We start from the raw sequence: 142,488 nt of genomic DNA on the forward strand, positions 1-142,488 counted from the left end.
AAACATATTTTAAAGCATTTAGAAGTGTTTGCGTAAATACGTCCTCATATTTTGCCATTTAAGAAAAAAAAAGACTTTTCTGTAATTTCAGATTGAAATATTCAGGTCAGGCACGAAGAAGACAGAAAAGGGTGAGGTGTGTGTGAGTGTGTAACCGCAGCTTCGGTATGCATTAAGCCTGTCTGCCACAAACCTTCTGGGTTTTGTCTCATTAGTCTAAACATGCCGTGGCCTTCTTTGACATGCCAGTGTATGGCGGGTTATTCGTACCACACAAAGCCGTTGAAGCAATGAGGAATAGCAGCAGAAAAGGGCTGCAGATTCATAATTTTCCAATATAACCTGCTGGCTTTAGTGACATTTTATTAATGTATGAAAATAATATACTGCATTTATAGCCACAAAATCAAACGCAAGATATTACACTAGCTAATTAGATGTTTTTATGAGGCAATCTTAATGTTTTGGTTTTGACCTACTACAAGTTGTTCTTGCTCAAGAATAAACAGGGCCATATTTATTCAAAATGTTCTTTAATTTCTAGATAAATAGATGTATGACTTAAAAATAAATGCCTATTGCACTGCAAAAATACAAACTCTTACCAAGTATTTTTGTCTAGTTTCTAGGGCAAATATCTTGAACACTTGAAATAAGACAAAACTAACTTATAAGTAACTTTTCAGCAAGATATAGGAGCTTGTTTGAAGTAAATAATTCTTTAGTACTGATAAATAAAGTACTAGTTCCACTGGCAGATTATTTCACCTGTAATGTGGGAAAAAAGTCTTGTTATAAGTTAAATAATGGAACAGTGGAAACATTTTTTAAGTATTCTTTGAATCACACTTTAAAAAACTCTTAAACTTATAGTTTTGCCTCAAATGATCCAAAGCAAATGGTGCAAAACAAATCCATACATGTCAGAAAAATATAACTTGTGAATATGTTTTTTATCATTTAGAGACACGCAGCTGCTGTTACACCTTCACTGATTCTTCAGTACGGGAAATTATATTCTACTCTACAAGTCACAAAATATTAAATTTCTGCTCTAATATTTTTCCTACACTCAGTCCAGTACATTTGGAGTAAAACAAATTCTAACACAAACACCATTTTTTAGGAAATGTTTCCCTAACACAGACACAAGTCAGTGAATGCAACTGAACAAAACTGTTGATGCCTCCATACAGGGGCGGTCCAAGCCTTTTAATGGTCCCAAGCAGATTTACATTTGGGATCCACCACACCAACATGTCAACAACAGATGTTTTATCGCTCCAAAGCTATGCTATTTGTCTAACATGGCTACTATCATTAGCATTGTTTGGACTTACACCGTACCAGTGTTGCTACGGCTATTGATTTCACTCTTACAGGAGCAGCAAACAAAAATCCCCAAAATATCTGGATTTTGAAATTCAGGATGGTATTAAGTGTGTCATATTATTTTAACTAATTGAAAGTAACATCATCTGAAGAACACTACGTTTACAGTTAACAAGTTAACAAGTTTGATATTTTGTATTTCCCCAAGAGTGACAGCAGACGGCAGCAAGAAGAAATTAGCATATTCATTATGTAACAACTACAACAATAACAGAAATAGTTTTTCCTTATGTAAAAGCACTTAGTTTGTATTTGTCAATGTATTTTATTACCGTGCTAACTTGGTGTTTTTGGGGACATTGGTGGAGTAGGTAGCCGCTTAACTTGCATGTGCCTTGGGCCGGCCCTCCCTTCATAAGAAATAGATGAACTTTGTAAGGGAGAAAATACTTTGAAGACACTGTATATTATGTAATTTGAAGGGTGGGACAGAAGCAGAAGCAACAGTGCCCTCTAAAGGTACAATATGGGATTTTTGCTGAATTTGCTGTAACAGATTGGGAGGGACTCTTCAGACGGCATGGATTACCCCTCATACCCGGACATCACTTTAAATAGCCTGCCTCTCTTCCATCGTCTTGTACAACGAACCATAAAACTCCACTATATCACTTGAACTCTACGTCTGATCCGTGACAGCAATCCACAGTCATCAAGAACCACGTTGGGGACAAACAAAACAAAAGAAAAGCGACTCTAAATTCATTTCCCCCACATTTATATCGACACGGGAGAAAATATTTGAGAAAGAAAGTGCGACATTTTTTTTTTTTTTTTTTTTTTTTTTGACACAAGGAGGAAACTAAAGATTCATTTGCTGGACTATGTGTAACTTGGAGCTACTTTAATGGCGAAATATTCATGAAATCCTCCCGGCTACGACACACAGGACGAGGAGGAGCAGAAGAAGAAGCAGAAGCCGTGAATCCACCCCCGCCCGATGAGCACATTTTCAGCCCGCATTACCTGTCAGCACACGGCGAAGAGACGAGAGGTAAGCGCCGGGGTAGGCAGCAAGCACCGTTACATGCAGGAGCATCTGTTCGACCAAACGTGCTCTCCTCGGCAGTTTTACAGCTTTAAATCACAGCACACTTGAGTTAGAGCGCTAATTTTAGAGTGAAACGCGAGAGTGTGGGTCCTGCAGGGTTTATAGGAAGTTTTAAACGTCGCTGACACCCTCCACCATCTTCTGGAAGTTAACCGCTGGAAAAAAACGTTTGCACGTCAAAGTTTAGCTAGCAGGCCTCGGTTTTAGCGGGGTTTTTTTGTCGACGAGCACGGAGAGGAAAGACTGCGAGAACATTAAAGACGGATGATTAAAGTTCATCTAGATTGGTTAAAATCACTCTGTAATGAAGTTGGAGTCGGGCGCTAACTTTCAGCCCGGTTCCTGCTGCACGTCACAACTTCTAAAACATTAGCTAGAAGTGTTGCAACGCCTAGTTCTGTGTTTTTGTACACTCATTGATCAGGAGGATGTGCACAGAGCCTCTTTTGTGTCGAGTTTGCGGCTTTTTAAGTGTTGGGTAACTTTTTGAAAGCTCCATCCGGGAGTCAGGTAGTCTGTTCCGCTATATATCCCGGATGCGCCCCGCCTGTTGCCGCTCCCTTCCCTGGTTCACGTTAGCAACACAAGCAAAAAAAAAAATCGACACAGATACTTTTGTTGGAAACTTTTTTTTTTAAAAGCGTTTTGGTAAAAGTTGTTTTTAAACTTGCAATGAGCAGGATCAAGTTAGATTTAAAAAAAAAAATTAAATTAAACTTTGACTGTGCCCACGTAAACAACCTCTGTTCAGTTTATGTATTTTGGGTGAAACCTTAATTTGACATTTTTAAAGTTTTAAAAATGTTGTAAACATTGATCGATCAACTACTTCTGTTAGTGTTATCAGGGCCGGATTTACAAGGATGTCGGCCCCTGGGCTGCTCCGCTTTTGGTGCCCTATTCATTATACAAAAATAATTTTTACTAATGCAGATTACAGTACATTAATACATAGTCCTTTATATCTTGAAGTATGAACTGATGTATGGTAGGTTTAATATGTAGTTCCCAAGGAAATATACCATAACTTCATAATTTTCAAATACTTGAAAATACTTGCAGTTCTTTGTGGTTACAAAAATGTATGTAATTTATTTTTTAAAAATTGGAAATATAAGTTATTCATAGCAAATATTTAATTGTAACATGGAGACAGATGTGAACCTATTAACTTTTGGCATTGCTGCCAGTTTGTTATGTAAATTTTTATGTATTTTTCTCCATTAATAATTAACAGCTTAATTTCCATACTGCATTTTGTGTTTACTTGTGTTGTCTTTGGTTAATATTCAAACTGGTTTGATGCTCTGAAACACTGAACTGTGACAAACATGCAAAAAAAAAAAAAGAAGAAGAAATCAGAAAGGAGACAAACACTTTCACAACACTTGTAAGGTCTGGTGCACCCGTCTGCTCTGAGAACTCATCTAATTAAGAGTTGTGTAGTTCAGGCCCTGTAAATCCAGACTTGTCTCATTGTGGAGAGTTTTAAATACATTTCTGTGAGACATTTTGAAAAGCATGTGTTTTGCTTTCACCTAGAAAATGGTACTACTGTCACATAATATCCCATGAATATATATAAATATTTGGTGAAATCTGAGAAAATGTGGAGAGTTTCTAGAGATGGGAACGCTTTTTCATTGTGTAGGAGTTAACTCTTCTGTAAAAAGTAACAAATTCAGCCCAGTGTAGCTACACTATTCTTGCACAACAATGAGTAAGAACCAATGACAGTTGAATCTGGAAGTTTTCACACACTACGTAAAGAGAGACTTATGCATTAGTGTAACATTTCTTACACTATTTAACATGAAATCAGAATAAAATGTTCTCGTTTTTGTTTTTTTCTATTTACTAAATTCCAGAATAATTTTGAAATTTGGTTCAAAGAAGCAAAGTGCGAAGAGGTTCAGAGTACTAGTTTCATTATGTCTACACATTATTGTGCCTCAGTGTATCTTAATATGTCAGTGGAATTAAATATGTGGTCAATTTTGTAGATGAGCTGGATCTCCAAGGCAGAGAAACTGATTTGAAAGAAATTGGCTATATTTAGGACCTTACAAGCATTTTCAAAGTATTTAAGAGTAAAATGTAAAAAGTTATTAATATTTTCACCTACTTGTTGACAATGTTAACACTTTGTCTCACTTTAAGTTATTTAAAATAAGGATTTTATGAATCATAAACAGCACCACTTCAGCTTTCCGTCCATTAATTTGCTGTCACTAGGGGTGCACCGATTTATTGGCCAGCCCATTTATCGATGCCGATTATCCTTTATTTTGGGAAATCAGTGATTGACAGATTTTTACATGTGAAGCCGATCTTATTCTCTGATCTTATCTACCTCAACAAGGATCTAAAAATCAACCACTGGTCTCTTCTGCTCTCCTGTTAGAGAGGTTCGACTGACAGACAAATGTGCAGACAGGATATGTCTGCACATTTGCACTTTACCCCACTGTTGCCAACTTGGCAACTTCCTTGGTATATTTAGCAACATTTCAGACAAAAAACAACTTCAATTTATAGAAATGAAGATTCAACGGCTGGAGGTGAACTTTGAGGCAAATGCTACCTGTGGAAATGAAACAACTCTTCCTCAAATCAACAGAGAGGTCGTACGCCCGGCACCAAGCAGCTCACCCTGGAACGCTCAGGGTGCCAAGCCGAAGCAAAAGTCTCACACTGCGGATCCCACTAGACGACTAACGGGGAGAACCCCTCACCTGGGCTAATCAGCGTGGCCGTAGAAAAATAAACAAGCAGCTGGAACCAAAATGGCTCCACCGACCCCGCTCCTAAGGATAAAGCCTTTTGTATCTCGAAACATTCTCACTCTGTGGGAATCCCACTGAAAAACTGAATTTCTGCACTTCAGCTTGAGCCTCTGAGTGAAACTTTGCCTTCACATCAACAATGAGGCAAGACTAACACATCCACCCTGCAAAGCTCCAAAGGACAAAGCGACCACCAGAAAAACAAAAGGTATGCCAAAAGTGCTTATTGTTGGCGATGAGGCAGTAAATTGAATCAGCCACGTTTGCAATGCCAAGAAAACGAGAGTGATTTCTTTTCCTAGTGACACTGTATCTTATTTAACTAACAAAGTACTTTTGTTAGTTAACTACTGATCAGCCAAATATTGAGACTTTAGTTGTGCATGTTGGAGCCAACTATCTGGCAAAGCAAAAATCTGAGATTCTGAAAAAGGACTTTAATATTCTTCTGAACACTATGGGAAAATTAAAAATAAAGTTATTTCTCAGTGGTCCAATTCCATCACCTCAATGGGGAGATGAAAAACACTCCAGGCTGGGCATGATAAACAAATGGCTGATTAAAAGCTGCTCTGTCAGCTCGGTGACCTTCATCGATAACCTCTGGATCTATTGGCAGCTCTTTCCCCTCTTTGGAAGAGGCGGACGCAATCTTAATAAACATGGGATAAAACTGCAAACCTTTTTAATTTTATCAACAAGGACAACAATTTTATCATCGCTTCAGAAGAACAGGCTCAAGGATGTCTGACTAGGATGGAACCTAGTTGGAGCAAACTGTTCTAAAACAAGCTGATACAACATCCACTAGAGATAGAGCGACCGGTTCCCCTCCTGCTTCGCCCCCTTCCTCTCTGCTCCTTAACTCATTCACTGCATTCACAAATATCTATGAAGAAATGTCTTCTGTACCAGAGTTTCTCAAATTTACAGATGGAATGAATCAACAGGTTCGCCTTGGCACGTCTCTCCTTAGCGCTCACGTAGCAGACCTCACTTCATTACCTGCCCGGATCACTACAAGAAAATTTTCAAAAAACAGAAATACAAAATACAGCAATCTTAATTCAAACCTCACACTGATCCGCCGCCTAAAGGAACCTCAGACTGAAGAACTTTCGGCCTCCAACTAAGTCACTTAAACTAGCCCTTTTAAATACCAGATCTCTCTGTGCTAAAGCTCTATTAATTAATGATTTCATCACTGAGCACAATATTGATGTTATGTCTCTGGCAGAAGCATGGCTGAATGACAATACTGAACCAACTGTACTAATTGAATCAGCTCCTCCTAACTAAAATTTTTAAGTGAGAATAGAAGACATAAAACAGGAGGAGGCGTAGCTTCAATATTTAAGAATGTCATAAACTGTAGTAAAATCCCTTTGTGGCCTTTTACCTCAATTCTAAGATACTCAAAAGAGGTAAAATGACCCAAACAAACTTTGACACTAACTTTATACAAAACTCCACCATATGTGGAAAATTTCTTTACTGACTTGAATGAGTTTCTATCTCATTATGATTGTTTAATAATTGTCGGTGATTTCAGCATTCATGTTGACAACCCCCAAAACAGAGGGGCAAAAAAGCTCGCTAATATTTTAAAGACTTTTAGTCTAACACAACATGTCAAACAAGCAACACACACTCAAGGACACACACTAGATCTGGTTATTAGTAAGGGTATGAATATTTACAATGTCTCTGTAACTGATGTCTCTCTGTCGGATCACTTCGCTGTTATCTTTGAAAGTTCTTTATCTTTTAACCCACTTGGACAAACAGCTACTATCACAAAACATTCTTTCACAGAAAACGCAGCAGAAACATTTAATCAAATCCACTCTTCCTTGCCCTTAAGCTGTAATGATGTAGATAAGTTGGTAAATGACTCTCAGTCTAAAGTTTCAGATATCATTAAAGTGAAGCTTGTGTCTGGTAGGAAGAAATTATAAGTCAATTAAGTTCAAGTTCCTGCTGTCTGGATGTCCTACCCACACATTTCCTTAAGAAAATCCTGCCTGTCATTGCTAATGATCTGATCCAAATAGTAAACTCATCGCTCTCATCAGGTGTTTTCTCCCAGGTTTTGAAAACAGCAGTTACCAAACCACTGATAAAGAAGAACAATCTGGACAAATCACTAATGCAGAATTACAGGCCGATCTCCAACCTCCCATTCATTAGCAAAGTTATTGAAAAAGCTGTGTTTAAACAATTAAATGGCTTCCTAACAGTAACCAACAGCTTTGACTCTTTCCACCACAGCAAGGAGACTGCTCTTGTAAAAGTATTCAATGACATCCATATAAGTACGGACTGTGGGACAACCACAGTGCTGGTTCTTTTGGACCTCAGTGCAGTTTTTGACACCGTCGACCATGACATTACTGAATTGACTGGAGAGTTGGGTCAGACTCTCCGGTTCAGAAGGTTCCTTTAAATCTAAAAACCCACCTGTTTAGAGTTGTATTTGAAATGTAATCAATTACGAATTTAATGTTGGCATTTGACTTAAAGTAATGTTTTGATTGTTGATTCTATGTTGCATAACTTTGTGTTTTTGTGTTTATGATGTAAAGCACTTTGAAATGCCTTGCTGCTGAAATGTGCTATACGAATAAAATTCGATTGATTTGATTTAAAGATCGGTAATCGTCCAGAAAACTGCCATCGGTGCACTCCTATCTGTCGCCATTTCTGTGGTTAAGAACGGAGGATAATTCAACATGCATAATTTTTATAGCATGTTTGAATTATTTGCTTTCGTTTTTCTCATTTCACAATTGTCTTTTTCTGCATGTTGAAGTAAGGCGCTCGCTTCAGATCAGCCAAAGGCAGAGAGCTCATTTTGCACTTGAGAACCTAGAAACACGTCATGACAACTAATCGGCCTTGAGGAATGTTTGCAGTTCTCCCATTGGACAGAAAGTGTCTCTGCAGGTTCATTCAAATCCCAGAATAAACTCTGAGGACCGACTGCAAACCTGAAACCATTGACCTAATTTAACACAATCAGCCAAGAGGCCATTCATTGTTCTTTTTGAAGCAGGTGACAGACTCGTTCTGACCAGCAGGTTACAAATTGATGAGCTCTTTGAGAAAAGGGCAGCTCATTCCAGGCTCGTTTTATTATGCAGGAAGCGGGTGGAATAACCGCAGAGTTTAATTTTAAGAGACTCCAACATCGGGACAAAGGTTGTTACATAATCACCCTCACACTAAAAACCTGCTGATGTGGCGTTGGAAAGCTTTTCTCTGATGACCGAGCAAGTCGCTGAGGTGTTGCCAGTAACTCCGCTGATATCCTCCCGGTTTAACGAGCGACCCTTATGCTGTTTCTACTCTCCCATCAGAAGGCCGGTGACTCACCACCATACGAAAAGCGAATCGTATGGGACCGCTCAAATTCAAGCGACGGTTTCACACAATGCAGAAATGAAAGCCCACCCTCCAATCTGCTTATTGTTCATTTTTCACTCTGATCTAGCCTGAGAGCATGTGATCGGTTTTAATTCAAAGCAGGCGCGATTGTTGTGGGGATTTTTTGTGATTAATTCAAACCTCAGAAATGCTTTGAGTCTCTTGTTTGTTCGGTACAAAGTACAAAAAATGTTTTGTGCATTTTTTTGTACTTTGTTAATGACTAAGAAGATGTTTAAAATGACTTATTCTGAAATAAGTGCACTTTCTAAATGGATATGAATTACTTAACTGTTTGGAGTTTTTTGTGATAGACCAACAAAATATAGTGAAAAAATTGTAAATGTTTTACATGAAAAACATATATTTGAATAAATTTTCTTGTCTACAAATCTATAAAATGGTGTAAAAATATCACATAAAACCTATTAAAATTCGGTGTTGTGCTTGCAATGTTAGAAATTCAAAGGGAAATAAATACCTCTCCACCCACTGACGGTGGCAATTAAATAATCGATTACTTTTTGAAGATGAGGGACAAAAGGTACGCCGAGTCTTGAAACCGGTTTCAGTCGGATCATGAATGGAGCAAGAAAGAATTTTAAGTTTCAACTAGACCTGTGAGGATAACACATTTTTCTGGACAATAAATTCTCCCAGAAGTGATTGCAATAAACAATAATATTGTTGTTTTGAGACCATTTTCAGGTACCTAATATAATGGGATTAATTAATTTATTGCTTATTACGACAGGCCTATTTTCAAATCTTTCCAGACTTATAGGCCCTTCACACATGGAGACATTTTTTTTTTTGTGTAAGCGATTAAGGAAAAAAAAGAAAATTTGTCCACTCGCCAGAATGCAACACCGCAGAAAACCAATCGGTTGCGCTGTAACGCTGCCACAGAACGACACAAAAAACAGAACAGCGCCGTGTTTATTTGAGAGAGACGTTTTCAGGATACAGATAGAGAGAGATGGACGATATCATTGTTTAAAAAAATATGCAGCTCGTATGGAAACATGGAAACTGTGTTTTGAAATCTCTCCATTCTGGAACCTGGTTTCAAAAATATTAATTTCTGTTCTCTGAGACGCTTAATCGTGTGGATTGAAACGACCAAAAACTTTGACGGACACCTAAAATTGTCTCTGTGTGGACGGAGCTTTTTGCACAAAGTTAGCACTATTGATTAAACACGCAGGAAGTCCTTTTGGAAATATTTTATATTCAGTTATTTTGTCTTTATATAAAGCAGTTTCTATTTATCATGCAACTTTAGGCAATTTACTGTACTCCAATCATGTTAGCATTTGAAAAACTTTTTTTTTTTTACAAATGAAAAAGTAGAAATAAAACAGGAGACATTTCTTAGATATGTTGCTCAACAGACTATAACCACATCCTCTGCTAGTTGTGTAATTTCCTTCTCTAGATTCATATAACCACAACATTAAGAATCCAATGAGTACTATGAAACTTGAATGCAGATGTTGATAATATTTTCTGTAAAACTAAAACATTCTGTTGCTTCTTATTGAATCCCTGCATCTACGAAACGCCTACGAATCAAGCCTTTCATCCCTTTTTGTTTGATCGTGTTGCTTATTACATTAGAGAAATTATCTATCATTGGTTCCGATCAGCTTCAAAAGGAAGTGGTCAGATATCAAGAAGTCGACTCATACACAGTCGGTTCCTGGTTGGCTGTTGACCAATCAATGAAGTGACCAAATCCTCCATTTTAATATCTGCCTTAGTTTTGTTTTCTTAACTCTCCTTTGTGTTTTGTTTTTAGGATGTTATCTCGGTTAAATGAGCTGATATGGACCGACTGGATCTGGTTCCCAGAAGGCTACGGCTGGGATGATCTGAAGGATCACGATGGGAAAGTCTTCCCTAAAACTCGGGACCTCTGGGCGGTTCTCCCAGTCGCACTTTGCTTCCTCATCATCAGACAGATATTTGAGCAGTGAGTCATTTTAATCTCCGTTGCTTCCGAGTACTACTAAATGTGACGCTAAGTCTGCTTCTCTGCTCCACAGGACTATAGCACTTCCTTTAGCGACTCTGCTGGGAGTGAGAGACAAGCATCGTGTTTGTGCGTCGCCTAATCCCGTCCTGGAGTCTCATTTCTGTAGCAAATCAAAACATCCCACACAGGTACTCCCACTGCAAACATCAGCGCTCTCAGCTGCTGAAGTTATTCCCTGTTCTACTGTGTGAATGTTGATTTAGTTTATTTACCCATCCAAAGGTTTTCCACAATAATCATCCACCCATCTGTCCATTCGTCCTTTCACCCATCTGTCAGTTTGATTGTCTGTCCATCCAACATTTGTTCAGCCATCCACTCATCCTTACGTTTGACTGTCCATTTGTTTGTCCATCCGTCCTTCTGTCCAGTTGTCATCCATTTGTCCGTCCATCCATTCAGTCCTTCCACAGGGTAAAAATGCATCCAGACTTTCAAAACTAGAGCCTGGACAAAAATACAAATATGACATGAAAACCTGCCAAGAATGGATAAAAGTTTTGCTTGTAGATTCTGATGTGGGGAGTTGAGTGCATTACAACCCGAATGCAGCGCTGTCTTGTTTAATTTCAGGGCTCCATAGAGAGTTTAAGTAAACAGACGGGATGCTCGGTGCGACAGGTGCAAAGGTGGTTCAGGCGACGGAGAAATGAAGACCGACCCAGCAAGCTCAAAAAGTTTCAGGAAGCGAGGTTGGTTTACGTCCATGCTTCTAAATCCTTTCATTTCCCTCCGAACAAAGCCACATTTCCTTTGAGTCCTACTGTTCACATAGTTAAATTTTTCTGGAGGTCATGATGTTCTCTCGCAAATGAAACATTTCTTGCGAGTGTGTCAACATAAAAGCTTGCAAACCCTGCAGCAATACTTGGTGGGGAAGTTGTTTCTCACCAAAACCACAGAGCAGCGCGGCTCTAAGCTCCCACCAGCAGCCGCCGTAGTAAAACAGTAACAGTGATTTATTGAGGTTGTTGTTGTAAAGCCGCTGTGAGAGACATTCCTGTCGTACATTAACGCTTTAATTGCATCTTATTCAACTGTTTCCACGCGGCACAGATGATCATTTCATCACAAGTGGCTCCATTTCAAACTGCAAGCCACACCCACAAAGTGGGAGGAAGCGTTTCACTAAACCTGTTGCAGAAGAAGGAAAAAACTGACATCTGGTGAACGACAAAACCAATGCAAGCCAGCTGTTTCCCAGCTGCCGTTTGTCCGTCCCAGTAGCTCATCGTGGGATTTACTTGGTTTTTTTACCTGCTTGTTGGGCATAAAGAGTAAAAAACTATTACATCCTTTTTAACTGTTTGGTTAATTTAATGATCTCCAGCATAAGGGTGGGCAATATGGAAGGTGAATTTTATCACGATATTTTGGAGTGCTATTGGGATAATGATAAACGATTAAAAAAAAACTATTTATTACTTCACCACAAATATGCAGCTTTTGATTGAGGGTGGATGTGTTGGTCTTTTTGAAATGTGATTTCTATTACTAACGCTACAAATAAAGACTTCATTTAATCACATTTTCAAATTTATTCATATGTATTGATGCTTGCCGGGAACAAAAATAGTAGAGAAAACAGTAAAAATAAGAAAATTGAATTAACTGAAATTTATCATGAGAACGATTAATCAAAATTCTTATTGTGACAAGAAATTTTTCACAATAAATGATAGACAATACGATAAATGGCTAAGCTATTATTTTTCCTTGTAATTCTCGTAATAACAATGGCTTTCTACCCTTGTTTGAACACCGTTGAGTCAAGTTTTTTATGTTTTGCTACATAAAGCACCACACTATTAAACACTATTCCTATTTTCTGAGATAATTGTTTTATTCTTTTACAGCTGGAGGTTTACATTTTACCTTCTTGCTTTCTTTGCTGGCCTGGCAGTCCTTGTTGATGTAAGTAGTGCACCCAAAACTTGTCGTGCATATGATCAACATTTAAGTTACTAATCTTTCATTAAGGAGCAAGTGAAAGTTTATTGACATGAAATGAAAAAAAGTGAATGTGCAGCAAATAAGTCTGCACTTGTACAAATTGAACACACTCAACCTCCATTAAGTTTACAGTTTTTCAAACCGGCAAAGACGTATTCTACCAGAAGAGAGAATATGATCATAGGAGACATTGATTTGATGGAAACTTTGTGTGCCGTAAAAGTGATAACAAGAATAAGCCTGTTGCAATAAATCAATCAATCACATAGGTTAAAATGAGCTTGATCATTTCTACTTGCATGATTGTTTGTTTCAAGTAGCCCTTTTTTTTTCCTGTTTATTTGATTTTACAGAATCTTCAGTGTTCATCTTTTATTATTTTGGTTGATTTTGTTTAATTTGGATATTTAAAATGTTTTCTATTGCCAGTGATTAACATTTATTGCTCTTTGAGAGGGTAAACTTGCATTATTATGCCATTACCACTAAATCACTTGAAAACAGTCTGAACAACAATATTCTCGTATATAACAAATTTTGCTGGCCGATAAGTTGTCACTGAACTTATTGCGATAAATGATAATATTGTTGTTTTGAGACCATTTTCAAGTAAAATAATGGTAATAATGGCCTAACAATGCAAAAAGACATTCTCAAAGATGAATAAACGTTAAATTCTAATTAACATTTAAACACTGGAACTGGGAGACATTTTAAATATCCAAAATAAATAAAGAAAACAACAGGAATAAAATTAATTATGAAGTCTCACTAGTTGAGACAAAAAAGCACCAAACTGAAGACTTATTATTCGGTTTTTGGTAAAAAGAGAAAAGTGACAAATCAAGCAAATGAAAATTATTGAGTTTCTTTAAATTTTTTATGTGAATAATTGATTTATTGTTTGTTTGTGACAGGTCTAACAGTTGTAGATTTGTGAATCTTTATAAACGTCCTTGTTGTGTTTCTTAAATCATTCTTTCTCTGCTTCTTCGTAGAAACCATGGTTCCACGATGTAAAACTGGTGTGGGAAAACTTCCCCAAAATGGTAACTATCGTTTATTCAAATGTTTCTCCTGAAGTTGTGAATATTTTCCTGCGTTTTTACTGAGCAAGATTTGACTGTTTCTCCAGCCGCTGTTGACCTCCCAGTACTGGTACTACATGATCGAACTCGGCTTCTACGTCTCCCTGATTTTCAGCGTAGCATCAGATGTCAAGCGGAAGGCAAGTGAAGCCGCATCGTGTCTAAATAGTTTGATGTTATACACCTTCACCCTCAGAAACTGCCCATTGAGAGTGATAATTTCCTAAGTGCCTGAAAATGATCTCTTGTGTTTGTGCCGTGTTTTGAGGTTTGGGTATTGATTTGCTCGTGAAATCCTGACACGTTGTATCGACTGCAGCTGTCGGCTGTTCGAGCTCCTGGTAAAGATGATCTCCTGCTCTGCTCATGTGTGGCATGTCAGGTTAATGTGTGCAGGAGGTTTACATGTTGTTCAGAAAGCGCTAAAGCTGCAAACCTCAAGCCAGTGGAAGCTGCTAATCTGTCAAACCAAAACAGGGTTTAGCAGAAAGCAGGTCAAAGTTCATTAGAATGCCACCATGTTGAAATCTCCTTTCTAATCTGAGAATTTGTTTTGTCATTTCCAGTTAAACGTCTTATCTTAACGTAAATGATTTTAAATGTAGCAAAGCTTCTCTAGCTGTGTACTCTGCTTTATGCAGAGTGTAAATCATTAAAAAAAAAAAAAAAGGAGCATTGCTTTAGTGAGGAATGTTTACAGCTCGATCAATAAGTCACCAATCCTTGGGTGCATTTGGATTTTTAACATCACCTATTTCTTCCTTTCCAGGATTTCAAAGAGCAAATTGTTCACCATGTGGCTACCATCCTCCTCATCAGCTTCTCCTGGCTGGTCAACTACATCCGAGCCGGGACTTTGATCATGTTGGTGCACGACGCCTCTGACTATCTTATGGAGGTATGACACGTCCAAAGGCCAAAGGTTTTTGTTTTTTATGCTTTTTCACAAATTTATGTGTTATAAAATCCAAAGGGTTAAACCAAAATAATATGAAAAAGGGTTAGATGGTGGATTTTGTGTGTGGTGAACCATTTTTAAGTTGATTTTAATTATGTTTTGGGGTGTTAGTCTTACCGACGACCTATTTTTATTTTACCAACAGAAGTTTTTTGATTTCTTATTAAAATGTCCTAATTTTTCAAGGTGAATTAAGCCATGCCACACTGAGATGGATCTGTGTTTTGTTAAAACACGCCCACAGCATCACACCTCCTCCACTGTACCTGTGCTTTCCCACATATTCAGCCTTTGTTTTGCACCAGACACACCTAAATCATTTGTTGCAGAAAACCTCAAAGTTGATCTCACTTGTGGAGGATTTACCAATCAGCACTGCAAAAACACAAAATCTAACAAAGTATTTTTACTCTTATTTTCTAGTGCAAATACTTTAGTACACTAAAGTAAACGTACTAGTTTGACTGCCAGATTATTTCACTTATAACATTGGAAGAATATATTTGTATAAGTAGAACTATTACTCTTTTGAAAATCAATATTAAGGAATTATTAACTGAAAACAAGCTCTTATATCTAGCTGACAAGATACTTGTTTTATTTCATTTGTACTAAGATATTTGCACTAGAAACTAGACAAAACCTACTCAGTACTATTTTGTGTTTTTGTAGTGTATAAACTGGTTTTGTATGTACTTGGAATTTGATCTGGTTGTGTGATTCTTGGGAATGGAATAGACCATTTTGACTTTTTGTCCTGTTGTTGGGTAAATTTCAGCCACAAAGTATCAGGTAAGTGGAAACAAACAGGTGTGCACACTGAAGTAATAATGATAAAAATAGAAGCTGTACAGTTACGTGAAGTAAGAACGTTACAGTTATTAATAAATGTAAACACAATATTAATAAGCTTATATGTGTAGAGAGATATATTTGTGCAAAAAAAATGCTTTTTAAAAGAAACTATAAAAATGTGCAGGTAATTCTAACGTTTTCTTTATATATTTTTAGAGCTGCGTTACATAGACTAGCATCTACTGGTAGGAACAACCTGCAACAATGTTGCTTTGTGTGTTTGGGACGCTGCAGCCTGTCACTGATGGAGCAATCCATGCTGTACAATTTTATTACTGAGTGTAAATTACAAGTGTGAGAATGATTTATTAACTGTTTGACAGAAGAATAACAATTCGTTCTGCCATTTTTTTTCAAATATCTTTTCTTTGATAGAATAATTGAACAGTTTTACATCAGCAGAAATAATATTTCTTTGATACTTGAGCAGCCCAGGTGTATGTAGAGAGTTTCTGCCCTCTAGAGGTTAAAAAATAAAAATAAAAAATCTCCTTTCTTCTTCTGCTTTCTTTCTAGTCGGCCAAAATGTTTAACTATGCGGGCTGGAAAAAAACCTGCAACTTCATCTTCACTGTGTTCGCTGCAGTTTTCATCATCACCCGTCTCATCATCTTCCCCTTCTGGTAAAACAGAAAAACATCATGGATGATGCATCACACACATGTTTATTCAATGCAACGTTTAATAGGAATGTGTGAGTGGTGGTTGCCGAGCTGAATTTGTATATTTTTGTTGTTTTTCTTTGCATCTTTTATTTGCACATTTGGTACCATCATCATATTTATCCCAGGTTAATTAAACTCATTTGTTTTCTGCACCATCAGCCAAATACTTATCTGTGAGCCTTGAGTTATTTTGTTTTTCATGCTTAAATTTTAAAAATATATATTTTCCTGACATTATTTTATTTACAAACACATCAGGAAGTTTGGAAACATTTAGGAGAACGACAGTTTGGAGTTTTGATCATTTTAGTGTTTTGGATTTGGTGATAATGCTCCTTCTCTGTAATGTCTCTTCAGCATTCATTCTCCCTTAAACAAGTTGGTGTGAGTTTTCTCATTCTTTGGATGTTACTTCCTACTTTGTCACAAAAGCAGCTGTTCAAAGGAGTCGCACAGTGTGGGAGGAATCGCTGAGACGCCATTTTAAACTGATTATTAATGTTTAATCAGCTAGAGATTACGTTCTTCGCACTAAAGAAGCAGCAAATCCCTACTTGAAATATAAATTTGTTGACATTTTCACAACTTTTTTTTTTTTTTTTCCCCCTCTTCAAACAACAGTTCTTTGTTTGAGCTCCCGGCCCATTCTCAACAGGCTCCAGAGGATTACTGACGCCGGTTCTGAATGGACCCTTTGTTTGCTCTTTCTCTAGGATCATATATGCAACAGGCGTGTACCCGCTGTCTCTCTACCCCACCTTCTTCGGCTTCTACTTCTTCAACGGGCTGCTGGTGGTGCTGCTGATTTTGCACATCTTCTGGACGGGACTCATCCTGCGCATGGTCATCAAATTTCTGCCAGGAAATGTAAGAAAAGCAACAGAAAACAGTGTCTTATTGGGATCTTTTTTTTTTTTTGGCATAAAGTGTATGTGTGGTTTCAAACGCCTTTCTTTACACATAAAAATCAAAATGTAGCCCCTTTCACTCTGACACCCCAAAATAAAAATCCAGCTGTTCTGTGAAGCTGTCAGAGGTTTGTTGGAGACTCTGGGAAAGAAACAGCAACAGATAAAGCATCTTATGAGAAAGGGAAGAGCACAGCATTGGAGGAGGATCTGCAGAGATCCTCCGCTCAGGTGGAAGAATCTGTTGCTGCTGTTTGAAAATCCAGAACTTTGGAAGGTAACACTTTATTTGACGGGTTGTGACTAAGACAGTCATGACACCGTCATAAACATGGCATTACATCTGTCATGAACATGAGTAAATCTTCATGAATATTTATGACTGTTGTCATAAAGTGTCATTTGGTAATTCATGACACTTTTAATACAAAGTTGACATTATTCAAAATGTCTTTGTTATGACAAATTGACATTAACCAAGAAATCATAATCCAACATAAATTTGTTATAAAAGTATTACTGATTAAACTTTAAAATTATGTAGCTTTATGTTATTAAAGCTAATAACATAATGACTTGCATTATTATGTTAACATAGTAATGCAGGTTCACCCTCTAAAGGTTAATATCATAGTTTAACGCAAGAAAATTGGTTATTGTGACAGGCCTACCTTCATATCACTCTTAAAAGTCCATCCTCATGACAAAACTTGGTGGTGGCAGTATCATGCTGCGGGAAGCTGGCTGATCCTGCCAGAACTGATGGTGGAAATGGTTGCACAAGAATAACAATAGCAGGCTGCTAAAGATCTGGGGTTTAGGTTCACTTTGCAGCAGTCTGCATGTTGTTGTCAAATTGGGCAAAAACATGCCACACTTTTCAGATTTTTAGCTGCAAAATTGTGACCTTTACACACATATACAACTGTGTGTAGATCTGTTACATGAAAACTCGATAAATGAATCAAAGTCTTCAAATAAGGGTACAAAATGTGGACGAGTTGATGAAAGGATTGCAACAAAGTCTCATCAGCCGACCAAAATTCAACACGTTTTCTGTTCTGCTTTGTGTTTTTGCGACAGGGCATCGTGGAGGACGAGCGCAGTGATAAAGAGGAGACGGAGTCGGACGACGAAGATGACTGTAGCAAGCCGAAGAACGGCCATGTGCAGAACGGTCACTCTGTCCTCCACAACCACAAGAAAAGAGACTGACTGGTCAGAAAGAGAGAGACTGGCTGATTATAAACAAAAAAGAAAGAAAAGGTGACAATGGCGCCCTCATCTGGAAGCTGAAAGACATGCAGCAGGCATCACACTCAAATTTACTCTCATTTGTATTTTACGTTTTAGGAAACGCAGTCAGCTCCGAGGGGATCACTTGGCCTCTCTGTGGATTACACTAAGATAGAAAAGGAGCCGTTTTGATCCCGTTTGCCTCTAAGCAGCAGAACAAATTCCCACTTCTATATTTTTCCTCTTTGTCAACCCGCCTGCTTGCAGCTTTGTTTTCTTGATGGGAATATTTCCTGGAAACTCGGCGCTTCAGATGGTTTCTCCCGTCCCTACAGCTCATTAACACTCTTCTAATTCTAACTGTCGATCTAAAACGTAACTTATTTTTGCTCTAAATAAACGCACAGATGCCAGAGATGATGTGATGAGTACTATTGTAAATGTGGCTGTGATTTCTTTTTTTTTTTCTCCTATGGACCATAAATCCCCTTAAGTCCAACGTTTTATTCAATTACAAAAAAAACATTTCTGCTGCATTTCTGCCGCTCTAGCTCTTTTGGGTTAAACGTTGCGAGGTTAAAGACGAAACAATTGCTAAATAACAATAATAATTAAATAGTGTGAGTGAACGTGCCTAGCCTGCCATACAAACTGAAAAGTGCCTTTGGAGAAATGTGTCTTTAAATACTTGCTTTTCTGAGAGATGGCTTGTTTTAAATGTTTGTTTTGTTTAAAATCTTTTAAGTTTTATCACCTTTCTTTCATCGTTTATTTCTTTTAGTGCAGCCAAAAAGTTTAAATTTGGGAGCAAAGCGTTTGATTAAGTTGATCAGTAAATGTTGATTCTTTTCTGGCTGGAATAATCCAAAGCATATCCATTTAGTATATTTCTTTTTATTATTATTATTATTATTTATGTCTCAGTCATCTTGAGATGCACTTTATGGTTCTTTAGAGGATCAGGATTGACTGAAAAACTAGTGAATCATTTTAGTTACAGTGTTTGTTTCAGATTTCAAATCATTATTTGTTTGGAGGTTCAAAAAATAATTTCAACCCTTTTTTTTATATAATTATTCACGTGAATATTCATTTGTTTTGACAGGGTTTTTGGTTTAGCTAGGAACAAAGAAAGATGTTAGTGAGTAAAGATGTAAAAAAAAACAAAATGTAACGCCAAATTGTTGTTTACATTTTCTAAGACGTTATTTGCGAGTACCTTCATCATTTCAAAATCTTCTTCTTGAATGCCTTCTTGACCAATCACATGCAGCTCTCTGTTAACTTTGCTTTTGCTGAAGTCTTTTTATTCTTCCTGAGTTGTACATTTCTAACATGGATGATATAAATTTGTGAGAAAAACATCTTTTTTTGTTGTATTTATTTCTGAAGATGATGTTGAAATGTTTTAATAGATTTTATTTCTAAACTGAAACATTTCATTGAGGATTGTTTTGTGTTTTCTTTGTATTTTGTAGACAATATGACTGGTTGGGTAAATGCAAGATGTGATTTAAGTTTTGCATGAAATAACTAATATTTGTAATGTGATACCTGCTCTAATAATATGTTAGAAGTAGTTAAGGTACAAAAAAGAAAGGATCATATTGCCGTAACATTTTTGTGCTTCATTTTATACTTTCAAAATATGAAACTTTCAAAAAGCAGGTGGATTAGCTTTTTTAAATAAATCCTGACCTAAATACTAATGAGGTAAAAAAGGTCACTATCCATCAGAATTTGTTTAACACTGTAATTTTTGACTCTTTGTATAAATCTGAGGAATCTGGGGTAATAAAAAAACACATTATTTATTAGTCAAAAGACAACGGCTCAAAATATTGAAGATTTGGCCATGATTGCATTTTTTATGATTCTCAATGGATTACTGGTGGAAAGTTTTAGCTTTTTTTAAAGAAAACTACTCCTAGTTTTTTTCCCCACCCTCTACTGTATTTTGGCTGCAGGCTTGAAGTCCTCCTCATCTAATTGCATATGGAGCGGGATCACTTTACCATCCTGTGCTCCACTTTATCCTCCACACTGTTCCTGCCACCAGACAGCCTCAATGCAACAATCTCCATTTTAAAGCAGCGGGGTCAATTTCCACCCTGCTCCAGCATCTGGCTCTGCAATTTAATTGCTAATGCGGCTCCAGTTTCTCTGGATTTTCTGTGTCCAGTTTTCCTGCTTCCTCCTAACTTTGCCTCTTCTTTCTCCTAATTTCTTCTTCTTCTTACATTTGTGAAGCGTGAGCCAGGACGGTGTGAAGTCCAACCAAAGGTCTCCCGACAGGAGAACAAAAGCAGGGGGGTGTTTGATCCACTTGTGAACTGTGTAGACCGTTATTCAATTCCTGCTTAAGTATTAATAAAGGCTTTACACCCGGGGGGAGGTCGCGAGGTGTGAGTGCACGCTTGTGTATCTTGGATCCATGCATCTCCTGAGTGCAGGAGCTAATTTGTGGGCTGCTCATTTTCCCTGTAATGATATTGCAAGAGGAGGACAGTAAAGGCTTTGGTAGCAGATTACTGTCTAGTGTAGCCTCGTTAATAAGGAAACCTTGGAGCAACACAGAGTTCTGATGCGATAAGCGTTTAACTATGACAGCTATTGGAAGGTTTGGGCTTTTGGCTCCTCGGCAAACAAAACCCAGATGACAATGCTTCCAGGATGGTGAGTTACTGGCTTTGACATTTCCCAGAGTTGATGCTAGAACTAAAATAAATGGCGTTTTGTTATTTATAGGTTTTGTTTCTGTTTAGTCAAACTCAAATGACTTTTCAAAACTTTTAAAGCTCATTCATCTCACATAAAGCATAGCTGTATCAGGAAACCTATTACAGGGCCAAATTAATATTTTTTTAATAAACAATGCAAACTTTAATTTTATCAGGACAACATGTATGTATATATATATATAATTAGTTTTTTTTATTTTAAACCCAGAAACTCTCTGAGCTGTAAAAACCTGGGAGGTTCTTTGCTGCCGTGTTTGTTGTATAGAAAATTTTGTTTTTGCAAAACTTTAAACTTTTCACTTAAAGATTATCTACTTTCAACTCTGAAACACAAATATATTATTAGGTAATTATGCATAGATTGCCCTTGTTAAAAATCAAATCATGGTGGTACACAACGTTTTTCAAACGTGTTCACAACATTTCCAGACTTGGGTGCAAACCATAAACATGCATTAATTAATAGAATATTATCTTTTATAAAATAGACTAACGCATAGCAGCAAATAATGACATGTCGAGCCGTGTGTGAATGTTGCTCTCTTGTAAAGTAAAGCACTTTGACTATAATTGCATTGTATTAAAACTTCTTTCTTTCTTTTTTGCAAAAAAAAAATAAATAATTTGTGTTTGGTTTCTCAGCCAAATGGTCAGTGAATAAGTAAACAGTATCCACCTGTGTGACACTTCAAACCTGCCAAAACTTTTAATTCAGGCTGGACATGGAGAGCAGTAACCAGAAAAGCAGCCAAAAGGTGTTTTGTTTGTTTTATGTATTAGGTGTAAGGTTCTGCTTAAATAAAAACGAAAAATTTAAGATTTTAATTGATTGATTGAGATGTTGTGACTTAATTTAAGTAATACTGAAAAGAAAAGTGGGCCTAAAGTCCTCTGTGGTAATATCAGTAGGATAAAAAAAAAATTAAAAAGCTAAGACAGGAGAAATCTGTAAAGGGGTAAATAAAGCAGATCACTTTGGCAGAGCTGAGGAAAGAAACACTGAGTGAGGAATACTTTCTACTGAACAATAAGACGGAGTTAATTTAGTTTATAGCAGGAATAGCTCTATCAATATCTTTATTAATTATGTTTCTGTGATTGTCCAAAAACAATGAGACATTGCTTTTAAAATAACAAATTCCTCAGATTTAATGCCTGATGTTTTATTTTTGTACTTTTCCCTCAGTGAAACAGAGATAAGGTGTATTTTCTAACAAATGACGGCTCTGTTTTGCCCACATGACATAAAACTCGACTGTGAAGATGATCTTCTCTTGTCTCTCTGCTTGAATTTCATGGATTTATATCAGCAGATAGACGCAGTTGCAGTGATAAGATATTCACACAGTAATCTGATCAGTTTTAGACAAGCTCATTGATCACGTAGATTAGATCAGGAACTAAATTAGAAACTGAAAAAAAAATACTTCAACTGCTAAAATTTTCAGGGTAGCAATTTAGGATGACAGAAAAAGACATTCTGTGCTTTTATTAGGAAGAATTTTATTATTCTAACCACCTTCCTATGTTTTTTTCATCTCAGCTGAACATAACCCCGGACTTGAGGTGAGAGAGCTCATCTGAGAAGAATCAGCATCGTCCACATGGACCAGCCTCCGTACCAGGCACCGCCCTTCGAGGTGGATGTGGACCTCGGGTTTGCGCTCTTCTTCCTCTTCCTGCTGTGTTTCTTTCTCCTGGTGACGGTGGTGCGCTGCGCCCAGACGGTGGTGGATCCTTACGGCTCGATCTCCACCTCTACCTACCAGGAGGAGCAGATCAACTGAGGCAATGGAGAAGTCATATTTCAACTCTGACGGGAGATTTGTGGGAAAAACTCTGCAGCATGAACTGTACTTTCAAATTCCACCAGCTGGAATATTCTTTTTTTTAGTTTCGTGAGAATAATACACAGAGCACTAACTGAAGGACAGAGAGCCACATAAGAAGTTATAAAACTGATATCCTGTTGTATTTGTGAATTTATAGTCCAAGTTTTTATTAATGACTCATGAATGGGTTTGTAATATCAGTTGCATCAAAGTTTTTGAGGATTATGGGAGTTAATGACCTAAAGGTTAGTTTCTGAGAAGGTTAAAGAAAGCCTCTCATGTTTATACATTTTTAAAGCCAATAGTTTCCAAGAGAGTCGGAATTAAACTACACACTAGTAAGGCATAACATTATAATTACTTTTGCTATAACATATTTTGGACTTGATTGCTATACTACTTAAAGAAGCCACAAATCACACATGTTATCCAGCCCTCCATCAGGAAACCAGTGCAACTGATTGTGGTCATGCCATATATCTTGCTAAAGCAAGTTGACTATTGTTCTCTAGTTCCTTAGGATTTCAAATATCAAATTAAAATGGCAAATTCTCCAGTACAGTAAATTTTCTCAACTGTAGTTTTATCTCAAGTTGCTAATTGTAATTATAACTTTTTCCAGCTTCTAGATCATTTGGCCCTGATCAGCAATCAGAGCATTAAGAAAATTTTAAATTGTGTTTTAATGTACAAATATGTCCATTAAACTCAAATTTGGTCCAAAGAATTTAAAAAATTGGCTTTAATAATTAATCATCACTGTGTAAAATCCCTGAAATCTAACAGTGCACAGTTTCAGTATTTAAAAGAAGGAATTTTAAGTTTTTTTTAGTCACATAATTCATCTGGAATGGGTTAGCTGATAGATGATGTCTCTCCAACCTTGTTTCAAGATCTAATATATATAGTAGAGGTTGCTGCAATAAATTGATGTCTTGTGTATTGTTTTTAGTCAGATGTATATTTTTTATTTTCCCTAAAGTTTACATTTTGTTCTTATGTCTGCATGCTGTTAACTCTTGAAAACCAAAGTCTCAAGGGTCGTATAGCTTTTTTTCTTATAGCCTGAGTGTGACAATAGATGATAAACTTTCTTTCAATGAGATTGTGTGTAAGCTAAAAATCTAAACTGAGTTTATTTTCCAGAAACAAATCAGAGATTACTTTATCTCAATAAGATTCTTTATATGTGGCACTAATGGAGCTCCATACAGAAAGACAGTTAAGAAAAAAGTTCTGTTTTTGTCAGTCAGTCATATTGAAGTCGCTTGTTTTATTACTGTATGCTTTTGAAACTAAACAAATGCATGTTATTGATTGAAAGTAAACGCCAGTTCTGCTTTTCTACCAGCTGATGGCGGTGTCGCACCGTTTTGTTCCGTATCACACCCATAACCCACAGAAACAAGGAAGAAGACCAACAACAACGGAGGTATCCAAAGTGGGGCTTTGTTAAATTCTTGTGTAAAATCTGAACAGCTGATTGCTTTTCCTCAACCCTGTGATTTGTTTAGCTTTTAGATCGCGTTAGCTTCATTGCTAGCATCAACGGTTGAAAGTAACTGCAACGACAAAAAAAAAAAAAAAGAGAGAGAGAAAAAAACAACAACCGTATTTGCTCGTGTGTGTGTTTTTTAAAGACCTTTTGTCTTTCGAGGTGGATTGCTTGAACACATGAAAGGTAAGTGTGGCGTCATGTCTTACCTATTGCACGTTTAGTCACTTTGTAATAGTTTAAGTTGAAAGTAGAAACGCGTCGCTTTGCTTTACAAGTAAGCTAAAGCTAACAATGAAGCAACTCCTGAGCTTACGGTGAACATTTCACTAAATCCTCGTCAAGCTTCAATCAATGTGAAGCATTACCCAACTTATTGATTATTTTTGTTCAAATTAACCGACTCCAAACTTTATTATTTTTTGAATTTTTAATGGTATTGTCCGAGTGATGTGTACGGGTTTACTAAACAAGAACGTTGGTTGACAAAATATTGGACAGACGTAGCTATTGTGAAAACAAGGCACATCCTCTAGTCTGCAACTTACTTTTAAGGGACAGAACACAGTAAAGGCCTGTTTTTACCATTTAAATGTGCCATTTAGTGTAAAAATACACAGAACAGATTACGTTGTTAGGATTTATACACAGCCAAAACTGAGAATCCATGTGCTGTTTTTATAGGATTTTAGTGCAAAAGTAGCAACCAGATACAGCTAATCAGATGCATTTTATTAACAGTTTTACAGAGGCGTGGAAAATGATTAATTTTACACAAATCTGTAAAATGATCAGATCTGGAGCATCCAGATTTTTTAACACAGCAAAGGAGAGAAGACTTCAGCTGTGAGTTGCTTCCCATTATATTTATAAAGCTATCAAACCAGATGAAAGTTTATTATTCTATAATTAAAAAAAAGGATATTGACAAATGGAAAAACATTTGAGGCAGTCTTTAACGAACAACCCAAGAAAACTACACAATGGCACGACAGAATAATTTTAAACATTTTTTGTTTTATAAAGGTTTACAGGGGAGAGATTCTCTCAGAAGCCATAGAAGGACAATTTAGGTTTGCAAAGTTGCTTATTTACTTTGAACCATCTGAAGCGACGTCCATAGGAGAGATATTGTTTTGTAATGCACAGACAAGCACGGTAGTGGAGGAATGATGATGTTTTTAGTCACCGAATCAGGCGTAAACATTTAAAAACAAGTATCAACTATGGTAAAGCTCTTAGCATTTCTACTGGTTCATCATTTTTATGGGGTTTGGGCAAAACGTAGCTTAAACCCTAACTTTTGTATTGTTTTCCAGTATTTCCAATATATATTGTGAGGTAAAAAAAACATCTTAAGGTAATGTTCACCAGCTTTAGGACTGCTTAAGAAAATGCTCGTACTCATATTAATGAATCTAGAAAAGACCTTAAAGCTTATTATATCAAGATTTGTTGTTAACCCTGTTTTTAGATTGTACAAGATCCTCAAAACCCCTCCCTGATACTAGAATTTGCTGTAAAAGAGGACATTTATTTATATTCAATCTAAGCCTCTTACAGCAGCATTTAGGAATTTCTTCTGTCTAAAATATTATGAAAATGTTAATATACTTGGAAATAACAGAAAGAGAGGTATTAAGTTTTATTAGATCTTCTTCAGAGCAGTCACAGGAGTATCATCCTGTGACTGCTCTGGTGGTAGCAGACCAATTACTACAATTGCAATTACTACAACCAAAATCAAACCTAAACTTCCTGCATTTATTATGCGCATGTCCAGAATGTTATGCCTAAAATCTCAGTTTACTCATGATAACTCTACTTGGGTGCACCAAAACTGAATCATGGAACTGTTAGACATCTTTTGACGAACACTGTTTATGCCTCTAAAGGTTGATCTCAGAGATATCTTGTGTGAGTTCAGGAAAAGAAATGTGGCTAAAAGAAAGCTTGAGAATAAGTTAAAAACATGTATATTTTTTGCCTATTATTGTTATTACATCCCTTCCTTTGTTTTATATGCTGTGTTTGCAGTAGCAATGGAGGTGGATAAGCTCAAGACGAAAACAAAGAAGCTTTCAAGGTCGAGGAGGAGGAGGAAACAAAACAAGAGAAAAACGAATCCTGACAAAGAAAGAGGTAATCGCCGTTAATGCACATTAGTATGCAAGTATGACTTGGATTGAAAATGATTGAACTGAGAAAGTTTTTGTGATTTATACTGGTTGAAGCTTTTAACCTGAACTTTCCTTCTTGGTAGAAAATAAGCCTGATTCTCCATGGGACTCCGTTCCCTCCACACACGAGACACCCAGCAAGGCAACAAAGTTTGAAAATGGCTGCGACTCCCTCACTCTTATAAAAGACGCAGTTGTAGTTTTGACTAAACTGCCCGAATATAAAATTGGCGCGTTGAGACCCCCGACGCCTCCGCAGTTCTACAGCGAAGACGAATCCTTCAGCAGCTCGGATTCAGACACGCAGTGGGAATCAGAGGAGGATTCCAGCGATTCAGATTTCTGGGTCATAAACAGCAAACTCAAATATTCAAATTCCTCCAATTGTGACCTGATAAGGATGCCTACAACCAGTCACAACTGTAACGGTAAGATCAACAATAAAACTGCAAGGACGTTACGTCTCTCTTAAGTTATAGTAAATACTGCAAAATGCTGAAGGACTTCAACATTTGGTATCTTGTATTTTCCCGGCCGTAGTAAAAATAACCCTCCTGTGTCAGCAGGTATCTCCCTTTGCTCACGTGACAAGATCCGCCCCGACTTACCCGAAGAAGAAATTAATGTTGACATGATGGTTATTGCTCGTAGAAGACCTATGAGGTGGCAGCGTGGTAAAATAGTCGAAATAATTACAAAAGGTAAGATGCAAAAAAAATCCTGATTGACACTCTGAGGGTAAACGTGCAAAAAAGGGTTTGGATAGTTCAATATTTACTGGTAAATTTTAGACCTTCATAAAGATGGAAAAATAAAATAAAAATATATAAATTTTACATCACAGTAGCCTAATCTCATTGGAAAAAATTTATAATATGGTGCATCCACTTATTTTTGAGTGCTGTGGAGTTATTTCTAATTATCTCTAGTTTCACTAATTTGCCTACAAAATACACAAGTTTGTATCCATTGTATGTAGTATAACCAATCTCTACTTAATTTAACATATACTTGGCATCAAAAACACAAGTAATATGTTTCTTTAAAATATAATTATAACTTATTAAAGCAGTTAGGGGTTTAATTAAACATTTTTTCCTCATAGAGTACTGTCTGTTTTACATTTATCTGCAAACTTTTTTTTACTTGTGTTAAAACACAAGTAAAAAAGTTGCCAAAAGCTGTAATGTCCAGCCACGCATATCTGTAAAAAACAACAACAAAAAAAACAAACTTTTTCTTAATTGATTTCTTATGTTTTAAAACGGTCTTGATCAGTTAAGCACAATGACTTGTGTGTGTAAATATTTATAGCAGATAAACAATATGTGAACAGAAAAGAGTTTATTTTTAATTATAGAGCAGATAAAAAACTTGATTTTAAAAATATGAAACTGTTGTGGCTCCATGTTTTTTCAACTTAGTAATTTTGACCCTTGTGGCAAAAAGGTTTGGACACCACTGGGTCAGGAGATGTGAAAAGGAGTCGGAGGAAGATGGTTATTCATTATGAGTTTGAGAAACACATGAATATGGCGCAACTTATCCGGTCAACACTCAAATAAAATAATAACGTGGTCATTTTAGACATGGAAGACAGATGGTTTGAGCCATATGTGTGAAACATGAAAACTATGAGAACATCGTCTCGTCTTTCCAGGCAGATTCACATTGAGACACGTGACCAAAACAACGCGTGTTCAGCATTGTTGGGGGGTTTTTAAGGATCGTCGGTGCCAATGACCCTTACAGGGACTTGACTGTAGGTTATGGTCAGGTCTTCATATGACCCTGATGACCTCAGTAGTGATTTCTATTTCCCTATCAGGATGATTGTTCCTGATTAAAATTTATAAACCTGATGCTTCAAGCGCATGTGTTGCATAAGAGGTTGTTTGTAATTCTCTTTTGATCTAAAGTGCAACCAACTACAGTCGCTTTCAATAAATATATTATACGTCCTGATGAGTTTCAGCTGCCAGATTAAAAGCACTTATTGAAAGTAACAACCTTTGAGCAAGTATTAAACATACCTTTCATTTAAAATAGCTTTTTTAATTGTCTGATGTAATATCCTAATTTTAAATGTCATGTTTTTATTAGCCGTTGGAAAATCACCATAACTTACAGAAACAAAGGCTTTCAATCATCCATCTGTGTGTAATTAATCTAATTAATGTGTTTTTAAAACAAATGGACTTTTCAATAATATTCTAATTTATTGAACAGTCTGGGTTTTCTTGCATCACTGTTCATTTTTCTAACATGACACTTTTTTTTGAAATCCAAAAATTCTTTAGTCAAAAAAACTCCAAATCTATAACTTTACAACTCTGTCAGACAACAAAATGTAAAAAAAAAAAAAAGAAAGGAAAAACAAAAAGCAAACTTCAGGCATTTTTGAGATGCAGTCGAGCAGAAAGATGTTTAAAGTGTGTTGATGAACTGATCAGTTTATTACTTTTCTCTCCTAACAGATGATGGGCGGTTGAAGTACAAAGTCAGCTTTGAAGATAAAGGGACGTGCCTCGTATCCGGACACCACATTGCTTTTGACAGCAGGCCCAAGGTGGAGCAGCTGTACATCGGCGCCCGAGTGGTGGTCCGCTGTCAAAATAATAAGTACCGGTTCCGACCCGGAATACTGGCTGAGCTACCCAGCAGGAAGAATCAGTTCAGGTGTGTAATTTTAAATAAGAGAAAAATACAAACGATATGTGGCTTCACCTTTAAAAATGTGACGCTAGTTTTTGTTTGTTTGACTCGTTTGTTTTGATTTTTAGGTTTCTGATGTTCATGGATGACCATACACCAGTTTATGTCGGGCTTCCTTTGTTTCACATGGTGTGCAGACCTTGTAAGTTCACAGCAACAAATACTCAGGTTCTCTGGAGAAAACAAATGCTTTGTCACATTATCCAACACGTTCTCTGTTTTTACGTATTTTAGATTTTTGTGTAAGGTACTTGTATGACTTGTATCATCAGATTTCTGTTTGGTTTTTTTTAATTCATGAAGAATATATTGCATATTGCAGCATTGGTGTGCACAATATTAACATTGCATATGATGCAATAATCGCTTGCTAACACATCTCAAGCGTCATTAGTTTCCTCTTTGCATGCCAACAACAGATTGAACCTGTTCTTTGATTGTAGTATACACCGTGTTCCAAATTATTATGCAAGTGATATTTTCTCAGATTTTCTTAAATGGTCAATGCAAATGATGGTCAGTATAATTTTCAAGTCATGAACTATGACAGTATAAATCAAATTTTACTGAATAAAACTCCCCAGGAGAACAGTATTTTTTTCAAAAATAAAAAACCCAAAATGCACTGTTCCAAATTATTATGCACAGCAGATTTTCTAAACATTTTATGGATTATAAAGAACTGCAAACGACCTTCATTCTTTGAATGTGCAGCATTAAGTGGTCACATTTACTAACATCAAAAGCTATTTCAATCAAAAACATCTTAACAGACCGAGTTACATGTTAACATAGGACTTCTTCTTTGACATCACCTGCACAATTCTTGATCCATTGAACTTGTGAGTTTGTGGATAGTTTCTGCTTGAATTTTTTTGCAGGATGTCAGAATATCTTCCCAGAGCTGCTGTTTTGATATGAACTGCATTCCACCCTCAGATCTTCTGCTTGAGGAAACTCCAAAGGTTCTCAATAGGGTTGAGGTCAGAGGTCAGAGGAGGATGGTGACCACACCATGAGTTTCTCCCCTTTCATGCCCATAGCAGCCAATGACACAGTGGTATTCCTTGCAGCATGAGATGGTGCATTGTCATGCATGAAGATGATTTTGCTACGGAAGGTACGGCTCTTCTTTTTGAACCATAAAAGAAAGTGATCAGTCAGAAAGTCCATATACTTTGCTAAGGTCATTTTCACACCTTCATGGACTCTAAAGGGGCCGGCCAATGATTCTCTCCCCATGATTTCGGCCCAAAGCATGACTCCACCACCTCCTTGCTGACGTCACAGCCGTGTTGGGACGTGGTGGCCATCCACCACCAATCCACTACTGCGTCCATCTGGACCATCCAGGGTTGCACAGCAGTCATCAGTGAACAAGTCTGTTTGAAAATTAATCTTCATGTCCGGCTGGTCCCACTGCGACCGTTTCTGCTTGTGAGCTCTGGTTAGGGGCCCAATAGTAGGTTCATGCACCACAAGCCTCTGGAGGATCCTCCACCTTGAGGTTCCAGAGGCACCAGCAGCTTCAAATAACTGTTTGCTGCTTTGTAAGGGCATTTTAACAGCTGCTCTCTTAATCCGATGAATTTGTCTAACAGAAACCTTCCTCATTCTGACTTTATCTGTACAAACCCATCTTAGTTCTGAATCAGACACAAATCTCTTCACAGTACGATGATAACGCTTCAGTTTTCATTAAATATCTAATGTTTTCATACCTTGTCATACGGCACTACACTATCTGATGATTTTCATCAGCAGAGAGATCCTTTTTCTTTCCTATATTGCTTGAAACCTGTGGCCTGCTTAATAATGTGGAACATCCTTCTTAAGTAGATTTCCTTTAATTGAGCTCACCAGACAAACTAATCAACCCAGCTCTCTGAAATTAATTATAGTGATTCAAAGAGCCCGGACACACAATACCATCTATTAATTTAATAGCACAACAAAAAATGTCATCTTTATGACACTTGAATCCAATTTGCATAATAATTTGGAACACGGTGTAAGTTTATTTCCTTATCTACGTCAGACGAATCTGTTCATACCGTATCAGACTTTAATCTTTTGCTCTTTTCCCAACAGTGGAAGATGTTTTGGACGACGTTCCCGACGGAGCGCACAAATGTTTTATGAGACAGTACCTTAAGGACTGGCCGTACCCTCACTTAAACAAGTACAGAGCTGGACAGAGCTTTAATGTGGAGCTTAATGGAGTCATGCAGATGTGTGAGGTTGTTGTAATCGACTGCAGCTTAATGCAAGTTGTTTTTCAGGTTAGTGTTTCTTCTTTTGCTTATTGTTTTTTACATGTCTTTAAACAGTTTTGCATGCGAGACTTTATCTGTGAAGGATTTATTTTTCAGTCTTTTCTTGGAATTTGTAAAGAGAAGACTTTTAATTTGACCTACCTTACATTTAAACTTTTACATATGGAACAAGTGTTGAGAAGTATCTGTATTGTTTCTGGTTCCTAACCAATGAGGATCTGATGTGTTTTTTTTAATGGCATGTTCGCCTGTCTTTCCAATCTTGCAAAATGGCTTAGAAAAATGGACATCATGTCAGGAAGTGACGTATATATATTAAACCTGCTTAGAAACTCAAATCAACTCAAAGTAAAATACATTCAAAATGAAATGGAATAAAAATTTTATATTTACTTTTTATACATCCTTACCTCAGCACTAGGTTTTTTTTATTTATAACACGAGTAAGCACAAAACTATATTGGCATCTTACATCAGTTCCTTTAATTTTGTGTTCCTAACATTTCTTGTTATTTTTCAGGAAAATCAGCGAAGGGAGTGGATCTTCAGAGGCTCTGTGCGACTGGAACACATTGCCAGACTGTGGGAAGAGAGGAACAAGCTAGAGTCCAAGGATGACTCTGACTCTGATTAATTCATAGATGCAGGTATATGTAAAATAGATGTAGAAATGATAAATACAAATTCCTAAGAGGGATGCGTCCTTTTTGTTTGTTTTGTTTTTGTAACATTTCAGCCTAAATCAAATTTATTAAAAGACTGAAAAGAGACTACCCAAGCAAACCCTTCCCCTGTTCTTCATGACGATAAATGAATTTAATTTCCACTGCTCCCTAATTCTACAAATGTACTTATATTAATTAAACTGAAATGCAAAACACTCCCATAGATTCCAGAGTATGTTTTCGGAGCTGAAACCAGGTACCTGGAACTTTTAAAGGAATGTTTGATGATATGATCATCTAGAGATCTCATCTGGACACTATTCATGGCAGCATGAATTTAAAATGTAACGTAAATATTTCCAAAAACAGCTGAATTTGTTCCGTGAGCGAGTGACAAGCCCTTTGGCCCTTCAGAAAGCTGAATGGCAGTGTGCAGCAATGTGTGGAAGCTCTGCATTACTCTGCTTGATGAAGTTGAAAAATCTTTGCTAACATTTTTTTGTTTGTTTTTCATTTTTAAACATTATTGTACCTTCATACTGAAAACCAGGCATTGCCTACTGTTGTGATGCAAATCTGCCAGCTAGCTAACAAGTTTTATTTTTAATTTTTGATTTGATACTTAATGTAGAAACCAGTTTCACTCAATCTTCTCTTCAACAGCTCATGAAATCTTTTTTTTTTTCCTGTGGTGTAACAATATGCATAATTTCAGACTGCTTTGCTTCCCGTTTACTCTGTTGATGTCATTACACTCTGACCTTTTTCCTTGTGATGTTTGAGTCTTAGTTTCTCCAAAAGCTGGAGGATTTTTTTCATGTTAACCAATCATTTTATTATCCAACTATTAATCAAGAGGTCTCAATTCAATATATTAAGCTTTCCTTATTCTAGCATTTCAAATATGTTTTTGAAATATGAAAGATATATCCTTAAATCTATCACAAATCATTCTAGGTATATCTTGTGTGGTCACAAACAGAATTGCAGTGCTACACTATGTTGTCAAATGTTTTGCTCATTTGATTTTAAACCTTTATGATCTTGAGTGACATCTTATTCTTAATCCGTGCAGTTTAGGATGTTGGCACCTACAATAACTCTTCTGGGAAGTCTTTCCACAAAGATTAAGAGCATGTTTATGGGAATGTTTAACCATTTGTGAGGTCAAACACTGATGTTGGGCAAGAAGGTCCAACTTCTATGCTCTAATTCATCCCAAAGGTGTCAAATAAGATGAGGCCACCTCTAAACCGTTTCCAGAAAGTTGGGGTTATGAAATTGTCCAAAATGTGTTTATATCCCTCTGCTTTATTAAAAACCCACAAAATTTTGCACTAGATACATTGCAATCAATACATTGGATTGCCACATAAAGAGTCATGGTTCTTCACTCAGAACAGGTCTCTGTTGATTTAGAGTGCTGTCATGCTTTAGACCACCACACCCAACTTGGTAACGTAAGGCTTGCATCCAGTTGTTTGCAATTGAAACCCGTTTTATGAAGTTATCTACTGTTCTTGAGCTACTCTGAAGGCCAAATGAAGTTTGTAGTTCTGTAGAGTTTCACTAGTTGCTATTACTACATAAATGGTGAGAAAAAAACAAAAAAGATTTGAGACATGCTTCTAATATCCCCCATCAGAATAAAAAAAACAAACTCATGCATTAACTTTTAACACAGATTATTTTGTACATGTTCGATTTCCTTCAGGTTTTGTTGTAGATTTATTTATTTTCTTTACTATTTAAGATAAAGAACCTGGCCAAAAAAGGTAATCACCAATTAAAAGGTCACACACTTTAGTGTTTTGTTGGTCTGCCTTAACTTTGATTTTTGCTCTTGCATTGTTTCGATACGCTACTGCAGGGTCACAAGATTTATTTCCATCCAGTGTCGTATTCATTTTTCGCCAATATCTTGTACTGATGATGGAGAGAGTCCAACCATTGGAAAAAAAATACCTTCTCCAAAAAAACTCGCTATGAGAATAATGTCCAATGCTCCCTGAACTACTCTTTCACAATTTCAGCTTGATGAATCTTGGCCTTGTCATCTTATAATATCCCCGTGTCATCAGAGAAGAGACAATATGTTGGTGGAATAATCTGGTCAGTCAGTATATTCAGGTAATTTGCTGACCTCATAATTTTACTCAACTTTGACCTGACCCCTTGCAGCCACTCCAGATTATAGCATTGCCCCACATCTTGTACAGTATACACTAGGCACGATGGCTGCATTACTTCACCTGCCTCTCTTCTTGCCCTGATGTGCCCATAACTCTAGAAGAGGATAAATCTGAACTCATCAGATTATATGACTTTCTTCCAGAGTCTAGTCTTTTTGCTCTATTGCAAATTGAAGCCTTTCTCTTCAATTTTTCTGACTGATTATTGATTTTCTTATGGTTGTACAGCTGTTCAGTCCCAATCCCTTGACTTTTTGCATGGGAAAATATGCTTACTTTCACTATGAGCCATAGCCCTTAGTTACACTGTTTTTTTTCTTCTTTGGTTTGATTTCAGTGATGTTTAAGAGATAACCCCCATCATAATCATTCATGACATTTCTTCTTAAAGACGATGCTTCCTCACTCTCCCTCCAATAAGTTCTTGACCCAGTTTCAGTAGTTTCTGTAATGTTGAAACTTGATTCAAATGATTTGACCCTTCTTAAACAGACTGACTTATTGTCCACAGCCAGAGGATACATCTTTCACTATGATAGTTCAAGAAACAAGCTGCTCAATAAATCAGCACTCTTAAATGTTGTGTTGTCAGCAGAAAGATGCAGTAATTAGCCAACAAGGTATTTGCTTAGTTAAATCCAGTTGACAAACCTTTTTGGTCAGGCGGTGTTTGTATTAGACTATATATACCTCTTTGTGAAAGATTACAGAAGAGCAAGCAACTCAAATATTAATTATTTACTTAATCTTTCCTCTAATTGTCCCAAATGAACTACGAGTGTTAATTGTTTATGTTGTCGTATTTTTTTTGTGTGTGTGTTAATTTCTGACTCTTCTTTTTAAATATTTTGTAATTTTGGTTCTTGGTCATTTTTGTTTACTCATCCTAATTTTCAAAGGCTGGCAATAAAACTAGTTTCTTACACAACTTGTTTCATGTTTTACTTGATTTTTTATCTTCTGTTTGATGAAAACTATTCTGGTGAGATTCACTCAGCTGGGTGAAAATTAGGAATAAAGATGTTTTCAGATTTGAATTTGTTTATCTTCAAATCAAAGTATTCATGATCAAACCAATCTACTTCAATGCTCAAAAATAAATCTGGCAACACATTAAATTTCACTTTAAACCCCAGAGTTTTTGTAAACGTCAACAAGCTTCTGTCATAGTTCTGGCTTCATATTTAACCGCTCTCAGGTTCTTGTACTTTATTTAAATTGGACACCCAATCACATCCAAGTGTAGCATCCAACTCAAACAATGATCCACAGATGAAATAAAATTGGTTAATAAGTTAGGGAGCAATCCAGAACTTACATAGTATTATTGGGGATCTCAAACATGCATCATGGCATTCTGGGATGAATACAGCAGGATAAACTTTGACAATGATCCTGACCCCAACTCCTTTGAAAAATAATGCAATATGCTTAAAAGTCTTATCTAGAATAACAAGGCTGCAACAAATGCCACTATATCTAGAAATTAATTAATAAAAATAAAGGAGATGCAACTAAATACGACGAACACATAGAGGAATTGATGGTTTTGCTAAGTTTAGACTAAAATGAGAAAGGGAAAAAAAACTAGTGTAAGTGTTGTGGAGAAGATTGTAATGTTTTTACTGACCAAAATTACCAAAAGAAAATTAATATTGTACTCCTCGCAAAATAACTCAACTATAGCAGTTTTAAGGCTTTTATTATTGTTACCGTTAAAATTCCATACACACTCATGTACAGTAGGTGGCGGTATGCACCCTGAAGTTGCTTGCGATCCGCCATTATGGAAAAGGAGAAGAACATTCCATAGACACTGGTGGCAAGTGGCGCCGTATTCATGTCGATTGGTGGCGCCACCTTATCACTTGCCACCCAAAAGCGCTAGTTTTACCCCCCAAAGAAGAAGAAAAAGAAGAGGGAGAAGAAGAAGAAAGAGGAGAAGAGGAAGTTACAATTGACTTGTAGAAAAACTGTTTTACTGGTAAGATGTGTACATTTCTGAAACTTATTGTCATGACGTAATCGTAGACATATGTTTGTATGGGTAGCGATTTAAATAGTTTCAGGCCAGATGTAAAATTTGATTCACGAAATGTTAGAAGCTGTACGCTTCTAATATCTTTTACGGTTTGTTGTAAAGATGCACAAATAAGTAAAGGTCACGCAAAAAAAAAGATTTTTCTCAATCAAAGGTTTCGATGGAGGTAAACAGTTCGATGGTCAGACGGTTATTTACAATCTGACCATCTGATAAGCAACGTTTTCTTTGTTTCGTCGACAGCATCCCTCGTTTACGATACAACAGCAATCGACTCGCTTTGATTATTGGAGAGGTTTGGGAGATTGGCTTTGTGAAGTATTTTTTAAGTATTATCTTAAAAAATTATTTTATACTTAAAATTTTAGCCCAAATGACATTTTATTAAAAGTTAATTATAATATAATATACATATCACTCATCGTCATCCAGTTGGGAAATTCAGGGGTCACATCATAAAGTTAAGGCAAGTAGGACCATGCATATGCACACAAAGGTAAACAGTTTAAAAAGGTAACAGGAACGTGTCTTACTTTTGTCTAACTGGGGCACTCTTAAGTTGGAGCTGGCCTATGGAAACCCCGCAGGGTCATACATCTGAGCATTTCACGTCATGCGTAGACGACGCGCGAACAATGCGTAAAGTACGTTATTGGCCTTTCTATTGAGCTTATCTAACTGTTCCTTTCAGCTGCTGATGAGCTGCTGCTCTGATAAATTACACCATTAAAGATAAGGTGAATCCCACCTCAGAGTTGTAAAAAGATCTTATGTCAATTTTACCCATCTGGAAACTAAAGATATTCCACATTCATCTTTGCAAAACAGCTACATTTATGGCAAACTGGAACTCAACATTAATTTTATACCTTGTAACCCAATCTCAAATACTTTACAACCTCTTCCAGGTTTTCTCCCTAAATTAGCCTGTGTTTAGCTTCGTCTCCCTTCCTACCGATTATGACTTTTTCCTCTGTGACAATATCTGCACAGGATGATTCTGTGTTTCATTGTGAGGTTGGTGTTTTCAGGGAGAGTTGAAGTTTACAGCTGCATTTATTCTGAGACTAAATAACATGCCTGTGGATTCTATTTACTAATGAAGTGACTTCAGATGGTATTTGGTTGGACTTGGTTACACGTAAATCAGGATGAATGCAAGTAAATACCGTACTTTTACAATTTTAATTTGTTAAATGATGAGAATTACAAAGTACAATTCAGTTTAACAGTTATACACAACGTTGTGTAGAACCAAATAAGATAGACAGAGAGGGAAACAGGAAGCTGTGTGGAACACCTGTTTATCTCACTTGTGTTCTGCACTTGTGACCCTTGAGTTGTTGCAGTGCGGATGGAGAGAAAAGAAATAGAGATGAGCAAAGAGGAGCTCCAAAGCTGGATCAGAGATGAGGTTCACAAAGCCAGGCTGTCCACTGCTAGCACTCTCATGAAATACCAGCTGCTGCAGTCTCTACTAGAAAGAAGGCAAACACAGGCAACCAGATTTTTAAAGCTCTGTCAGTAAGTATTGTCAGTCTATGTCTTCCTCATATTGCTGCCATATTCTTGCACTCATAAAAGACAGGTTCTCACAGTGATGTTGACGACATTTTTCATTGTGAAGAAATTATAAAAACGCTTTTGGTTGTTGGCTTGTATCTTGGGAAACAAATAAAAATGTCTTTTTTGGGGACACAAACTTGGTGACAAAGCTGATTCTGAAGTTATGAGCGTTTCCCTCATCCTTTTCTCCCTTGTTTTGGAGCGTTAACAACTTGGTTTTTTACTTATCATAGTTGGACCTTTGTGGTGTGTCTCTGATGCATCCTAATTAAATTTTTTAACAATTTTACTTAACCTTTTTGGTTTCAGCCGCATAAATCCGCACAAATCTGCCCCTCAGAGTTGTTTTATACATGCCAAACCCGTAGGGAGCAGTGTAGCGCAATGCTAAGACCTGCCAGCCAATCAGATCGCTTCAAAATAACCCCAACCTCCTGTTAGGAATGAAACATGCCGCCAGGAAATCTGTCAAATCTTTTTACCCTTTTATCCTATAAATTTTTGTGTCTCTGGTTGCGAATCTGTAAGTAACTGAACCCATCAGGACACATGTTCTGTCCCGGACACTTACACTTCTCCAGCCTCAAAAAGCTCGCTTATTTTCTCATCAGGGATATTTTCTTCAGCCAAGTTAGAAATTTGTAGCTCCTCTCCGAAAGCACCTTTATAATCTTGGAGAGGAGGAGCTGGAGAAACCGTCACATTAGGTTGCTCTTCATTTCTTTGCTTCTCAGAGGCATAAATGAAGCCCCTTCTGTACATCTCTTCACTGCAGTGACTATCTGCCGTGAAGACATGTTCGTCAACAGCCTTCAGTGTCTGCTGTCTGTGCAGTAAGTAGGTGTAAAACTGGGCTGGGTCGGAACCACAGGCATAAATATGCTCCGCCAGTGAAACGCTCAGAGCAACAGAGAAGCTTGCAATCCGGCTTGATTAAAAGAAAAAGAAAATTAAGCAATTTTTGCTTAATGTTGGACTAGTAAAGCATGGTGGGCCGCCAGGAAACCCTGTTTTATCTTACCTTGTAAGTTGTTTTAGATCAAATTCTCGTTTTCAATGAGGACCTGTTAGGAAAACATCAAAACATCACAAAAACAATGTCATGAGAAAACAAACCAAAAAATACAACCATGTTCATACTGATTAAATGTACTATGTACACATGATAAGTCAACAGTTTTTAAAACCGGGTACATTAATCATGTACTATTGACTTTACTGAATTGATTGAAGTTAACATACTGATGTTTAGTGTTTTTCGCAATCTGAATTTTGATTGATAAAGGGGGGGCTGTTTGGAGATTAAAAAACAAATAATAAAAGTTTGGAATCTATAGTCGTGTAAATAAAACTGTAGCTGTTTTGCGCCTCAAGTTTGGTTTCATTTGAGTGGAGCATTATCTTGCACATGTTTACTGTGACGGGGATCTGGTTTGTGGCAATTTGGAGTTTGTCTTAAGGAAAAAATGTGAATATAGAAGATATAATCTAATTTAATATGATGGATATTTTATGCTACAAATGTGATCAACTTATAAGTGTGTTGAGACATTTTATGTATACTCTACATTTTGATATTCATTAGAAAGCATAATCTGAACCAACTAGAGACTCTTCACTTCCTAAAAACTATATTCAGGGTGTAATTTCCTGGACTCTTTGTTTTATTTACATTATTTTCTGTTATATTTTAGGTCTGTTGTGATATTTGAGAACACTGTGAAAGAACTGTACTCTCAGTTGGGATGGGAGTACACCGACTTGGATTCTGACGGTGAGAACGATGAAGAACCCATGAGCTGCAGTAAGAGAGAAATCAATCACCTCACAAATTGAAACAATTGAGATTGAAACTGGGATTTGAATCCCACTGATTTGCTTCTTGTTTTTTTTTTTTTTTTTTACTTTTTAGGGCGTACTTTACCATTTGTGTTTGTTTCTTCGGGGGATCGTATTCACAGACCTTCAGCTTCCAGGGACTCAACTTCACAGTCACCAGTGTCAGAACTTGAAGAATATCAGGAGGAAATTGTTAGTCAAAAAAACCCTGGTGTTGCTTTAGGCAAAGAAGCTATGGTGGTTTTGAGTAAACTTACAAATTCTGAGATTTCTGCCAGTATGCCCCCTCTTTCGTCTGACTCTGGCAGCGATAACAAGGAAAATTTAAGCTCTGCAGAGTCCAGTGTGCAGTGGGAACCAGACAAAGAGACGAGTGAATCAAACTGTTCACTCTCAGATTTTAGTACTGGATCCAAAAAGAAGAGAAAAATGAATAAAAACGAACAAAAACATGAAAAGCTCAATTCGGCTTCCAAAAGAAGCAGAATGTCTTCGCCAACAACCAGAAGGAGCATGAGATCAACAACTACCATCAAAAAACCCAATTACAAGGAGTGTGACGTCTCGGAATCGTCAAGCTTATCAACAACTTCAGATAGTGACGATGAAAGCAGCAAAGAAAATGCTGCAGCACTTCGGTCCCTCTCTACAAAACTAACGATGCGGCTCTCCGGCAAGACAATAAAGATATCCCAAACCAGTGCAACAGTAGCAACAAAAACGCCTGGCAAAACCACAGAGACTAGAGCCCAGCCCAGCACAACAAACACTACGTCTGAATCCTCCAAAACGCCATCAACAGAGCCGTCCAAAACGCCGGTGTCAACAACAGAGCCGTCCAAAACGCCGGTGTCAACAACAGAGCCGTCCAAAACGCCGGTGTCAACAACAGAGCCGTCCAAAACGCCGGTGTCAGCAACAGAGATGTCCAAAACAGTCAGTGCTAAGACTGTGATCAAAACAATCACACCACCTGCAAAGACAAAAAGTAAGCCAGGAGCTGATCAAACACTCAGATCATTTTGTTATATTCTATATTAAATTTATTACTGATATAAAATAGTTTATTTTGCATACTCAGCATTATTGCGTAACACTTAAGGAAGAAAATTGTACATGGTATGTTTATAATTTGTTTTCTAAATGTAGAAGTCCTTAACCTTCACGGGATCTTGTAGGATTGCTTCCAACATTGTTAGTGTAGAAGACCTATTAACCATTCTTATATTTTCTCATAATCTTCTCATATGTCAGATTTACTAGTAACATTTTGTGCTTTTTGCATTGACTGCAGACTCCTTTGCCAGCCAGCAGTCCTCTAAAACGACCGTTGCTCCTCCAAGCGTGCCCAAAAGAGAAATCAAAGTGAACATGAACGTCCTGGCGAGAAAGCAACATTTGTGCTGGCAACGAGGGAAAGTTGCAGAAATAATAACAAAAGGTAAGACTTTATGGTTTGTATGTATGTCCAGCCTCCCCATAAAAAAACGGCTAAAAACACTTGTTTACAACGGATCTGATGAGTTGGAGCCGAGTTCTCTCACTTGAAAATATAATTCTGTTGTAACTCTGTTGTGGGAAACTTTATATTTAAACTTAAGACTCCATAAATATGAGTCGGACTTCTTCTGACCTATTTTGGACAGAAGAAGAAATTGGCTCTTATTTCCCAAACAGGTTTGTCCAAAGCAGCTTTATTTGAGTCTCTTAAGGGATATTTTATTTTATGATTTTAACTTCCCTGACTGTGCACCCAAACAAAAACAAGTCTGAAAATCTTAGCTTTATTGTTTAATTATCAATTTAAGTCTGATTATTATGCCTAACTTTGGCATGATATTGCTGTTTCTTCTCGTTTCAGAAGGTGGAAAGGTGAAATACAAGGTCACTTTTGAGGAAAAGGGTAAAATCCTCGTGTCTGGTCACCACCTTGCCTTTGACAACATGCCAAAGTTGGAAGAGCTTTCTATAGGCTGTCGTGTGGTGGTCAAGATTTCAAATGAGAAAGTGGAGTACAAGCCCGGCATAATGGCCGAGCTCCCTAGCCGAAAAAATCGCATGAGGTTTGAATCTTTTACTGAACTTAAAAACCTTTATATAAAACTCATTTCTTCTACTTTAAAGTGAACATAATTTACTTCACCCATTTGATGAAAATGCGTGGTCTTTTCTAGGTTCCTGGTGTATATTGATGACCACACCCCCATGTATATTGGCTTACCTGCACTCCATCTGGTGTACAGAGCATGTAAGTTTGTGTCGTCAAATTAAACAACTTAATAACTTATTGACAAAAGACACTAAATAAAATTTTAGAAGGAGTAGGTGCAGAAAAAAATCAGTATTGTAATTCCCACTCCTGAGTATTTTGAATCAATTCAAAATGCTAACAAATCTATTTTAAAATGCCCTTTAGTTGTACATGTTTGCGGCTCCTATTTGTGAGTATCCTTCACATCGTCTCGCCCACCGTGTGTTATTTTGAATTATTCTTTGATATTTTTTTAATTAAGAAAAAGACAAGCAACTAAGCTAATACTGGTAATTTAAGTTAAAGAATTTTATGCACAAACCTATTTTTGTTTAAATGTGAACTGAGTATGGAACCTCATAGAATTGTTTTAAATAAATGTTCTATTTGTTTTACACTGTCTTTTTTTCCTGTTAATGAAATAAATGACCGTAAACAGAATCTCGAGACCGTTTGAATAGAAAATTTGGTTTCTGAATTAGAAATAGTTTCTGAATCAAATGGTTACCAATCGACTCACTAGACAGTGAAAGATTCACATTTCTACTTAGAATTGATTTAAAATTTTGATCTGATTATACCTGAACAATGTATAAAAGCTCTTTATATCAGTGAACTTTAAAATAAAGAAAGAAAGCTACTGCTATCATCCCAACTAAGAAAAAGATCCATATTATATGAGTCCAGAAAAAAATTAACATGTGGCTGCATTTTATTTTCTGAAATCAACATTTTATTATATTTGCTCTAGAAACTAGACCAAAGTACATTATAAAGTTTTTTTTTTTTGTACAATATGAAATATTGTTATACCATTTCCAAATCTAACTGAATATCAAAATCGTGTGCCGATCTTAAAGTATAACTCAGATGAGACCCTCAAATTATTCACTTTCTTGTACACAGCATCTGTCGTCTTACCATCACAAAAACAGTGAATCTTTTTTCCCTTTTTTGACAGTGGACAATCCTTTAGATGACATTCCTGATGAAATTCACAGGGACTTCATGAAGGAGTATCTGAAAGTCTGGCCTTACCCACCCCAGACCCAGTACAAAGTTGGACAGACTATAAAGGCTGATTATGAAGGTGTCATGCAGAAGTGTGAGGTCACCGCTGTTGACTGCAGCTTGGTTGAGGTCATTTTTGAGGTTAGTTGATGTTTATTAAGTACTTATGATATTTTTTTTCCTTTTGAGCGCAAGATGTTTCTGTTCATTTTCACCTTCAGAGTGATAAACATAAGGAGTGGCTCTACCGAGGCTCGCTACGCCTGGAACATATGGTCAGTATGAGGTACAGCATGTGGAAGAAGGAGGCTGCGGAATCGGCAAAGAAACCTCTTTAGTCAATGGTAAAATTATTTATTTTAGATCATTCAAACTTAGGAATTGATTGCAATAATATGTTATGATAATCCAAATTCTATTACTCATTTTGTTTTGCTCTGTAGGATCATTAAAATCAGCACATTAGGTTGAGAAGAACCATGTCTGGAAAGGTGAACAGCATGCTGGCGCTCCAAGCTCCTGGTGGAAATACTGCAGTGGTTTTTCAAAATTCCTCTGGCATTATGCGACTTTGGCTGTTCCACTTACAGCTTTTCTTGAGTCATCTGAGAGTTTGGACCATTGAGGAAGCTTAATTTACATTACATACATTTTTTAAATTACATTCTCTGTATTTGTAGATTGGAATAGTATTATTGATCTTCTGAAGATTCTACCTCATTAAAACAGCTGAGGACTCGTAATTTTTTTATGACAGTTGTTTCTGTTCAATTGCTTTTTTAGCATACTTGTGTAGTCTGTGTTGTTAAATAAAAACTGTGTTGTTTTTTGTGTAGTATAAAGACTTTCCTTCAAGGTCTGTAAAAAGTGTTCACCCCCTTGGTTGTTTTGTCTGTTGTGTTTGCTTTAACAAATCGATCCAAATCTGCCATCTTTGACAATAAATTATTGTCAAAGTGAACATTTCTACAAAATAATTATGATTACCGGTAAATAAAAATATTTTACTTGGAATGAGGGATTTTCATAAATATTCACCCCTTTTAAAGTGACTGACCTAAATCAATAGAGGTCCAGCCAGTTGATGCTAATAGTCTCACAGTAAGTGGAATGAGATCAGTATACTGCAGTGAATGAGTCCCAAGTGACTTGTATACAAACATCTAATGTGTGGAAGGTCCATTCAATGGTTAAAGAGTATTCCTGGCTACCATTGCAACATAAACACTAAAGAACACTCCAAATAAATCAGAGAAAAGGTTATTGATGAGTGTAAGTTAAGGAATGGATACAAAATGATCTCTAAAGCACTGAATATACCATGCAGTTCAATTAAATTCCTTACAGCGGTTATTTTTTATAATCGCTGTAAGGAACATAACTAAGTGACTGCAAGGATACCTATGATTATACTTGAAGGAGTTGCAATACTCTGTGTACAATATCTATTGCCTGAGTTCTTCACCATTTAAAGCTTTGTGGGAGAGTGGCAATGAGAAAGCTACTATTGAAGAAAACCCATATCAAGACTTGACTAGAATTTGCCAAATTATTTGAGGGAGACTCCATAGTCAAGTGGAAGATAGTTCTTTGATCCGATGAGACCAAAGGGGAACCACCTAGCCATAATTACAATTATATTTTGAGAAAAGCCATACAAACAGTGAAGTATGGGGATGGCAGCATCATGGTGTGTGGCTGTTATGAAGCAAGAGGAAGTGGTGCACTTCATAAAATGAATTTCCACGAGGAAAGAAAACAATGAGGCAATATCTCAAGACATAAGCCACAAAACTGAAACTTGGGTGCAAAAGGGTCTTCTAAGTTACCCCAGTTCTGTGAGGAAGAAAGGGGCAGAATTTCGGCAAACTATTGTTAGAAGCTTGTGAAAGGAAAAAGACAATGCAACCAAATATTGTGTATGCAAACTTATGATTTTGAATACATTAATAAAGAAATTTCTGGCATTTTGCAAATAAGTATTGTTTTTGTTCATTCTATCCGACCTAAAACTAGATATGTTTTTTTTTTTCAAACCTTATTTGTAGCTTATATTTGAAATCCGTATTTTAACAGTACTGTGTCTGAGCGCAGGGAGGCGTTACAGCCTTACCAGTTTGATCCAGAACTTGCTTTGCTGGACTGAACGTTGGCTACGCGATAGCAAAGTAGCGCTTTACATCGGGCCAGTGACGAGATAGTGGAGAAACCCAAACGCCACCACGGATTTTTTATGGGACAAACGCACGGGCCTCGCTGCGAAAACGGTCAATACCTATTTTTGATCTTCTTCTAACCTGTTTCACACCAGTTAAACCGCCGCTAGCACATCCGCTAGCATTAGTTGCTGTGGAGCTAAGATGGCGGTGAAATTATTTACATTAGCTAGTGGCTAGCGTAGCATCTAGGCTGCTGCTGCTTCGCTCTACAGCCAGCTTATATTTTGTGTTTATGTTTCATATTATGGTTCTTGCTAATATTATTAGCATCAAATTGATTTTTTTTTATAAAATTGAAGCGAAATGTAGTGGTTAGAGTGCGGTACGGCAAACACATAGGTTGTAAGCTCTTGTTATTTTATGAGCCAGGGATTCGAAAATGAATCCTATTTCATTAAAGATGTCCACATAAATATGTGTTAAAATATCCAATCGATACATTGGGGATATGTTTCCTCTTTACGCTTGTATAAAGCTATGAAGTTTTCAAAAATTGTTTTTTTTTAAAACATGCAGCGGGGTTATATATATATATACATGCATTTTTGCATGTGTCCACATATTTGCGAGTCTAGCTCCAACATGCCTCTCCAGCAGTTGCTATTTTTGCTCCCAGGCTCTCTGCTTCAACTTGATGAGAGGTTGCAGTGCAGACGGGTGCGTGGGTTTGCTGTGAGATGTGATTTTGTACAAGACAAAAATAATATTTAGGGTATTATTCTGCACACTAAATTTTCAACATGAGGAACGTTTTTGTATTTGTTTTTGAGTAATACTTGGGTTTCGATTAACGTCTTGTTGACAGCAGAGTCCAACGAACGAAGTGTGTAATGACAGTTTTCCATCCGGTTTCTTTAATTTTATAATATAATCTGCAACTTCTCAGGGCCGCATCTAGAAAGTTCTCCAATGGGGTGGCAATCCAAAACTTTACCAATAGTATTTAAGAATTTTTATCCGGTGATCAGTTAGTGGTGCACAATATTAGGAAAACATGACATTTTGATATTATTATTGTTAAATATTGGTGGTGACAGTGTTGAAGCAGATGACACATTTGCTTTGTGTTCAAGTTTGGGAATAAAGCACTTTGAAAGTCCATCCGAGCAGCCAAACGTCATTGGCAAGCAGAAATTTCCTTCATGGCATCTGAAATATTGTACCAAATATTGGATACAAGCAGTCATTTGCAACTGTGATATTGCAATGACGTTGTTGCCATACATGAGCGATAAGAGGCCAGGACTGAGTGGCCAACTTTCTATTTAGAAATGTAACATGTACATTTATTGTAAATAAATGAATAGTGATACCCAATGACTTATCTTCTTCTGTTTTGCATATTCGTGAAAACATTGTTATTTTGGCTGGATTGGTTTTGTCAATAGGGAGTGTGGGTCAGTTGATCCCCACCCATAGCTATCTTGTAACCAGTGTACTTAAACTATGGGATATTAGTTTATTTGTTTTGGTTTTACAGTAATTTAATAAATTATAGATGTAATTATAAATGTGTTTTCTGACGATTTTCTGTTTGAGTATAAAAATAGCCTATGTTGTCCCTAAATGGGGAAATTCAAGTTTTAATTATGACCCTCTTTCCAGATATCTACCTAGTTTGAACCAGTTGAATCTTATGAAATTTGACAAATTATGAACCTGAAATTAAAAGTAAAGAACCCCATGTACACATTTACTCTACATCAACAGCTCTCAAAGCAGCACCTATTGATACAAGTTCTTTTTAATTAAAATGTGAATATAAATACACCAAAACTGTAGATGTAGGAAGTAACAAAGGGGCGAAATGTCCAGCACCCCTCAATGACCTAATATTATATCTCAGATGCTGACATTAAATAATGTATTTCAGTGCAATTTTGGCTTCATATTGTTGTCAGTGATTTTTTTTTTAACCTTAAAATACTTTTTTTCTTTCAATCATCTCCCTAGATGCCTCACAATAGACGATACACATCTTCAGATAGAGGTAGTCGAACCAGCTATCCAGACAGATACAGAGACAGAGGACGAAGACATCGACACAGAAGGACACCTACTAACTCCACCAGTAGTGACAGAGATCGTGACAGAAGGGGACGAGGACACCGACAAGAAGGAAGCTATCTACGCTCAAGGAGGTATGAGCTGCATAGTGGAAACCGTGTTCAACATGTTCTGCTGTAAAAGAGGAGTTAGACGGTGACCAGAATTGCTCGGTTTCATCTTCAACCGGCCCTGAATGTGATCTGTCGGAAATTAGAAATGCAGTCTTAATTTTGATGAGCAGCGTGTCAGGGTGATAACAAGACTCCTTGTGGGAACAGAGCTAAACTACTTTCAGTTTCAGTGGATGATTAAAAATGTTAGGGGAACTTCAAAATGTGTAAGAAGCTGCTGGAAGGGAAGCCATTTTAATGCTGGCATATCAAATGTTCTTTCACTCTGACCTACTTTTAAACTAGGAAGAAACATGCTTTACAGCAAAGTTATTTTGTCTTGTCCTTTGAAGAGTCCGGATTTTTTTTAAATATTTTTGAAATCTTAGTTATTTTAAGGTTCTGTTTACAGGGAATATACAAAGAGAGGTATAGGTTTACTTCTTCTAACTGCACTAATGTTAATATAAATATTATATTAACATTAACATTGCTAACATAACTTGTTAGCAATAAAAGTCAGGACAAAATAACTAAAATAAAATTGTAAAATAAACAAATTTTAACAAACTTCACATCTACAGTAATGTTCCTGAAAACCTGTTTAAACTGCAAATCTTACTTGCAGTTTAAATTAATTTTGAAACTGAAGAAAAATGATGCACATCTTTTTAGAAATGCCAACTTTCAAGAATGTTGTTCTGAGATTTTTGTGAAATCCTACTTACCTGCAGAGCTGTATAACACAGACTGCTCTCTGTAGACGGGGTTACCTCCTCTGGTTCAAAACTAAATAATTAATTATGACAGGCTTTTTTTAAAGTAAAAAAAAAAACTTACATGAATCTTTTAACCATGTTAAAATGTAAAGACTTTATTTGTTTATGGAGAAAGTAAAATAATCTCATGTTGGTTCCTGAAGAGATTTTGAAGTCGAACAGAATTGTAATCTGGAAGGTGTTACTTAAATTGGTGATTGCAAATAAGCTGCAACATCTCTTGTTGGTGAATCTTGTATTTCATAGCAAAAGCTTCTGTTTTTTTTTCTTCTGTTTTTAGAACACAGCATTTTGTCTGTGTGTCTCTGTGCAGCCGCAGCTATGACAATCGCTCAACAGAGCACCGGCCTTTCGACAGAAGATACTATGAGGGATACAGACGATTGGACCAGAGCCGTGAGCGGGACAGGGACAGGGAGCCGCACGGAGCAGCCGAAAACTATTATCCTCGAGATTTCTCCCCGAACATGTATGACTACCGACACGGCCGCGAGAGAGAGCGTGAGCGGGACGACTCGTACCGGCGGAAGGGCAGCAGGCGTAAGCACAAACGAAGGCGGCGTAGAACCAGGTCCTATAGCCCCTCGTCCTCGGTGAGTACGACTCGCTTTAACTCCTCAACCTTTCCTTCCAGCTCTAGTTTCTTTCTGCTCTGTCTCTGTCTGTCTTTTTCTAACCATTTTTTCTTGACAGCACATGGACTTGGTAAGTGTTACATTCTTTATGATTTGTTTTGATCTGTCAGTATTTGTTTTATTTACATGGTTTTTGCTAATGCAGGTTACTCTGTTTATTTCTTTTCTCTTTTTTCTTCTTTTTTTGGAAGAGCATTTTCATTTTTGGTTAAATTTCTGTGAGGAATAGTTAAATTTTTCTTTCACATCCATATGCACTTTGAACTCAGATTTTATTCTCTGACAACTCCATCCTTATTCTTTTATTTATGCTAAATATTTAAAATGTATATAAAATGTTAAAACTATCTCTTTTTTATTGTAGTTGCTTTTGGGAATATTAGGATAACATTTTTTGTAATTATTAGAATTTAATTAAACAAATCCTGTAAAAAAAATGAAAATGTTCTGCCAAGGACAATGTGAAATTTAGATTTTAATAGTTGGATTTATTGATATTACTCTTTTTTTTTTTCTTTTGTGGATAAATCAGACCTGATGATAAGAATGTAGTTTGAGTTGGGGGATAGAATCTGCTCTAGTGAAATGTTGGGACTGTTTTAAAAATGTTTCCTGCATTTCCATGCTGTATAATCTGAAATCTGCCCCAGATGTTATGCATTGGGTTTTTATCACTGTCTTATCTGGTGTTTTGAGTTGATGAATGGATATGCAGGTTGCTTCCTTGTTTGTAAGCAACTCTGGTTTAAACTTAGAGGGGGGAAGAGGAGCAGAGGACAACATGTGATCTTTGACTTGTTCCCTTGCACTATATCCCTATCGTTTTTATATTACTCCTACACGTGGTGTCAAACGTGAATCGCCCCATGACCACGAAACCCACCTACAACCACAACAACTACATCAACTACCACCACCACCCTCTTCCTCCCTCCTCATCCACCTGTGCCGCCTGATGCCACGGCTGCCTCTGAAATGCCCCTGCGGCCGTGCTCTGACCTGCTGATGGCGGTTCGGGTGTGAAAACAGCGGAGCGCCAGTCGGACACGAGCACTGAGTGTGAGGGACGACGAGGAAGGGCACCTGATCTGTCGGAGTGGGGACGTCCTGCAAGAGAGATGTACTCACTGCCACTACTCTATCGTAACCCTTCTGCATATGAGTATTATCATAGAGCATTTACATGACATGGAAGTGCCTGATGATGATGCCTTGCTAGAATGCTCTCCGCTCTAGCTGAAGTAGCAGGGTGGACTGCAAATTGTTGATGAATTTTTAGGGGGATTTATAGAAGGATTTTAAACTGTGGAGCATCTTTTTGTGTTTCACAGGTTATTTGATTTCCCTAAACATTGAATCCAATTTGTAGCTGTTTTGTTTCTGTTTTGATTTAGCTTATAATAAGTTACGGAGTCTAGATCTGTATCCTAAGTCAGCTTTTCTTCCTCACTGCAACGGTTTATTTTTTTTTATAGTGGAGAACGTAAACGGACATCTGTTTTTAGAAATAACACATTCAAAAAGTTTTGTATAAGTAATTTTGTTTAGAAATACTTTCAGAAGAGTATTTTGATCTTATTTTAAATGTTAGCCTTTTTTTTAACAGAAGACAACATAATCTAAAAAAAAAAAGATGTCCTATAACCTTCAGTAGCTGCAAATTGGTCCCTAAAGCTCCTGTTATATAAAACAGATGTTGCGTATTTTAATCAGATTCAACAGGCAGCTCTTATAGGAAGGGGATGGGCGCTAGCACAGATTCGCCTGTCTGCACTTTAACATAACGTTTCCCTCCCTTTGTCCACATGTCTAATACTGTCGCTCTTTCTTTTTCCACTTCCCCGTGTCTTTTCCTTTTCTATCTTCATTGTGTTGCAGACGAGGTTGTCAGCACTTTGGGGGAAGGCACCTTTGGGAGGGTGATGCGCTGCATTGACCATCGCAGGTGGGTTTTTCCTGTAATTAGGAAATAAAACAGCTTTTAGCCTCAGTTACTGTGTTATTTATTCAGTTTTAGTTTTGTAAGGCAATTTAGGAAAGAGCGTAGACATAAAAATGTTTCTACATCATGTCTTTCACAGCGATGATTCTTAAAAGTCTTGAAAGGGCCCCCTAAAAGGTTTTCACAACCCTGGATTATTTTTTTGACATTTGTGGTTATGTGGTTATGTGTTAGAATAACCTAGTCAAAGTCTAATCAATAATCTGTAGAAATCAGTGTCCACAGATACTTTGCATTCTGTTTGAGTTTTTTTTTTAGATTATTGGTTTATAAACATATACACATCTTTTTCTTCCTACTTTACAATAATGCACCAAAGTACCAACAAAATGAACTGGAGATTTTGGCAAGAATTGCACAGAGAACATTTGGGAGCCAGTTAAATAAGGCACATTTTGATTGTTATTAATTGCTGTCTTTTTTTTCTTACAGGGGAGGAGCCCATATTGCTCTGAAAATCATCAAGAATGTTGAGAAGTACAAGGAAGCAGCTCGACTTGAAATTAACGTTTTAGAGAAGATAAATGAAAAGGATCCCGATAACAGATTGTAAGTGTTCTTCAATATGCTTTTTTACACAAATTTATCTAAATTCTAATGAAACAGCAAGCACAATGATAAAGCCACTATAATTTGATTACCGGTAGATTTAATAAGCTTGACAGAAGTCAGCCATCTTTAATGGAAACTATTTTGATGATGTGTAATTCTCTGTAAAACTGCTTCATTTTGTAGTTGTGTGCTGGGGTATAACTACTTCATCTTTCGTTTTGTTCTCTTTGCTTTGCAGCTTGTGTGTACAGATGTATGACTGGTTTGACTACCACGGTCATATGTGTATCTCCTTTGAGCTGCTAGCTCTGAGCACTTTCGACTTCCTAAAAGAAAACAACTATCTACCCTACTCAATTGGTCAAGTCAGACACATGGCCTACCAGCTCTGTCTTGCTGTGAAATGTAAGTCACTTTTTTTGTCATGAGAATCTTTGGCCAGGGTTCCCACACAGTTTTGTATAATAATAAATAATTTCTAGCATTTTTTACAGACTTGGACCTGTTTTTTTAGGTGCCATGTATCTCCCTAAATTATACTTTTCTATTTTTCCATGTTTTAGGATGTCAAAACATTTATTTTTAAAAGATCTGAGCTTTAGACTGGATGTGTGTATTTTTAAAACTGGATTTTGTTTGAAGTAAACAAAGCACTAAAACACCAGGAGCCTTCCTCTGTGACGTGGTTCATGATTTAGAGAACACAGCCGTAATAAAACCCAACTAAGTACATTATTTATTAGCTCAGAGATCTGGAAAATGTTTATCCAAAAATGGAAACGATTTAGCTTTTTAAATGAAAAATGTATAGGAACTTTGTTTAAAAAAGGATTATGAATGTAATCTGCTTCAAATATTAATTTTTTAATCCCATAAAAGTCAGCTAAACAATTATTATTTTTTCCTGTCTGTATGTAAGTGGATAAATAAAATACAGAGGTAATAATTGGTGAAACTATTTTTCTAAATGCATTATCTAAATGAACCATAATTATTAACGGGCAGCGGTTTATATTTTGGAGTTTTTGATTATTATTATTTTTTTCATGTAAACTTTTATGCTTTAATCTGTGTATTTTTATCAGTGAGTGTTTTTTTAACATTGGTGTTTAAAAAAATAGGTAACTGATTTAATATAAGCTATACGAATACATTTCTCTCATAAGAAGAGGAGGAGGATTTGTTATATAAAATTATAACTTTATAATGCTTTTCATATTTGAGATACTAAATAAGCCGTCCTTTTTTCCCCCTTTTTTCTGTAGTTCTTCATGATAATAAACTGACACACACAGATCTGAAGCCAGAAAACATCCTGTTTGTCAACGCTGACTTCACGATGACGTATAACGTTGAGAAGGTAAGAGAACACGGTGAACAAGTGAATAAAGCTGCCGCTCTATTCAGATGTTTCAGGCCTATATGGGTTCGTTTTGGTTCTGTTAGACATTTTCTCCCCACTGCTTCTTCCTAAGGCTGCATCCTTATAACATGGACCTTAATCTGTGACTTTATGTGATGCCTGGCATCACATAAATTTAAAGAAATTGTTATTTTAAATATAAGTAGATGTTTTTTTCGTGGGGCTCCTGTCTATCTTAAGCTTTGTGGGCATCTACTTATTTATTAATTGTCGTGTTTCGCAGAAACGAGAAGAGCGAACTGTCAAAAGCACAGCAGTACGAGTCGTGGACTTTGGCAGTGCCACTTTTGACCACGAGCACCACAGCACCATCGTGTCGACGAGGCATTACCGTGCCCCCGAGGTGATATTAGGTGAGTTGATGTAATAGATGACTGTGTTTATGTATTTATATGAGACACATACTCAATGGGAATGCTTTTGGAAATGCACAGATGTGGTGCAACTGAGTTGTTTCCATGTTTGAAGTAAAAACAAGGATTTTTCTTAATGTTACAAGAATATAAGAATCACTTAAAATCCCCTCTTCGCCCTGAATCATAGTCTCTCTGTTGAAAGTGAAGTGAAAACCTTAAATAATGAGGCAACATGGTGATTATATTTTGTGGTGGGTTTTTATAAGTTTTACGTTTTAAAGTTTAGAGGGTTTACTCCTTTCACAAGTTTTACTGCTTGCAGATAAAATGTCGAGTTATTTATGTATTTACTGTCTACCTGAATAATTACTCATTATATGACGCCTGTCTTTAGTTTAAATACCTTGTATTGATTTACTTTAGAACTAGGCTGGAGTCACCCCTGTGATGTCTGGAGTATCGGCTGCATCCTGTTTGAGTACTACTTGGGCTTCACCTTGTTTCAGGTAAACATTTGATCATTCCAGCAAACTGATTAATTTCAGTGTCCATGACTTTTATTTTCTTGGGTTGCACTGCAAAAAACTAAATCTTACCAAGCATTTTTTGTGTAATTTCAAGTGTCACATTTAAAAGAAGACAACAATTACATGCAACTTTTCAGCAAGAAAATTAGATTGTTTTAAGTCAGTAATTTGTAAGAAATAAGTACAAATAAGAAATAAGGATGAACAGGGAAAACTGCACTATATTACCTTTTCAGCCTTTGCAGCTGCAGCATCCTCAGCTAACTGGAGAGTTTAGTCATAATGTTTGAATGTGTTTGACTGAAATATGACTATTCTTGCGTGATCAGTCGGTGATATTGGACAAAAAGGCTGAATTCATCCTGAAGGTGTTGAAATAAGGTCTGTATTAGTTAATGGACGTTGTGAGTGAGGCGTTCTTTCAGTTTGTAGAAGCAAACAATCTTGTGGACTGTATGAACTAAATTCCAGTCACCCTTAAAGGAATGCACTCTTTGTTTTTTAAGCATAATTTCTGCAAGAGCATAACTATTAATATATTTTCCTTAAATTTCATAATTTGTTTGTCTTCTCTCCTCCAGACTCATGACAACAGAGAGCATTTGGCCATGATGGAAAGAATCCTGGGTCCAGTACCCTCAAGGATGATTCGTAAGACCAGGTGAGAAAATTGAGAAGTTTATTTGAGACATTAAAGGGGCGGTGTTATATGAAATCAACATTTTTGAGCTGTTCATCATGTCATAATGTTATTGCCTCATTAAAAACATACCTGGACTTTTGCCTTAATTTTGTCTTGCATATTTGAGAAATCCTTTAATCTCCATGGCAACCAATCAGCTGTGCGCAACGCTGCAGTGTCCAAGCTTCTGAGCTTCTGCCTCACAGAGCAGTACTCAGCTCCTTCAGACTAGCCAGCAGCAATTAGCAAACCTGGTGGTTTGCCAAATGCAAACACTATGTGTTTGCATTTTATGAGCTGGTAAAAATGTTGTTAAAGGATTAATAGAGGAGTGATATGCTAACTTTTTGAAAGCTTCAGAAAGAGCAGGGGCTTTTAAAGAGACAGAGGCCCAATTTCAAGGTGCTAAAGTACAATGTCAAATGTTATATTTGCTGCATACAGCATTTTTATAGCAACTGAAGTTAACATAGTTACTTGATGGTGCCATTTTATACCACAATGTGTCTGGAAAATACACAACGCTGCCCCTTTAATGTTCCTGTTACATGTAGCGTGTTGTCTACATTGCTAAAACTGCCCACACACATTCATCCCTCAGGAAACAGAAGTATTTCTATCGCGGACGACTAGATTGGGATGAGAGCTCGTCGGCGGGAAAATATGTCAGAGAAAACTGCAAACCATTGCGGGTAGGTGGAAGTATTTGCAAAAACTGGTGCGCAGGGTTGAATTAACGGGGACGTTTGGTGTTGTAGCTGTCTGCTTTCATTGCTCCCCCGTCTGTTTCTCTGCTTTCTCATCAGCGGTACCTGCTGTCCGAAGCAGAGGAGCACCACCAGTTGTTTGACCTGATTGAAAGCATGCTGGAGTACGAGCCGTCCAAGAGGCTGACGCTGTCAGACTCCCTCAAGCACCCTTTCTTCGAGAACAGTGGCACCGGCGAGGCGGCCGGCAGCAAGAACTGGGAGGGCAACCGCGACATCAGCCGGTGACCTTTGCTCTTCACAGACTGACTGACAGGGGAGATCAGTAGCTGAACTGTTCAGTAACCTTGGACTGGAGGTTCTGTGGGAGATAACAGCATGGACCCCTTGACTTCCTGCTCCTCCATCACGACCTTCCCCTGTTCTTCCCGTCAGCACAAGTGGCATGTTTTATTTTTTTGCGGCAGCAGAGAGACCAAAATAAGCAGTACAAGGCTGGAGAAGAGTTCTAGTGATCACAGCCCAAGAAACAAGGTTGAATAAAATTGAAGGTGAGAGATCTGTACCCAAACAGCCCTCTATGCAGCTTCTGTCTTCCTGTCGACTGGGGAACACCTCTCTCCCTGCTGTCCGAAGAAAATGACACCATCGACACTCTTCGTCTCTTAAACACGACTCAGTTCGGAAGCAGAAATCTCTCCCAGTGCCGAAGTCCGGGAAAAGGGTAAAAAGGAGATAGATAGCTGTATGATCAGTATCTCAGCCACAAACTTTCTAATTTTCTAAAAAGAGCAAATATTATACAGAGTATTCGCTTTCTTTGGAATCTGGAGCATAAACATGCATCACATGTTTTTGTTAACATTGTCAATGAGCCACTGCTTTGCATTCTTTAATATTTTGTCTAAAAAGAAAAAATGCGATTAACCCCTCTACGAAAGCTGACCCAGTTGGCGGGTCGTTGGACACTCCTCACATCGGCCTCTCTGTAGCCTGACTTATTTACCCGTTTGTTTTGTTAAGCATTGTTTTTCTAAGTGTGAGTGTTGTTTTGTTTTGTGTGTGAGCATATTGATGTGAATGGGGATGGGTGATGCGTTCATGTTCAGCTCTACAGTTAAGTTGAGCGTTATTCTTGGGGTCGTTCTCATATAAAACAAAACTGCCTTTTCCACAGTTCACATGAGAAGTCTCTACATTAGGGTTAAGCACACAGCTCTGGTCGGTGGTATTTATTTTCCAGTTCCTATTATAGGTCGTAGTCCACATTATCCTCCTGAATGTGACTTGTTTTTTTGTATTAAATGAAAGCGTATAATGCTGTATATATGTATTATTGTGTAGAATTAAAGTCTTCTTTGCCAAAGGTTACCGATGCTCTGAGCAGTTTGAGCCTCTGGCGGTTTGAATGTTCAGTCTTTAAATGCTGTGTCAGAGTCCATCTGCTTATTGACAGCTTTTTAAATGTGAAGGAGAAAAAAAAAAAGAAGTTAATAATCCGTAATGATGAAACGGTGCAAGTAATTAGTCATTTCAAATTCAAAATTGATCCAAAGCTCATATTGAGGATATTTTTAAAGTCTGAACCTGTAGATATTTCGGTAATTATTACAATCTTATTTCAATGGTGTCTTGTTGAGTCCTTCTGGAAATAACTTCTGTTTTATTCCTCTCCTAAAATAAACTCAGCAGCCGTGTCATGAGCCAGGGATTAAGAAATGTGGATGATCTGCAGCAGCAGAAGTCGAGGAAGCGGCGCACCCGGTCCATCTGTTGGTAATCCTCCTGTTGCTCTATTGACCTCTCACATTCTCTTTATTTATAACTCACTTAATATTTAGAGGTGGCACCTTCCGGCTTTGTTTACATTGGACATTGTTTTACTTTAAGCTTAGCTTTGCATTAAAAGTACATTGCTTTGTAAAAGTATCCACACCTTTTAGAGCCTTTTTATGTAAAGTTTAATGTATGCAAGACACCAAAATTAACTAGAGCATTGTTGTGAAGTAGAAGGAAAATGATCCATGGTTTTAATTTACAAATAAAACTGAAATGTGTGGCATGCCTTTTTATACAGTTCCCCAGGAGTCAATAAGTTGTAGTTCCAGTCTTTAGGATTACATCTCTACCAACTTTGGTAATCTGCCCATTATTCCTGGATTTTATTCTAACAGATGTATATCTTTTGATCGAAATCATTTCACCATAATTCCACAGCATAATTTAGTGCCGTCGTTTTGTTTTCTCTGGTTTTCTGTTTATTTTGCTCCATCCATCTTCCAAGATGTATCCCCACAGCCTGACACTGCTGCTACCATATTTAATTTTTTTAGCTTTTTCTGCTGCAGTATTGGGCATTTAGGTTGGTTGTATTTAGGTGAAAAAGTATTCCAGTTTCATCTGACCAGAGCAACTTCTTCCACTGTTATTCTTGTGCAAACTGTTTTTCATCTTCATTGATCTTGGCTTGAGAGGGTCTGAATAAAAATACATGCCAGACCTTTCAGGTTTTTATTGGAAAGAAATATCACAACTTTGCTCTCCTTTTTTTTGTCCCATAAACCCCCAGGAAACTGTAGCGCAACAAAATGTGAGCAGGTCCACTTTTCACTTTTGCAGCTTCAGTTTTTGAAGTTTTAATAACGCCAGACTTGTCTCTCCAGCAGAACTGTACGGCTTTTGCCGAGGATTTGTGGAGGTGAGGACAGCGTCATTTCTTTCCAGACTTGAGTGCAACAGATTTCCTTCAGTCAATGAACCTGTGAATGAAATGAGTCACTCAGCGTAACGATGTGGGCGCTTATTGCCTCAAGTCAATGAAAACACACGTCTTTGGAGTAAAAAGACAATCCCTCCTGCGTCATCAAAGCGTCACCTTCTGTCCTTGAGTGTCTTAAAGTTTTATCTGTCTGGCTTGTAATGACACAGTTTTGTCAGTTTTCTTTTATGTTATATTTGCTCAACTAAATTGATTAAATAAATTACAGTTCCTAAAGTAATGTTAGCATTTAGATACAAAATTGATTTACAGGTTAGTGGTTTTTCTTTTATTTTGTTATTTTTTTACTTGGCAGCTGTAAACACAGGTCTTTTTCCGGCACAGATTTGTTTGTGACTCTTCTTAATGAGATGAACGTCTTATGCGTCTTCAGATAATCCTATCAATCCTTCAAGACCAGCAAAGTCATCAGTTGAACCGTCACGAAGTCCAGACAGAGAGGAGGAACAAGCAGAACAACAGGGAACGGCTCATCAACTGGACATGCTGCTTTTACTGATATAACAGAGCTGAACGGTTCAGGATACATCACTGGTCAGTAGATTTTATTTTTATTAAAGTAATATTTAAATAAAACAGTTAAACTAGAATAGATTGTGTTAGGGTGTGTTTTATTGATTCATTTCTGGACATTTTCATCTCCCCACAGGTAGACTTTGCTTTGAAGTCTGACAGAGACCATCTGAAGCTAAATCTACACGCCGACAACTCTGGAAATGGATTCCCTCATGTCGCTGGGAGCTCCACTGAAGCAGTTCACCAGCTGTGTGTCTGGCACAAAAAACACCAAGAAGAGAGGAAGAAGCAAGGGGAGCCAGTCCGTCCGCAGGTTCAGCTTCACCCGCAGGAAGAGCGTCAGCCGGAGGAGAAGCCTTCCCTGCAGCAGCCAGAAGGTCCCAGATTCCTGGCTCAGGGTCTACCAGGAGGAACTGAAGAAGGAGAGGTACGGCAAAAAGTTTGGTCTATGTTGAAAGGACGGGAAATGTTTTATCTCTGAATATTTATTATTAGAATCTTCTATTTTTAGGCAGTATAAATAAGCCATACATTACTGTCTTGTTATCTGGCTAAGACTCTTTGCCAGGCAGACTGAGCTTAATAAGGATAGGGCTGTATGGTACCTGAATAAGCTGCTTGTCCATGTGCCGCACCTAATGTGGCTCTGTGCTGTTTGCCAAAGGAAACGTCAGCAGGCTATGCTGGCCAAGAAGAACGCTGAGAGAACTGTACGGAACACTCACTTCAGGAGCCACCACTGCCTTCCAAGGGTAAATAAAGAATTTTTATTCATTTTTTTGTTTAATAGGTTATAATCCTGATTGTGACTGTTTCCTACCAACAGCACACCCCTGCAGGCAGGAAACCGGCAGCCACAAAGGACGACTCGTTCTTCGGAGCCTTCCAGGGCCTCAGTCTGGACGGGCTGACGGGAGGCGCCGCCGGATCTCCTGCAGTCTCCGCTGCAAGCGGAGAGCAGTGCAAAGTTATGTGACGGGCATCAGCTAAGGACCGTCAGCAGCTCTGGGAAGCTCCCTTACGAAGGAGACCTGCTGCAGAAATCTGTTTAAAGTGACTGATTTTGTTTTGTAATGGAAAGAAGGAAAACAGCTTATGTCGTTTGACATGTTTGTACACTTGAAAAGTCTTTGGACTGCATTTATGCATTTGCCAATCATACAATAAGTTTATAAACGTAGCTTTTTTTTATATATATGAACAAAGATTTTCAGGTTTGTAGCTTAAAATCTGAACCAGATCAGAAATGTTTGTATTTCTAATTAAATATAAACTGTAAAGACTACACCATGAGTGTTTGGCATTTTTATTTAGACAAATACATTTACGCTCGACACTTTAAAATATTTTAGACTTTACTTTTTTTCCAATAGTACAGTTAGCACTTGAAATGCTGATATCCTAAATTAGTTGACACTTATCGTTTCAGATATGCATTGTCCAAACTTTGTGCTACCAAAACAAACATTTCCCAACTTTATAAAGTAGACTGAAGATCAAGCTTTATTAGGGTTTGAAAAACAAGACGTTTTGAGTTACATTAATGGAAGATGCATCGTCTCTAACTAATCACAAGTATGTACAATAGAAAATGAAGTACAAAACTACATTTGTCGGGATAAGGAACCTGTCATGTGACGCATCAGAATGTGACTGTACTGACTGCAGACAATAAGGTGGGGATTCACAGAAAATGACTTTATTTTGACAGTTTTTCAGCATCATTCCCTCTGCTCCATCTTAACTTTTGGGGGTTTGAGGAAGGACCTGTTCTTTTTTTCTTTGCTTTTTCCTTTGGTTTGGAAGGTCCTCCAGCTGTCCACACGTCCGTCTCGTGATTCCTGCAGAATTTTAAAATGAAATTATTGAAACTACAAAAATCAACTCAATGTTCCCAGTATGGATAAACACAGCAAAGCTCACCTCAAAGTTCTTCTGCCATTCTCTTTCCCGCTTTGCCTTCTCCGCTGCCTCGATTTCTTCTTCTCTTGCCCTTTTCCTGGGTAAACAGGATTTATTAAGAATATAAAAACTCACATGTGGATCATTTAAATAAACCTTTATGCAGTCCTACACACGACAACATCCAGGTTCTAAATACATGACGCTCTACCTTTCATGCATGTCCTTTGCTTCCCTTTCCTTCCTTTTTATTTCAAGCTCAGCAAACAGCTTCATGGTTTGTTTGTACACAGCTTGTCTGAACTTTAAGAAACAAACAAAAAAGCATAACAAAATATCTATATATTGTATTTATAATTGGTCAACCAGGTAATATTTCCTTAGAAGTTGACTGACTTACCATGTCAGGGTCGTCCTCCTCCACATCCTGCGGTTTCCCATCTTTCTTTAGTTGCTTTTTTTTCTGCTTTACCTGTTAATGACAGAATGTTATGGAACAGATGCAAAAAGGGAACTGATGGAATGTGTCTGCAGGTAAGCTGACAGATGCCACTCACCATATGCTCCACATATTCTTTTCCTGCTTGGATCACATCAACTGCTCGCTTCTTCTGCTCAGGATCCAGTAAGAGTTTGTATGATTTGTCCACAACTGGGAAACAATAAGATATAGCTGTGTGAGTCAGCTGCTTCACCGACAAAAATTGTTGTTTTTACAGACACATACTAAGGAGACAGCTGAGTTTGCTTTAACCTGTTTAAAGCAAACAGCAGGATAAAGCTGAATAATGCTACAATCTTTAGCAAGCAATATCTGGACAGGAGTATTTGTACCTTCAAAGGCTTTCTGTGATCTGTCTGGGTCATCCTGATTTTTGTCTGGATGGACCAAAATGGATAACTATGCAATAAAAAGAGGAAGCTAGAGGTTAAAACATCCGGTCTATACCTGATTATCCATCTGGTGTCAAGTACTTTGATTGGTCAGTATGACTGGAAAAGTGGTATACAAGTTCACTCCATTTAAAATTTACAAATAAAAAACTAATCTTTTCTTACCGCCCTAAATCTTTTCTTCAGCTCTTCGTCTGTTGCTTCTGGATCAATCTGCAATACCTGAAATAAAACCAATAGCTAATCACACTTACTGTGCATTTGGCAAAATAACAAAAAATGAAAAAAAAAACCTAATAAAGTTGAGGTTGGATTTAAGGCAGAATAAGAGCCCCAAAAATGATTAATTCAAAATTAGCTCTACAAATGTACAAAAAGTAATTTAAGATCATTTTTAAACTCCAAGTAAGGAACCACGTTTACTGAACCTTTCAATAAATTGCATTCAAAAGGTGAGCCAACACAGTCATATTGTTTCCAACAAATCAAAACTCTTTAGACTCAAAGGTAATATTTGACATGAATCAAACAATACAAATCATATGCTTGAAAAAATCGGTAAAAACATGAAATATCACACAAGAAAATATCTGTTACCTCAAAAGGGTTGAGGTTGAAGTACGATGATCCAGGTCTTAGCAACCTGTCAATCTGCTGCTTAGACGTTAACACAGAGTCCCTCTTCTCAATCTGCTTCACCTATCGAAAAACATATGCACAGCACAAACCATCATGATATATATATATATATATTTTTAAATCACCATGTTTGTGTTTATGTTTGCTATGGAGAAAAGTCTTTTAACACAGAACTAAGGTGAAACACTAAATGTTCACCTTAAATGACGGCTCTACTTTAAACAAGTACGAAATAATACAAATGTGTAGTAGTAGTTTGCAGATAATACAATCCATCAGTAAATGTTAGCTTTAGTCGTTAGCTGATGCTCACTCCTACTAGGCCTAGTATGACCTGAACAATCGAATTATCGACACAGACTTTTGTAGAAATCAAATAAAGCAGCAAGCTTTGAGAATGTTTTAATATTTCATACCTCGGTGTAAAAGTTTTGAAATAATTCATCCGACACACTCTGAGAGGAAGACTCTCCTCCAGCGGCCGCCATTTTCGCTCCGGTTTACATGTGACGTAGTGGGTCACGTGATTCGCAAAACCTTCCAGGGGCAAGGCGTCGAATGTCCGATGACGTCAGATGATACGGGGACAGCGCAGTTCGTAGTTCAGGTTTTTTTCTTGTGATTTACGACGAAATACGAGTCCTTTCTGAACTTCTGACAAACTGTTCTGTTGAATATATCCGTCTCCAAAACAAAGTTGCATATTGGTGTAAAAAAATATTTACGTCTAACGCCTGAAAATGCTGAAATACAGAAGTCGCAGTTGGTTTCATAAGATGTTTTAGTTGCCATAACACTTCCCCGTGTATACTGACCAGTTTATTTAGCCTTTTTTCTAATTTACTGAAACGTTCTGCAACATTTACAAATCTATAGCTACTCTGTGAGAATACTCATTATAATGCTTATAATGCTTACATAGTGCCAACTCAAACAACAAAAAACTATGAAACCCAAAAGGGCATTAAATGTTACTTAGGTTACCAAGGTTTGTTCAAAGAGATGTGGGAAGGAAGGCTCCCCTGTAGCAGTCAGTCTTCCAGGAAGTAGCCTCTGACTGAAGAGGATGCTCAGAGTTGTAATGTTTTCACAACAAAAGGTGAGTTTCACAACTTTTTAAGAGGCCTAGTTAATATATGGCTTTATGCAAGCCAAAACATCCACACTTGATCTTTCCAATACAACCCAAATACCTACTTATATTTACATCGAATTACAATAATCAAAGAAGACAAATATTATTGCTAACTGGTAAAAAAAAGAAGAAAAAAGATATCTAAATACCAGTATCAGGTCACAGTCATGTCTTAAAAAAGGTTTTTAATTTATAAACATAAAATATTACAACACGGTAATACAGAAGGAAACATGTATTTACAATTTGATGCACAATTCATTTTTATTTCACTTTCTACAAGGCAATATTTATCCCACAGACAACCCATGTTAAGTTGTTTTTTTAATAAAAAAAAGGTGCAACTGATTACTTAGGACTATTTCATGCCTTCATGTATTAAAATTTAGGTTGAAGTTGGGAATAGTTATTGTGAAGGGAGTTATTTCCCCTTTTGTTCTAACATAAAAAAAATAATTGTTACAAAAATAATGTAGGTTAAAGTAAAAACATAAAATTACACAATTTAGATAAATACAGTACAATTAAAACCATAGATTTTCCTTTTAAGAGTAATTTTTGAATCTGGATAAGGAGCATAGATTTCTTCATGTTGATGGGTCTGCTTGTCCTCCTTTCTCCCTTAAATATAGAGATGAAAACTCGTTATTATTATGACCCATTCTCTAAAACTAAAGCTTATATTTTATTTTCATTCTATATACACATAGATAAAAAGGTAAATCTTGCTCTGAATAAGTGCTTTTAGGTTGTTCGCCCTTGTCTCTTACCTTTAGGAAATCTGGTTACCCAATACTCTGGAGCTCTGTTAGATGCATCTTGAGGTGGATGAAAACCTGCAATGGATCTGGCTTTCACCAGGTGGAAATCGCTTCTCAGACCTGGAACTAAAACATGGCCACACAGACAGAAAGATGCTGATGAATCAGCATGAGCATCAATACCAGATCATGTGCAGAAAGAGGAGTTGTCCCTTTTGGATTCTATTTCTCTAAGGCAAACCCTTTATAACAAACATCTAAAATTAGTTTAAATGGCACATGTTTGATTTTTCTGAGAATTAGTTAATAATGAAGCCTTACCAATCACTTCTTTCCAATTCTGTGAACTCATTCACATGGGTGTGGGCAGCTCCTTTACTGCCTGGTGACAAGAGGCAACATAAACACACAGTTCTGATATGAAAATGTGCTTTAAGGACACCGCAGCATTAACAACTAGCCTTCTTTTGTTGCATTTCTCCACACATCCCGCACCCCACTTTTACCAGTGAATTAATGCAGCCCACATACTGCCATCTGGTGGTGTTGAAAGCTAATTACACCTATTTTTATGTGCAGTCATTGTTCTGCAATCAGTCAATCTCTGAAATATTTAAATCAGTTTCTCCAATGATGCTCAAAAAAACCCCAACTGATAATAAGGCTCTCTGCTTCGAACAGAGCTGATAATTAACTCAATCTCCTAAAAGCTGCCTCGGACAAAGAAAGGGATCACTAGTCACGTTGCATTCGAGCTGCGACCCCTAGTGGCCAAGAAGGGTAAATGTCCAGCTCCTCCTACTTGCAGAAAGCCTTTGCAGACAGCTGCAGTGATTTTGGTGCAGTGAGCCAAGATATGCAACACATGTATGCATGATTTCAGTGGCATTCTGGTTACCACACCCAAGACAGTATGCGATGTTGGTTTTTATTAGAGTCTGAACCAAGGGCAATTTAATTCCTAAAAATTGTTCTCAAACTTGTTTTTGTTTTAATGTGAAAACATTAGTAGATTCAAAGAAATACATACTGGTGGTATGTTCTATAAATAGCCTAAACAGAAAACTTGGACTCGTCCTCTTTGAACCCTGATAAAAAGGTACTCTACTGTGCAAAAAAGTTTAGTACATAATCTTTAAAAACAAAAACGTTTCAAAGAAGCCAGACTTTCTTATAGGCTTTTAAAGTGGTCTTAAGAGATAGTTCTTCAGACTTTCTGGTGGTCTTGTAAAGCTTTCCTGCTTTGTTTGTCCATGATTCTACCAATACTTTAGACAAAAGCAGACATCTATCAAGGTACCAATGTCTTGTTTTCTTCGTGTTCTTATAACTCATTTCTGGTTTTGGATATCAGACATGATCAAAGGAAAATTAGCTGATTTTTGATTAATGACCAAATGATTGATGAATTACTAACAAAAAGGCTCCTAAACTCAACAAATGAATGTTTTTTTCCCTACTCCAACTTGGAAAATAACCTAATTTAAAAAGGAACTTTATGTATTCTGTTGCAACTGTCCAGAAGAACCGTTTAGTATCTCTAACTGTACTTATCCTAAGGTTTTCAGACAGACAAAAATTTGACTTGGGTAATCGACCCAAACACAGTATCTGTCAGGTTTCAGATGTTTGCAGGATTTTTCCCCATTTTTTTAATGACTCTCAGATGCTGTTAATCTGTCTTTGAGTGCCTGACAATCGTTTTGTTCTCTACTAGTCTATGTTCATGTGATTCTAAAAGTGAATGAAAGAAAAAAAAACTAACCAAACAAAAAAACAGCAACTCTAAGGCATCCTTTGGTAGGACAGGAGAACTGTTGATCAAAACGACTTTTAAAAGATGGCAAGAAAGTCTGAGCTGCATTGGAACAAATTATGAATTAGTGTTTTCAATTTTTTGCACAGCAATATCAATAACAGAAAAAGTCTTCTTTAACTACAGATTATATAAACAAACAAAAGAAAAAAAACAAAGAACTAAATTTATGCTCAAGCTTCTGAAGCGATTATAGTCAACTACAGGAGAGGAGGCAGTACTCTGTGCAAGGCTGGCTCACCCTCAAGTACCGTTCAGGTGAGTTCCTCACTCTAGTGGTGCCGCTCACTTTGCTTCTCCACCTAGGCAGGTTGGAATAAGAGGACAGACACATGAAACAAAATACAAAACAATGACACCAACAGGTAAAGGCTAGAGAATTGTTATTTGTCGTGGTAAACACATTCTCTCAGGTGGAGCGTTCTGTGAGTGAGATTATGTTTAAACAATGATAAACCTCAAGATGGCCAGATCCCTGGCATCTTTAACAGGAGAGAATAGATTCTCAGAAAGCAACAAGATCAAGTCAAATCAATGTAGAAGATCTATTCCAAGTCAGTGTGCGTCACACTTTGAATTTAAGAGTTTTAAGTGCTCACCATTACTCAAACTTGTTCTCGGCTTTTAATTTATTTTACGGTGCACATAAAATAAATATGAGTTCAACTGCAACCAACTTCATATTTGAAACAAATGTGTACAACTAGGGAGTTTAAAGAAAATACAAACCTGCTGGAAAAGTCTTTTTTTTTCCATCAAGTCAGTTAGGACTTGCAGCTGGAAAATGTGATTAGGTCACCTGATAAGCAGCACATATTCTTCAGAGGGATAAATGCTGCTTCTTCCTGTGTCTCGAATCGCAGAAGAAAACATTTGAAGAAGGTAGATGGTTTAAGAGAACAGTTTGAGAAATGGGAACAATTTTGGGGAATGTTTGTGTGAATTGTCAATTTCACCATCAACAACGGTGTGTGCAGGAAATGCAGCAGTGTTACTGAACAAACATTTGAAGGATAGAAGTTAAAACCCTGTTTAATCCAGACAAGGTCTCCTGTTCTGTTGGACTCTTGCAATTCAAGTTTATTTGCGGTTCTCCCTAGAGGGGAAAAAAATTTTGACTTGGGAAAAAGAAAATTCTTCTTTTGAATCAAAGAATTGAAGTTATAGATCAAATCACAACACTGAGTTTGAGGTTCTGACAATGGACTGATGCTCATCTGAGTTTTATTGAAACGGAACAAACGTAAAAGTTATAAATACAAATAACATCAGAGAACAAACTGCTATGGCTCTTAAGGTAAGCCAAACCAATTCCTACGGGGCAAGTTGAAATAAAACATGGAAGTTATGTTATCAGTTTAAAAAAAGAAAGAAAACACAATTTATCTATCTCTAGAAGTGCTAGGCGTACACTTTGGACATTACAAAACTTTTATTCTTTTTTTTCCTTTGGTGGATTCCTTTCTCCACCACTGCAAAAGAAATGAATACGAAGCTCTAACCATATGCATTTATTTACAAGCATGATCCTAAACTACTATAATAAACCACAAATTAAAAGGAGTACAAGAAGGGGAAGAAAAATGGGAGCATGGACAAGAAACTTCCTGCAAGGCCATGTGTTGTATTTAATGTCCAACCAAATTTTTGAGAATGAACGTCCGCTTTTTTGTCAGTGTTCTTTGTTGGCTTTAAAAGGACCAGGCACAAAAATTTCCAATAAAATTGTACTTATTTTTAAAGATGTGTCCCAATGTAACCGCAGGAGTAAGAAATGACCACAACGGTTACGTTCATTTCTTCAGCCAAAAGGATTTCCAGCCAATCGTCTTGAGCCAATTCTGCAGTCTGTCCATTTTTCTGAGATATATGTATATACAGATTTTTTTTCATGAGGGATGAAGAATAAGAAGAATAAAAAGTCAATCAAAAAATTGTGGCCAATCTCCTTTTTTTTTCTTTTGTAGTTTTCCTCTTTTTTTTGTTGTTGCCAAATACCTTTAGGTGCATCTACTTCCACTGTTGCCCATAAGAATCCTGTGAAAACTCCATGGTGTCATTACTGTAACCATAGTTACCGGAATAGTCGGCCCCTTGCTGCAGGGGCTGCTGGGCGATGGGCTGGGACCCCCAGTTCTGTTGGTTGTTGGTCTGACGGCGCTTGGAGTCAGGTTGGTTAAATACGTCGGCCTTCCTCTTTCCGCCGACGTTGCCCCCGCGATTGCCTCTGGCACCGCGAGGACCACGGCCCCTCTGAGGCTGGAAGGGCGCTCCCCGTCCTCCTCGAGCGCCGCGCGGGCCACCAAGGGGTGGCCCTCTCTGGGCAAAGCCGCCCCGGCCTCGTGTTGGAGGAGCGCCACGGGCTCTTGGAGGAGGAGGCCCACCCCTGGTGGGGCGAGTACCACGGCTCCTCATGCTGTACATGTCTTCATAGCCGTAGTAAGGGTCTTCATAGCCACCACGGTAATCATGATAGTCATAGCCATAGTAGTCATCATAGTAGTCCTCATAGCCATAGTAATCAGGGGGATAAGCATAGCCCCCTCGGCCACCACGGCCCCTACCTCGGCTGGGTGGTGGCATGCGAGGAGGTGGGTAGTAGTAATAGTCATCATACCTGTGAGGGACATAAATATTAGATCTGTAAACAACTGACCAATCATTAGGGCTGAAACAGTTAATCGTCAACTAGTTTAGTAATTGATTAATTGCTAATTGGAGCAAACAGAATTAAAAAAAAAAAAAAAAGACCATTTGCTGCAAGAAAAATAGTCTCAGAGTAGAAATTAAGCAAAAATGATGCAAGGAAGTTTCAGGTTGGGCATTAAAGATAAAAACAAAACAAAAAAAACTGCTTTGTCTGTAAATATGGTTTACTCAGAACTCCTCTAGTGGCAGTTTTTGCTTCACCCGGTTAGCATACACAGAAGCAATGCTATGCTATTGCATTTTAGGCAATAAAATGTTTTTTTTAAAACTTGAATTATTTATTTTAATGTATTTCTAGTATTGTATAAAATAAGTGCTTCAATGTTACATGTGCAGAATTTGCCAGTTTTTTTAAAATTCCATTAATCATCAGAGTAATTGATTACTGAAGTAATCATTAGCTGAAGCCCCATCAATCATGTGATTGACTCACCCGCCACCCCTGGTGGTTTGACGGGCTGCTTGGCGCTCTTTCCTCTTCTTATCTGGGGGCTTCGCCAGGACGATCTCGATTTCTTCCCCTCCAAGCTCCTTACCATTCATTTCCTCCATAGCCTGAACAGAATTAACAATTAATTGCTAATTTAAACAGAATCAAATACACAAAAATCCTTCAAACAAAAAAAAAAATTCCTACCTTTACAGCAGCATCCCTATCTTCAAAATGGACAAAAGCGTAATCTTTCAGCTTTTTCACTCGTTCTAGTTTCCCGAACTGAGAGAAGGTTTTCTCCAGAAGCTCTTCTGTCACAGATGTAGCCAGTTTTCTCACAAAGAGCACTTTCACCTGTGATTACAGTAAGTATGGTAAGTTCCTGGAAAACATAAGACTGAGAATGGATTTTAAATGTGAACCGCTCACTTTTGCCATGACTTCTGGGTCAGGTTCAGCAACAGGGTCAGCCCACTCCACGGTGACTGGGTTCCCCCAAACTTTGACCTTTCCACTCATTAGGCGGCGGCGCGCCTGAGCTGCGGATTTGTGATCCTCGTACTCGAGGAAACAAAAGCCCCGGTTCTTCTTCTTGTCATCTGGCTGGTGATACAAGATCACATCTTGTAGCCCCTCTGTAACATAATTCAAAAACATATTTTGTTACAAACACAAATGCCTATCATTATTACCAACTGCAAACTTATGAGGTTATAAAAGACAATTGATTCTTTACAACTGAACAAACCTGTGACTTTGCCAAAGTCTTCTAATATACTGTCTCTTGTCTTGTTCTTTGGAATCGATCCAACAAACAGGCGATTGTTTGCAACAGATATACACACTCCCAAATACTTCCCAGGGCGAATTTCGTGGTTATCACACTGGAAACAAAAACACATTTGCAAAATCTTAACAGAAAATCTCCCGTAGAGGAGATTGAGTCAAAGCAGTTTTTCAAAATGTTTAAAGGCTTAAAAAAAAAAAAAAAAAAAAGAAATATAAATGGCCATTGCTCATCCTATTAGAAAAAAATAGCATCAGTTTAGTTATAGCTGAACGACAAAAATCACTCTGTTTGATTGCACAACAACTACTTACAAGCTTCACAGCCTTTTGCGCATCATCTTTGTTACAGTAAGTGATGAAAGCGTAACCCCTGTTCTGACCAGATAGGGGGTCCATCATTAACCTCAGGTCCCAGATGGGACCAGCAGATTCAAACAGTGGCACAAGCTCATCTTCATATAAATCCCTGGGGATCTTTCCAACAAACACCTGAATGAGAACAGAAATACAAGTTAAGCTTCAATATTGAAATCTATGATGAATCTATTATCAGGCATAGGTTAACAGTGTTGGTTTCAGATTTCTTAGTTTCTCCTTATCCGTCTGACAGAAGAGAAATATTTTTAGTTATAGATAATTCAAGTTTGAATTAATTAGAATTTTTCTTTCAATAATGGCTACAATACAGATGTTATTTCTTTAGACCAACTACTGACCTCAGTTCCGATCCCTGGCTGCGTGCCGGTGAACACGCTCTCAGGGGGAGGACCGCCATACTTCCTCTGCCCTGTCGTCACATCCAGAGTATAGGCTGTCCGTTCCAACAGAGCCTAAACGTATATACAAAAGAATAATCAAACTATGTTTGCAGGGGAATGTGACGTAAACATTTACTCTTGGGGTTCTACACTATAAATCCCATTTAGGTTACCTTTATTTTTGCTTCATCTGGACCTTTAGTTGACTCTTGGACCTTGCTTCCTTGTTTTTCTCGCTGCCTGTATGTCTTCATGACTCCACAAAGGAAAGCACTTTTATTCTACCAAGAAAAAATATCCACACAAATTAGTACAGATAGCAATAAAAAGTAAATAAAAAAACTGTTGCTGAAGCAAAACTCTGAAACTAAGCAGGTACCTGAACGTGGGATAAGTCACTTTCTTTAAATTGCTGCAGCACGGTAAGCGCTCCTTCTTCATTGAACTCTCGCAGAGCATCAATAGCCCTTTCATCCAGATCAGCATATGCCACCAACCCTGCAGAAAAAAATTATATTAGCCACAATCAAATGAAACACACTTGAATGTTTGTATTCTTCTTTTGTTCAGTTTTAAATATCCACCTGTCTGAAAGATGTTATCTAAACTTTCAGCCACTTTCTGAGGCAGCCCAGCATCAAGCAGAGTTTGATAATTTTCTGTATGTGTTGTTGTCACATCCATGGGTTCCTCTTCTTCCTTTGTTGGAGCAGAACTGCCATTCACCTCAGTGGCGGCCATTCTTCTGCAAGGAAAATAAAATAAAAACAAGTGATTAAATCTTATTCTGGTCTAAACAATGTAGAATCAGAAATTCCTAAAAATAAGAACAAGACTGTAGTAGAAAAAAAAAATCTTAAATTCTGGTTCAGCAAAGTCTTATGATTTTCTTTAAAATAAAGAGAATTTATTTTTATAATATAATTTCAGCTTATGGCTATAAGAACCCAATTATCAAAAATCCATATTTTAATCTGGAATTTCTTAATTATAATAGAAGTGTGGAATAAGAAAGTTTGAGCAACCTTTAAAGCAAACTCTTCAAATAGTTTTAATAACTGTAAGCAACGTGGTATGGTTTCCGTTTCGAGTTAAAATAGCCCGGGCTCTCAGAGAAACCATCGGCACCTACAGTCCCGCCCCCTTCACATGCAAGCCAGCTACTAAGCTAAACGAACATGTTTCTTATGCAAGATCTACCCAGCATACGATACTATATAACCTAGATTATAAATACAAACGATCGAATAATTTATTTATCATATTTCAGCACATTAGCAGCGTTCAAGTACGTTTCCATCTTCCCTCCGAGACCAGGACCAGTCGCTAGCCTCCTAGCTAGGTATGGAAGCTAACAGGCCTCACCGTGCCGAGAGACACCGTCCACAAGCCAAACAGACAAAGGGCGCAGAAACAGGTAGTTAGCATAACTTACGGGTCAAATTCAGGCAGTCAACTGCAACGCACTTCAGGACGTGAATTTTTTTTTAATCTCTTACGGAGTAAATCAGCAGAAGGACGAGTGTTTGTGCTGAACCCACGAGACAATTTTCCAGACACCAACGGTCTCGTCGTCGGCTCGCCCGAACAACGCAGCCGCTCATCAACCATCGCGAGACATTGAACGAGACTTGATGAAGGGCAATGAGTGTATGGTGGGTTCGAATTTTATCGAAAGCGAATACAGGCGCCCTCATGCGGCGAAGAATTAAACTGAACATCTTTAAATGAAACAGCAGCAGCAAAGAAAGTGGCCGTTAAACGGAAGCACTCGTCTACAAACATTGGCAATTTTAAAAGTAAAAATTAAAACGGGTGCATTCTTACACTTTTTCTGTGCATTAAACATTTAAACCAAGACACAAATAGAAGCAAATTTTATCAAAATGAAAAAATTGTATTGTGATAATTTTTTTTTTTTTTACAAAAATCTAAAACATGCAGCATGAATGCATTCAGCCTCCTTTACTCTTGTATCCCTTAAAAATTTTTGCAAATCCCCTCATTAGTAAAATCTGTAATTTAATCTCAATACAAATACAGTTGCTTTATGAACTAAACTGAACAATAGTAAACAAATAACTTCACAAAGATCAAGGAACACAGCAGACAGGACAGAGATAAAGTTGTGGAAAAGCTAAAAGCTGGGTTTCATTATTAAGGCCTTAATAAAAGGGACAAACTATGACACAGCTTGGCAAGACCATGTTTTCTGTAGTTTCTCAAACATAATTAAACATGCATGTTAGGTTAATTGGTCTCTCTAAATGACCCTTAGTGGTGATTATATGTGTACTCTGTAGTTCATCCTGCATCTCTGATAAACTGGCCACAGGGTATCCAGCCTCTCACCAATGACTGATGGAGATGTGCACCAGACCTTTGATAAGTGGGAATAGACAATGGATGATTAGCAGCTCAGCTCTGTTTTATACACACTAGACAAGCTGGAGTTTTCTCTAATACTAACAACACTAAATAAGCTGACAACTTGACAATTCAGGAAGATGAATCACTTTATTGTTTCAGCCCTTAGAATGAGGTCAGTATAACAACTTATGATCACAGGGTCTGCCTTGACCAGGAGAGGAAACGAGTGAAATTCAACAAGTGGTGGCACTCGGGTAATAAGTCAGAGTAGGATTCTCTGCCTCAGTCGTCATGCGACAGCTTTCTGATTTTGCCCTTATGGCGGTCGATCTCTCTTTGTAGTCGCTCAATCTCCTTTTTATGATGTTCAATCTCCTCTCCGTGGTGCTTCCTCAGAGCCTCCATCTGCTCCTTCTCCCTCTCCCTGCAAGTAAACAAAATTCAGAGGGTTAAAAGGCTCACCTGGCACATAGGTTAGTGCATTTACTACAAGGATAACTAGTGGCTCACCTGAAGTACTGCTCCTCTTCCGCCGCTTCCCGCTTTCCGAACGCGCCTCCTGCCGACCTCACAGATCCTCCACCTCCTCCACCTTTCCCTGCACCTTTGCCCAGCTCACCAAGCTGATGGACACAAAAAGCATTCAGTTAAATCATTTGTTTGATTATTTGAGTCTCACAATCCATAGGGGCTTAATTCTATTACAAATAAAATGTCCCTCTCAGATGAGTAGTTAATATTACCTTTCAAAGAACAAATCTTTTATGCAGTTGACACTTTGTGTTACGGATAAGTTTTTTAAAACTCAAGTGTTCTCTATTAAAGGGACATTATTATGCATTTTCTAGGGGCATGGTGCCATTTCATAAGTACCTATGTTACCTTCATTTGTTATAAAAATGCTGTACACATGAAATATGACATAAGAAATTTTATTTTGTAGCTTAACACCCTGAAATTGGGTCTCTGTCCCGAATTGTATTTGAAATGTAATCAATTACAAATTTATTGATGGAACTTGACTTAATGCTGTGTTTTGATTATTGATTCCATGTTTCATTGTGTTTCTGTGTTTGTAATGATGTAAAGCACTTTGAAATGCCTTGCTGCTGAAATGTGCTATACAAATAAAATTTGATTGATTGATCTGTCTCTTCAAAAACTCCTGCTTTTTCTGAAACTTCGCCTTCAGGAAGTCATCGCAAGATAACTCCTCTGTTAACCCTTTAACAATGTTTTACCAGCATTGCACTGAGAAGTAGTTTGTACAATGAGCTCAGCAGATGCCCAATTCCACCAGGTGATTGCTAATCGCTGCTGGCTAGTCTGAAGGAGCTGAGTGGGGAAATTGTGGAGAAGTGGTGACTTAGAAGCTTGGAAACTGCAGCTTAAAGGAGGAGCTTTGTCTCGAAAGAGGAGCTAGGTCCACTCAGGCATTTTGCACAGCTGAATGGTTGCCACGGGAGATTAAAAGGATTTCTCAAACATACATTAAAGAATCAAAGCAACACTCTAGATATGTTTATGATTAGGGAATAACATTATAACACAAAGTAAATCTCAAATAGGAGGATTTCACGTAATACTGCCCCTTTAAAGGTTAGATTAAGACTTACTTCTGTATTTTTCTAGTGGATTTTTAAACTGTCTTTAGGTAATCTGTGACTCTTGTCCAACTTTATACCAAAATATTGATTAAAAAATAGAAATTCTCCTCTCTGGTTTAAAAAGAAAAGCTGGCCTTCTTTCTCTATTATTAATCAGAAGAAACCTGAAAAAAATGGATTATGATGAAGAATAGCTCCCACCTGCAGCTGCGTCTTGTGAACTGTGAGCACAAAAGCGCTACTCACTGACCCAGTTTTTGCTCAACTACTTCAAGACCTCAGTTGGCTTGAATTGGTGGGAGCATTTACAAATACAATCTTCCCATACCTTGTGCATATTATGAGATTTAATAAATCAAATTTGTAGTTCAATAGGATCCCAAAATCATCAGGAAAACAATGTCCTCTAGAAAGGAGCATGCTTCAAAGCAGTGTGAGAGACTTACATGTGGAGGTTTGCAGATTAGGCTGGACTAGTGTCTATGCAGCACTTTTTAACAGGCAAGAGAGAAGTACCCCTAAAAAAGCCATCAATCACCTGGTGCCACAATTATTTTGCTCTTCCTGCTTTCAAACACCCAGTTTCAAGAAACCTACAAATGCTCCCTGCAGTAATTAGAGAGAAACTATAATAATGATGCATGTGAATGGTCCATTTCAACTCACATATGAGGTCTACTGCAGCATTTTCATGCTGCAGTAGACCATACTATAATTTTGTTGATTATAGTATGTTAGTTAGCCTCATCAGAGTTCAAAACGACAAACAAAAGATACAGAGTTTCTCACTTGTAAGCAAGATGCCATAAACCAGAGTTTCCATGTCTGAGGGTAAATGTTGCCCAGCCTACCAGCGAATCCAAGAGCAACAACATTTATGGAGCTTTATCATTCTTGTTAATATGGAGCTGATATTCTTCACTACTGCCATATTATTGGACACAACGAAGAATTTCTGCAAACTCAACCATTCCATTTGTGCAGTGCCTTGAAATAACAATTATTGAAATTTGGTGTAATAAGTAAAACTTAAGTAAAAAGTATTCGAATGCTTAGGCTAACAAAATGTAGCATGAAGAAGAATCAAATCTGTATCTATAAATTATTTTAGTAGATCTTATTGTTAAGTCTATGATCCCAGACACCAGTTAAAATTCCTTGTTAAACTAACCAGATAAATCCTTTTTTTTGGTCATTTTGCATTTCCGTGCACTACTTGCATTGACAACAGCGGACAAAGCATTAAAAGCTTTTCAGACTGAGTGCAACATATGCTGGCCTCTCCTGAGGGCTGAAGTCATGAAGGTGAAGGGAGACAGGTGAACTTTTCACAACCTGTAGCTTGTTACTTCTGCAGACAGGAGGAGTACTGCTATTTTATATGCAGTGGGCATGCATACAGAACAGTTCTGCACAGTTAGATGTGCTCCAGTCCAGTTTTTTCTGTCTTGGTGGATATCTCTTACATTGGCTGCATACATGTTTAAAGTGTGACTTATTTGGTCAAAGTCCAACTTGGTTCTTCCCTCTCCCCCAATCTTAAGATTCATGTCTGAGTAAACGCAACAGCATGCATTTTGGTCAATAACCATATTTACTTGATCAAGTTAAAAGTCATTACATTTAAAGCGCGTCTGTGTTCCGATAGTTACGGTAATGCCTCGACATGAAAACCCCACACTCTGTCTAAATCCGAAGTAAAGCATGCACAGGAGGAAATCCTGTTTTTAAACTGCATATTTTCCTTTGATTATTTATTTAATCTTTCTTTCAAACACATCATTTTAATAATATGTAAAAAGAACATTTGACTGCAGAAGATTTGAACATGCAACACTGCCAAATATTGAACCAGACTGTGTACGTTTGCTTGGGGAGGAGCTGCTGAAATGTGTGTCAGAGGTGGGGAGGCTAAACCAAAGCCATGCATGCAGCCTTTACTATTGTTGGTTTTACTATATTTAGTAATAAACAAACAGATTTGCATCGATTGCTGACCAAAGTGGCTGTTCAAACACAGTGTGAGAAAACTTGAAGGTACTCTCTACAGAAGATGCAACAATCGACTGCTGGGCAAACAGGACTGGAGTTATGGATACAAAAACGGCAATCTTAAATAATAATAATAAACAAAGATAGGAGAGATTGCTCAAATGTTTTAATTTCATTTTATATTTTTAATGCAAAAGTAATTGGTTTTTACGCACTAGCTAAAAAGTAAAATCCTTGTAAAAAATCTACTTCAAACACTCATGACGCAACTAATATGACAAGTACAGTGTAAAGCAAGTGTCAAAGCAGCAAATCGACTTTGTTGTCGAGTGACAGATACACTAGGCGAGCTAATGCTAACCTCCTGGAACAAGTTCTCCCCATTTACCTGGTCAGATGACATCCTGATCTGGGTGGCGATGCACCTCTGCAGACTTCCCCTCAGAAACAGTCGCGCCATGAACCTGTCAGATACAACTAAATTCCGCCTCAAAAGATGCAAAACCTGGGCCACCTTCCAAACCCAACAACTTCGGGTCAGAAAAGCGGAAATTTGAAGTAAACGTCTCTAAACTGGGCGTGGAGAAACTCCAACTGAGAGAGGAGCGTGTTTGCTCAGCGCTGCCACCGCATGGCGAGGGGGAGAACTACAGTGGAGGAATTTATGTTGAAAATGTTGCAAAGATTTGTGTAATGGAGAGCACTTACACACATTTAAATGTACTTAATTATGTTTTAATAATAATAAAAAAAAAACCAACACCAAATAATACCAAAAATAAACAACACTGCTTTGTTAATAGATGCATGATTTTAACGAATCAGGTTATTTCCAAACTCAGTTCATTTTTATTTTTTGTTTCGTTTCGTACAGTTGCTAAATGTAAAACTAGCCACTGTACATGTGCCTGACCCAACTGTCACTATATTGTATATAATGAACAGCATGATAACATAGCGCCTTGTAGGAACATGTGACCATAACATCATGGATCATCAAGAAAATAAATAGTGCAGAAAAAAATAATTATACTCCTTGAACTTTTCATAAATTTAATTGTATTTAATCGGGTTTATTGCAGGCTGCACGGTGGTATAGTTGGTAGTTACCCATTGTCTTGTTAAACAAGAAGCTCCTGGGGTCAAATTCCGACCTGCAAGGAGTTTGCATGTTGTCCCCATGTATGCATACTCCGTCTTCCTCACACCTTCCAAAAACAAGACTGTTAGGTTAATTGGTCTCTGTAAATTATTGTAACATATAAGTGTGTGCATGCATGGTTGTTTGTTCTGTATGTCTCTGTGCTGCCCTGCCCTGCCATTGGCTGGCAACCTGTTTTGCAACTTTTAAAGTTTCTAGTTGTGGCACATTCTTTTTGATTGAAAAGAAAGATTGCACATGCACTGCACTGTAAAGATTGTTTGTTACAAAACCTTTAGAAAATCATTCATGCCTTTCCTTCTGCTTCAAAAACATGCATTATTTTGCAGTGGGCGATCTCTTAAAGTCCAAACATCATTTAACCAAATGTGTCAATTTAATGTGGCAAAATGTAAAACTAGCCACTGTACATGTTCCTGATTGTCAATTTTTTGATAGCTAAAGTCTACATTCCTCTACAAAGGAGCAGGGAAGATGGACAATACTAAATACTGGAGGAAAACTAGTTAGAGCCTTTGAGAAAGACAACAGTAAAGAAGTATGAATACTTTAGCAAGGTATTATCTTTTCCTGATGGACACAATTTCTGAATATTTTCATAATTGCACATTCCTTCTTAGTTTGCACAGAGATTTAATTTGAAATAATATTTACATCTCAGGTAAAACAAAGAAATTGACATTTTTTTTCTTCTTTCCAAGCAGTAATTCAGCTTCCGGACCATTGTGGAGGCGATTAAATCTTTTCTATTCACACAGGAAGAATTCCTTCAAATCTAACGCAGATAAGTGGGAAAACAGCCTTCTGTTTCTTTTCACAGATTTGTCCCTCTGTCTGATGTCATTTTACTGACGTTTGAAGCAATACAAATTATATACGGAGGGTGCTCGTCTCTCAAGTGCTGGATGAGACACTCTCAGCACCACAAAGGCAGGCTTCGCACTGCGAGGACAGGAGGTGGGTGTTCAGTACAGATGAGTCATGTTGGAGTTCCATTGATGAAGAGCACCCCAAAGCCCAACAGAGCTCAGCCCAGCACAGAGCCGCATGAGCTCACCATCACTGACGAGCCCGTTTCATCGTCTGAATCCACGGGAGGTGAAGGTCGACGAGCCAGTGCTGGCGTGGGGTTTTGTGCTGATGACGTGCTGCATTGTGTCATTCTATTGAGCCCAGAGATGACCCTGATGATGTGGAAGCGCTTTGCTGCCCCACCGTTTTGTGCAGCATCCTTGGTCTGTAAATAAAGAAAGGAGAAACACAAAAGACCGAAAGGTTGAAGGCCTGCTTGGGTCTTAGAGATAGAGCGGGATATAAGGAGCGGGCAGCTGAAGAAATACTTGTGCTGTTAGCTTCTTTTCCGACATTTTATTTCTGATTATTGAGTGACATCTTTTTCTCAGATGTGACAGGAAGCAGCCCAAATGAGGCAGTAGCAGCTCTGCAACAATTGGTGGCAGTGTGCACTTGTGCAAGCAGAGAGCATCTACTGTGAAATGCGTAGAAAGTAAACTGAAATATTGACTGTATGTCTATATGTTTAGTCATGCTTTATTCTTGTTGTAAAACCTGCAGCCAAAATGTATTTTGCGTTGTCACACATGCACATCCAGGTTTGCCATTTTAACTTGTGCAGTCATGATGAAAACATCAAGTTCTTATTACAGTAATCAAATTAAACAATATTGTCCTTCTCTGCCACATATCACAGAGAGCGTTCTCATTTTGTTACAAAAGAAGATTGATTTTTTTTTTCACGTTTGCAGAACATTATGTGCAGAGCGAGAGACCAAACATGAAGACGTGATGTCTACATATGAAACAAAATTCCAGATGCATTTGATAAATGCATGGAAATGAGAGAAATATTTCAATTTCAGTTTATTTTGGATGCAAAACAAAAAGACAGTAAATGTATAATTTTTGCATAATTTGCCTAATGTATAATTGCATATTGTATGTGGCTGCATTAGTTTTACATGTGTTACAATCTGTGTTGTATATCTACTAAATAAAGTTTGATTCTGCAACATTTTTCCATGTTTCTTTGCTCTTCTTTTCTATCCATGACCATACATGGACTTCCGGTCCACCGGATGCACAGCAGCCAGTTACCTAAATGCTGTCTGAGCTGCGCGCTCAAGTGTTGCAAGAGGAAATTGTATGCTGCCAGCAGCGCTAACCTGAGCAAAGACAGAGTAAGGTCATACAGATGAGATAGAGGGGTACAATGCCAAGGTCCTGTTTCATAATTTCTGCCTGCAAGGATGATCATTTAAATAATTTAAAAAGCTTGTTTCTAGCATTTTGAATTTAATTTGCATGATTCCATCAGCAGAGCTTTTTATTGCTGCAGGCTTTATAAATTCACATGTTTGTCATGGATAAAGCTTGTAGTCTGCTTTCCTTTGCCAGAGCATCAATAATTTCAAAGAACATCTCAGCAGTCAAACCTGCAGGATAAGAGAAGGCTGATACATTTTGCTCTGTTCAGGACTTTAACACAAGTAGAAAGAGATAATTAGATTGTGCTGGTGTGGAGATCTTGGAATGCATTGTTTCTTAAAATGCATAATTGTAATAATCTTTCAAAATTACACTCTTCACGCATGAAAATCTGCCATTTAAAGCATTTGGATAATCTCAATTAAACATTTTCCACATTGTAAGTGGAGTATTATTTATCCAGCCGGTTTCCTAAAACTATCAGTAGCCACAGCTGCATGTTTCCTCTGATAATACGAGATCTACATTCGAGGGATTTAATCCAGCAAACTTAATTGCACCAAGATGAATAATTCAGTAAGCATTTAAATCTGGAGAATAAACCCTGCTCAGTTCTCAACTTGCTTTGCTTCATGTGCGTTCGGCTTTGTCTTTCTCAGGGTCTGCTGGAGCTGAAATACATTGGTGTTAATAGCTCTCATGAGCTGCCTGTTTGCTGCCTCTGTTGCTATGGCAACTACCAGGACTGACAAAGGAGGAGGGGGTCCAGATTCTTTGTGTTCTCTGCATACAAGGTCCTTTCGATGGAGTTGCAGCTCAGATATTACATGCTGAACCTGCTGGCTGTCTGAGAACATTACAAGTTTTCTCGAATCATCCATGACAATTACAAAACAGTAAGTGCATTTCTCAAAACAGTTCGTTCAAAGGGCAAAACGCCACTTGCATAACTAATCTCTTTCTCAAAATCCTTAGTTCATTCCTCAAAAGTGAAAATCTGTGTCAGTGAACATGTCAGCAAATCAGAATGACAAGTCCTTCTTTCTTTGTGTACGGAAAAGACAGTCAAATTGATTAGTGTGTCGTCAACATAACAGTGTACTCTGGTGGGATGTTCTCATGTAAACTATGGCTAAAGTTTTGATGACAAGTTTTGTCAGTTGTAATTCTGGGAGATCAATGACAAGATTCACATTTAAACTGTAAGGTGTGGACAGAAAACGTCAGTATGATACAGAAAGGAAAAGACAGCACTGCAGCAAAAATGGGAACATAAGACATCTTCCTTGCAGTGCTGTAAGAATTACAGTCCAGTCGTTCTGTTCCTCCTGACATCAACATTTTATCAACATGACATATGCAATTGAAAATGTAGGAAACAGCAGAGAATTTCACATCATTACTTGCATGGACGTGCCAAATCTGATGCAACATTTTCAAAAAAAGTGAAAAAACTTTTTGACATGCACGTGACACAATGATTTGAAGATTGAACAAGTAGCTTTATTCAACATCTGAGAGACAGACAAAGCCACTGAGAAAACTGTAAAAAAGAGAATTTTGCACAAAAAAAAAATGTAAAGGCTTTTTACTTTTATAACACATATTTTTGAATCAAAACAGATTTTACTGCAGGTTGTAATCATTTTAAAAAGTTGCATTCATTCCTCAGGCACTAACTGCTTTTACAGATGCATTGTTTTTTTAAAGGAATTATTCATATTGGGGATACCAAAGTAATATTCTATGTGTTCCTTATTATTCTTTCCTGAAAATGCCTCCTAAATTGAATATTTTCTCTCAGGTGAATCTCAACCTTTACAGTTATGCTCAGCACACACACCAAACGAGAATTTAGAGAGACCAATTAACCTAACAATCATGTTTTTGGACTGTGGGAGGAAGCTGGAGTACCTGGAAAGAACCCATGCATGCACAAGGAGAAGATGCAAACTCAATGCAGAAAGACCCCGGGCCGGGAATCGAACCCAGGACCTTCTTGCTGCAAGGCAAGAGTGCTACCTACTGCACAATCCACAATTTGACCACTTTGTTCATAAATAAGGTGTCAGACTCTTCATTTAGATGACAGAAACTCAGATATGAAAACAAACTTGCTTTGGAGGATTTAACTATTGAAATTAAATGACATGCTTTGGCAGCTAGGTTTTGCAGGTTGCACTAATTGTTTAGAGAAATGCACTAGCTCTTGTGCAAATGTTAATAGTGACATGAGAAATGTACCAAGGCAACTGAAAAAAACTATAATTTCACCCTCTGATGGAGAGTATTATTCTCTATGCTACCCATTCATCTAAGGCTCAAACAAATCGGAGGTTCTGTAATCAGATGGTAAGCCAACAAAAGGCCCATAAAACGTATCTATGCATATATCTAAATAAAGGAATAACTTAGCTCACTTTCTTTGAAAACAAAACCCTTGTGGGTGCAAGTAACCCAAATCATGTAAATTATATGTCAGTTTTCCTTCCTGAATGATTTTGCTTTATTTTCAACTTTCATGGCCTAACTATAGGCCGTTCAGGGGATTTCTATGGTGCAAAATATCACTTTAATTTGCATGGCTAATAATACTGAAGATAGTCATTTGATTCCATAAGGGCAGTCAGCCCATGGGGTTAGCGTACCATGGGAACGAAGTAATGCACAGCAGGATTCCAGCTCTCAAGAGCATGTCGGCATTTCGGTGTGACGCACAAACACAGCTGTAATCCAACACAGCTGACTTCTTGCCTTTCAGAGAAAGACCCACATAAGAAGGAGGTCCATTTCTAAATGCACACCGGCGCTTTAGTTCTTCTAATCACTAGGGAAAGTGCAAGGAAATCAAAAGATGTGTGGGCAAAAGAGAATATGCCAGTGTGAATATGTATGCATTACTTTTTAAGGTCAGCAAGAGACCACTTATTTCCTCTGCATCTCCTCTTATCAAGTTTGCACTTGAGTATTTTCTCAGAAGATTATGTGATTGCCTCAAAGACAAAGAGTTCCTGCATCAGCAATGGACCAACAGAAGCTTAGGCGTTATATGGTCTTGTTTTTTTATTTGTTACACTTTGACAGTTGAGCTTCATCTAAAACTTACTGAGCTGGAGATGATAATTTTCAAGTTCATGCTGCTTCGTTCTCCGATTATGCACAGTTTAACAAAAAAGAAAGAAAAATGTACCAGCAGCTTAGATATTGTCAGAAATCTTTAGTAAGGAGCTAACTTTTATTTTTATTGAGTGATAAATGCTCCTTTAAGACAGTTTCACAAATGCGCATTAGAAAACTGATGCTACTCATATTGAAATAATGCGCTTGGTCAGGTGAAATCTTCACCCACAATGAGTTTGTTGACCTTCACAGAGCAAAATATAAAACACAGAAACACCTGAATGTCATTGTTGATTTTGAAACATTTTGATAATTTTTATGAAAGCAATAAAAGTCAAAAATTTAAATCTCCAGAGGTTCCACAGCATTAAACTTGTTTGGAATCTCACGTTTCCGATTATGATAGACAGAAGATATGGTTTGAACTTCCTCTTTACTCCCACTCTGGATTCACATCATGTCTTTTTCAACTTATTATTGATTTGTAGCTATGGTTAAGTTATTATTTGAGTTGTTGTGACATTAACCATTTGCTCCCAGATGTAAACCACCTTGTTGCTATTGGTCTTTCAAAAAACAAATAAAAGAAATCCCTGAGAATTAGTTCAACATTTTTGCTTGTAGGACAGGGTATGTCACCGGCTAGATATGAAGTGAATGAGGAGTAGGTGGTACTTTCCTCCTGCATAGACATGCATGTGGTGCATCTACATTGCGGCACAGGAAGTTGCCAGGTTGCAGAGATGGTAATTGACAGGTTAGTTCATTAGCATGTGCAGCCGTAATGTTACTTCCATAATTATTCTGCCTTTCTACTACATTAGACTTAAAGTCACCTCTTTACATCATGCTAACAACATAGTGGGACATGTCTCACTATGTCGGCTTTCTGCTTACTTTTTTGTACACTGTATGGTCTGCAGATAAGATGCTATTCTTTTTATCACGCATTGGTTTTGTTGTTCTAATCGTAGCGATTAATCTTGTTTTTCCCCCCAGCCTGATGTTTTTTAGGATCTAATGATGCATTGCTAAAATACCCGATTAAGAGGCCGCTTCAGTCTTGTTGTTTTCCACCAAGGTGCTAATTAAAATTGGGATTCATGTTGTTTGGATGTTGAATTGGGAATTGCGTGCACATGTTTCAGTAATGAGGCTTGGGGATGTCATCAGCTTTGGGATTCAGATTTTGATGTAAACAAACATGCATACAGAGACTGTATGAATTTGCTTATAATTACTGTGACTGCAATTGAATTAACCCTGGGACTGAAATAAGCAAAATAGCTTGAAATGTGCAAATTTCTTCTATATTTACTGACAGTGATTTCCACATTTATTGCAGATCTGGTAAAACCCAAATCTATTATGAGTACTCAGGACTTTTGGTATTTTAAGCTGGGTTTTTAGTCTTTTTCTTGAGTTTTAGATTGACTAAATTCTCTTGTGATCTACTTAGCTTCTTTGCCTCCTAGTTTCAGAAATGACTCTTTACTATGGTTTGCCACATGCATGTTCTTTTTATTTATGAGGATGAGAACATTTCAGGGATGCAGACATAAATTCAAGTGAGACCATCATCCATTTTCCCCCTGCTTTTTAATACCTTGTTGTATTTTCAGCCATTCTGTTCTTTTGCTGGCTGATTGTGACAGTCTGCACCTCATGACACCAAAGAAATAAAAACGATAGGCGACAAAGCAAAAAAACTGTAGAATTCTCTCCAACATTAGGTTGCTGATTGTCATCATCATTAGCAGCCTGTGCCGAGTTTCACATTGACGACTTGTGGTGGGGAAATAAATTAGCACAAAATGTTCAAACAGTCTCCAAAGTTATGCAAACAAAACCAGAGGAAAATGGTGTGTGTCATGTGATGATGTGGTAGCTGTGAAAATAAAACGTATGAGGTGAAGCACCATTTTTAATCAGACCGATCTGCTCTCTGATTGACCTCATAAAAATGAGCAGAGCTGCTAAAAGGCATCATGTAAATCTCCTTTCTGCTTATGCCTCGCAGCCACATCATGCCTGAATTTAAAAAAAAGGACAAGAAGTGATTACAGAGAGCAACGAGAGCGGGATCAGACAATATTGAAAGTGAAGCAGGAAAATCTAAGTTTGAGCCAACTCCTAATTTTAGAAACGATTCTGGCCCTTGTTAATTCTTTATTCTCATTACTCAACATCACAAGTTGTTTCTCTCTTGGTAATGATGTGCCGCCTTTCGAAGGATGGAAATAGAACAGAAGAGAATTACACTTTCATCATCTTAAATGACTGCTGTTTTATGCACCTGAAAATAACACCTCTATTTACAGAGCGACATGTTCGCCTCAAGCTTTAATGCTGCTGGAGTTCAACATCTTACAGTGGCATTTTTTTGTGTTACTTGAGCATGGAGTTGTGCTTTTAGGTATTAGTTCTTGTACTTTTTGTCTATGTGGATATCACACTGCATGGGTTATCTGTAGGTAATCTGGCTTTCTTCTCTTGTAGATGTGCATGCATGTTGAGTTAATTAGTTTCTGGAAAGCTACATACTTTTTCCTTTGGTTATTGCTACTGTCTGTGGAGAAGGAATGCCCATTTCTCAACAAAATATTTAATTATCTGATAAATTGCTATTGGATGGGGAGATGATCAATAGGGTCAGGGATAACTCTAAGAAATGGGATTCATTCATGTGAGACCAAATAATGCACGTTTTTATGTGCTTCACAATCCTCTCATGTTTAAGGCTATCTCTGTTGCTTGTGCAATTCTTTGGTACTTTTTCCTTACACTAAGCTTTTTTGAATTTCTTGGATGGCGCACTCTGCTAGCATTCAGATTCTTTAGCAATAACATTTTGTGTCTTACCCTTCTTGTAGAAGGAGTCAGTATCAGCATTCATCTGAATGATTTTTCTTGGCCATATCACAAGATTTCTACATTAGAAATGCTGAATTGCAGCATTATTTACTATCCTGTTTTAAGTACTTTGATTTTTGTCTTTTCATTAAAATGCAAGTTTTACTTTTTGATTTAAGTTAAATGAATTAGCCATTCTAAATTATTGTCATTAACTTGTGAGTCAATTAGACTCTAAAACACAGGTATTTTTTTCTCTTAAGAAGGTTTAAAGATGAAGATATAATAAAAGGGAAAAATGTTTATATTATTTGATATAGATGTGTTTTATTAGAAATAATTCACATTCATTATTGTGCTGTGAAAACTGTACATTGACACAGTTTAAAACAGAAATCTTGACAAGAAAATACTCAACACAGGTAACTGAAATTGGGTTTTAGGCAGGACAAGAAAATTGAAAAAGAAAAGAAAAAAATCAAAACAAAAAAAGACGTTAGGAATTCGCTGGTAGAACATACAGTCGAGTTATAGTAACACATTGTTACAGAAGACATGAGGTTCTATTATTCACTGCTTTACAGCTGAGAGTAATAACAAATATCCTGAAGAACAGTTAGGAGATAATCAGAGGCTTATTCACTCTGTATTACCTTTTTTTAAAATATAGAAGTATGATCAACTTTCACAGAGAACTCCAAATATGGAGTCTTGTGCAAACAAATCTATAGTGAATAAATTCCTAATACAATATTCTCATAAAGCATCTATGTGCTCTGTAAATATATATGGAAGATGGTATAAAAGTTTCGAAATATCGGTAGGAAAAAACTCTGCCTAGATCATAATATCAGTCATTGCTTGAGCATCAAGCGCCCATCATATTGCACTGTAACACACTGATGGCTGAAAACACAAAATGTGTTGAAGTCTCTGCTCGGTCCAAGAGTCCTGCAAGGCTGAGAAACAAAAAAGGGCGATGATGAAAAGGCTTTTTAAAATCCGCATGTACGACATGGAAGAGCCTGCGTCTTTATGCCAGTTATTCATCCAGCAAATCCCAAGAGAAGCACTGCTCTTTCCGTGCGAGAGTCCGTGTTCATTCCTGTGCTGGTGTTTTGGTATCAAAGCGGAATACTGTAGAAACCAGGAAATTCAACCAACCAGCGCCTCCATCACCACTCAGTATGTTTTTCCCGATGCAGTCCATATGGGCTCACAACACATTATGGATGCACTAAATTCAGTTTTTTTTTTGTATTGTAGGTAACAGAAAACAATAGTAATGACTAAAAGGGGAGATAAATAAAAAACATAGACATCGCACTGGAAATAATCAATAATAGTAATGACGAACACAGTGACTAGCACAACCAGTTTGACAGAAATGTTTCAGTCTCATCAAAGAGTCTCATTTTCTGCTCGAAATTGTTGGATTCAGGTGCTAACAAACTCAATATGAGGAAAAAAAAGCCCACTGCACAAAAACAAAAAAAAAGTGTGCGCCCATCTATCAAAGTGCACAGTATTGGAGTTTTGAGATCCCTTTTCTTTCTTTTGCCTTTGTCTTGTTTTGGAAGAGAGTCCTGACTGTGCCTCCCGAGAAGCAGGGAGGACACACGCCGCTTTTAAAATTTTCAATGTTACTTAGTTTTTTTCTCCAAAGTCGATTTGAAGGAAAAAAAGAGAAGCACAGACATGTCGAGCACATCTTCTGAAAACCCCAGGCTGTGGGGGTCCAGGAAAACTCCCTGGAGGAAGCGTCTATGGAGCCACAGACAATCAAGCCGGTGGACGCCACTGACCGCTCCGCCAACCCCTTCTTTGAGCTTTAGGAGCTCTGATGAGAGTCCGCACCGAGAAGCTACATTAAACATTCCCATCGCCATCAGCCCCGCTCTCATCCACCACTCTTCCTACCCTTCCAACTCTGGCTGAGGGTTTGAAGACAATGATTCTGGGACCCATTTCCTCCCTTTTTTGGTTGCGCTACCTTCATCCATGAAAGGATGTCATTCCAAAAACCAAAAAAGGTGACTGAGGTGAAACAAGGCGGCTTCGCTTGGCCTCCCTACTCCCCCTCAGACCTCTGTTTGCAGGTCAATAATGTCCTGCCCCACCAGTGGGATGGTGGTGCTCGTCTTCTCCCACTCCACAGAGTGAAGCTCCAGAGGTGAGGCGGCGAGAGGCTCCATGTCTTTGCGTACCCATGCAGGGGGCGACTGAGGAATTCCCCGGACTCCTTCCCACGACCTCTCCATTGCAGCCTGCTGTTTGTCCTGTTGGAGCAGAAAGAGAGGAGCGTTTAGGACTGGTGTCACTTCATCAAGCTGGAGCAAATCCATTATGTTATTTTAAAAGGTGAAATGAGCTTCTAATGAAGGGAGTCGGAGAAATAACTCCCGCTTTGAGGCATTGAACTATCTGAAGGTGTGTCTCATCTACAGGGAAGACATTTTGAGAATGTGAGGTTGTATATAAACACTCACGCTGTGGTTTGTTTTGTCACTTCCTCCCGAAGACACACTCCATCTCACAGACTGAAAGAAGGAAGAGAATACATCCTTATTCAAATGACCTCCAGGTACCAACAACATTAGTTCAATACACTATGTTGTTCTTTATTTATAAGGTCATTTTTCTTTTCTTAATGTCTTCTTTTTTTCTGGGAATATTGCCTGTTTTGTTGAGTATTGAGTTCATTATTTCCTGCAAATGACAGTGGAAGCAGATGGAGACAGTAGTCTGATGAGGTCTTACCTTGCTGTCAGATGGAGGAGACTCTCTGTCTTTCTCAGTGTGATGCAACTTCCTGTTCAGGTCCTGGAACATGTTCTGGTGGCGCTTCTTGGTGTGCATGATTTTCTAGAGAAGACAAAAAGCAATATTCCCAAAATTAGCACCTCCAGAAATTTGAGTTGTGAATCGTGAGGAAGAAATTATTAATTAGCAAGTTCTACTATAATAATAACAATAAAATGTATATTTACCTCAAAGTCCAGCTCTGCATAACGGGATTTCTGTCGCTGTAAATCAATAACAGAGAACAAAAATGGAGTTTAGACTTTGAAACATGTTGATAATGTTTTAGAAAATGCATAAATCAGCAGTTTTTCTCTTCCTACCTCCAGGGAGCTCATGGACAGAGTGGAAATGGTCTCGCTCTTCGACATCATTGAGTTCATGGACTCGAAGGTGTTCTCCAGGCTACTGTGGGTGATGTGCGACTCGCTGGACATGTTGTGGATGTTCTGGATGGGTGAGTCCCTCTCCGAGTAGGACACGCTGACCTGGTCGGGCGGGATCGAGCCCATCACGAAGGCGGCCTGGGGTTCAGCGAAGGGTCCGCCGAGGTGCATAAGCCTGGCCTGTGGCAACTGGTCCACGCTGATGTTGTACTTTGTGGGGTCGTCTTTGGGCTTGGACCTCAGGGTGGATGTAGTGTTGGGCATCAGGACGTAGCCGCTGCCGTCGGACATGCTGCCCTCGGCCTGAGCCAGAGCAAGGTCCGCGTCCAGCTGCTTGAAGAGCTCCCCCTCGCAGACATAGACGGGGTTCCCGCAGGATGGGTCGACTCCACCGGCCAACCGGCTTTTCTCTCTCTTCAGGGTGAGCGTGTGGCTGGAGTACTCAGGAACGGCCTGCATGTGGCTGCCCTTGGATGGTAGGGTGTGGAAGTTGGAGCCCATGGGAAGTGGCATCTGAGGGGGAGGCATCTTTTCTTCAGAAGAGCTCTTCATGCCTTTAAGGTAAAACGATAAAACAGTTTTAAAAAAATACGGAACAATTCCTTGAATGAAACGCTAAATCAATTCGTTTCAAGCCGAGACGTTTTAGGTGCTGGGCTTACCTTGTCTGTTTGAGTCCCCATCCTTTTCATTATCAGACTGCTGATAAAAGAACAAAAATCCTATTAGCTTAATGCATGCATATTTTCATTTAGGAATAAATTCAAAAAGCACTCAAGACATTAAAAAGGCAATCGGCCAAGATATTCACCATGTGCTGAGGATGGCCATTGTGATGAGAACTGCCAGAGTCTCCATTCCCATCGTCTTTGCGGTCAACTACTCTGCACTTCACAGCCTCCTGAACCTAATGGAAACACAGACAATTCAGGAAATTGTTAACAATATTCCAGCTCATTTAACCTGATAAAAAAACAATAAAATTAACTTTCATTTTTATCTTTATTCCTTTCAATTCATTTGGTTTTATTGCCTTCTTACCTCTCTACGCAGGATGCAGTGGACCATGACAATGATGAAACCCTCTAAAGAGTCGAAAACGGCAAAGAGGATCTGGAAAAGGGCGGAGCGACGGTCGGTGATGGCCAGGACGGCAGACATCCAGGTGAGGGCAAGGAGGGGGAGAACCACGCAAGAGCTCCACAGTGAGGCCCTGCAGGATGTAGAAAAAGACAAAAAAAACATCAGATTAGTAATTAAGGCTCATTCCCAGATTGCTGAGTGTAAAAACGGCATGAATGGTGAAGACCAAAAAGACCTACCCAGCTCTCTCCTTCAGTTTCACGTCGGTGATGCCGTCCTTGGAAACAAGCTTGTTAAAGACTAGAATACCAATGACCATATTCACCTGTTTGAATAAAAAAACAAAATGTGTTAATAAAACTGTTCAACGATAGGAAATACATTAAAACTTGGAAATTAAGGTCTTTAATACGAACCAAAACAACAGCAGCAGCGGGACCAACAAAAGAGTAGAGAAGTCCACCCTCAAGAGACAACCAGCAGCTATGAGAGAGAAGGATGATGATGTTAATTATTGTTTAATCAAATAATAAACAGAAGAAGAAAACTATGAAAAAAGAATAGGAACTTACTAGCTGACGGTGCCATATCCCTTAGCTTTAGTGAAACCCACGGACACAGCAACTACCAGAGCAGGAAGTCCTGTAATGCAAAAAAGATAAAGCATTACAATTAGTGCCATTAGGATAAAGGCTATAACAGAAAAAGTTATGCAGAGCTGATAAGAAATGAGATGCAATAGGAGACTTGTCCTCGTACCCCAGCCTAAGCACAGGAAGCGCTTGCGGATGATGCGGTTGCGCAGACGACCAGTGACAGCCATGTAGGACTGCCAAGCTTCTGTCAGGACCCAGCAGAAAGAGGAGAGGAAAAAGAAGTGGAGCAGGGCAGCAACAAGAGTGCACATCACCTGCAAGGGACCGGGATGAAGCAGAGCGAGAGAAACGGTTAGAAACCTGTTTCCAAGAGATCTTGATGCTGTGGGTTAGATTTGGATTGCGGCTTACCTTGTTGCGAGCCTGGGTTTGTCCGACGAGAATGAGGGCATTGGAGCAGATAATGGAGAGGCAGAAGTTGATGAGGATAACAGAGCGTTCTGAGCGAATGTACCTGCAAATGAAAAAAAAAATATGAAAAAAGGTTTAGGGGTTGGTTGATAAATCACTACGTATCATGTAATATCAGAGGTTGATTTGCTCGAAGGCGTGCTTACTTCCAAACCGAGACATAGATGATGATGAGGAGCAGCAAGGTGAGGGAAGAGACCCCACAGCCGACGATGAGGGTAACGGACGGGAGGTTTGCTCTATCCATGTTCTGTAGAGGGAAGAAAAACAGAAAAAAAAAGCCTCTTAGCGATGATTACAAACACACATAGGCAGTCACGCACCAGGCACACCAGCTACACGCACACACAAACACTGGAATGAATAGGATGCCTCTGGAAGAGCGCTATCTGGAACAGCAGACAGCTCCCTGAAGGCAAACAGCTGAATGGCACAATTGGGCCACGGCTCAGGCAAGGTGACCCCAAGGTGAACGTGTCAGAAAGATGGAAGGCAGAACTAACGAACGGTCGGCTTTGGAGGGGATGAGAAGATGCTGTTTGTCCTCAATGGACATATTTTGATGTCAACCTGCTTCTCTTCTACCCCTTCGGGGGGCTGCAGGGGAACAGGTGGACCATTATCACCTGTGCATTAATCCGCCACCAGCAGCCCCCTCTGATCTCTGACAGCAACTTAGCGCCTGCTCCTGCCGCCAGCGGCGCTGACCCGTTCTGTGCTTCGACATGGCTCCTGGCGCCGAGTTTAGTTTGGATTAGACAGAGCCAGGGGTTGTTTCACTGCCTTGCTGCACGTGCCAGCGGGTCACTCCTGGACGCACAAATCTCAGCTTCACAAAACCCTCTCGGCGACTAATTGCTGGTTCCCCATGCTTGTGCGTCTCGCACTTACTCTCCAGGCTTTTAATGAGGCTTTGAGCTAAGCTCACACCTCTGATGCAGTTGTCATCACCTCAAAGTGTGAGCAGGATGAGAAATATTAAGGCTCCATCCTTGCTCTAATTATAGCACTATAACAGGGAGAAAAGATGGAAAACCAGTGATGTGTCCTTAAAAAGTGACTAATAAAATATCATAGAAAAGAGAATATATGTAGGGAATAAACTAGCAGGGTTTTTTTCTTTTGTAGCTTGTTTAAGCATTACACGTAGAAATGCAGCAGTCCGTTGGCAAAAAATCAAATTGAATTTTTTTTTCATTGGTTCTGGAGTAAAAATTTTTCATATTTATTAAATGCATCAAATCTAAGAACCATTTATGGTTGTTTTTGTTATTGTTGATGGATAAACAGTGATAGTCTACTTTTTATTTATTTTTTTGCTGAAAACTTCAATTCCATCATTGGAGATGCTTCTCCAATGATGGAATTGAATTTGTTTCTATTTTTTGTGTTATGGTCCTTAGGAAGAAAATCATAACTGGCAGGTTAAACCTTCAAGAAAAATCACAAATACTGGTCATGAAAAGTCTGGTTGGAGCATCTCAGTTTATGAGCATAATGTGAAGATGCTTCCCGAATATCAAAGCACAGATGGGGAATTTTGCCTGTGGCAGAATGAGACTTAATTTAGTGTGGTAAATTTGTTTCAAACTCTACATGAGTAGCATTCCCGACCAGATGGCAGTTAGCAGAGGGGTAAGTTGTCGTACCGCCTGGGTTTGCAGGGAATCTGGGGTGTAATACAGTTGATACTGTTTCCTTTCTTTATGTATCTGGGTCGAATCTTGCTCCCTTAGCTAAGTGAGCTCCACACAGCTAGTTGGACCTAGATATGAAGCACGTCCTTGACCGGATCGTGTGCTCCCATTTTGAATAGTGTGTTAAGTGACCCCCCTATGCTTTAAAATTATATATCAAGAGTAGTCACGGGTACCTGCTCTTATAAGAATATGGGGTGCTTTTATGGGGCCATTGTGTTTCAAGTACATCAAATGAGAGCTAATTAACACTCTGCAACATCTGGTTGTTTTTTTCCCCCTCCAATGCTCGCCCCCCTCTTTCCTGTTTCTGTTACTCAAATCTCACTGGTGTTCTTCATGGAAGACGCTGTTATTGAAAATGCCCACAGTGCACATCAAAGGATAGATAAAGAGGCAGGCAATGTGCGGGTGGTGGTGGGGATAAGAAGAAGAAAAAGAAAAAGAAAGGAGTGCATTGCCGTCAGTGCACGACCAGATGTCTGTTTCTCATTGGTCTGCCTCTCTGGCATTTTAAATCTTGCTGCTGCTGCGTCCAAAGAAGGAGAAGTCGAAGCAGGAGAAGGAGGAGGGTGGGGTGCATGTAATTGAGAATTCAGAGATATTGGCAGAGAGAATGATTGCCTCAGATGCCTTTTTTTCTTTTTCTTTTCTACTGTGATGAGAGGTGGAGGGAGGTGTTCAGATTGGCAACAGCAAATCAAGTCAAATCTGGGATGCACACAAACAAGTTGGAGCATAAAAAACACAAAGGTTTTAGCAGTTAAAAGACCGCAGTGCAATGTTATGCGTTGATCTGCAAATTAATGAGGAAATCAAGGAAAATATATTTGTTGAGAAGATTTCAGCTGAGTATTTTTCTCTGCTTGGCGGTTTTCATGCCTCAAGATGACAGCGGATAGAGGCTGCACAGTCTATATTGTTTTTGCGCATGGCATACAGTCATGCAATATGGCCAAAAAAGCAATCATTAGAAACTGCCTATTTTCTTTTTCTTTTGGCAAGATTAAAGTGACTTCTGCATGTCTTGTTATTGTGCGCATAACGTTATCATTCTTCTGTAAACATTAACCTTTTAGTAGAAAATATAATAGCAACATGTTGCCCGATTGTGTTTTATCAGTAGGAAAAACAAGCAGGTTCTCCGATCCGCGGCACCTGCGCGGAGACAAAGGAGCGCTGCTGCAAAGCCCCTCACTAGAAAACAACAAGTCCCTATCAGCTCACCCGCTGCTCCGCATTCACACTGCAGAAGACGTTTAGCATGCACATCGTGTCAATGCAAAGAAAAAGGGGGGGAAAAAAGAAAAAAAAAAAAAAGCCCTTACAGGGAACAGACGGGAGACTTACCGAGTCGGAGTTGACGCGCGCTAAAATGGCGAAGGTGGAGAGGCTGTCACACACGCATTTGGTTCTGTGTGAATGAACGGGCACCGCTCTGCAGCTCCGAGCAGACCACGAGCCAAGAAGAGAGGAGCTGCACACGAGAGAGGAGAGGGGGAGTTAGGAGAGGAGAGATCTGACAAATCTCTGATCTGAGCGTTTTCCTTATGGCTTTTTAAACAAATATGAGTGATGAGAAAATAGGGTCAATCTACAAAAAATAAATAATAAGAAGAAATTAACTAGATTTTTTTTGTAATCCATTAACATAAACGGATAGTAAAAAGTAATTTCTAAGCTAAAATAATACATGTTTTTAATCAGCTTGGGATGCATGATCCATGTGCATGTGATTAACTGGAATGTTCATCGTAATTAATCATGACGGATCTTAACAAATGCCACAATGAGCATAATCCTTATCACACTCTTTCCTCGTTATATTTAAATCAGGCCCATGGTAAGCAAGGAACAGGGTGTCCCCTCAAGGAGAGCATGGATTATAAATTATGGACATTTTCCCTCATCTGAGAGCTCACAATATGCAACAAATGCATTTGTTTGTTGCATCTGCTATCTGATTGGCATCATACAGTCAGCAGGTTCAGGCTAGTAGCATCTGAGTAAAACTGCATAGTGCATATCTATATAATTCCCATAGAAAGTTGCAGAGTTTTGCATATATTAGTAGGATGCAGTTCAGTGGTTCTGGGAATGGAGCTCTTCAGATGAAGAGTCCCCATCCCCCAAACTCTGCTGTTAGCCAGTGCTTCATCCTGTCTCTATTGGTGCATTAATCACATTTGCTGTTTAAATTGAATCTAATTTGACTGAAAGCGTATGGGCCCCCCTCTGAAAGTTTACGAGGTAATTACATTTTCTTTCCTAATCTTGCTTACCTCAGCTCTGGCTGCTGTGTGAAAAGGGCTGGTTGTTGTGCATTTTTATCTCTTATTGTTCTTGCATATATCTTTCAGAGCTCAAGAAGTCTACCTCTGTAATAGTTTGAAATCGGATGATTTAAACTGTTGGAAACTGTGAAGATTGAAATGAGTTTGAAGCCACCCTCTGTGGGTAACTGGGGCTTTTATTTCTTGACTCTCTGGCTGTCTGTAAGTGTGTCAGACAGGTGATTAAGTCTGAGACTGAGGGGTCAGCTTGCACGTGTACTGGTTTTTCTTTGCCTTGTCATAAAGGACTGACATGAAAAAGCTGGAATGACCATTGCCTTCCCTATTACAAGTTTGTGTAAATGATAACAGATGTGTGCATTTTAACTGGAAAGGCCATCCCTTTCACAAGAAAAAAATAGATAAAAGTGATGGTCAGATGCACATTCAAAGAAAAAAACATCAGTTAACACTTACGTTTCACTCTCATCCCATGAAAGGCATGTTTCATTGATAGTGTCCTGCAAAGAAGAGGCAGATGGAGAAGGTTAGTGTGAGGAATCTCTCTGTAGAAAAGGAAAGCATGTAGGCTGGGACACCTTACTACAAACGTGTGAGATGCAACAGCTTGCTGGTAGCCACATGCCCACATTTTTTCACCCCCTTGCTTTGTGATGCATTAATGAAACCAAAAGCAGCCACTTATCAGCTGCAGACTCTAATTATTGCGCATGATTTCTCATCATCGAGGGACCGTTTGGTCGCTTATGAGATTTTCTCTGGGCTTCAGCTGCCACAAGCCGACGCAAAAGTCAAAGTGTCGCAGCAAATGTCAGGAAAATGTCAGTCTCTCTGCATTGTGCTGCACAAACACCCACAGGGAGGCTGATATTTTTCCATTAGGTTGATCATTAGGGACTCACGTTGCGCAGGTGGGGGAACTCGATCTCGACAGGGGTTGACAGGAGAGTCGGGGTGGGGCTGACAATCACGGTCACCACCTTGGAGTTGAACAGGGTGGTGTTGCTGTGGAGGAAGAGCACACCTCACTGTCAAAACTTGATCTTAGACGTGTGAGACTGTGAATTAGACTGCAGGAAGATAGAGTGTTAATGCTTAAACAGAGAAATGTTACCTCTGGAAGGACATCATTGAAGAAAGGTTTCTGTACAAGACAATGCCGGTCACAAAAGCATCATTGGCATCTGAAAAAAGAAAACAATCTCGCTCAGTCTTCAAGCTAAACCCACCACTGGTTTATTGTTTGACAAAATGTTACATTTGTATGATCTTACCAGCGGATTTGAGGGACAGAGCATCGCGGGAAACTGAGATCTTCTCCTCTGAGGTACTGACCCAGTCCGGTCGCCCTCTCCAGCCCTTCACAGGGAAGGTGAAGTTGGAGCTTGTGGTTGTTGGGCGCTTGTGGATGTTCAGCACTGAAAGGCACAAATGATAATATACAAAGGGAACTTTGTTAGCAGAAAGCACTCATTGGTTCTAGCAGCTGATGGACTTGAATAACAAATGCATTCAGGCGTTGATTGAACAACAAAAAGAAAACAAATTAACTGGGCTCACCTAAATTCTCAGTGACTTCGTAAATGTCCTGAAAGCCGCTCATTTGTACTCCGATCATGTTCACAAACTCCTCAACAAGGCGTAGGAACCCCTTGATATTGGCACCCATCTAAGTGAGAGAAAATGGAGACAATAAGAAGAACATTAAAATATGGCAGCATATAAATCTGGTTTATTTGCTCAGTCAAGCATAGCGAGTTTAATGATTATTTATGGATGTGCAGGTTCCAGCCAGTACTTATTATTTCAAAGCGCACAGAGGCTGACATAAAAAAGCATGGAAAACGCACAATTCTTGCTGCTATGCAACTCCAGAACTTCCGTACGGCCATAAAAGGGCAGGCTGTTGATTCATACTCTATTTTTTTTTGTCCTTTCTCTTTTTCTCTCAGTGAAAAGGGAGGGCCACCTGACTTGCGTGTCTCTGACGCAGAGAAGCAGCGATGTGGGCGCGTGTGCATCTGCATGCAATGTTCTGTCTGTGTTTCTATACAGCAGTAGCCGTCAGTAGGTGGGATGGCACGGAGACGCACAGATTGCAGAGTGGGAGTAGTGATTTTCCCTGATTCAGAGAGGCAATGGCCTCGGTAACTCGCTCTCCTGCTCTCAGATCAGTTTGTGCATAACAGTGTGTGTTTATTACAACTTTTTTTTTCAGGCTGGTCTTTCTTGGGAAACTTGCAGGAACATTACAAGCGTCATTGGAAGGCGGAGGAGGTTTGTCGACAGTTGGCCAAACGTGACAAAGTTCTGTTCGGTCTAATCTGAGTTTAACAAACTGGATGAGTAAATGTGTGCACATCTCATCTAACACTTTTGTTTTGAAACTTCTGCTTAAATTAAAAGGTTTGAATGAATAAATATTTCCACTGTATGTGTAGTCCATGTCCTGATTTTGTTGGTACTTGTACAATCTCTTGTAAGTATTTTCTGAGATTTATTCTCCACCCTGTTTATCCTATTTAGGCAACTTCAATAAAATAGACTTATTTTTCCCCTTTTCCCTTTGTGCACTCTTACAGTCACACCTTGATATCACATACCAGTTGTGCCTCTTCCCATTTGTCATGATGTTCCTCCTTCAGTAGGTTGCTGATGGTCTGGACGTAGTTCTGCAGATCATCAAATACAAAGGTAGGTGAGAAGGTGAGAAGACACCGAGTCCATCTTGTTTAGATGCAATTTGTTCCTTAAAAATGTTTAACTTCAAATTTATGGATCTCAGTTGGAGCTTACCTCAATGTCAGCGCTGCTCAGCCTCAGTCTGGTTGCCTTGTACAACTCTGTGGTGTTCTTCAGGATCTCCATTATGGCCAAAAGGTCACCACTGTACTTGGCTTTTTCATCAGAGGAAAATCTCAAGCGGGAAATCACCTCAGCAACGCCATCAACGCTTTGCCCGATCTGCGCTTTGGAGGTGTAGTCCCTTGACTACAGAGATAGAGTTAGAAGGTTATTTCTAATATTTTACTTCACATTAAATCCAATGAGTAGGACTTTATTGATAATTTCAGGGGGCATACCAGCATCTGAATGTTCTCGTAGTTCTTAGAAACACATTGGGTGTAAGTGGGGTTCTCCCAAGAAGCAAGACGTCCATCAGCAAGGGTGCAGCGACGCAGAATAAGACCTGTTGATGAGATGAAGAACTCTTAGTTTAGTTTTAAATAGATATTTGAAAGTCTGAAGTATAAAGTTAGCTTCCAGACTGTTAAAGTACCTGATGCATCAGCAGGGCAGGAAACAACAGCGACATCTCCAGCGGGGGTTTTCTTCCAAACAATGTCTCCGGTGTTCTGCTCAGGACAGATCTCATGGGGCTCTAAAAAAATCACAACCAGTTGTTGCATGATGAGTTTCCTGTTTGCTTTTGTATTTGTGAAACGATGGCATTAATCTATTGTGCTGCAGACACTAACCAGGGCATCTCTTCTCATTGCAGCGCTTCTGCTCTCTGGTGTCACCGGGGCAAGGCTCTCCTCCAAAGAAAGGCCCCTCACAGACTCTCTGTCTCTGCTGGATCCCTCCACCACAGGTCTTGCTGCAGCTTCCCCATGAGCTCCATGGATGCCAGGTTCCATTAACTATAGACAAAAGACCATTAATTCTGATCCTGTTAAGTAAAAAGCGAAACTGGGATCTGGGATGTACTTTATAACTCACCGGGGCAATCCTTCAGGAAACAGTTTGCTGTCTCTTTCCAGCCTCCATGGCACTCTGAGCCGCCATAAGATGGCCCGTTGCACTCCCTGGTTCTCTGCATGGTGCCATTGGAACAAGAGGCAGAGCAGGAACTCCAGGCGGACCACTCATTCCAGGATCCGTCCACTAGAGGGAAGTAGAGGAGCGTGTATGAAGAAGAGTTATGAGGATGGCAAGGACAAGACAGACCCTCGGGCCATACCAGACATCTTGACAAACTCACTGATGTTATTAACATCTCGCATGACCCAGTTAAGCTGAGCGTAAGCAGAACAGAAAGTTGGATCTCTGTTATGCGCCCTTCAACTATCAAGTTCAAACTCTAATTAGTAATTTGGAAGTTTAAACTGGATAATCATTTCAGACAATTTATGGATGCAATTACAGTTTTGAGTTTTTAATTAAATTGAGTGACAGATTAATAAGAAAAAAAATAATATTCATTTAATGATAAATAAATTGGTCATTTATATTTGATCCTTTCTACAAGCTCAGGACATATTAAAATACATGTAAAAACAATTTAATTACATTTATTACTAAGCCAAAGTGAATGTTGACATAACGTTTCTATTACAGCCAAATCTGTTGGTAATCACAAACTTAATTTCCTTTGAGTTTCAACTAAAATACACAATCATCTTGTAGTAATTGCTTTTCGCTTTTTCCCGGTTTCTTTTTTATTTTGTTAAACAGCGACACCTGGTGGTGATGAGGTGAAACTGCAACAAATCCATACCCATTTTAAAAAGATACACTTACATAAAAAACACGTGTAAATGACGACAATTAGACACGGGAAAAAAATCTACTCGGCGCTGCAGTAACTTCAGAGGTAAAACTTTTCTGCACATGAGTAGGTGGCTCAATGGGAGAGCGACTTAAACTTGGTCAAGTGACCATGAGCACAGAGTGAGTCACAGGCAGCTGTTAGGAGGCCACTGACTAACATCCATAGACGCTTTTATTCTGGTGAGTCAGATGAAATAGCAACCTGCCTTTGCCGTTGTGATGATGCAGACACAATTAGGTGACTTAATTAGGCTCTCATAAATGAATCAGTCAGATGAAGGGTTAAGCATCACATCCTGCGCTTGTTATTGAGAACTTTTAACCGAACAATCTAGGCTTTGAAGAGAATATTTAGATTTTTTTAAAAGTAATACATCAAGAAATGCAGCTCACCTGGGCAGACAGCGATGTTGCAGAACTTGGTTTGTCTTGTGGGGCCGCGGCAAGGCTGTCCTCCATTCTGGGGCTGCTTGCAGGTGCGGGTTCGGTCACGGTAACCGCGGCCACATGTGGAGGAACACAGGCTCCAGGGGGTCCACTCATCCCAAGCACCATTCACTGCAAACATGTGAGAAATATACTTCATTTATGATTTATTTTATCTTTGAAAACTTGAAAAGTTTCTAACTTCTGCAGGCATCATTCAGAGTTTCTGCCGTGCTCATACTAGGATCCAAAGACTCACCAGGGCAGACAACTGAGTTGTTGCATGGTCGGTTCTCACGCAGGGCTCCGGTGCACTGGGTGGTGAAGGAAGAAGTGGCACAGAGGCGGGAACGGCTCTGCCAGCCCTCCCCACAGGTGACTGAGCATGGGCTCCAAGTGGCCCACTCATCTGTCTTTGCATCTGTTATGAGAACATTAAACACTCTAAGGTTAGGGGATTGCATTGCTTCACTTTAGTCATCTATTTGTTGCATCTATTTGTTGTTATCTCACCTGTTTGAGTTGCTACAGCTCCTGGGTTGGACTCATCAGGGTTGTCTCTTTTCAGACCAATAATGGCACGCAAACCTTGGCTTCTGTTCCTCTCTTTGCCTGTGAGAGTTAAATGAATTGCATAATTATGGATTGAAAGCCCAGCCACCTGCAGCAGTGTTTTGGTTTAATGACAAAATTATAGCTTACCAATGCAGAGCTGAGGGTTGCAGGCACGGCCTTCCTCCACTGTTCCTTCACACACTCCATCCTCGGGCTGGCAGGTTCGGCTGCGCACCTGGACTCCGCCGCCACACTCCTGGCTGCATACGGACCAGCGGCCCCAGCCTGCCCAGCTCTCTGCAGGAAGACATAAAAAAAGAACGAGAAGATACTTGTTAAGAAGAGTTGGAAACTACAAGAGCTGAGAAAAAATTACAGCAGTTGGAAACATTATTACTGCCTTTGTGTAAAGCCTGATTCAGTTGTCTAACTTCAGGTTTAAGAGGAGGAAGTCAGTAATATTCTTTATGTGTAGGAAATGAGCAAGGACGTTTCTTTGTCAGCAGAATGGTGCTATCTAGTGGATAGATGTTTTATTTGAAAACATCTGTTTGCTTTTATCCACTTGGTGCGAACCTCTGTCAGAACAGTGTGTGTGTGTGCGTGTGTGTGAGAGAGTGAGTGCCTGTTGCTATGGATACAGCAAGTGCAGATCTTCGATTTCTGCTGGCAGCCGACTATGAGGTCTTTGTGTTCCTTTCTAGCCTGACATATAAACAGGCTCTCTGTGCAAGTCTTGGTGCAAAGCTGAGCAATGTGTGAGGTGCAGCAGGTGATGCTACTTAGCTCTAAGGATGCAACATCAAATATCCCTAACAGCCTTGATTTACTTCTCATTATCTTGTGTGGTTGTAGAGCAAGAACTCTGGCTCTGCAGGCATGGATCATTGCTCTCAGCAGCTGTTTAGACACACCGCTGAAGCAGTGGGAGATTGCAACCTGCAGAGCTGTTTAGTTTTGGAGAACTTGACTCCTTTACTCAGTTAATTTAACTGTTTTGATCATGAGACTTGTGTTTTCTGTGCTTTTCCTTTGCACTTTTCAAAGTTTATAACCCAAACCACACTTACTGATAATCTCAGCATCACGTCCGTTGTCTTTGGGAACAGGAGTGCATTTTTCCACGTAGACGCCGCCCCGGTAGCAGCTTCCTGGCTTCCTCTTTGGGGCCTCCCAGCACTGGCAGGGGGTGTTCATTATGCCACAGGGATAATCATGGGTGCTGCTGTTCAGGCACTTCTCCAACCACTGGCACAGCATCTGGCAGGCGGGCATGCTTGGGTTCCTCTTTCCCACAACCAGAAACTCTGCCTTGAACTCGCTGACACCTTGCTCTTGCCCAACAACCTCCAGCGTGTTCCTTGCGGCCACCTTGCGGATCTGCAGGAATTGCTTGCTTGACTCCAGGTAGGTGACGGCAGTGGAAGCGTCACAAAGCCTGACAACCTCGTCGAAGCTCTCCATACCCAGGTAGGTGCGAGAAGTCTCGATGAAGGAGTCGAACTGGAAGGTCTTGATCTGGCGGGGCACGCAGGAGTCGGTGGGCTTGGTGATTTTCATGTAGACATTGTAGCGGCGTGGATCGGGGTTTTGCAGGGTCCAGGAGCAAGGAGCGGAAGGCAGGGTGGTCGTAGAGGAGAACACGCCAAAGAAGCGACTCTGCTCCAAGGTGGCACAGGTTGCAGAGGCCGGTCCAGAGGGAGTGCAGGAGGTCAAACCGAAGAAGAGCAGGATTAGGGCCACGCAGGGGCCGGTGAGAGCTGACCACGCCATTGGGTCGGCTTAGGTTTGGTATTGGTGAAATCTGGGTTTAACTTTGTTGATTCTTCGATTTCTTTGTTGCAAGTTACTGCACTTGATTCAGATCTCTTGATTATCTTCGCAAACCCTTCTGAAGATTAGCTTTGCTTTAATGCATCAGACTATTTGTTATCTCAGAGAGGGATCTGTTGGAAACAAAAAACATAAAAAAGTCTGTTAGACTGCTTTGATGTTGACAGTTATTGGTACGAACTGCAGAATACAATGCATTTTAATTGGAGCCATTGTTAAGCTAATATTTATGCAGCAGAGATTGTTGTCTGATCTGTATCACAGTGTTTCAGGCTACGCTGAATGATCTAAAATGCCTGGTTGTCTGGAAAATAATTGCTGTGGCGGAGCAATTACAGTCCTTCACAGCGAGGTGGTATCTCCGAGCTCTTGCTCTTTCCTCCCACACACCTAACTGTGTGCGTCAGTCTGACGTCCATGCAAGCTTCGCCACTGGCAACTTATTTGTGCAATTCACTCCTCTTATTAAGCAGTAAACAGGCGGGAAAAAAATAAAATAATCATCTGCAGCCATGGTGAGGGGTATTTACATACCCTGCCCTGGCATTTCAGAAATTGCATGGGGAATATTTCCAGCATTGCTTAGGGGGGAATGAAGCAAAATGATCTTAATTACTATGACTTTTGCACATTATGTTGAATGCATTCAAAGAAAATATGTTTAATGCATGCATTTTCTACAATTCTGCAGAAGGTTGTTATGCTTATGAGTAATTCATCGTTTTTTTTGTTTGTCTTGCAAATATGCTTCTTTTAGACATAAGGGTCTGCAGAGTCTCCGTCTAAATCCCAGCATTACTGAAGCAAAGCAGGATAAAGGAGACACTCATTGGCTCTCAGAAGAGAGTAAAGCTGTTGCTCAGCAACAAGTTTTACTTTCAGACAGAGCTAGTTTTCTGCTTTATCATGTTTTCCATCTTAGTCTTTGTTATACTATTCGCTTCACAGTTTATGGCAGTTTCTGCAGTTTATGAAACAGGAAATGGATTATTAGAGACAAATTAATTGCTATTTCAGAGTCTGCTGCAGAAACCTGTATTTAAATGTGGGTTCATCGTAAAGATAAAGCAGCGGCAGCACGCTGAATGCATATGCAGCGACTGTCATAAGCACCTGCACTACTCAAGTTAAGTACTCATAATTACATCCATCTCATCTCTCCCGCCTCCCTGCCTTGCTCTCGCCCCACCCCTTCTCTCAGCTTGTCTCATTTCTATGAGCAATGCAGTAGAGACCTTTGCCTTGTGTCAGCGGCTGTCTTTCTCTCCTTTACCCCCTCCCAACCCTTTTGGCAACCGGAAGCTCCATGAATGGGCATCTGATGAGAAAGACTTTGAAAAGAAAAGTCCAGCCGTGGCGGGAGAACTCTCCCTACTCTCCCCAACTGCTTCCACCCTCCCCACACCTATCTACCTCGTCCTCTCGCTTGTCCATTTGCTGTCGTCAACAACACATTGTGTGCATAGCAGGCTGCCTAAAGAGCGGGCAGTTTGTTGTTATGGAGACAGAGCTTATTTTCTGCAGAATAGTGTGAAAATCTCCACATTTGCCATCTGTGACATGCTTTCTGTCCTTGGTGACGTGCACACTTTCTAGAAGCTACAGATGAAGGGATGAAGAAGTAAAACAGCAAATCACTGTAAAAGAATAAAGAAAGTACTTGGATGTGTCATTACTGAAGTGACAGGTGAAATCTTACAGACTGAGTTTTGAGAGTCAAACTTTGTACTATCAATGCACCTTCAAAGTCAGTATGGGTTGTTCTGTTAGTAAAATACTGCCTGAATGTTGTATGAGGTGTTATACTTTCTTTACTGACTGTTCATTTGATATAATATCAGTTCAGTGCAGCAAAAAGACTGAGAATGTCTGGATCAAGCATGCTTCTTGCTCTTGAAAAAGATTTAACAGAAGCAGTTTTTGCACCTAATAATGTATTTTTACTCTGAAGAAAAGCTCGTATTTCTTTTTTTGCTCCAGCCGTTGCAAAAAATCTGCACATGTGCATGAACGTACACTTTAAGGCTCTGCAGGAAAAAAAACACATTTTCAGCAAAGGCAAAACAATTCATTGCATACTGCAGAAAATACCCGAGTCTGTAGGTTTAATAAGATGTTTGCATCAAAGCTGACTTGTTGCACAGCTATGAAATGAACTGAACAAGTCATGCAAATCCAATCCAGATGACTGAGAAATATATCTCTTTAAATTTAAAGACTTAGTATTAATATTGTTCCATTGTAGCTAGTCAGTGTCAGTCTTCTGCAACAACACTTAATCAAAAAGGAAAGGAAAACCATAAAGTTCAATGAAGCAGCCTGTTGCCTCAGTACAACTTTCTTCTGCTGCATCTGTCTACACAATGGGAAGCACGGTCCTACTTTAATAGTGACATTGTGTGAGTGCAGGTTTAAAACAATTCAAAACTGCATTAAAATGAGAAGCTGTTGTTAGGTTGATGCATACAGGAGCTGAAACATTCAAAATCAGTGGAGCAGATCTCAATGTGAGGCAGTACAGGCAAAGTTTCAGCGTTTCAGCACCGCGGACAGCGACACACCAACTTTAAAATCAGAGGAAGCATTCTCATTCGCATCACTCATCCTCACTTTAGGACTTCACCATGAAGATAAAACACTTTCAGACCATTCATCAAATACTTTCCACTTTCTCCTTACCTCGAAAATTCTTCTTTGAAGTCTTTATCAGCGGCTCTCTAACCGGTCCGGTCCAGTCGTCTCGGTTCGGATCTGGCAGCAGCTGCTGAGTTCGTCTCTCGAAAAAGTCTGACTAGACCTCAAAGTCTTGAGATCTGCGCTCCTGGCCAAAAACTTTCGCAGTTCTGTGGAGACCGCCGAAAGGATGCGCCAGGTCCAAACACTCGAACCCCAGAGCGGGGATCGATCCCAAGTTTCAGTGCAGTCCACTCTCACAAGCAAAGAAAAATTGAATGCGACTCTAACCAAACTCCAAAGAGTTTACTACCAACTTTGTTTAGCTGCTATAGCCTATCCAAGAAGAAGGAAGCGGCGTATAGCGAAGGGACAAATTGGTTGTTGTCGGAGCTCCAGCAGAAAGTCCGTTCTCGTTTGTCTTTGTTTCTCTCTAAGCTCCAGAATCAAAAATGTTGGTACTTCTACTCCCGGCTTCGGAGTCTTCTTGCTTGTGGTCTTTGCACTGCAAGTGGGTCCAGTCTCAGTGTAGCTTGTGGCCTCCACTCGGAGCTATATATCCCACCCCGCCCCTCCCTTGGCTTGAAGTTGGGAGTCAGTGCGTGGATGGAGTAGCGAAGTGAATGAGACAGCATCATCGGAGAGGGAAGGGAGGGGCGGGAGGAGAGTGTGTGGCTAGTGTGCGGAGGAGACGCGGCTGTGTGTGTGTGTGTGTGTGTGTGTGTGTGCGAGCGCGTGCGCAGGCGTGCGCGTGGACGTGTGAGAGCGGCAGTGTGTCAGCGCACGGAGGAGGGAGGGAGCTGAGCCGAGAGAGGAGGGGCGGGATCTATGCAGGGAGACAAACGATAATGAAGAGCAAACTACGCAGATATGAACGCACAGCCAAAGGTACCGGAAAGAGGATCAACGGAATAGGTGTGCAGCAGGCAGCAGGGGACGCAATGAAGAGAAATCAATTGTTTTCTCAGATGAATGGCAATGCGACACTTCTGAATGTCATTGCAAACATTTGCACAGAGACATGCGACATGTTTATTGATCCGGCTTCCAAAGCATGCATTTATGGCTTTATGTGTGCGACTTAAAGTATGACTCCCTCTTTAGAGATTAGAAAATTACATTACATAAATAAAACAGGAAATTATTAAATACATGCAAAATGATAATTATTTAAATGTATAAAAATATAATAGGAATAATATAATACCTGCTGCACATTTATTTAATCTGTTACACTTACCTAGTCAAAGTCATACAGACAAGATGATTGGTCTGCACTTGAACTGCTGTGCAGATCAATCAGGAAAAAGTTAGTCTACATTTGATAAACTACAGTGGCATTTTAACTTGTTTGAAAATGCACAAAAAAATGAAAATAAATACCAAAAATATGATATATGTTGGTGAATACCAGTTTAAACGATTAATTTATTTAACTCAATTATTTGTTCTGTATTTAATAAGTTCCAGGCCCCTTTCTATAATGATATCTTAGTTTTATTCAACCTATAACATATATATACAATAAATTATTTATTGTAATATTGGCACTTTGGGGTCTCGATAGGGAGTGCTATGATGCAAACCTGTCTGTCTCTCACTCAGTTGTTTCTCCCTGAAACCCACACTCACATACACAACAAGGCTTGTGCACACAGGAACAGGCGCTCCTCCCTTCATTGCCTTTCTGGTTGGTTTCTCTCCCTCTCCGGGGTTTGTGGGCGGATCTGGGTAGTTCTCGAAGTGTGAAAGGGATAACCTGACGTGGGTGTCTGACTGTTTGTGTAATGCTGGCTCAATTCCTCTAGCTCAAGATCCACGTGTGGAAAAACAAAAATCTAATTAGAATGAAAAAAAAAGGACAATCCAAGCCAAGCAGCATGCATGAGTCAGGGAGCGTAGAACATGGACGTTAATAAAGCAATGATCATCAGCCGTGTTCTTTTGTCAACACTGTTTCTCGGTTTACTCAAGCGATGTGGGAGTGAGGAGTCACTCCCATGGCAGAATAATCACAAACTTCACAAAACTACACATAAGAATATGTAATTTCCTATTCCTATTCCAGAATTGGACACAAAGAGGATCACGTTTAATACGGGAACTTGTCAATTAGACTCGCAGGTCAGCATCATAAGTTCTGAACATCTGATCTGACTAAATAACCAAATATTGTTGCACTCCGCTATCTTCAGTTCCAATAAATTAGCAATATTATACAAATAAGAGAGTTTGGTTCTCCCCCCTTGATGGCGCCACTGCTTATTAGGAAAGTTGGGCCTCTATTATTAAAACATTTAAATTGAGTAATTAACATCTGCTATAAATTTGCATTGGGTTTTTAGCGTTTTAAACCTTCTTTTCACGTGTCAGTGCCTGTTCTTCCAACGCATCTTTACATTACACGAGAAAAAGTTATTTTGCGTCACTGTTCTTCGAAGTTATTTCCTTTTAGCACCCGCATTGTGTTCTTTCATCGCCAGGAAAGACAAACAACTCCGCTGTGAGTTAAACGTAATAACCTCTCAGACCGTTGTGGGAGAAACCTGCAGGAAAGTAATGAAAAAACAGAAAAATGTGTTTGTCGCTCGGACTGAAGTCAGCAAGTGGGCTTATGACGTCGGCCACAAGAGTAAAAGACAACAAGCATTTGTACTTTTCCACACATGCGCAAAAGTGAAAATGTGTCACCACAAGAAACAATGTCCTCCCCATATGGCCCGATAATAAAAATTACGCCTGGGATCCTACACACTTCTGCTCACTGTACTGTAAAACAAAGACACTGGTACCTACCATAATTAATAACAGATAATTTAAATGGATTATTATTATTATTATTGAAATGGAAGTCGTTGCTAATCAAATTGACCCACTATTTCAAAAGTTATTGCAAAAATAGCTTCTTCATTACTAACTAAAGTGGTCAACAAGGGATTAATTTAGATTTTCAAAATAAAGAGCACATGTACTCTTCAAAGTAAAAGCCCCAAGATGTCATAGAGTATTTTATTACAAATAAACATTGTACATTATAAATGGATCTTAATGAATGATAGAAAATGCTGTTAGCCACTAAAAGGTCATGGAAACTTGTTGAAATAATAAGTTTACATTTTTGAGGATTTAATTATTGTAAAGTAGGTTTCGGATTCCAAGGAAAAGCCTTTTGACACCAGCTCAGCAACATCTTTTTATATAAAAATGTCCAAAATTTTCTGTCTGAAACAATGTTAATTGGCTCAGCATACAGGAATATTGCAAATAACCCTTTAAATTGCCACATGTTCCTCTTTTTGATATATTTAGAAGAATCAAAAGGTTCCTAAGAACATCTGGGCATTTGAGGAGAGATATTTGTCCTATATGACAAATATAGGACAATAGTGGGTTCTTGTGGCCACACAGGAGCCAGGAGAAATAATGACCTGTAATACTGGATTGTTAACTAAAATACAAAGAACAAACAGTGGTAAGCCTTTTGGAAAAACACTGCACAATCGCAGAGTAGCCACCAAAGCACACCGAGAGAGTGCTTGTTTACTGTTTACTGCTGGACTGACCTTACATAAGTTTGTTCAACCTCCAGCTGCTAACCCAGAACTGCTAATCAGCCACAAATGCAACCTTACCGACCTGTGCCTATGCATGCAGCTAATGTGGGAGTAATTAAAACACGAACACTCTGATGTTCATCTGAGCAAGGCCGAATTGTTGCAGATCTGGATGAGGGCTCTGTGAGGCCGCGCAGTTTGTGTCTGCGCTCGTTTGCAAGGGAGGCGTGGGCCGCTGTAGGCACAGTTATATAAACAAATGTCCATAAAAGACAATGTGAGAGAGGAATGAAAAAAACAAAAGTTTGAGGAATTACCACTGGACCTGCAGGACCTTATGCCTCCACACTTTTTTTTTCCAGGACAGCCCTCTTGAAATAGAGGTAGTTTTTAGGTTGTGTGAACCACTCTCAGGGGCCAGAAAATCCCCACGTACGGCCTACTCACAGGATGGAGTTTTCTGCATAAAGTGGGTGCGCTTTCTCTGTACTTCTGCTTTGATGTTCTGAAAGCTGCAACATGTACAACTCATGACAACCTGTTATTACGAAGGATTAAAAGCCTTTAGCATTTGCTCCCTTATGCTTGCTCTGTTAAATCAAACCCTGCAAAGGTTAAAGTGATGTAACTTTGAGCTCAACATGTTTCTTTCTCTTGCACTTCAGGTTGTAGTTATGTTGTTATCTGAACTCTAGATGGAGCTGTTCTTAGATGAAGCTGCCCCAGGCTGTGCTGGTGCAACACTCAATCAAAAGCCATGTTAGAAGAAAAAAAAAAACTTCATTAAAATGGCCGAAAACTCCTTAAGAAAGAAATATTATGTGTTCCCCTTCTTATTGGAAAATGAGGGTGAATTTTTTTTCACTGGTATGCACCGTTTTTGTGTTTGCTTTTAGTGAACAGGAGCTGTAATTTGCATAAATGAAGAAGGCGCTGATTTTTGCTTGATTTCGATCCTAACACCTTTCACTCTGATGTTTGCATGTTGATGTTGTTAGTTTTGCTGCAGTTTGTGCTGGAGCTCAAGGCTTTGTGTTCAGTTCTATAATCATGCAATGTTTTACATCTTCAATCACATTTGCTTTCAGTCTATAGTAAAATGATCCTTAGAATTAATTTCCTGCAGGTGATTAAATACTGAATTGGAAGCATTAAAAGGTTTTAAAATGCTGTTCACATTGTGCTTCGTTTCAGTATGACTGACAAAAACAAACAAGAGGAAGAGAAGAAGAGACATTTTTAAAATAAAGGTTGCCCTGATCTTAAATGCAATCTTCTGCTACTGTGAGTATTTTCATTTTTCTACAATCAGAACAGAAGTAGGGCATGCACAGGGACAAGGCAAGACAAGAAAAAGAGCTTCTCCAAAGCCAATTACAAAGTCCCGTGCCTGCAAACCATTTCTCACAAAAGAAGCAATATGTCACTGAATTGAAAAGGGTCTGAGTCTTCCTAACTGCACAGTGCAGATAAAGTGCAGCAGTTTCATCCTTTTTCTAATATGCCTGAAAGTGAAAGACCTGCAGGATGAAAGGTGTTGAATAAAATAGGTCTTGTGGCTTTTTCAGACAGAAGAGGAGCAAACTGTAGTGCAGTTTTGCAGGCAACAAGTAGTTCCTGAAATAAGCAAAATGATGGTGCTTCTTAAAGGGATCTCAAGAAACTTTGCACGTGTAGAAACAGACAATTTCACACATTCTTCTTTGCAAAATTGCTCAGCTTTTATAGATTGGATGGAAAGCATCTGTGAGCATCAATTTTCAGCTCATGTACCAAATTCTCAATTAGATTTAGCCCTAGAATTTGACTGGGCCGTTTTATTACACCACTATGTTTTGACATATACAAAGGGTGCCACACTTGAATGAAATGACTGAACAGAATAGATTTTTTAAAATAGGGATGATTTGGGTGTGTTGAAGCATACATAAGTTTCAGTAGGTTCTTGTAGCCACACAGGAACCAGGAGAAATAATGACCTGTAATATTGGATTGTTAACTAAAGTGCAAAGAACAAAGAGTGGTAAGCCTTTTGGAAAAAGGCACAAAATTGGCTCTTGAATGACTTGTATGCCTCGTAAAAATAATGTTCTGTTCGCTTTTCCATCAACTCTGACAACTTTCCTGACCCATATGAAGATAAGCATCCCACAGCATGATGCTGCCACCACTGTGTTTCATAGGGGATTGTGTGCTAGTGTGTTCATTCAATAATTTTTACATTTAAAACTAATTTACAACACACATATTGTTCTTCTTACACACTATCGGTCTATTACATACAGTCAAAGTACTTTTAATGATTCAAAATGTGAAAATGTTTAGGTTTATATGTAAACAGAGTAAGATTTGTATTAAAGTGTTTCTTGTGTTCTCTGTCGGCTAAGTTAGCATGAAAGAAAAGTCAAAAACAGAAACCATGGTGGGTGTTTGCGCAACGCTTAAGTCTTCCAAGTTCTTTGCATGTCATGAATTTAAAATAGAATCAGAATATATTTGATCATGGCTCTTGATGCAGAATATTCTTTTAAGAATGATTTAGCAATTTTGTATTTTGAAACTGAGCGTTTGAAACCCCAGAAATAAATTTCAGAGGTTTCACTAAGAATAATAATAAATAAAAACATATGATAACTGAGGCAAAGGGTCTTTTACAATAAAAGGACTTCCTGCTTTTGCTTCCTGCCTCCATGTTTTGTGTGCTGACCAGCTGCCACCATACTTCATGTGTGGTTGAAGACACAGTAATAGGTTGAGCTTTGGTGGGAGCACAGGGTGCCCTGTCCCTCCACTCCAGGATAAGAGCCCTTCTAAAAATGGAGAACAGAGAAGAGCATCAGGATAGGCTATAGGATCTGACATAGACAAATTGGCTGAACAAGAAAGAATAGGGGAGCCACTTGGTTACAAATAGTAAATTTGTCATGCACTAAAGTGGGGAAATACTGGAAAGGAGACAAACAGGAGACCTATTAAAGACAAGAACTTCCCTATAACCTGCCACACTTTTTCTTCTTTCCTCTTCGTCCTCGTTTGTTGTTTGCTCTCTGAGCTATTTTTCTTGTTTATACCTATAAAACAGGAAGACTTCCTGTCAGTAAATTGAGTCATTTCAAAACAATTCCATCTATTTTAACTAAACTTAATCCACATAATACAAACAGACAGACTGACAGGTAATTTTGAGCAACAACTTGCAGGCACACGCTCCCATTATTGCACACCATTGTTACTGTTGGACTGACAGAGATATTGTGCTTCTGTTCCAGTGATGGAAGTTTTGGTAAGTCATTGAAATGGATTTCTCTTCCCTCTGCAACCAAATATCCCTCCATTAAAAAAAAAAAAGTTTCTGGAATATGAAATAATTGGAAACTCTGAAATTTGGCCTCATTTGAAGCAGCAGCCCAAATCTAATCCTGCTACTGCCACAACAGGTTTAAGGTCAGCAACCAGACTAAGGGCGTGATTTTCTTGCACGGAAGAGATTAGTCTGATTACATAATTTGGTAAGGAATATATTTCATTAAATTGAGATAAGGGGTAGGATTAAATAAGATTTCACTTCTTCCTACTCCTTTTCAAACAGAAATGTAGTGGTTAAATATTTTGGTCTTGGTTATGTATGCACATGTTTTCTCTGTCCTACTGATTGTCTTCTTGTTTTTAAAAACCTGTTTGAAATAAATAAATAAAAGGTAAACTGATGTAGAACAGGTGAGAGACACGGAGAGCTGAATCGAGCAAAATCAACAAGAGGGAAACAATAACTATAATTCAAGTAAGACTGTGAAACAGAGAAAGCTAAATGAGTCAAAACACAACAACCAAAATAATCTACAACAGATCATGACACTTGGCTTCTTTTTATGCATTGTTACATACTGTATCTCTCAACTTTAGAAAAGAAAATGAATATAACTATTGAACTCCAGACAAATACAGTATAGTAAAAACAAAAAGAAATGTAAAAAAAAAAAAAAAATTTAACCTTTAGGAATCTTGGGTAAAAGAAGTGAATAGCTTTTGTTTTGAAAGACAGTGTCAGCATAAATGAAGTGTTTTATATACATTTTGAAGATACAAAATCTACTTTTTTCACACAATGCAGTCAGCAGGGCAGTCTGTGAGGAACGGCTTCTCTCCTTGTAATCAATATCCCACTGTGCTCATCAGCCGGTCATAAACCCTGTTGCCCTCTTCAATTTCCGTTTATTGCTGCATTTGCCAAACATCCTGGGCGTTCCTGATCAGTTTGGACACTGAAAAAAAAAAGGAAAGAAGTTTTGCCACAGGAAATAGATTTTTTTTTGTTAAACATCCTGCAGAGCAGCAATGAATCCCTTTTTCTTTTCTCTCGCTTCACAGAGGAGCATGGTTCGTGTGTGCCGTTTGCAGAAGTGCACAGATCTTTTTCATGCTGATCCGCATAAGATAGACATAGTAATTTGCCAAGGACAAAACATCCTGTTTAATCCAGCTGAAGCTCCCCTGCTGTTTGTCACTGTCAGTGAAAACAACAACAACAGCAAACACAAGGAGCAAACAGCACAAACCAAACTGATCTTAGTCATCGTCATGCCTATGAAAGGACTTAGCTTCATTAGGTGTTGATGGGACAGGTGGTGTGAATTTAATAAACATGAGAGAGAAAAAGAGAGAGGCATACAGATAGAGGAATATCTGTGGGCATGTAGCAGAATGAGTCACGGTAGTTTTACAGCTCTGAGTGCCAGAGGAAGGCCTCTCCAGAACAGGGTCTTGTGAAGGAAAATGATTCAGCTGCAGGAAAGACATAAATGGTGTTACCTGTTGGTAAGTGCGTTGGTAAACCCCAAACAACGAGAGAGCGAGAGAGCAGTAGAAACCTGCACAAAACAGAGCTGGCCTTGAGGCTGTGACTAACTTCAAGTCAAATTACTGACAAATTACACAATTTGCTGCAAACTAAGAAAACAGTGCAATAATTTTCTCTGTTGACGTGAGGACAACATGTACGAACTGGAAAACTAAAATGATTCATGTTTAAAAAAGAGCCTTACAGAGAAATTAAACTTATTATAGGAATGAGCTGAATACATTGCTGCAGATTCATTTATTCATTACAATCAGTTACAAGAAACAAAATGTTAAACCTAAATTGAATAATATATAAGTTGAACAAAAATAATCTTGTTGATTTTAACTGAATTTGGACAGAATTTGATTTGTGACAAAATTGATTTGTTTACCTCATAACCAACCTTTAGATGCGATTTCTCATGCAGTTTAAGACAAAATGAACTGAAATGAATTGCAATGTCACTGTTTTGTTTTTAAAACATCATTTTGTTCAACATTCTTGTGCTGCCTTTTCTCTTTCCACATTTGAGAATGTAGATTCTAATTTAAACTTCATATATAATTAAATCCAGATACTGTAAAGTGGTGATTACAGGAAATTAGCTTTTAAAATGCAAAGTTAACAAAGCAAATTACATTGAATCCTTAGAGTTTCTTGGGTCTTTAACAAATTGTCTCCCTTTCAAATTGATTATGAAGCCAAGCTGATTATTAAGAATGTGTGTTAATCAGGGATAGCTTTATTGATTCTACTTCTACATCTGAAAGCAGACATAAGAGAGTAAAAGATTATGTTCTTGGATCCTCTTCTCAGTAAGAATATTAAGAAAAATATGCAAAATGAGGGGTAGTCTTTGGATAAATATTTGGTTTAAAGATTATAGGAAGCTTCATAAGGCTTAAAACTAAATCTAGTGGTAAAATAAATTGAGGGATACAATTAATGAATGTTTTTAAAAAGATAAGATAAGATCAGCATACAAAGAATGTGAAACTCACAAACCATGAGACAAAATTACTGCAGGCTTTGATAGTGTTACACATGAATGTAGTACAACTCCCAAATTTATTTCAAATCAATGAATAATTTTAACCCCCCTATATTTTTCTTTATTAATTAATAATCAGACAAAAGAAACATCAAGTGAGAAAGAAGTCACTCTCAAAGATGACATCTAAATTTGAATGGATTTGGCTTTTTGTATTACATTTCAGAAAATAAATCAGTGACATGTTCATGGAAATAACTGTGGCTCCTATTTTAAGGTTGGAACAGGCTAAATATAAAGGAACAGATATAAAGTCAAGGTGTAAATGTGAAACACGAATGTTATTAGATTTCCCAGCCAGCAAACACTCAAGATAGCACCTTGTCTCTAGGCTGTCTTGGCTGTTCCCGCATGTAGACACGACAAGAAAAGAAGTGATATCATCATCCTCAGGGTGCAGGTGTATAAAAGTCACTATAATTATAGCTAAATGGGTGTTGCAAATATATGAAAATATAATTAGACTTAGACTTAGACTTGTACTTTATTGATCCTTTGGGAAGACTCCCTCAGGAAATTGAAGTTACCAGCAGCTCCCAGGCAAAAAACAAAGATAACACACAGTAAGTAAAGTGCAAAAGAATACAAAATACAAATTAAATACTAAGGTACACACTAAATGTGAGTAACCAAAACCTTAAATTATGCAAGAAAAACCTTAAATTATGTAAGAAACAAGGAATAAGAATATAGAATATAAGAATATAAGTAAATATAAATACAACACAAACAAATATATATATAAGAATTTGGCGTGTGTTGGTAGTTTTTTTTCTTTTTGGGAAGCAGTTCTGTGACAGACATACGTCCCAGTATGATAACAGTATAACATTCTGTCTTTCTGTACACAAACAGCAGAGTGATGAGTTGTTCAGGCTTAAAAAGGGGATTACGTTCATTCTGTTCCCAACAAGAGTCAAATCCTGCACGAGTAAACTTGCCAAGAAATGCAGGGACAATTCTTGATTGTGTAATGCTTTCTTTTGGGTTTTGTGGATACTTGATAACAGCTATCAATTATAATTACAATAAATTAGGTTTTGATTGGGTTGCACTGTGGAGCAGTAATCAATACTGTTGCCTCTATTCAAAAAGGTCGTAGATTGGAATCACTTTACATATGTGGGGAATTTACAGGCTCTTCCCTTGCAAGAATAGGTTCTCTAAAGGTATTCTGTTCTCCTCATTGACTAATTGACTCCTCTAAGTTGTAATTAGGAGTGAGTGCATGCATGATTTTCCTTATGTGTCTGCGTTGCCCAGTAATGAATTACCAACATGTCCAGTGTGTTTTCTGCCTCTTTCCTAATAATAACTGGATGCAGGTACCAGCCTCCCCATAGAAAATGGATGGACAGATTTTAAACTGTTTTAGTTGGAGATCTTTGAGAATCCCTCTTTGTACAATCTCTGTAGTTCTTAGATTAGACTAAGCCTCCTGCTTCTCATGAACTGGTTTTCCACACTTTTTATTTTTTACTTTGTTTCATGTTAAACCCACATGCAGCCGATGTTGCAGATAAACTCAAACTTAGCCTCATCTGACAAAAGCACTAAGATTTATGGTTAACAGTGCAATAAAAACATTAGGTCATAATGTGTGTAGAGTTGGAGAGGTCAAGGCAGCAGGTGATTTTGAATATTTAATGAAAAATGATTAAATAAAAACTTACAAGAAACACAGGCAGCCAGTAACAACAAGGAGGTGACGAAATTAGGCAGGTTAAATAGGATTAGACTGGAGGAAAAAGCAAGAAGGAACTGACATTGAGGTGCTTTAGTACTGGGAGGGTGAATGCTGAACAAAACACCTGGATTGATGAGCTAACTGGTTGCAAGTGTGTGGAGGGAGCAGACAGCAAACTGGGGGAAGAAAGAAAGAAAAGGGAAGTAACACAAGGGGTGAGGGAGAGCATTCCTGGAAATTAATCTAAAAATATAACTGGATACAAGAACATAATAAAAACTAGAGTAACTAAGAAAAGGACTAGACACAAGAAATAAATGTAACTAGAGTCACTAACAAGGAACTGAAGTAAAAACAGAAACAATTCAGAACTAATAGAAAGAACTATGGCACACAAATAATAACAAAATCCAAAACAAACTCAAACAACCGAAGATTCTGACTGTTTATTTTATTTTGTCTATTTTTGGGTACTCGTAAAGGTGATGTAGCTGACTAAAACTCTTTGTTATATTGGACCGAATAGCTATCAAACAAAACCATTATTTATTATCTTTTATGATTGGTGGTTTGCATTAGAGAGCTGCAGGCAGCAGACACTTAACAAAGCAAACTTTAAATGTATTTACTCTGAACAACTAATTTTTTTCTATGACTGCTGCCATAATTGAGAGAGGCATTCTGTCACTCCACCTGTCTCCAAATGTTACTCATTTCAAATAATAATATACTTAGCTACTCTATGTTGCTCCAAGGTGTGTGGTAAACATTTAAATTCTATATTCTGTGGCAATCCTCATCCTTGCAGCATAATATGTCAATATTGGTTCATCTGTGGGTAATAGTTGGAGCAATTTAAGTATTCTGCTGTCATTTAAAAGAGGAATCAAAGATCAGAAATAGTTTGTTGCTTATGTTCTCAAATTTCTGTCAAATGAGATTTTCAGAGAATCCAAAGTTCTATTTTTTTTGCATAGATGTTGCACAGTTTTGGACACGTGTTCTTAATTTTTGACTTTGTTGTGTCGTCACCAGTCCGGAAAACATCAGTTTGCGTAAACCTAAGGTACAAGAGCATGTGGTTATCCACCTTTTGGTTGCTTTATCCACTTGTCAAAAAAAAGAAAAAAATTATTCATACACATGCTAACTGAATGCATGTGGCCATAACAATATTACTGTTTTGCTAATACAAAACAGTTGCAGGTGCAACAGTTTAACTCTACAGTTGAGGAACTGAGCTGAATTTGATCCTTAGGATGCATGCTTCATATTATGAAAAATATCAGCCGTGCTATATGAAGAGTTGCAATTTTAGGTTTTTTGGGGGACTCTACAAATCTAAGATCAAATGATATGACCATATTAAAGTCTAACAAGTAATATCTATAAAATAATGATAAATGATAAAAGCTTAGTTCCTTAAATTCCCTCTACATGCTTCACTTATTACATATATTACAGTTTTGCCCCAGAATTTTCTTCCTGCAATATATTTTAATGCAGATGGAGAATCAGTCTGTTGGCATGCTTTTGCAAAAACTGCTGATAAAATAATGCAAATATGTTTACAATAACCCTGAAATGTGCATTAGTTACAAAACAGCAATATGCATGTACATGGATAGTCAGACCCTTTTCCACTCTGTTTTATTGCATTACACAATGCATACAAACAGGCACACTGAGCAAGGCTTCTACATAAAGCCAACATTTGCAGGTGCAACAGAGCGAGGGCTTTTTATGCAGGGGAAAAAGCTCTTATCACAGAAAGCAGAGACTAATGCAATGCTGACACTTCTGCTGGCATTATTATTCTGTGGAAAAGTGGGGAAGTACTAATGTGAACAGCATTACATGGTTTAAATATTTGCTTTACACAATTTCTGCAGCACGTTTATTTCCTTATTCTCTTGCAGTCTCCCGTGTCTCTCGCTCTTCATTTCTTGCACACATGTAAGGCTGGGGGGAGTGTGGGAGTCTGGTAGGATGACTCATCTGTTGCACACCTCATCATCAGTCGACCATATTTGGGCTTCCCGGAAATCCATTTTTTATTTATTTATTTTTGCTCTTGTCTGGTGGAGAGGAGCAGGCACTGCAGAAACAACTTGATGAGCTCTTTTCCTACTTTCTCTTTTCTTCTGCGTTATTCTCAGATCAAGGCCCTTTGATTAAAGTACAGAGGTTCCTTTATGACCAGAACAGCAGTTGTATCATCTCTCAGAATGCTCTTCAATGCTTTATCTATTCAGAGAACTTCAAATTTTCTGCACCATGATTCAAACAGAAACTATATAAAATAATCCACTCTGCTGCACAGTCATGGAAAGAGTAAACAAAGTCTTTCTCAGCATACCTCTCTTAAAGCCCATTTCATTATTAATTGGCATCTTATATCTTCTAATACTACTTTCACTCTAAATAATTATCCAAGCAGATTGATGGCTACCTAAAAAATGAGCAGTTTTAACAAAAAAAACCAAAACATGTTTTTTGCTCTGAATTTGTCTTTCTGTCTGGATGTAGACAGAAAGACAGCTAAGCCTCCTTTATGAAAGCATTGTCTAAGCAAATTCTTTCTCATAAATTATTTTTTGTGACTCACAGTGGAAGATTATCACTAAGGTCATACCATTTTCAGTGCTTTATTTATTCTTTTTGTAGAGATGTAAGAGCATGACCAATCATACAATTTTCTATATGACCTCAGATTTACTTTCTGAAGACTTCTTATCTGTTCTTTTGCCAGCAGATCTGCTGTTTTCATAGAAACTGTGTGTAAGGATGAAAGCACACAAATACCAGACATTGATTAGACTAAGCCAGCCTTCAGTACAAAGTGCATGTAATATTGATGCTGGCAATGAGAACAGTCATGGCGGCTAATTCTTCAAAACTGAATTTTCTGCCCTAAATAAAAGAAGAAACTCACAGTCTATTCCTGTGCAAATATTTTTTTAATCAATTTGTTTTTTAATTATAAATTTTTTATTCTTATTTTATTATTCTGTTCCCATTTCCTGAGCCTAACTCTGATGATCACAATTGGATATGTAATCACAGAGCTTACCATCATTTAACTCAAGCCACATGCAAAAAAATACTTATTTGTTCTTGAGCATTATCTTAAAGAAACTTGACTTTGCCCAGGGTGATTAAACAACTGAAATGTAGACTTTACAGAAAAGAAGAATCCAAAACTGAGAGCTGAAGACTCAACACATCTGAACCTTCTGTGGCAAACACTCTACAGAGATTGCCACAGAGCGTTTTTGAGCATAATGTTTCTCAAACACAAAAATATATATAACTTCTACACATTACTGTGTTAGATTAAAGCAACAACTCTCCCTATATGTTTGAAATATATGTTCACTGATGATAATAATCTTCGACAGTGTTAATTTTGCTCAGTATCTGAGCAAAATTAACTTTTGCATATTTGTCTTAACTTCCCTTTCATCCATGTAGCAAAAGTTCAAATAACTTCTTCGGCGCCAAGCAAAGTGTTCATGGTTTACCTCAAGAACAAACATGATGTGGAGAAAGTAACTATAGACAAACTTACATAGTTTGAGTGCTGTGAAAAAATGTTCTAAGAGTAATACTTTGCTCTGAAAAGTAAAAAAAATAAAAAATTAAAGAAAGCATAAATTGAAGTCAGAGACTTTATTCTCACCACTACATTTTCTGAGGTGTTATCATTTTACGTATTGATTTTGGAGAGTTTGGTTTACATGTGAAGTGATCAATTTCAATATCTGTTGGCTTCTTGTACCAGACCTTTTTCCACAATTTCTTTCACTCTGTTTTGTATATTTTCTGTCACGGAAATGAAAATGCCTTGACTGGGAACTCAATTCAGAAAAGTATATTATAAAAATGATGATATATGTCCTTTAACCTTATGAAAAATACATTTTTTTCAAGTTGTTAACAATCAGAATGTTTCTTAGTCAAACAGAAGTACAGTAACTGCATGCACAGCATGACTTCCTATTATTTTATATAACATACACTCTCACAGCAGTCTTTCCTTTTCAAATTGAACATATTCCTCAAGCCTAAGGTAATTACTGCATATGTGTGGTGCATTTGTATTTCTTGTGTCCACTACGCAGGATATTATCTCATGACGACGTTTCTTCCTTTCCATCAGTATGGTATCTCAGCAGGTTTGCTCGATTTTGTGTAAGTCATCCTCTTCTAGATGTTTCTGTCATACTCACAGGAAAGCTGCTGCTGTGAAAGCCAGAAGTGGAGGAGACAGCTGCAACTCCTGTGATTGGCAGAAACTCACATGGACACACACACACACACGTGCGTACACACACACACACACACACACACACACACACACACACACACACACACACACACACACACACACACACACACACACACACACACACACACCCACGCCCACACACGTCTGCACACACACATAAAACTGTCAGCAACATTAGATGAAGTGATACTGGTTTCTGAAAGCTTCCATGACCATTGCCTTGCATCAAGACTGAGCTAAAGAAATCTGTGTTGGATAAAAGAAAACATCAACAACAACAATAAAAAAACATCCCTGAAAAATGAATACTATGCATCTTAAAAGAATGAAATTATTTTCTCCGATTTGAATCCAGACTCCCCTGTTTCTTTTACAGTGCACACTGAAGGTTGAGTTAGTTAAAAAGTCCCAAAAGCCTCTAAGTGCTTTAATGTGTTGGTACAGACTGAAGCTTTGCGTTCCCTCCCAGATTAACCACAGAGGGAAAAATGAACAAAATTAATTTGCACACAATGAACTAAGCCTCTTATTTTAATTTTGTCCTTCTGTCAAACTGTGTGGGCTTCTCTCCAACAGAAGTTACACCCATAAAATTTACTTTTTAACCACATTACCTCAAGTTGACGTCTTATTTTCATAATTAATAGACGCTTGATGGTCCACCCATCAAGTTTTAACAGTGGGAAGTTAAAACTGAATCAACCCAGGGTTACTTTCACACTCAAGTCATTTTTTTCAGTTTTATTTCGCAACATAATTTTAAAATAAGAAAGAGAAACTTAATGAGGTTGCTTTGGAGATTCTTCTTGTTTGCATAAAGTCATACAAGCTTTGTAGGAGAGATAACAATAAATCAAAAATGGTCAAAATGGCTGAATTCAGCAAATCTTAGTCTCAGTAGTTAGTTCAGCACAGCAAACCCAGGTGATTCAATGAGTTTTGCAAGGATTTTAAGATTGCAGGCATGATTTATCCACCTGCTTCCGGTGTCGATGGGTCCAAAACGCTTAACTCCTAATAGCAGAGGAGCACTTTGCTGAATGACAGCGTGAAAAAAGCCACCAAAAAGCGCTCTTTAGAACTTGATGTAAACTAAATGGGATGAAGAAAAACCATTTACAATTAATTTAGTAACTCTTCTTCTTCCTATTGTATTAAATACTGGCAAATATAAAGGTTCAACTCTATAGATTAAAATATAATTTCAAAAGACTCTATTTGAATATACTTTTCATCTGAATACAGTACAGTTTATTTTAAAAGAGGCCTTTGGGGGACATAACAGAAGTAATGTGACAGTTTTAAGCTTATGTCTGCTTGTTCATAAGGCAGTGATTCCAGCTCCAGATCACACTACAGTGGATTCACTGCAAATGGTCAAATAAGTGTTACTTCACGATACTCTCAAGGCTGCTCTCAAGCAATCCCTATTGCTTGTTCATTTTTTTTATTTTACCACACCTTTCCCTTTCACTCACCTTTCTGTTTCTTTGATACAAGCTTCCTTTAAGTAGCCGGATTAACAAGCATTCATCTTTTGTGGTTTTGGGTGTTAGTGACTATTGGACAGCTGTCAAGCCAGCAGTCTTCCTTATTATATTGAAGAAGTAATTTCCCAGAAAATAGGTCACATCAACAGCACAGTACAACTGTATTAAAAAAACAACAACCTTTTATTGGTCTAATCTAATATTGCTATTTTTGAATTTTGGGTTTTTATTTTCTCTAATCAATATTCAGACATGATCACATTAATAGAAATAGTTACTTGAAAGCTGTGTATATGCAAAAAATCTTTATGTTCACTTTTTCATTAAATTACTGAACTAAATTAACTTTTCAATGATTCCCTAATTTACTAAAATGCACCTACATGTAAGATTAAACAGTGAAAATATAATAACAGGGACTTTGGAACCTGCAAGACAAACATGCAAAAAGACAAAACAAACTTAAACATCTTATAAAACTGATTCAGTCCATTGGTTTCTACATTTAAAGCAATTCTGTAAACTTGACATTTAACATGATTGTTCAAACATTGGGATTGTAATCAGCTGATTTGGGTCAGTAAAATTATTGGAAAAAAGTATCACAAAAAACCTTCTAAATTAAATCTTTTTAAAAAATCTTAACAAGCGCTTTTATTATTGAAAACAACTGCATTTTACTCCTAATAATAAAGTTGACTTTATACACAAGCTTGCACAACGGGGTCATTTAAATAATTAATTTTAAAAAGGCTGCAATCTGAGATGAAGTCATGCAGAGCAGCAAATTCATGGACTGTAAAATAAAAATATATCACAATTACATGTAGATGGTTTTCCCGATAAATTGGAAATACTCAATCAAGAGCTGTAAACTCTGCAACATCTAATTGTTTTTTATTCCTCTGAGTAGAAGCAGTATATTTGCCTCCATTCAGCAAAACTTAATTTAAATTTGCTGTCTTTTGTCTTGATTGATTACACATCAGAAACCTCCTTCATCTCACAGCTGAATCAATGCCTCAAGTTTTCAGAAGATAATGAATTTACCTATATTTCTACATATATTTGGCTTAATATGGTAAGATAGCTTTGTTTTTAATCCCTAAACCACGGGTTTGTGTTACCAAGTCCTTCCTTTTGACACTTTACCATGACGCAAGCTTATACAGTAAGACACATTTACACACGACACAACCCCCTCTACTGAGTCAGAGCAAGTAGCACACGAATAAATGAGCAGAAAAATGATTTATGCTTCTGGTTAGACGACTAAATACACTTGCTATAGGCATAAATCTAAAATTAAATGTGGCCTTTCAAAGATTGATTTGAAGTCTTTTTTTTTTTCTTCCTTGGGGGAATGCTTTATATTACCCATCTTTATGCTCAGGTTTGAATTAATCTATGGATTTGCATTGATTTGCACTTAAACAAATTTATACATATAGGCCCAAATATATATGAATGCCTGAACTAATATTTTGTCCAAAACGTCACTTTGCAAGTTGGACTTCAACCACTTGTTTTTGCTGACATTAAGAAACCTCTAACATGATTTTCATTTTATATTTTACTATTTCTCTCAGTCTGGTAGAGTTCATTGAAATTGATTGTTAATAATGAGTAAAATGACATGACAATGTCTCTGCCACGCCTGAAAGTTGGAAGTCATTTAGTTGATCAGCTTTACAAATTTCTGTCCAACATGAGATGTAACTTTAGCTGTTCTTGAATTGTCCCTGAATCACTTTTAATCTGAAGGTCAGAGTTTTGATAGTTTTTGAGACCTTGGTAAAATGTTAACTTATCTAAATAACTAGTTCTTTTTTATACATAAAGATCAACTTGGGAGAGTCTTTACTTCAAGGGATACATACTGTACTACATCTAAACTTTACCATAGGTTATGTGTAGCATCTGCTTGTTTTTATAGTTGTTAACTCAAAAAGTACTGGTCAGAATTTGGCTGCCAATTTATCACCTCCAACTTTTGTAAAGATTTGACATGCTGATATCAGTTTCAACCAGCAGTGGACCCCCACCCGTCTGTGGTCCAGTATTTGTGGATTCACCCATTTGTAGATATTTCTGTCAAGAGTGACTAAGTTCGATGGGAATTTTAAAAATATTTAAAAGAAAATGCAGTTTAGGAAGCAGAAATAACTGGGTGTGATGCTACTTGGCACACTGTTAGCTGTATTAGAGATATTTATTGCAGAATGTAGATCCTACTTTAATTTTGAGATTTGCAAAAGGCTGCCACAACACACAGAAGCTCAAATTACAAAACAAATCAAGTTGTTTGTACTCCATTAAGCCTTCCTGTTATCTGCCGTAAGTCCTGCTCTGTCTCATGCTTTTGCTGCCTAAATAAACTCCAGATATTTCTTAATATTTTACAAAAATTACTTAATTTTCCATTGAATATGACTTAAATGTCTTTGCGTCCATTGACCTCAATTTTAAGCATAACATTGATGCTGAAAATAAGTAGGTGTTCCCCCCTTTATTAAATTAATTCTTTCAAATGTCTCTTAATAAAAGTGTCTGTGACCTTCACTAGCACGCCTGCTTGCATCCAGAAGTGGAAACAGTATCAAGTCGACAAAACCCCTTCAAGATCCACGAGCTGCAAGTCTGCATGTTTCCACATCTTCTGTTTCCGATACGTGACTAAAGCTAATAAAATCACAATAAAGCGTAGAAAGAACAGTAGGAGGCACCCCGTGAGATTCTCTCCGCTCATATGAGTTCATAGCCACTCATAGTGACCATGTGGGTGGGAAGCCCTGCTGTAGTTTGCCAGAACTGACTGGTGATTCAGACCTAATGGCACTTTTTGGCAAGAAGGAAGACTAAGTTGAGCTCTGTCCCCCTTCCACAGGAAACCTATCAGCTGTCGCCATTCTGTTCTGGGCAAATGGCCAACGCACCTGTCATTAAAAACGTGTATGGACCCATCCATCATGTCATGATGGAAGTGATTGTGTAGATTGTGGATGGACAGCAACAGTTAGGCCTGAGCCTCGGGCCGTGTTGGAAGAGGTGTCAAATAAATCGTCATCAACTCCCTGCTGTTGGTTTCATCACTGTAGAGCCTCTCGGGGCAGACGTCTTCGTCACTGGTTTTTCTGAACAACATCTCCCAGCATGGGCATGTTGTTATTTTAGGCTGTGACAGAAGGATATTCCATTTACATACTGCACAAACAAAAACAAGAGGAAAGAAGAGGAACAAACAGGCAGGACACTGAGACGCTGACACATTAAGGCCACTGAAATGAGCGGGATTAAGTCAATAATTAGTTTTTTTTCCTGTTTTTGTTAACAGTATCTACTTCAATTTTGCATGTATTAATTAAAATAATAATTTAATTAGAATCACCAACTTATAAGCAGTCATTGTTATTTCTTGGGCAGATTATAAATTATGGTACTACATCTATAAAGTTCCTTTAAAGGTTTTGAACACCATTATTACTTATTAAAAATAAAAGGATATGTGTATCACAGTTATTCCAGAGGTGTTGTGGAGTCTTTTGCTTACGTTTGACCTCATATTTAGTTGTCAAAATCTGTTTCCTTATGCTTTTAAGTTAAACCTGTTTACTTTTAGACTTCAGCAGCGCATTCAATTATTTACTTATTTTTTATGCAAAACCCTTTAATTGCTTTGTAATGACTTATTCCTGAAGGAGTTTTGACTGCCCTGCAAACAATAACAACTCCATCAGTAGGTAGTAAATAATTCATCATTCATGTTAAAAAAAACAACTGAAATTGGCATATTCACAAAACTGATGCGTTAATATCACGCAGGTGCAAAGTGGCAGATGATGAGGACACAAGAAGACCCCGGAGGCTGGCGGACGGACTGAAAGTCTTTAATTATTGTTGCTGGAAAAAAAAAAAAAACACTGCAGGGAGTCTAAGCAGCTGACAAGCTTCTATGAATACAAAACAGGAAGAACGAGCAGATGGACTGACAAAGACAGAAGGAAAGTCACTGAACTCTCAATGCAGACTGGAGCCACAGGCTGAAACAACAAAGATGATTTTATTTGCAGAAAAGCAGGGAAAGTAAATCATACAGACAGATGTGTTCAAACGACTCACAGCACAATGTAAAGAGCAGAGTCAGCAGTTTTCAGCAGTGATGCATCATAGTTAATCATGTTTATCAGAAGAACAGTACATCAAAAATAATAATAAAAATAAGTAAAAGCATTGTGCTTAATTCATTTATGATACAGCTGAAACTATTTGCACTATGTTGCTGAAAGTACTTGCGTACCTGCCGTGAAACACGTATAAACTTAAGCGACCGCCCAAACTTAGTCCATGACGTCAGCCCTTCTTTTGCAGCTTATAACATCTTCAACTTTTTCTACAGTGTTAAGAGTGTGTTGGGAAATGTTTAATCATTCTTTCAGAAATGCTTAGCTCACAATCTCCACTCTAATTCATCCCAAAGGTGTTTTATAAAGTTTACCTCAGGACTCTGTGCAGGGCAGTCAGGTTCTTCCATACCAAACTCACTCATCATGTGTTTGTGGACTTTGCCAAAGATTTGGAAGAGTGCACATATTGAAACTGATTTTATTTGATGAAGCATTAGGAGTTTTTCATTCATCATGAACCCTTCTGTCCTAAACTTCCCACATGACATTGTTTGGTCAGGTAAGTGTTGTCCTGGTTACTGTCAAACTAAATCATGTATCATTTTCAATTAACTGCAACTTAGTGTTGGTCTGTTTTATAAAATCCCAATAAAACGCATGAAAGTTTTGGGCTATAATCTTCCAAAATGCAGAAAAGTTGTGAATATGTTTGCCAGTCCCTGTATTTATGCACTAAATGATCTAATTCAAACCATACTTCATTCATGTTATACAACTTTCTTAGCTTGCACAGATGAACATACATGGACTGTGATATAAGACAGCACTTAGGTCTCCATTTTCTTCCTGATTTATTTAGAAAAAGCAAGATTTATACATTTGTCTTTTTTACAGAGTTCAACTTTCCATGACTGGATGCATCAGATTTGGTTAGTTGTTGAGAAAGATGAGTAACAGTATAAACTACCATTTCCTTTTCTTTTGCCCCCATGAGTTAAGACATTAAACTGGTTTACTGACTGACATTGGAAAAATGACTTCTTCCTCCTGCACTTGAGAACACAATGGTTTTAAGTTGCAGCGTTAATTTTTTATTTCTATATCCTCTGAGAAATTATGACTCAAACTACACCATTGCAGGATAACAGGAGAAAACCAGCTATTTCCAAACAAAATGTGGAAAAAAACAGCATGAGTATTTTATTAAATTGATGGTAATAAAAGTGTTTAGATTTAATTTGCTGTTCCCAATTTTTCCCCTCAAAAGCCTGACACATCTGTGTCGATTCTGGTCATTTTCATCTACATTTCTTGTAAAAGAGGTTTTTAGTCTCTTTATCTTTCCACACATACACAACAAAAAATCTTGCATTTGATAAAGGTTAGTCCGTGATAAAGTTCATCAAGATTTTTAAACATTTGCAGTTTCTGTTAAGAGTTACCAAGAAGAGCATTTAACTTTACCTTTGTTAATTACGCGGTCAGTCCTTGATGAGATGTGATGCAGTTTCTGACGCACGTTTCTCACATTTAGTTTTGATCTTGCTGAGACACAGCTGGGTAGTGAAATTAATCTCCTTCTTAGCTCATCTGAATAGTAGTAATAATTATATTGGGCTGTTAAAGGTGAATGTGGCTCTCTTTCTCCAGATAACATTAAGAATAATAAAAAGAAGAAAGTAAATCAGTGAGAAAGAGGAATCAGTGGAAGGAAAAGATGCTCATTTATTAGTATTTGTGGTTCAGACTGGTAAGAGTTGATGTCCTCAGTCCTCTTCAGAATGCATGAACCCTCTTTTTTATTTTTTTCTATTTGCAGAAACTGCTGAGATTTGACATTAATAATTCACAATGAAATGCTAAAACTTCACGCAACACGAGTCAACCTTAAATACATTAATGTGAATGAGATGAATGTTTTGAAAAAGCTCCGTCGAGCCTTCAACTTTGTGAAGTCAGAAATCTGTCAGCTTTTTTATGTGTTTGAAGCAGCTTCCTTCAGCTTTCCCTTTGACGTGGAAGAAATCTATCGGTACAGAAGAACAAATGAAAGTGTATCAAGTCTTCTAACAGATTCTAAATTGTATCTAGTTCTGGACGTTAACTGGGCCATTCTGATGCATGAATATAAATAGATGTAAGCCCTTCCATTGTAGCTGTAGTGTACAATTTTAGGGTTGAATCTCTGTTTTAAGTTTTCTGCAGCATTGTTATTTATATACTTTATTTGATTTTATATATTTTTTCATAAGTTTTCTGTAGCTTCTAGCAGGGTTTCTTCTGAGAAGACATTTATTTCCACTGTGGTGGAACATTTTCCCAGCATTTTGCACATTGGCCAAAAAGCTACATTTTCCCATTTTCTGATCAGAATGTTTTCTTTCTTCTGCTGCGTCCTTCATGTGGTTTGTAGAAAACTGCTCAATGAACTTCTTATGGCTCTCTTTCAACAGTGACTTTCTTGTTGCAACTCTTCCATAAAGGCCAGATTTGTGGAGTTCTCCAATGAGAGTCATCCTGTAAACTTATACTCCCACCTAATCTGCAGATCTCTACTCAACCTGTCCAACAATTCTCTGCAAGATGTTCAAAGCGTAGGATATTGTTTTATAACATAACTATTTAACACCTCTCCATGACTTCATCACTGACCTTTCAGGTGTTTTCTCTAACACACCTGCCAGGCCTACACAGAACAGCTTGCACCTATATATAAATTCATCTCCAATAAAGATTTACAGAGAAAGACAAACATGTTGCAAGTGACTAGTCTAGTGTCTTTAGATCAGTAGAGAGCTTATATGCAAAAGTATAAGTTTGTTGCCAACAATGACATCCTAAACAGCTGGCAGAGCAGTTTCTGATAATGTCTGCCCTGGCTGTACTTCTCCGTTATTAAGAGAGAAAAAGAACAAAAAGAATAAGTGACCCGGAGGGCATATAATAACTTTCTGAATGGATAATTATTTTGCCTAAATATTCTAAGATCTTGTTGAACATCTTGATCTTGCAAGAACCTACAAGAGAGCATCTGATTATTTTCAAGCTTGAAATGAGTAAAAAGTATTCCAAGCTAGCTATTATGTAAATGAGAATGAGCATATTTCCATTTGAATAAAATGAGATGCCTGGCTAAAAGGGTTGTGAGACAATTTATTTGCTGCATTTTATTGATGGGAGGTTAGATAATTTAAGTGGTGGGATTCTGAACAGAGCTGAACAAGGGCCAACACCACAGCAAGAGTATCCACAAGTTAATTTCTAAGGATTATTTTGTTCATTGTGTTAGAGGAATGCATAATTATCACTTTATTTATATATAAAAACACACTGAAGACAGACGTAGATTTTTTTTGTTTTTCTGTTGTTAGTGATGCTATACTGGCTTGCAACAAACATAAAATCATTTAATAATTGCTTCCTCCTCAGAAGCATGTTTTAAAAAATGTATGTCCTCACATGTAGCTTCCTTCTTAAAAGGGAACATTTAATTAGTTTCATTGAACACAGCACTGCTGACTGCAAACGACAGGGATGCAGAACAGAGACCTATGGCTGGAGTCACTCTGGCACAAATTGAAATTCAAATTGGATGAGAAAATGCAATAATAGCTCAGTGATTGATTTAATTTCACAAACAAGCTGGTGTTTGAGCTGTGCCATGTGAGTAAGGCTGGGGCTGCTGATTTGGTTGGGACAATTAAAGTTTCCAGTAGTCAAACTGTGAGACACTCCAGGTGACCTTATCCCCAGAACACACAGCTAAATGTTCAGTCTTGGTTTAAAAATGTAAACTAAGATGACTGTGCTTTGGCAAACATGTCTTCTATTAAAAGTATTATTAACATTCTACGTTTTTTCATTTTTTCCTTGAAGTCTGAATGAGGGATGTGTTACGAATTAATTTGCAATGTGACTTAATGCGTCTGTCATGGAAGAATGATGAAAGCCGCATTGAAATAAATGCAATAGTCACTTCAAATGTCTGCAAAGAGGGCTTCAAAGAAAGAAGTGACGTGGGCATTTTACTTAACCTTAAAGTCTTAACAATCGTTTGCATCATTCAGAGTGTGAAGTATTAAGGTGTGAAGAATTGCTTATTGAAGTGTTTGTACTAACGCTGGGATCGTGTTGTTCCCTTATGTGTTGGTAACACAGAGATGCAATGTTGATGACTTGCTGGTCTTGTCACTGAGCTCAATTTTTAATATTCTCTGGATAAAACAATTTATCTCAAGTAGCACTTTCAAGGAAAATCACCATGTTTGAGAAATAAGCGCACAGAATGATTCAGTTCCTTCTGCCCTGAACCATTGGAAATGTTTTTTGTTTTTGTCTTTGACTGCAACAGTTTTTTTTTTAAAATGACGGCAGAACATTAAAGAGCTGTGATGATTCCTGGTAACTCAGCGTAAACAATCTGACCTCGATTTTAGACCCAAACAGCCGAATTTGTTCCCTTCTCTCGTTGCACAACATGATAATCAGATAAAAGAGAAAAGAAAACTATTTCCTGTTGCAGCTGAAACTACACACAGCCACCAAAGACGTAGGATGAGATTTCACAAACATTTGAATGCTTACATAAAAAAATAAGGAAGTGCATCTTTATATACAACTTACAAATTATTTATACTCCTTGCAGATTAAGGTTTATTGCAATCTTTTAATTTTAAAAATATGTACTTCTTCTTCTTGCTTCTGTCTGCCTCAGACTCAGGCTACGATGTAGTTTACCGCCATCAGTGTGTGAATGTGTGTATGGATGAGTAGATGAATGGTTGATTGTAGTGTAAAACACTTTGAAGTCCGCTGACTTGACAACTTGGCAACCTGGAAGTAATATTAACAAACATATTCCTGATAATTATGAATCAAAATCTAGCAGGGTGTTTTAGAAAATCTTCAATAGATCCTTGATTGTAGATTAGTATGAAACTTCCTCTTGTTTTTAGCTCATTTTCTTAGTTTATTTAATTGATTCAAATTTCTTAATTCCTTGATTTGTTGCTGTGTTTTGTTTGTTACCAAAAGAGGTTTATCTTGTAAATTAGCTCTTGGATCTCAATCAAACAACCTGCATTCAAATAATTAAAAAAAACTAAAAATAAAAGTTTTGGTTTTATTTTTGTTAGCTTTAATTTCACTGACGGAGTTTCTCATGAAGAAGGAGGCCAGTCAGCTGATACCAGCTGATAATCTTTCACATTTTGTCATTTGGAGAACTTTGGATGAAGATTTAATAAAATAAAAAAACAGATTCAAATTAGTTTTTCTGAAAATAAAACAAAATGATGTGACAAATTTCTGAGAACAGTCATAAATAATTTGTTACATTGATTTGCTGCACATACACCTAATCTAGTTTCTAGTCCATAGAAACTAGTTGACATATGTCCAGAATTAAAACGCATACAATCTGATTCTATTGCAGTACCTTCCACTGTAAGAAAGCATTCAGTGTTACAACCTGTTCTGGATTGCTAAACAACAATATTTTTGACACTTGTCGTGATAAGGTAGGCACTACATGCTAAGCTGCCCACCTTCACACCCACACCTGAGCACATCTCCAAACTCATTGGTGTTTACACGATTCACCCACTTTTGCTCTTCAAACCAGCTGCACGCTGAGCGCTGAGTAAACTCAAACAAATGCTGCAGCAGACATTAAAAGGGCATCACTGGATTGACTTAGCTTTGATTCTATTGTTTTCATTGCGAGAAGAACCAGTTGGACTCATCTTGCAGAATATAATCCTCTTAATCCTGCCAGCTTCTTGCATAGCTTGCTACTCTTATTCCCTCTGTCTGGTGTTCTTGCTCCATCTTTGGTCTCTGATTTACTGTCTTTCCTCTTAATTCAAGCATTTTAATAAGATAATTTTAAAATTGCGATGGATATTGTGTTGTAGATTCATAAAAGAATATAACTTTGCCTGGTAAATATTTACAAGTTGCTGGAAATAAATTATGATTACCTCAACTAGCACTTTCAAGCACTTTTTTAACAAACTGAACATGAAGCAACTTGCAAAACCGTGTCCTAAATTACAACCTTTTCAGGTAAGTTTCAGTATTAAAAGATCCCTACTGCATCAAATAATTTATGTACTAATAATTCTAATAATTATTGTTATTTCTCAGCTGAACAAGAAGCATAAATCTGTGAATTTAGGTCTTGTGCAAGGCGACTGCCAATGCTTTGTGGCTAGATTACCTGTAATGATTTCAAGCTTTTGTGTGCTTGAATTACATGTACTGGGTGCTAATATCAGAACCTGTAATGACATGACATCCAGGTACCTACTCTGTCCTCGACTCGTGACTTCTTTCTTATTGTGATGCTCCTTTTGGATAATGGACGTGTTTATTTTTCAACGGGAATCACGACCCTCTTTTCCTCTGGAGCTCTGAAAATGGTTGCATATTCTTCAATGGAAATAAAACAATCTTTATTTTTTCCTGGAGAACATACTCCATTGACATTTCTTTTTAAAGATGCACAGTAGACGGTCTTCCCCAGTAAGCAACATAAAAATACAGGATGCATATGGTGATGGTTCGGCCTTTCATAGGACAGGTGTTGGTGCCACCCATCTGTCTGACTTTTTCATTTGTATTTTTCCAGATCAATGCGCGACCAAACCACCTGCCCAGCCTTAATGTGTGACGTACAGTCCTGTCATTGTGCTGTGGCGTGATCTGTCCAAGCAACCAAACAAGTCTGTTCTAACATGAGCTAATGAGCATGCCAAATGCAGGAGCAGCAGATATGATAATGCGCTGAGGAGTCTGACTCATTCACATCTGCTGCCACCTTGACTCACTTTGACTTCTGTTCTGGTTTAAGGGTAATAAATCTGTGCAATCATCTGCTCATATAATTCAATCGATGTGACTCACAAGATGAAATATCAAATTTAACTTTGAAGGTGTTACTTTTTTCCCCTCCCACAGTTTGATAATGTCTTCACTGATTTGATCATATCCATACATTTGACTCCAGTAAGTTAGTTATTCTGGTTTTAATTGATAATTTGTACATATCTGGTAGGGATCTGAAATATAAATAAATTAAATCAATTAACATGCTGAAAACCTTCTGGGTTCAAAGTGATGTTGACAAATAATCAAAGAAATGCTCAAGGGTCATTGTATCAGGTTGGATCTTATTTACTTGAGGAACTTGATTATGTTGCTTATATTCAGCAAGGTATTGGAAAAAACTGAATGTTGTTGGATTTATTAATCCAAAACATTGATAATATCAATAGCAAGTTGGTATCAGTGTTCAATTGATACTTTAGTTTTTTGATTCCCTCTAAATTTTGCTTTATTTTTGTATTATAGTTTCTCAACTTTATGTCAAAAAGATTTAGGTTTGATTTGGTGGTGGAGGAGATTGACTTTTTCAAAAATTACAATGGTCAGCAGCCAAAAAGTTATCTGGGGTTTTTCAACAGTTTTAGGGTCATTTTGATGAGCTGAATCCAAAAATCACACATTGGTTTTACTCAATCAGGTCAATTTTCTGAACTATGGATGCAACATGAGCATCAAAATGCATGACTTGTTCTCACATACAGTATGGATCAGTTTCCTGAGAATCTGGGATCAATGCAATCATTGAGTCAGAGGAGAGATTCTATCAGGACAGAAAAGAGATGGAGAATTTTGCACAATGAAGACATAATGTTCAATTTACCCCTATCAGTGTTTATTATTTACAGAAATCCAAGTTTGTAACATTTAATTAATACACTCCGTTAGAAGAAAATATTTTTCTCCTAAAACCTTTTTTGCATGAGAAATAGTAACGGAAATGAACTGATAATGTCACAAAAATGTCATCAATTTAGTCAGAAGATCAGATTTCTCTAAATAAAATTAGAAGAAAAACCTGACCTGTTTGAGAAAATGGATGCTATTTTTGGATTTAGCGGTGCAAAATAGTCGTAATTCAGTTGCAAAAACATAGACAACTTCCAAAAAATATTTTTTGTAACCCAGTGTAATCTGTCTTATGTTACTCTCACAACATGGTGGCACTTTTAACAAATATGTAAAAATCACATATTAATTTGTATAAGTGACAGACTGCAGCTTTAATGTTTGACTTGTTCAGAGATAGTATTCTGAATACTTTGATTACAACAAGTGGTGAACTGTTGTTGCACGTCTGTACTTCTCCTCTGACCTTTTTTGGATTGTTTTTTGTAAATCCCAGAGATGCTTGTTGGTGAAAATCCAAGTAGATAAAACTGAAAACAGCCTATCAGGGATCAACAAACTGTGCCACTTTCAATCACTTAAATCTCTTTTCGTTCCACATTCTGGTTTGAATTTCAATGAGTTGCTTCCACCGTGTCTGGATACCTAAATGTATCAAGTTTTCCCCAACACCGCAATGTAAATTCATGTGGAGTACTAATTAAAGGTTCCTTGCCACAAACTTTTGATCGAAGTAATGATGTAAAATGTTGTAGTTCTCTAGTTTAACTGAGAAAAATCTCATTTCCTTTACCAAAAAGAAATATTTATACTTTTTCTGTTTTGGAGTGGCTTCTGTAATTTTGTTTTGTACCAATCGATATTAAAACTGTAATTTTATGATAGCACAAAAGAACATGCACATTTTAACGATTGAATTGTGCTGCGTTTCTCTTTGTCTATAACTTATTGAGAAAGGGAACAAAAAAGGTCTGAACAAGTTTGTGGAGGACACTTTTATCACTTCACTATTTATAATAAAAGCCCCGTCAGATAAAAAGAAAATTAAAAAAACATGAGTACACCTTTACCCTCTCATGTAGCCTGTTGAGAACACCAGGAGCAGTTCCTACAGTAAAAGTTTCCTCATGTACTTAAGTTCAAAATGTGTCATAACCACAACACTTACTGTATGTGTCACTCATTTAACAAAAGCTTAGAGTTTGAATTTATCGGTGCCTGAAAAAGTAGCACCTGATCCACATGCGACGAGTGCATTGCTCAAAATGACTACCGGCTCAGTGCATCATAGTCAAAATTATTCATCAAAACATTTGTTAAAAAAGGTTGCTCAAATGTCAAACATCTGGATCCAAAAGCCAAATAAGCATTTGCGTGGACTGAAGAGTTTAGTTAAGTAAATAAAAATAGAAATATGCTCTAAAAGTACAAAAATGACAATAATTAGTTAATTTATCTAACCTTCAAAGACCTAAAACCTCATTTGCAACAGTGTAATGACCAAATCAGCACTAAAACACACAAGTCACCATAGAACAGCTGAATCTTTTACAAAATTATCAATCAAAACCACCAAATGTTTCATTTGAAGCTTTAAATTAAGATGAAGTATCAGATCAGTGAGGTGCAGAATATCTGAATGTTTTTATCCCATTTTGCATATCAGCCCCTGGGACAGGCCCGAGTATCAAGCCATGTAAGAGAAAAATGTTTTCCATCCTTACATCCTTCATCGATGAAAGATATTAAGATTTTAAGTGAAATAAACACTGCTTTCTGAATCTTTGTTCATTGCATCTGTAACGGTCATGGCATACAGGTCAGCAAATCGATTACATAAAATACCACAGAATGTGTGTTTTATAACTTCACATGGAACACTTGATGATTTATTTGAAACCCAGAATAATCTCTTAGGAATCCCTCCCCACTCACACGAGCACGAGAGCCGTTCTGTTTTCAGAAACAGAATGTGTGTAGGAGACCCAGCCATTCAAAGAGATATCCGGAAAAAATTCTTATCAGATCCAGGATGATGAATCTTTCTCTCCACTCATCCTCCTCCGTTCATACATTTCACATGAGTCTTTAGGTATGTTCTGCGATTCGTCATGGACGTGTGCCTTTTATATTCGATGTGGGCCTCCTTCATGCGATGCCCACTGCGCGGTGTAGGGGCGGCCAAGAGCCTCTCCAGGTCTGAAGCGGAAGGTGGGTAGAGGAAGAAGCAGGGCAAGTGTTGAGGTCAGCTGGCACAGGCTGCAAGATCAGGCATCTTTTGGATGCTCAAAACCCCCCCCCCCAAAATAATACAGGGTTTCTTTGTCAGGGTCATGAACTGTCTGAACTCTATTCTAATAATAAATGTTTCGGTAATTAGAAACTAAAAAAGCAAAACTGATGTGGGCGATTAAATTGCTGCCAACATGCAGACCACGTAGTGACTCTGATCTTATCTAGCACTGTGTGGGGAGGAGGAGGAGAAGAAGAAGAAGTAACACAACACCACTAGTAAAGACAGTGGGAGAGTCAGACAACTGTCTGCTTCGCCATGGAATCGCCTGATGACGTTACCTCCTTTAGAAACGTCACAGTGAGCTCCCACAGAAACTGGAACACTGTGAACAACAACAGAATGGGAGCTTCCTGATGATTCATCCATTCCTAATAACCTTCTTCGCTGATATGACTGTTAGTTCTCAGCGTGAAGCATTAGAATATTTCAGCATCCTGCTATGTTATTGATTTTAAACCTCATTAACCGCAACTTCAAAAAGTCGACCATGAGATGAATATTAAAGGATTGGCAAATTTAAGCAGTATGAAGGAATGAAATTGTGAAATTCTAAAGTACTAAAAAATAAAAAAATAAAAAAAACAATAAAAATGCTGTAACCTCAAGACAAATAGAAAAAAAATCCCAAAGTTAAATTCAAGTTATGATGACAGCTGAATACCAAAATAGTACTACACTAAAATTTGATGAACAGCAAATGAAATAAAATCAAATTTGTGTTTGTTCTTCTGAAGTTTAAGCTTAATTTAGTCTAAAAAGATCATTTTAGAAACATCACTGCCCTCAGGTCTGTTATGGTCTTTAGTAAGAATGTGCCAAAGGAGTAATAAGAAAATGATCTGCCACAAAGAGCTTTAGTTTTGTCTTTAGTTACCGACAGAAAGAAATCAGAAAAATAGCAAAAACAAAGTTAAAATGATCTTGAATGTTCTTGCAGATGAGTTTGTTAATTGCGTACATGTTCCTTTTAGATGAACATTATGGTAATCATTGTGGCATTTTGTTAAAATTATTTACTAGCATCTCTGAATTGGACTAAGAGAGAAAAAGTTAAACCCTCTTTCAGATGATAAAATACATTATTTTATGCTTTTTTAATATAATTTAAGAAATCCAGATATTTATCAAACATGATGTCTAGGTTTGTTACTTGATCTGGAGGTTTTATTGCCAGTACTTTGAGTTTCTCTTTCTGAATACCAATAAATAAAACCTTAAAAAAATATAAATCCTATAGCTTTCACAGAGAGCTTACAAATTCCTGTCAGATGTATTTTATATTTGTGCAACGAGTTTGATATAACTACTATTAATAATTTGTAATGGGATCTTAAAGCTTTTGCTTTACATTATATTTAATCTCAGATCCCTATGTGCAGCATGCAGCCATTGTAAAACCAAACTGACTGGCCTCATGCAATAAAAAAAGCATCTTCACGTCACAATAAGCCTTGGAGCTTTTGACTCAGCCTTCCCTGCTGGGAGGACAGTTTATGAGCCACTGTCTGACCGTTTTGTACCAACATAATTAAATAAACTGTGTAAATTTGGTCTTTGCGTAAATGTTTATTGGACTTAAAAATGGGTCCCCAGAAAGTACCATTACGAAGAGTTTTCCATTAACAGACACACGGGTTGACACAAAAGATTTATCAATTGGAGACTGGAGACTCTTGAGAGATCTCATCTTGTGTGCGAAATATGATTTCCCTGCTCTTTTATAAAAGCTTGCTAGGCAACATGATAATACCATTGGGGTAAGTCCATTAAAAATATCTGCGTGGATGTTATTCATGCTCAGTTGCCAGACCAACTGGTTCAAAAATAATGTAAAAATAAAACTTGATGACGAAGTGCGCCAGCGGGAGAGCTTCCTTGAACAGCAAAGTTAACTTCGTCAAAAATAGAAAAAAGGCTCATATTGTCGTTTCCGTGGGACCTTCGAAAAATATTCAGCAAATAAAACTGAGGCTTACGCATTTGGTAAAGAGATTGGATGTTTGGTGAAATAGGCTGCAGCATTAAAAACAAAATCTAAAAATACACATCAAATGTGCAAACAGGAAGAGATACAAGAAACAGCAAAGTCACTGCTTTGGAAAGTTCAAATTTCACATAACACAGTAAACTATGTTTTCATAGGGATTATCTTAAAATTAAAACGTTTACATTTATTTACTTAACTTTCAAAACTCAGGAAAAACTTTGAAAACCACTGTTTGCATAAGTTTTAAACAGTAACTTGCATAAAATATTGTGAGAAGTCCTCCAATAAGCTTCTCATAATAGTTTGCTGAAAATCTGGCCCATTCCTACTGACAGATCAGGTGCAACTTCAAGAAGTTTAAGGCCTCCTTCATTGGATACATATGCGTCTCAACCCACAATATGTCTACAGGTTGACATCATTTGTGAATGCAGCTTCAAAATATTACCGCTGTGAACTAGAAGCCTCTAGGTAACTAGTATGAACATTTTGTTTTCATTTTCTTAATTTAAAGTTGCAAAAACCAGTATCAGTGTCCAACAATTACCTAAAACTATGGCGCAAGTATGCAAATGTTTTTTTGGTTTTTTTTGTAAAGAAAACTACAACAATAAAAAAGAACCTTCTTTCTGTTTTCTCATACTTAAGAAATCAAAATAATTTTTGGAGCTGTAAATTATCTAAAGTGGGAGGAACAGTCTTATTTTCATTCAAGTGTTGAATAGATTAGAACAAATCAATGCTTACTTTCCCCAGCTGGACAGAAACAAACCTGAAGTCATAGTTTTTGGACCTAAAGAGGAAAGACATGGAGATACAGCTTTCAGTTTCCATGCTTCAGAAATCTTGAACAAACTTCCAAATGCTGAAACACTGAGTTTAAATCAAGGCAAAAAGCTCATTTTTTAAAGTTATTTTTGATTTATAAAAAAGGAAGCATCATTACTGTAGTCTGTACTCCAACGTTTCCTTACTTTCCCTTATCATACTACTGCAATGTAATGTTCGTCTAATCTTTTATGTTTTTATCATGTAAAGAACTTTGAATTGCTTTTAATCTGAAAAAAGCTATAAACTTGCTTGGCCTATTCATAAAAAGGAGAAAACCAGATGTTCAAATACACCATATAAAGAGACATGTTTCACAGCTTACTATTAAATCAGACTAAACATTTCCTGTTTCAGGTCAGATAACCTAAGTTTAATTTCTTTTAATTATTCAATGAAGTAGAATTTTAAAAAAATTAAAAACTTTTGAACTGCTTAGTTATTTGAAACATCTTCCATTCCAATGAAAATGTAAGTGGAACAGTTTTTGAATTTTAAAACAAGCTATACTTTAAGTTTGTAAAATAAGCAACACTCAGAAAGCTAAAGAACGAACACAAACAGTCATATCATAAAGTGGTTTGTGACTGAAAAGCCAATTTTCTGAATAGGAATTTCTCCTGTCAGTCAAAAATGCTGCAACAAGGCTTACTGTTCAAGGGAAAGAACAAAGGTCTGAAAAACTGTAAAAAGCCTAGACAGACATTTTAATGAGCACACCAGGCAGACGGCACATTTTGCTCCTGCCAAGTCATTAGCAGCTCTTGTTTTTGCTGTCTGTGTTAGAGTTCACAAATAAATGTCTGCCGTCACAAGAGTTTTTGTTTTAACGTAGCTTTTTCTGATGATACACTGACACCTACGCCCTGACAGCCACAAAGTAAACATCTCTTTTAATGCCCTCCACAGCAACGCCTCCTGTAGTCTCTTTATCTAGTTATGCCAAGGAGTCAAGAACCTCCATCTCCGGAGCCACAAGTGGCTCTTTGGATCTTTCACAATGCCTCTTAATAATTTAGCTAATTTGGCTGCAGAACCAACAAATGCTTAAAAGTATACACCAGTTTTAGAACGTTTTTTGTATGGAATAAATCGAGCATTAAATTTCCACAACAGAATGACACAAGTATCTCATTACATTGAAAACAGAGTGTTTTATTTGGTTTAAATTATTTCCTGCAATCAATATCACATCGAAGAAAATGCATTTATCCTCTTTTTGTAATTGTTTTAGGCTTTTTTCGTTTTAAAAATACAGATAAAATGGTAGTTCTTTAAAAATGACCACAGCTTTCCTATTGATGTTTGCTAAAGCAACTTTAAGTTGATTTTTCCAAAATATTATGCAACATTTGCAGCTGTAAATTTTTTTTATTTTGCTGGACTGAGGGTGTAAACATCTTTTTAGTCTCTAAAGGTTGCAGACCTCTGAGTTATGCAATCTCATATCAGAAGAGGCTTTTTTCCGCCCAGTAAAATGTAGGAGCAAATTCCAAAATGAAGACAGCAGGGGGTTAAAAAAAAGGATGTATGATTAGAAATGGTAATTACAAGGCCTGGTTACCATATGTAACATGATCCAACAGATGGATTTGAATATTCAATTCAATATTTCCATTTTTAGGAGTCACAATGCCTATTAATCAATGAATGGATTTGTGTCTTCTGGGAAGACTTAGTCCTCAGAGACAGAGAATCAGAATAAAGATTTTGTCATCCGTCTGGAAGATTTGCCTTTACTCAACGACTGTCTGGTTAGCGGAGCAATAATGATAAAAAACTCTTCCCAGAAAAAAAGGATGAATCTTAAAAAAAATGACGTACTTTGCAATTCTGAGAGAAATGTCTGTTTCATAACCTAATAAAATTAGAAATCACTTCAACCAGAATACTAAATATTCTCCATCTTTTACACTCTTAAGATAATAGAATCCTCTATTTTATCTTCTTTACCTCCATCAGGGATTTATGGGCAGGATGCTATGGGTCAGACATTAAGCAGGCGACTGTTTAACATCACATTAACATTCTATTAACTCTTTTTATATTCTATCTTTCTTTAGGGGGGCAAGTTTAATTGGCCGAGCTTAAAAGCACTCCTGGATAATTGGTTATTATTTGCTGAGATGTATTTGTGAACAAGCCGAACTCACAGCATCAGACTGCAACTATCTTAACATAGCAATCGAAAAAAGAAGATTATTCTTTAACAAAATAAAACCTGTCAGAAATATTTCTGTGCTGCAAGCATCAGATCACATTTGATGCTTTTACCACTTGCAATAAAGAAACGTAAATATTCTAGATATATGTTTTGTCGTAAAATTTAAGTAATATTATATGGGTTCTGACTAGGCCTGCAGGCGCAGATGGAGGAATCTTGACAGCTTCTCCCTTAAAGTGTCCATCTAAAGAAAACAGACTCCCTCTGCAGTCTGATCTTACAGCTTTCAGACCAACAACAGAAGAAAAGGTAAATTAGGATTGTGCTAAACAGCCAAAAATGATCTGTAATAACATAATAACGCAGCAGCAAGTCCAATCAAGAGGCTTAAATCTTTGTAGAAGCAAGAAAGTAATGAAATAATTTGTCATTAACTCCCAATAACAAATGATTCATAAAACACAGAATGCATGCAGTGACAATTGTTTTCAACTTGCATGTAATAACCACTAAAGAACAGCAGCAAGAGCTGCAATGTACAAGTGATCATTCCTGACAGAATGATGAGAAAGTAAAGAACTTGAGCATAAATACTAGAGCCTGAGCATGAAGGGTAAAAATGCAACAAAAGAGGACTTCACCGCATCCATAGCTGTGAAGACCAGGTAGACTGACATGGAGGAGTGGTGAGGGAAGTGCAATCAGTCACAAGTAAATCAGACACAAGAGGGCTTATGAGGCAATCAGTGGGGATGCACAATTAGAGAGAAAGCTGGATGAAAATGGTTGGGACATTTTTTAAGCAACTTTTTTGTCAAACAAAAACCTGCTGATTACCTGAAATAGGCTCCAGTCAGCCACTTTATTAGTACACCAATAAATTGATTGGTTCTTACTTGTCACTTAGTCTTGGGAGAGTGATCCAGAAAAGATAAGATATAGCCCTGGAGAATCTTAAGAGTCCACAGCAGGGAACCCCAGTGAAAACCTCCTGGTTATTTCACCAAATATCTGAACTCCTCCTCAGTTAAAACATTAGTATTGTTGTTTCTAGATGAATATGAACTTATTTTCTTTGCGTTACTTGAGGTCTGGAAGCTCTGCATCTTTTTTGTTGACAATTTCTCATTTTCTGCAAGTAAATACTAAATTTTTGCTTGGAATTTTGGAGACATGTTGTCAGTAGTTCATAGAATAAAAGAACAAAGTTCATTTTACTGAAAACATATGCCTATAAAGAGTAAAGTCAGAGAAACTGATCAATTTAAGTGGCCTCTTAATTTTTTCCAGAGTTGTATGTCTAGAAATGGGCAGCTAAGATGCGGTGGTGATTTCAGAGGTCATAGGAAACTGGGTATACTGGTTTGAGATGACAGAACCTTAAACCTTTCTGAGATGACAGAAAGGTTC

The 142,488-nt window shown here is 37.9% G+C and overlaps 8 protein-coding genes and 1 long non-coding RNA gene across 15 annotated transcripts; 4 read left to right on the forward strand and 5 right to left on the reverse strand.

The window, feature by feature from the left end:
* Window positions 1-1,934: 1,934 nt before the first annotated feature.
* Window positions 1,935-19,516, forward strand: cers2a (ceramide synthase 2a). 2 transcript variants are annotated; one of them, XR_003597779.1, is made up of 12 exons: window positions 1,935-2,386; window positions 10,457-10,630; window positions 10,704-10,821; window positions 11,267-11,385; window positions 12,550-12,607; window positions 13,645-13,695; window positions 13,782-13,874; window positions 14,504-14,632; window positions 16,064-16,170; window positions 16,926-17,079; window positions 18,204-18,386; window positions 18,474-19,516. XR_003597779.1 is itself a non-coding variant. In XM_028035497.1 (11 exons), the coding sequence occupies exons 2-11, from the start codon at window positions 10,458-10,460 to the stop codon at window positions 18,333-18,335; spliced, it is 1,134 nt and encodes a 377-aa protein (XP_027891298.1). In that variant the 5' UTR covers window positions 1,935-2,386; window position 10,457; the 3' UTR covers window positions 18,336-19,516. The 2 variants fall into 2 exon arrangements, 1 of the variants encoding a protein (XP_027891298.1); XM_028035497.1 differs by having other exon boundaries at window positions 18,204-19,516.
* On the reverse strand, window positions 18,813-24,821 carry LOC114155559 (uncharacterized). The gene is made up of 2 exons (XR_003597780.1): window positions 24,634-24,821; window positions 18,813-22,859 (listed from the first exon to the last, which is right to left on the reverse strand). It is a non-coding gene; the product is annotated as an uncharacterized LOC114155559 (long non-coding RNA).
* On the forward strand, window positions 24,216-35,380 carry LOC114155556 (histone-lysine N-methyltransferase SETDB1-B-like). Of its 3 annotated transcripts, none has more exons than XM_028035496.1 (8): window positions 24,216-24,361; window positions 26,462-26,566; window positions 26,688-27,032; window positions 27,171-27,305; window positions 29,082-29,283; window positions 29,388-29,461; window positions 31,411-31,601; window positions 32,116-35,380. In XM_028035496.1, exons 2-8 carry the CDS (start codon window positions 26,467-26,469, stop codon window positions 32,227-32,229), a joined length of 1,161 nt encoding a protein of 386 aa, XP_027891297.1. In that variant the 5' UTR covers window positions 24,216-24,361; window positions 26,462-26,466; the 3' UTR covers window positions 32,230-35,380. The 3 variants fall into 3 exon arrangements, with proteins under 3 accessions (XP_027891297.1, XP_027891295.1, XP_027891296.1); XM_028035494.1 differs by having other exon boundaries at window positions 24,254-24,610; XM_028035495.1 differs by having other exon boundaries at window positions 24,254-24,610; window positions 26,465-26,566.
* Window positions 35,381-36,289: 909 nt separating this feature from the next.
* LOC114156600 (histone-lysine N-methyltransferase SETDB1-A-like) lies at window positions 36,290-44,043 on the forward strand. Of its 2 annotated transcripts, XM_028037123.1 has the most exons (10): window positions 36,290-36,436; window positions 37,834-38,017; window positions 39,754-39,863; window positions 39,972-40,886; window positions 41,193-41,339; window positions 41,760-41,961; window positions 42,073-42,146; window positions 43,111-43,301; window positions 43,382-43,504; window positions 43,604-44,043. In XM_028037123.1, exons 2-9 carry the CDS (start codon window positions 37,848-37,850, stop codon window positions 43,496-43,498), a joined length of 1,926 nt encoding a protein of 641 aa, XP_027892924.1. In that variant the 5' UTR covers window positions 36,290-36,436; window positions 37,834-37,847; the 3' UTR covers window positions 43,499-43,504; window positions 43,604-44,043. The 2 variants fall into 2 exon arrangements, with proteins under 2 accessions (XP_027892924.1, XP_027892925.1); XM_028037124.1 differs by lacking the exon at window positions 37,834-38,017 and having other exon boundaries at window positions 36,355-36,436.
* Window positions 44,044-45,265: 1,222 nt separating this feature from the next.
* clk2a (CDC-like kinase 2a) lies at window positions 45,266-56,572 on the forward strand. 3 transcript variants are annotated; one of them, XM_028035422.1, is made up of 13 exons: window positions 45,266-45,427; window positions 47,333-47,520; window positions 48,598-48,910; window positions 49,982-50,072; window positions 50,831-50,897; window positions 51,387-51,503; window positions 51,745-51,911; window positions 52,772-52,866; window positions 53,153-53,282; window positions 53,709-53,791; window positions 54,394-54,473; window positions 55,096-55,186; window positions 55,301-56,572. In XM_028035422.1, the coding sequence occupies exons 2-13, from the start codon at window positions 47,333-47,335 to the stop codon at window positions 55,487-55,489; spliced, it is 1,611 nt and encodes a 536-aa protein (XP_027891223.1). In that variant the 5' UTR covers window positions 45,266-45,427; the 3' UTR covers window positions 55,490-56,572. The 3 variants fall into 3 exon arrangements, with proteins under 3 accessions (XP_027891223.1, XP_027891224.1, XP_027891225.1); XM_028035423.1 differs by having other exon boundaries at window positions 48,631-48,910; XM_028035424.1 differs by lacking the exons at window positions 45,266-45,427; window positions 47,333-47,520; window positions 49,982-50,072 and having other exon boundaries at window positions 48,775-48,910.
* A 3,404-nt stretch (window positions 56,573-59,976) lies between these two features.
* Window positions 59,977-62,506, reverse strand: dnajc8 (DnaJ (Hsp40) homolog, subfamily C, member 8). Its single transcript, XM_028035426.1, has 9 exons — window positions 62,348-62,506; window positions 61,890-61,991; window positions 61,458-61,514; window positions 61,233-61,299; window positions 60,956-61,050; window positions 60,799-60,870; window positions 60,610-60,701; window positions 60,420-60,495; window positions 59,977-60,337 (listed from the first exon to the last, which is right to left on the reverse strand). Exons 1-9 carry the CDS (start codon window positions 62,417-62,419, stop codon window positions 60,218-60,220), a joined length of 753 nt encoding a protein of 250 aa, XP_027891227.1. The 5' UTR covers window positions 62,420-62,506; the 3' UTR covers window positions 59,977-60,217.
* Window positions 62,507-66,829: 4,323 nt separating this feature from the next.
* Window positions 66,830-71,943, reverse strand: LOC114155710 (heterogeneous nuclear ribonucleoprotein R). The gene is made up of 11 exons (XM_028035740.1): window positions 71,768-71,943; window positions 70,917-71,077; window positions 70,712-70,830; window positions 70,506-70,613; window positions 70,291-70,404; window positions 69,887-70,063; window positions 69,534-69,669; window positions 69,215-69,420; window positions 68,990-69,139; window positions 68,786-68,907; window positions 66,830-68,260 (listed from the first exon to the last, which is right to left on the reverse strand). The coding sequence occupies exons 2-11, from the start codon at window positions 71,071-71,073 to the stop codon at window positions 67,654-67,656; spliced, it is 1,896 nt and encodes a 631-aa protein (XP_027891541.1). The 5' UTR covers window positions 71,074-71,077; window positions 71,768-71,943; the 3' UTR covers window positions 66,830-67,653.
* Window positions 71,944-72,341: 398 nt separating this feature from the next.
* LOC114155711 (ATPase inhibitor A, mitochondrial-like) lies at window positions 72,342-76,891 on the reverse strand. The gene is made up of 3 exons (XM_028035741.1): window positions 76,690-76,891; window positions 73,213-73,325; window positions 72,342-73,126 (listed from the first exon to the last, which is right to left on the reverse strand). The coding sequence occupies exons 1-3, from the start codon at window positions 76,759-76,761 to the stop codon at window positions 72,985-72,987; spliced, it is 327 nt and encodes a 108-aa protein (XP_027891542.1). The 5' UTR covers window positions 76,762-76,891; the 3' UTR covers window positions 72,342-72,984.
* A 10,852-nt stretch (window positions 76,892-87,743) lies between these two features.
* LOC114156424 (adhesion G protein-coupled receptor B1-like) lies at window positions 87,744-105,566 on the reverse strand. Its single transcript, XM_028036848.1, has 32 exons — window positions 105,039-105,566; window positions 101,597-102,472; window positions 100,674-100,823; window positions 100,485-100,583; window positions 100,231-100,392; window positions 99,939-100,103; window positions 98,715-98,879; window positions 98,471-98,635; window positions 98,272-98,373; window positions 98,075-98,181; window positions 97,788-97,982; window positions 97,595-97,663; window positions 96,552-96,660; window positions 96,266-96,409; window positions 96,106-96,175; window positions 95,894-95,996; window positions 95,448-95,491; window positions 94,048-94,174; window positions 91,147-91,250; window positions 90,941-91,043; window positions 90,693-90,843; window positions 90,506-90,575; window positions 90,350-90,416; window positions 90,173-90,258; window positions 89,892-90,063; window positions 89,662-89,757; window positions 89,513-89,552; window positions 88,788-89,404; window positions 88,653-88,688; window positions 88,423-88,527; window positions 88,152-88,202; window positions 87,744-87,941 (listed from the first exon to the last, which is right to left on the reverse strand). The coding sequence occupies exons 2-32, from the start codon at window positions 102,297-102,299 to the stop codon at window positions 87,744-87,746; spliced, it is 4,575 nt and encodes a 1,524-aa protein (XP_027892649.1). The 5' UTR covers window positions 102,300-102,472; window positions 105,039-105,566.
* Between the last annotated feature and the right edge of the window lie 36,922 nt (window positions 105,567-142,488).

The sequence above is a fragment of the Xiphophorus couchianus genome, chromosome 13, assembly GCF_001444195.1.
Source record: "Xiphophorus couchianus chromosome 13, X_couchianus-1.0, whole genome shotgun sequence".
Lineage (NCBI taxonomy): Eukaryota > Metazoa > Chordata > Actinopteri > Cyprinodontiformes > Poeciliidae > Xiphophorus > Xiphophorus couchianus.

Excerpts from the sequence above, each read along its gene's own strand:
- cers2a (XM_028035497.1), top strand. The coding sequence starts at position 10,458 with ATGTTATCTCGGTTAAATGAGCTGATATGGACCGACTGGATCTGGTTC. Across the intron at positions 11,386-12,549 it reads AAAAAGTTTCAGGAAGCGAG|CTGGAGGTTTACATTTTACC; the intron begins GTTGGTTTACGT and ends ATTCTTTTACAG. Across the intron at positions 14,633-16,063 it reads CCTCTGACTATCTTATGGAG|TCGGCCAAAATGTTTAACTA; the intron begins GTATGACACGTC and ends CTTTCTTTCTAG.
- LOC114155556 (XM_028035494.1), top strand. Across the intron at positions 26,567-26,687 it reads GAATCCTGACAAAGAAAGAG|AAAATAAGCCTGATTCTCCA; the intron begins GTAATCGCCGTT and ends CCTTCTTGGTAG. Across the intron at positions 29,462-31,410 it reads TCACATGGTGTGCAGACCTT|TGGAAGATGTTTTGGACGAC; the intron begins GTAAGTTCACAG and ends TTTTCCCAACAG.
- LOC114156600 (XM_028037123.1), top strand. The coding sequence starts at position 37,848 with ATGGAGAGAAAAGAAATAGAGATGAGCAAAGAGGAGCTCCAAAGCTGG. Across the intron at positions 38,018-39,753 it reads AGATTTTTAAAGCTCTGTCA|GTCTGTTGTGATATTTGAGA; the intron begins GTAAGTATTGTC and ends GTTATATTTTAG. Across the intron at positions 39,864-39,971 it reads TGAAGAACCCATGAGCTGCA|GGCGTACTTTACCATTTGTG; the intron begins GTAAGAGAGAAA and ends TTTACTTTTTAG.
- clk2a (XM_028035422.1), top strand. The coding sequence starts at position 47,333 with ATGCCTCACAATAGACGATACACATCTTCAGATAGAGGTAGTCGAACC. Across the intron at positions 50,073-50,830 it reads GGACGTCCTGCAAGAGAGAT|ACGAGGTTGTCAGCACTTTG; the intron begins GTACTCACTGCC and ends ATTGTGTTGCAG. Across the intron at positions 52,867-53,152 it reads TGACGTATAACGTTGAGAAG|AAACGAGAAGAGCGAACTGT; the intron begins GTAAGAGAACAC and ends CGTGTTTCGCAG.
- dnajc8 (XM_028035426.1), bottom strand. The coding sequence starts at position 62,419 with ATGGCGGCCGCTGGAGGAGAGTCTTCCTCTCAGAGTGTGTCGGATGAA. Across the intron at positions 61,515-61,889 it reads TCAACCTCAACCCTTTTGAG|GTATTGCAGATTGATCCAGA; the intron begins GTAACAGATATT and ends GTTTTATTTCAG. Across the intron at positions 61,051-61,232 it reads ATCACAGAAAGCCTTTGAAG|TTGTGGACAAATCATACAAA; the intron begins GTACAAATACTC and ends ATTGTTTCCCAG.
- LOC114155710 (XM_028035740.1), bottom strand. The coding sequence starts at position 71,073 with ATGGCCGCCACTGAGGTGAATGGCAGTTCTGCTCCAACAAAGGAAGAA. Across the intron at positions 70,614-70,711 it reads GTGACTTATCCCACGTTCAG|AATAAAAGTGCTTTCCTTTG; the intron begins GTACCTGCTTAG and ends TTTTCTTGGTAG. Across the intron at positions 70,064-70,290 it reads AGCCAGGGATCGGAACTGAG|GTGTTTGTTGGAAAGATCCC; the intron begins GTCAGTAGTTGG and ends GTTCTCATTCAG.
- LOC114155711 (XM_028035741.1), bottom strand. The coding sequence starts at position 76,761 with ATGGCGCGACTGTTTCTGAGGGGAAGTCTGCAGAGGTGCATCGCCACC. Across the intron at positions 73,326-76,689 it reads TCAGGATGTCATCTGACCAG|CTTGGTGAGCTGGGCAAAGG; the intron begins GTAAATGGGGAG and ends TGTGTCCATCAG. Across the intron at positions 73,127-73,212 it reads GAAGAGGAGCAGTACTTCAG|GGAGAGGGAGAAGGAGCAGA; the intron begins GTGAGCCACTAG and ends GTTTACTTGCAG.
- LOC114156424 (XM_028036848.1), bottom strand. The coding sequence starts at position 102,299 with ATGGCGTGGTCAGCTCTCACCGGCCCCTGCGTGGCCCTAATCCTGCTC. Across the intron at positions 98,880-99,938 it reads CAACATCGCTGTCTGCCCAG|TGGACGGATCCTGGAATGAG; the intron begins GTGAGCTGCATT and ends ACTTCCCTCTAG. Across the intron at positions 87,942-88,151 it reads GTGACAAAACAAACCACAGC|GACAAACAGCAGGCTGCAAT; the intron begins GTGAGTGTTTAT and ends CTGCTCCAACAG.